Below are 144,179 nucleotides of genomic sequence, written 5' to 3' on the forward strand. Positions count from 1 at the left end.
CTTCGCTTTGAAGTTGAGCTGCGATACTACAAGTTGTTTTTTCTTCATACAAGCATTTACAAGGTCACTGCGGGGATTATGTTGTGGTCGATATGTTTAAACGCATTTTAAGGTTATAGCAAATGGTGTCGGCTGTTTCCGTCGTAGCTTGCAACCATAGGTCTTGACGTGAGTTTTCTGTCGCCCTTGAAAATGCTAGCATCGTAGCTTTTTGACTTCTTGTTCTCTATACCTAGAGTGCATTGTTCACGCACGCCTTAATAAAGTAAATAAATAACAAGCACTGGTTTCGTTCTAATGACAACATGGTATTTTGCAGTGTCTTGTTGAGTTCTGTGGACTCTGCCCATCCGCTAAATATTTTGACATCGTACACATGGCCGTGCCCTATCTTCTGAAACATATTTACTTGAATGATCTTTCGACACAACAACAGCAGTTTGGTTGCCCTTTCATCGACAATATATTGCTCCCGACTCGAAATTTACAGAGCAATGAAAAAATATCAGCTGGCTTTCATTTTACGTCTCATAGCCAAAGATATACGGCGTTGCCTTCATCTACTGTATTGCAGCCATATTTTAGACATATTTGTCATTGAAGGCCTGTTTAAAGCTTATCCCACCGTCTGTACTCAAAAAATAACTAAATTGCGTTGGCTGGTCACACTGTATAAACAGGAAGTAGAGCCGGTGATGCTTTTACTCAACAGGTGCCATGATCTTCACTTTTGCGTGCTTTTGATCGGGAACAGTTGGGTTTATTACTGTCGTATAATATGTGTACGAATCTAAGAGGGTAAAAATGCCTGAACAAAATTAGCTTAGGCAATGCAATATGTTATTTGCAATGCTCCATGAAAATTCAAGCAGAGTTGAAGATGAAAATTTAGTAAAACTGCTTTAAGGAAGGCCAAACATCTGCGAAGAGCAAGGTATAGGTTATGGAAGCCCTTGAACAATCACTAGTGATGGAATCGTTCAATAAATACCGAACGATTTATCAAGTGGCAACTCTGAATGAAATTTCTCCTCTAGCCAATAACAACTAGTGGATAGTCTATAGAATGTTAAGGAGTACTTGGGCACGTGCTCGGCTATGTGCTCCTGTACTTTTCGGACACGCCTGGTGCCATCATAAACGCAGTAGTAGTACGAAAACGGTGCTTGCAGAAGAAAGACTTCACTGAAAACTTCAGCAATGGTGGCATATTTCCTAGAATTCTAAGCCAGTGACCTTAAGTTGCGCGAAGGTATCTTGAATCAACCACTGCTCGATTATTCTTCTAAAAGTTCGTTATAGACTTTGCAAAATGCTTTTAACAAAGTGCCGCGGGTTCCTCTCCCGCAAAAGCTCTCGCACCTTGACCACCACTCAGCCATGGTTAAGCGGGTATAAATGGAGTTTTAAACCGACTCGATTGTCCACGATTGAGCTTCAGTAGCTCAATGTCTTCAAGTCTATCTATCGTTCTATGTAGTGTACCTGGATGATTTCTACTGAAGCCTCCAGTTTTTTTTTTTCGTGTATATTATGACCTTCCAGATAATTTCGAATGCAATATATTCGTAGAAACGTTTGCTGAAAATTGTGTTATCACGGGAATAATGCGAAAAACATTAAACTGCTATGGTACATGACAATCTTCTCCAAGTCCAGGCGTTGTAGAGCAATTAGCTTTTGTCTATGAATACTTTGTTTAGCACAAAACAACAGACACAAGAAAGACGACAGGTCCTGTCGTCTTTCTTGCGTCTGTTGTTTTACGCTAAACAAAGTATTAATGGATTCGCACCAACTAGCCCGCCAACGCATTGTGCTAAACTAGGGCCGTATAACGTAAAACTATTCCAATATATTTTTATTCTAATCTCCTGACGTCAAATTTGCGTAACCGCCGACGCAAGCATCGGGCGATCACCCGCAGGGTTGTCTGATCAAACCAATCAAATGCTCCCTTCGTTCATAGGAGGTCACATTTGTTTGCTTGAAAAACGAATAGCATTGCCTGCACTGAGCGGCTTGTCTATAATCTAATTGGCTCACAAGAGGCGAGCAGCATGCTCAAGGGGTGAGGGATTCGATGGGGCCGAGCCACTGCACTGAATATCTATAACCGGATGAAGAGTGTGGTGCCGGCGTCTGCGATTGGTCCGCTTTCTCTTACTTAGCTTGCGGTGGCTCATCGACAATCACAACGGCATGCAACGGAAGCTTAAGAATGATACTAACACGGATCCTCGGCAAAGAATAGTTGGTAGAACGAGGTCGTAAACGTGCCAAAAGTTCTTGAAAACGTTACACGGCCACGCAGAAAGTTTTATTACACGCAAATAAACCCGTGCTCCCCGGCAGGAGCGAGTAGCCAGTGCCTGAACGATCGGCGGCAGCCATCTTTTATTCCTTTCGGAACGGGGCAGCCTGCGGCTATTCAGAGAAAAATTCAGTTTTGTTCGTCATGTTAATGCATCTTTAACGCAGCACGTCACGTTTACGTGGTGAGTTTTCGCGGTTTTCTGACGTCGCGTGACAGGCCGATGAAGTGGGTGCCGCCCTACAACTTTTTACCAATAGTCGAGGTCTAACGGCGAAAAGGCGTCGAATAAGAAATAACTATTTTTCTTTTGTTTGGTGCAATCATGCACAATCAGCGTGTACACGTCATATCAGATGGAGAGGTATCGTGGTTTTCTTGACGTCGCGTGACAGACAGGCGAAGTGGAGGTGATCCAAAAAAGTTTGTGACCAATCGCGGAGGGCTGATTGCAGAATTGGAATAGAAAAGTTTGGAATAGCTTTACGTTATAGCGCCCCTAGCTTTTGTCTCCTAACATCAGTAGGTATTCGCTAATGATCAGCCTCTCACGGACAAATGGACATTGTCTTCTACTTTAAGCAATCGCATGATACATTTCGAGAAAGCTCAATTAGAGATAGCCTACGTTGTACTTCACTGCCTCATGCCGAAATGCTGGCACAACCTAGCGCGTCGCGCTACCAGATGCCGCAAAGGAATACAGGAGTTATATTATGGTAAAGTATTCAATGGATTGCAATTTAGCATAATATTATTCAACACTAGACATACGCAGACATGATCTCTGAGAAACTCAACTTTGAGCTCCTTCTGTACGTAGGCGATGTGTGATGCCGGTTGCTGTCTTTCTTCAATCTATTTTTGTTAAAACCTATTGCGTTGTGAAGGCACCTATTCTCACGTCTCTGTGCAAGTAAGTGTTTATGTTAGTGAATTCTATGGATGCTTAGGATACATTGTCATTACCGATTATTTCCTGACAGTAACGCGTCAACTTTAACTGCTGAGTATCTTTCAGGTGTTTTTTTACTTTATTATGGAAAGAATCACGTATTTTCTTAGCTTGTTTTTAGCCCCTGGCGGTAAGTTTGTGAGTAAGTTTCCGTTTCCTTTCAATTTTAAAAATGCATGTATATTTATTTATTTATTTGTTTGTTTGTTTGTTTGTTTGTTTGTTTGTTTGTTTGTTTGTTTGTTTGTTTGTTTGTTTGTTTGTTTGTTTGTTTGTTTGTTTGTTTGTCACATAGAGCGGGCACGAATTTTATCTAGGGAGAGCAATATACACAAATGAAGACAACAAAAATACTACACAAGTGGGAATACATTTGTTACAAAGCCAAGCGATTCCATTTATCAATAATGTGCGGAAATGCGCATTTAAATATAGGAGTTAAATTATTTTCATGATTGCGCTGAGTTGATCTCATCATTATTGGACTTCCATACATTGAGGTTTGAGTGCTTGATTGTCATTAAGTTGTCGGTGAAGAAATTCTAGCCGTAATTTTTTTCCTGTGATAAATTAGCCACTGAATTTCATTCTATCGCATTATTTCAGTGTGAGAGTCGTAGGGTGAATGTTTCTTGTACACAAACCGGACAGCCTTCCTTTGGATTAGTTCCAGGAAATTTATGTGTACTATACATATAGATGACAGGCAACACAAGCTCACACGAGCATCGGTTGAATTCAGAATACCCGCAATTACCGTGACCAACAACCAAGGGAATGGGCTAGTTGCTGTCACCATACCGGCCAGAAATCCAGAAACGGCGGAGGAAGTGGTCATTGTCCTCCGCATCGCCACATGCAAAGACACAGCAACCATCTTGAGCGACTCGCAAACGGCATGTAGAAACCTACAAAAAGGCCGAATTTCTGCCGCAGCAGTGAAGATTGTAAAAGAGATAACAAGACGCGAAGAACTACCCGAAACTTACGTCGCATGGACGCCAAGCCACGAACACCTGGCAGGAAATGAAGCAGCACATGCTGTCGCCCGAGAGCATACCAGCCGGGATTTTCTGCCGCAAGGTCTCCAGAAAGCGCTAAAGGTGGAGGACATTCCCATCAACTACGCCCTAATATTGCAACATTACCTTCTGGAAAGAAGACAGTATGCTCTACCACACCCTAAATTAAGCAAGGAAGAAGCCACCGCCCTCTGCAGACTACAAACGAATACGTATGTCAATGGAATTATCATGCACCGAATGCACCCAACCAAATTATCATACCTATGCCGATATTGTGATGTACGAGACACCCTCCGACATGTGGTGTTGGTGTGCCCACACCGCGATAAAAACATTCAAGATGATGCCTCAGAACCGCTACAAGCGATCGAAGAAACGTGGGAGGCAATGTTAAATGCGTAGAGCCTGGAAGATCAGCGAAGTGTGGTGGACCGGGCCCGGGCTGAGGCATTAGCCAACGGCTACCTGCCCTAAAGAGCCGCCCACCTAGGGTGAAGAACGAACACTTTCTCGCTGTTTCTCACAATAAACGCTCATTCCTCCTCCTCCTCCTCCATTAGCTTAACAGAAGGCCTAGCTTGTTAAAGCTTGTATTGTAGGAAGGCTAGTTTGGAAAACAGAGGAACACGTGCATTCTTAACATGAATGTCCATGATAAAATACTCAGGACGACAGCCAAATATTTGTAGTTATTAGGTCTTCCGATTAACGCCTGGGGCCCCTCATGTCCCGGCGTATTTTCCCGTACGATGTATATATATATATATATATATATATATATATATATATATATATCGTGCGGAAACAAGCGAGACAACGCACACTGAAGCAAGTGAATCGGGCGTTGCAAAACACAATTATTACGTCTGTATGAAAATTTGCGTTCTCAATTCAGCAATTAGAAAGCTCGCTAGTCAATCTCATCTAATTATCAATAGTTCAATTACGAAAGAAAAACCGTCCTGGTGCCTTAGGTTACTGCCGATACAATACCATTTATTGCGTCCTCGTATATTCAACATGTTATTTATAAATCTTTGTATAGCGTTAGCTGAAACTCCCTGTTGAGTGAGTTCATTGCGCAAGACCAAGCTACAAACCAATATTACCCAATGAATCTCATATGTCAGAAAATAAATCCCTACATTTCGTTACACCTAAGCAGATTTGTAACGTAATGATATATTCGTTTCTGTGAGAAAGAAAATTGAATGTCATCAAAGAGTTATCTGTCTCTGTTCATACGTATCTGTTGCATTTTTCCACGTACGAATTAGGCAATAAATTTTAGTATAATGATGTGAAACTCGGTAGTGATTTGTGTGTTGCCTTAGTATAACTCAACAGTGCTAAGCTCTCTGTATATGCTGAGGAGAATCATAGCTGACTTCTAAAGGAATGCGTCAGCAAACACAACGCACGTAAAGAGGTCGGCATGTGTGAGGCAGAGCTTGGCCGCGTAGAGTCGTCTCCATCTCACGATAAACTCAGCTTCACTTAGTATTACCACCATTATTATCTTCGCCGCTTTTTTAATAAGGACATATGATCGTTCCAGCAAAGTGCGATAAGCGATCCCAAGTAGAACGGCAATAGGGAACAAACACTTTAATTCCACGAATTTCTCACTGGCTCGCTATTGGATTGCAAAAATAGAGATAAGAGCAAAACAAAAAAACGCTGAATTTTGATGAACACATGGTAAGTGGGCATCAGAGGTATTAGAGTGCCTTGTTTAAAGAAACCCGCCGTGGTTGCTCCGTGGCTATGATGTTAGGCTGCTGAGCGCGAGGTCGCGGGATCGAATCCCGGCCACGGCGGCTGCATTTCGATGGGGGCGAAATGAGAAAACACAAGTGTATTTAGATTGGTGGTCGAAATTTCCGGAGTCCTCCACTACGGCAGACAACTACTGACGTGTCGGATCATGACGTCTTCTTTTTTTCATTCTGGTTCAAGACGTCTGCTCAGAACTCAGACATGAACCATTTCTGTGAATGAACCAAACCTCAAAAATGATTAGACTACGCAAATTACAAAAATTAGCCATGCGATATCGCAAACAATACCGACTTCTGCCTGCGTTACTTCTGTTGCTCTCCTGCATCAACAGTTTAGTAAGGACGCACGCGAAGTATCGCAGTTGTGTGTTTTTGCGTTCCACCAACTCTCTATATCCTTGTCAGCTCGACCGTCTGCCCGTTTTGCAAATTCTAGCTAAGTCGCTTAGCTTTCGCGCCTGGTACGCGAAAATCACATCGCTAAAATAAACTGGCATCGCTGAAGCCTATCATAAGCGAATTCTGCTGTATGTGCCCTGTCTTGTAGTTTACACCACGGTAGCACACTATGGAGTTTCCGGTTCCTGAGGGTGCAATCGAGCTCGCCGTGTCGCCACGCACCGTGCTCGTAAGAGGCGCAAATGTTTTGGAAGGGTCGTCAATGGAAAGACATAGAACTTAACGCTGGATCGGACGTTTCGTTGTTCTGTTTGCGCTTAGCAAGTCGTCAAGTGTAGGCCGGTTTCCTATAGAACTGTGGGATATTAAGCAGCAAGCAAAAATAACCATTCCTGCCTACCAAAGCCATTTTACATTTTCTTAATATACCACCCATCCAAATGTGCTTGTCGCCTCTGGGAGATGTTAAACAAAATTGACCGCCCTTTCACTACTGTGAAGAGGGGCGCAAGCGAAGCTCGGGATCCACGGCTCTTCGTTGTTGTAACGCCTCGGCTTCGCACTCCCTCACGGCGAGGTCGGCACGTCGACGACGAGCCCTTTCGTGAGCAATTTCCCAGCGGCGTTCATCAAACGCCACGTGTTCTTCAGCCGAACGCACGATGCCGTTTGTGCTCCCGGTGCCGTTCGTTCAACGCAGCCTGCACTTCGGCAGACCGAACCAAACGCGGCCTCCGCGTCTGTCTGCCGGGGGGCCTGAACAGGCGGTAAACGGTGGGCGCGAGCCGAACGAACACGCGATAGCACCCTCTCCTTCCTCCAGAGGGAGGCAACGCCTGTGATTGGCTCGCGCCTTGCTCAGCGTCTGCTTCTTCATGTATATAAAACCCCGCTTTAAAGGGCGCGCATGATGAACCAAAAATAAAGAAATAACATACAGTGGTTGAATTGGTTATCGTGGTGGTCTCGCAACCCGGAGGTCTGTGGTTCGAATCCGTAACCCAACAAGCAATTTTTATTTCGTTCGCCTAGAGCTTTTTTGTACGGCAACACCAACGCCAACATGAGTGAGACAATAAAAGCTTCGCTTGAAAAAGGCATTGCTCATCATCTACTGTGGGCCATAGTTGTCGTTTACTCTTCTAAGAGCGGCCAAACTGGAATGCAGGGTATTGGAGGGATGTTTTTGTAGTTACTTCTCTTCGCAATATTAAAATATACCTCTTTATTAAAATACCTCTTTAGGGATATCAAAGAAAAGAGCAGTTGGGATGCGCATAGGTGAGTGCAGGTGGTTATGGTGAAGTGGTTTTTGTTTTTGTAGGCAAGGTGGTACTCCATGCGCAATTACACTTCTTTCAAAGAACGAGATACTATTTGTGGGTGTAGTACAGCCGTTCATTCATTGCTTCAGTCGTTTTGAGATGTTCCCCTATAGGTATAACTTATTCACCATATAAGTTTTCATCATTTCATAATTCACAGAAATAGGTCATAGATAGAGGCGAGAACAACTTTGCCTCCAATAGAAGGTCGGGGGCCGCCATTAGTGCGCGACACTTTATTAAAAATATTTGTTATCTTTTTGTTCAGTCTCTGTAGCTTGATCCACGTGAGAGTGTATCATCGCCCTATGACGTCACTCTCGTGCTTCCAATCTCCGGAATGTCGTTCTTGCTGTTATGCATGAAGGCCTGCAGTGCAAACACGAAAAAAAAGTTAACCTAGTGTATCGTGCTAATTCACACACTACACCTTCTACGCAGGTAGTTTGCTACATATATTTTGCGCAATATTACGCGATTCATCAACAAAGAAACAGCCATGATACCACTTTTCGTAGTAAATACATGAAGTTCATATTCAACCACTAGAAACTATTTTACAGAGATGGCAGCCAAAGCAATAAATCGTTATAATCCTTCAGAAAATACATCAGCATTCGTATCAAACATCAAAGCGTAGGCAATATTCACTGAATAGAGGAATTCAGGTTAAACGTTCGAAGTAACTAGTCTCTTAAAAGGGCGAAAATTGGTTGGCTCTGCACGATGTAGAAGGACAGCGCTAAATTCTCAGCATAGAGAACACAATGTACCAAAACGTGGGTAGACGCAGTGTATTGGTTGTTTTTAGAAGCCTAATTATCGCATCGCTGGTTTGATGCCGATTGATTGGATTACTCTAGCAATATAATCCATAAAAATTGTTCGCACTTATGGAGCATACAGAATGCGAACCACCTTAATTATACCCGATGCCCCCAGTGACCTCCTAACATACGGCATTTCCTCAACTGAAGAGAATGGTAACCTTCAAGAGAACTCTTGCATCAATAATGCGCATATTATTACCAAAATTGTTGTCAGTCGTCTTGTAAAACAGAAGCGAGGGTAACGCTCTCGGGTTCTTCTTATGCTGAGTGCCTCAGTTCCATCTAGCATGTTATCATCGTATTACTTGTAAATGCGGTTAGCGTATTGTAAGTGTGCAGCATGTACATTGAAGAATAGTTTCTATGGCCTTACAACGTAAAACTATTCGAATGTGTTTTTATTCCACTCTCCTGACGTCAACTTTTCGTAACATCTGACACTAGTATCGTATGGTGACTAGCCGCTTTGTTAGAAAAGGCCATGAAACGCTCGGCTCGTTTACAGGAGGTCAGTTTTGTTTGTTTTAAAGAGAATAGCATTGCCTTAGGCGACAGGATTTTCTTACCAAATCGGCTGAAACGCCGCAAGGAGCATGCAAAACAGGTAAGGGATTTGGTGGATCGGGATAGCGCAGTGAAACTAGATGACCACATCAAGAGAGTGGTTCCAGCCCATGCGATTGACCCGTTCCTTCTTGTTTAGCTTTCGATTTCTTAAAGAAAATCGCACGCAGTGGCGTGCAAGGCGAGGAAGGGGGGGTGGTAAAAAAGGCACTTAAAATGGATTCTCAGCGAGGAACATTTAGTACAGCGATGTCGTGTACGAGCTAAAAGGACTCGGCAGCGTTATGCTAGCTGCCAATGAATTTCTTTTATTATACCTAAATAAATCCATTCTCTCTGGCAGCTTCGAGTAGCCAGTGCCAGAGTGATCGGCAGGCAGCCATTATCTATACATTTCGGAACAGGGCTATCTCCTGGTATTCCGAAAAAAAATTCAGTTTTGTTCGGCATATGAAAGCACCTTATTGACATGTAGATGATAGTGCACACGTCACTTTGAGGCGATGGGTTCTCGCGGTTTTGTGACCTCGTGTGACAGAGAGAAGTAAGCGCAGCTCGAAAACCTTTGACCGTTTCCGGAGGGCTGGTGGTGAAAAAGGCGTAGTAGAACCGGAAAGTCATTTCTTTCTTTTGTTCGGTCTAATCATGCATAGTAAACGTCTATGTGTCTTATCAAATGAGGAGCTTTCGTGGTTTTCGTGACGTCACTTCACAGGCAAGCGCAACAGGGAGCGTCCGGAAAGAATTTTGACCAATCGTTGAGGACTGATTGGGGAAATGGAATAGAAACGTTTGGAATGACTTTACGTTAGAGTGCCCTTACATAGCAGCTAACCAGCGGTGGGACAAACAGTGCCTGTTCACCATGAGCTACCACCTTCAGGATTTAAAGCGAAGCATTCTTCCGCTTTTCCACGTTTCTTTTTTTTTGTTTGCATATCGTTCGTTGTTACGTCATACCGAGGAAGTCACTATTGCCTGTCAGGTTTTTTCTATGACGAGTTTAGATCCGGTTGGAGCAGACACCTCTACAGATTGCTGCTTGAGACATTACATTGGAAATCGAGCCAATGTATTCCTCATCTTGTAGAAGTACACAGCCTTAAACCAGTAGCGATGCAAAAATATCAAGCAGGGTATTCAGAGTTATCGGCCCGGAAATTTGGCGCCAGAAAAGAAGGAGACGACGGGCTACAAAGCGCATAAAAACAATCCCGCTCTCTTGAATGCAGTATACCTAGTTATGGAGGGCAGCTTCATTGGCCCTAATTCAACTTGCTCTGTCAAACTTTACCTCCCCAGACCGCCTCTACCAATGGGGCTGTTGGTACGTGGTATTTTCAAAAAAAAGATATCTGTAACAACTGAGTTGGTCGCACAAAATTTTCACCGAGACGTTGTGCTAGTGAGCACAACTGTCCACTGCCTAGTAAAACAATGCAATCATGAGAAAGACGCGCGCACATATTGCCAGATCATGGAACTATCTCTAAAGCGCACATACCTACTGACAAAGTAGAGCATAAGAGTGGATGGCCTTTTTAATTTTTCTTTTATTTCACATATTGGGCTACCCATTCTCGGACCATTGTGCAAGTGCCAATGTGTCACGTCTATTGTTGACAAAACTTCAAGAAAGGGTATGTGTCAGTGCAGCACAAGCGGTATATAGATGCCCTAAATATCTTTAAATTTGAGTCATACTTACCTCTGCATAAACTTTTTATTACGAGTGTTCCCTCGACAAGCGCCATGCACTTCTTTCGTTCTCTCAGCATTGCTACGCCAACGTCTCATCAAATGGATATTCCTTATTTGATTTTCATTTGGCCTAGCTTATGAATGGTGTAGTGCCTAATCATAAACATTGTGCAGTCATAATCATGACTGCACTAACATAACGTGATGCGCTATGATAACTGTGGCTTGAGATTAAACGTACTGTGGAATAAAAATAGAGACACCTGCATGCATCGCTCTTAGCTGCATAACCTGTTTCAGTGAAGCTTCGCGGTACATAGTATCGAGGCATTGCCTTGGACCTGTATATATGCTTTGTGCATTAAAAGCTAATTTCTTGACTAGCTCTCTATGAAACTGAGCAAATTTGTTTGGTGTGTGATTCAGCTGCCAACACCTTGATGCGTCAACAACCTTAATTCATTTGAAGCATGGTAAATAGTTTCACACTGTAAAAACAGTAGCTGACGCTACAATACCTACCTATTCCAGATATTTGTCAACTTGTTGTGTTCCCTCTAGCGAGCTGTCGGAGGCAAAAACACTTGCTGCATTTAAATTTAACTTGTGTGACCGCTTTTCGAGACAGGGCGAGTAAATTTCCAGACAACTTCTTTCCTGCTTACCCTCAAGGAATCTGTGACAAAATACGGTTTTGTCACTCCGTTGTTTTGCTCACAGTCCTCGCTGAAGCAGAGGAACAGCGTGTCCACGGCGACCTGCGAGTGATTGAAAAGACCTCGTAGTTGATCTCACTTTATATATCGCAGACTATACAGTGCTGGGAATGCAGGTGCCAGTATAAAGCCGCCGTATGCAATGGCCTCTTTTCGTAAATTCCGACTGCAGATGTCGCGCGTTTGCTTTGCGCCGAGATACGACCATGTTATGTTTCATCAGTGGTTATTTGTTTGAGCAGGTACCTTATGCTCTAAATTTTAGCCAAGATATTGCCAATTGACGGCCTGCCAAATAACCGGAAATAGAGCTGGGCGTCATTACCACCAACAAGTGTGCAGCACAATGACTTACATAACGAAACATTCCGTGTTTTCCTTGGACAAACGCCTAAATTTTAAAGCCAGTCTCAACGCAGCTATCACGAAGACTCCCACAGTAAATATTTCTGTACAATGAAACACTTTGGGTTTACCCGTTTGCTCATTTGTTACTTTACAACGAATGTACTTATGAGCCCCACCCTTAGCCTTCTAAGCCGCCGCTGAACTGTGCTGCGCACGGTGTAACCTGGCGAACGAAATCACAAAGACCGAACAAGAGTACCTGGTTCCAAGCAGCAGCTATGACATTGGGTGGCCCCATACCGGTGCCGCAGCAAATGCATTTTATCGGAAGTTGATTTACAAGGTGACCCGTGAAATATGTATTTTGTACTAAAAACCGATTTGCGCATGGATTTGTCGAAATTTCAGACTATGTTCCGACATGGAACCAGCTGTACGGACCCTCCGCAACTGCATTCTACATTGCGTTCCAATTATTAGAGAATCATAGCACACAACGGAAATCAAGCAACCTCGTGGATATATATATAAACACACACACACACGTGTGTGTGTGTGTGTGTGTGTGTGTGTGTGCGTGTGTGTGTGTATGTGTGTGTGTGTGTGTGTGTGTGTGTGTGTGTGTGTGTGTGTGTGTGTGTGTGTGTGTGAGCGTGTGTGTGTGTGCGTGTAACGGCCTATTGAAGAGGCGTTATTTGTTACCTACATCCAAAAAAGGGTTTGCGTTCCTAGTATGAAGGGACTTCCGTGCTCCTATTTAATTCTTTTAAAATTACCCGCTTAGAGAAAAGGAAAATTCATTTAAATTAGGATGAGGCAGAACAAGAATTGTAATTTGCATTAGCTTAATGCTAAAAGAGTCCTGCGTGTGTTTTCGCGGTAGCTTTTTAATGAGTCGGTATTGTCAGCAATAACTTTAACAAAATGCATTGCAGAAGCACCCACCTTTCTCTTTTAATTTTCTTGGAAATTCGTTGCATCGGTAAACAAGCACCTACAACTCTCTCTGCAAACGACGCCTGACGCTCAGGCACTAAATAAGAACACATAAGAACACTGCTAAGTTCTTCCACTTCAGCAACCGTATATGCACAATATCGGTTAAACTAAAGCTCGATTCAGATTAACTTCTGTTTCTGTACTTGAAAGGATATTATCGTAAAGCCTGTGAGCATTTTTTGAAAACGTGCGAAATATCTCGCCAGCTCTTTTTCTTGAGTACATGCGCGTTCGTGAATTATTATCCAAAAGTTTGCGCTGTCAATTGTAACGGAAGCACCGATTTATATGAATTTGGGTTTCTGAGTGGGTCCGCCAGCGGCATGACGTACAGCTGGCTAAATCTTGGCTGCTGTGTCTGATGTATCTTATAGATTGCCGCATGTGTCCTCAGTCATTATCATCAGTATTTTATCCCGATGCAAACCTGCCTGTGCATTCTGTTCCCTGCGCATTCATCGACTTTCTCCAGCTATGGTGAAGCGCATCGTGTGCCGTTATTTTACCAAAATTGGTGACTGGACGTGCGACGTTTTCAACATGCTTGAGATACGCACGGGCTTCGAACGAAGCGACTTCTGGAACATTCGTAGAGTGTATGGAGCCACTTGCAGACTGACTGCTCTTCAACCTGTCTGGCAGCGCCATGGCATACAGATGGCTTAATCATACTGCTCCATATTACAGGTTAGTTACAAGGTCCGTTCGTAAAGCTATAGAAGTGACGATGACTGTTTATTACCGCTGCCGCGCATTCTGCCTGCTCGCCTTGTGTGATGCGCATATTAAAGTAAATAAACTATTTGTGTGGAGAAGCAGAAACTAAACCCGTATCCTAGAAGGGAAAAATTATTGTTAGAGCTAGTTGCTGAGCAGTCTCGAATCAGTCAAGAGACCTCCTCTTTTTCATTCAGATTTGCTTCTTTAGAGGCAAAAGCCTTGTTGACCTGGAAGAAACTGTCTTCTGTCATCAATGTTACACCAGGCATCGAAATGCTTGAGAATACAGTTGCAGGTGTTAATGACCATGCAACAAAATTTGATACTGGAGTCGACGATTTTGAAACAGGTCATGTAGGTTGAATTTGATTATCTATGGCCTCCCAGAACAGCCATCATAATTTGCTGAAATACTACTTCCGTCAGTATCAAGGATTATTTTGCCTAAACTTGGAATGACATGCGACAGTATAGATAGATGTCCAAGACTAGGCATGCCTAAAAATGTTTTTAATCAAGTTTTACTTAAGCGTTTACATCACAGATGCAACGTTGACATCTTGAGTAAGGCACATAAACTGAATGGTTATAATATATGTGTCAGTCAAGATCTCATTGCCAGCGTAATGTGTATATGGAAGTGTACTGAAGAAATTCTCTGCCGATATGCGAAGAGGTTCCAGCAAAATAGAGCTGCAGTTTCTTTGTTGGTTAACATTGTGAGCTGAACTTTGAACGAAGCTCAGATTGCCGTTATCAAATGTGATGCTGATCAATCAAACAAACAGAAGACGTGGCATGTTTATCGCTACGAAACATCAGTATGCGTTGGCTGATAAATTGTGCAGTGCTATAATCTTTCACGAATTTCTTTAACGGAAACTTGGTTGAAATAATTGATTCTGTATGCTGACTTCCCACCACTTGGTTATACCCTTTTATGAAAAGACAGAATGACCAATCGAGGTGCCGGTGTAGCACTTTTCATAAAAAGTGTAATTGAATACAGTATGTCATGACAACTCGCGGATCTTGAGTCCATCTGGTGCAAGGTCAGGTTATATGGGCTTGCGTTACCGTCAGTGCTCTCTACTGAGCCGCCCATACTGGTGGTCATTTATTTGAAGTTATAACGCAATACGTAGCAAGATCCGATTGTTCTAAACTCAGTTGTTGTGAAATGACTGTTTTTAGTAATACGGTTTGGTAATGGCTGGTTATCACTGCACTCAACTGGTCGTGAAAAACCATTGTGCCAATCGCTCATACATATGGCTTTATCTCGGGACCTAACTCAAGTTGTAAGCACCTTTACGCTTTAAGCTACCATTCTGGACCTCGTTTTCACAAACGCGCAATTATTGGAAAATGGCCATGGCCGTCAGGTTCTTCAAGGTATGTCTGACCAAAAAAAATACTTATGGTTCCATTCAGTGTGGCACTTCACCGTAGGCACCATAATCACAAATCAGATTGAAACATTTCTCGCGCTGATGTTACCTTAACTGCAGAGATTATTAAAATATTTTATGACAGATTTTTAACTTGTCGCTACTTTTAATGAATTGCTGTGTTACTAATTAGAATTTGACCATTATTGGCAATTGTACATCACAGTTTCTGGCTACGAAGTTCGTAAAGCGTAATTCTAAGAACTGTTATTAGACAAGCGAAATTATTCACCTCTTACGCCGTATCTGAATTCGGAAGAGACATTCTACAGCTGGTGACGTCACTTCCTTGCTTAAGATACTTGAAGCTACTCTAAAGCCTAAAATGACCGACACAAAGCACTTCTATTTCAACAGTACTTTAGTCAGATCTGAAGCATTTTTTACCCAGGTCGAGCCAGTGTTTTTACTTCTCATGACGGCATTATCCCGGATTTCATTCGGCGAATACAGCAATGCCTAACATTCCGCTCATAGAAATTTGTACTGCACGAGTGCGCATGTTCTGTTAAAATAAGATGCGATAAAATTTAATGGATCCGACGAGATAACTAAGACATTCATCAAACGATATTCAGAATTGAGCTCTTACTACCTCACTGGGAATGTCAAGAAATCATTTGAGCAAGACACCATTCTCCCACTATGGAAGAATGCTAAAGCGATTCTAGTTGGCAAAGACCGCTAGAAACATGCAGTATGTAGTTACAGGAAAATGTCTTTGTTGTCCACCTGGCCCAACTATGTAGAGCACATAATTTGCAAATGTGTTAGTGAATAGCTGACCAAATATAATATGGTGTCTATTGCGTCACATGGTTTTCGCGTTGGTTTTTTCCCCACGTTACACCTAATCAAATTCACCACGGCATTGTTTCAGTGCTAAGTATGCGAGAACAAATGGATGCCATCTTTATGAATAATTAAAAAGTGTTTGACACAATTTGCCACATCAAATTTTTTCGAAGGCATTGATCATTTTATACTGGCCTTAAACTGCTAGACTGCCTGACTGATTATTTGCAGTCAAAGGCTCACTTTGTAGCTTTTGATAACGCGCATTCATCTGAAGCCAATGTTAGCTAAGGGATCCGTCAAAGCTGAATATTAGGCTCATCCTTTTCTATTGTTTATATCAATGACGTCTTTGAAGCTATTGGAAACATTTTAGTTAGAATAAGGCTCTAGGCCAATGACCGCATGCGTTACTGTAGTATCTCGACCAGTAATGATAAAGAAAATCTAAATAAGGCATTTTTCCTCTATGGGGACTGGAGTGAAAAATTTATGCAGGTATAAATTTGAAGAAAGACTGCAGTAATTGCTTTTGCTTTTGTTAAATTACGCCTAGAATATACCTACAACGATAAGTTATTATTTAACTCTGTCTACTGAGTTAAAAAACGTAGGGTTACCTTTCACACCAAATGTAAAATGGCATTGACATGTAGATCTATTCTGTGCAAGTGCTCAGCGAAAAACTAGGCTACTTAAAAAGCCACCTCACAAGCACACCAAAAGAATGCAAGTAAGTCGCTTACGAAAACTTTGTAAAAACTTTCCCCTTCTTTAATAAGCTTCCGTTTTGTTGTCATCTCATCACGTTTACTGTATTCAAAAATTTCAGACTGTCCATAAAAAGGCCATTAGATCCATTCTCTTATTTTTTTTTTTTTTTTTTGCAGACATAACCATCATTTCTCACCTTCGTCGCACGCAAGTGATCTGTCACTTCAAAACATAGCATACAGACACAGTATTGAGCTCATTATACTGATTTATGAGACTTATACTTGAAAGCTTCCGTTTACGTTGTAATTAGTACTACGCCACGTATTCGACCCACCAATCCGAAAAATATTGCTGCTCTTAGTTTATAAATAGATTTTATGGAGTTCTCTTTTTCTCCAAATAGTATTAAGCAGTGGAATAAACTGCAAGGTTTGTGCGTGCCATGCCTCTTGATGAGCTTGCAAAATATTTTGATGTATGATTGTTTTGTGCTGTGTCTTCTTATTACGCAGGTTGTACCACAATCTGTAGTCTATGCCCCATATTACCTTGTAAGCCCGTACTAAATCGTGCTGTCTTTCTGTGCAAGATAGCACAATTTGTGGATAAATACATTAAATAATTGCAATTAGGCACATTTGAGGCGCGAATTGTTTCTTCCCTTAGCACATATAGAGTGTCTATACAATAGCTTTACTCTTTATAACTTAAGAAGCCAAACGCGGCTGTCTATGAAGGGGAAGTTTTCTAGAGAATATCTCCCAGACCTAGTGTTACCGTAGGGTAGTACGTATTTGCATAGCCAGCTCTGTGTGTTTAAAAGACAGGCTACAGCGTAACGAGTACATGACCACAAATACAAGAGTGCCACTTTGAAAAGCTGTGTTGTCACTGCGGTGGGTAGCCAATGACGCAGGCACCGACATCTTATTCACAATGCTCACCTCATAAAGCGATATACAGGAATCAGCTACATAGTATACTATGCAGCCAGCTGCAATCAAAGGAGCCCACACGTACACCGTCTTCTGGGTTTCCTGAAGACAGAAAAAAAGAAAAAAATGGACAGTCACTTTAGCATACGCTGAAGAGTATGAAGGCGAACGCCTGCGCTCTCATGAGACATTCACTAAAATACTAAAGGTGATGAGTTAGAGTGCCTTAATTAACTCTATCCTAATTACATAGTCTTGGTTAACATGGCCCTATGGCCTTATTTATTTGGCCTTATTTACCACCAGAGGTCGTGGGTTCTACCATCAATGGCGGTACCACAAATTTTCGTGTCGCTGAATTTCGGTCCCGCCGAAGGTCGAGAGTTCGCCTCCCACCAAAAGTCGTCGGTTCCAGGGCCTTAAAGAACTGTGCCTTAATTAAAACAAAATGTCGTGATTTCGACCATGAATGGTGGCACCATCGATTTTGCTGCCATTGAATTTTGGTCCCACCAAAGGTCATTAGTCTCCGTGCCATAATTACCTTTGCCTTAACTAATGCCACAGATTACGTGCTCGACTCCCACCAATGGTCGTTGGTGGCACCATAAATTGACGGTGTCATTGAATTTCGGTGCCATAACGCCAGGCGGTCATTGTTTTTTTCGTCGGACAGCGGATTTTACGACACTTGAGGCACTTAATGCTTTCGCCTTAAAAAAACAATCTTAACTGCTCCTCCTAAACGAAATTGTATTTTTTACCACATACACCTGAATCATCGGCGGATCAAAACGCCGTATCAGCTGCAGTTTTTATAGTCATCAACCACATAGAAAATAGAACTTCGCAATACCCACCGTGCTTTTTTTCACTTTTTTTTGTGTCTGTGACTGCTGCTGTACCCATGCCGGATGCTGTTTATACGACGGATGTAGAATGGTGTAAGAAATGTTAGGCAGGCGCTTGGACTTTGGCCTGACCTGCTTGTTCCGGCATCGACGGTAATTGTAGTTTGAAAATGGTGCCTTTGACAACGTTCCCTCTATTAAATAACAGAACACAAGTGTACGGTTCACAGGTCATGGTAAATGTTAATAATCCTGACACTGCGAAAGCAACGTGTGCAGTGTTCAACTTCAGAGGGGTGTATGATGTATCACATAAAGAGTGCCCGTGCGCAGAAAAGCAGACATGAAGCACTAGTCATTACTTTTTACTGTGCGAAAAGGTACACCATACACCAAAAATGCCTCCTAAATACGAACAAACTGCGGCTTATGCATTTCATTGCGAATGTCACGCATATACATACTGTATGACGTCTCATTTTTGACATTACAAATTCAACATTTTGTAGAAGCAATTAAGGAGCCAAGGAGCTTCATGCGGTTCATGCTACTGGTAAAGGTGTAACAAATAAAAAATGGAAAGGCATCGCATAAGTTCGATAGCTTGTTGGCGGAAGATTGCCTCAGGTGCAAGCCACAATCAACAATATTTGCGAAAGTATGTCTATAATATGAGATTTTAGTTTCGAGGTCAATGCAATCACTTCATTTTTACACAAGCAGCAGCCGTTTCTCTGTGTCAGGTGCATAAAATTGCGGCTGTGATAAACGCCGAGACCTGGCGAAGGCTTGCGGAATCATTTCTTCTCATCTAATTCACTGAGAAGAGACGATGAGCGCGCGTAACTGAAGAAAGCTTCGGTGGTGCCGAACTAGCACACTGAAAGTAGACAGCCGAGGGATGCTCAAGTGGGCGATAGGTCCACTTTCCCTTTTAAATTGTGGTTGCAGGTCGAGAATCTCGGTGGCATGCAACCGAAGGATGAAAATGCAACTGAGAAGCTACTGTGCGAAGAGACCGCCGAGCGATTTCGGATACGTGCCGAAAGGGCTCTAGCACGTTACGCTACCACAAGAAATATTTTAGGCTTCGCAAAAAAGTCCATTCTCCCCAGGATCTTCGAGTAGACTTTCCCGATTCCATGTGCATTCGGGGCACGTTAAAGATCCAATAGTGGTGAAAAGTTATCCGCAGTGCCCCACTATACGGCGCACCTCTTATTGAAATTGTCGGTTCGGCATGTTAAACTCCATGATTCATTTGGAGCCATGTCCAGGCAATCATCTTTTGTTCCTTTTGAAACGGGGCAGTCTCAGACTGTTAAGAGAAATAATTCAGTTCTGCAAATAAGCCAACTTTAGTGTGTAGAGGTCCATTTGACGTGGTGTTTTTTTTTCAGTTTGCTGACTTCACGTGACAGACGAGGTGGGTGCATTTCACCACTAGCCGAGCGCTAATGGCAAGAAAAGACGTAGAACCGGAAATAATCTGTTTTCTTGAAACGAATCATGCCAAGTCAGTCTGTAGGCGTCATATGGGGGCGGGGAGTTTTCGCGGTTTCCAGGGCGACGCGAAGGGGGACTGGCTCGAACAAATTCCGACCAAATTCCGAGAAATAATGGCAGAAAAGGAAGAGAAGCAAAGTAGAATAAGCTTACGTTACAGCTTCCTTACTTTGTGGTCGAAAGAGAAATGGTTGGCGTCATGACTAACATGTTTTGTTTTTTTCGTCACCCCTTCGTTCCTTCGTTCTCATAAAAATATTGCAATGCGTTTTGTTATTTAAAAAAATAGCTACCTATAATACGTTACCTAGGAAAATAATAGACTCAGCCTAAATTATGAGCTATTCAACTCTGGTTCTATTTGAACCGTCGAGAACATGCAGCGCCTACAATATCCGTGTGCCCAAATGAAGCCTATTTCGCCATTCGGTAATAATGCTGACGGTCTAAGTCTGGCGCGGCAATGCAAGTAATGGTTCTTTGACAAAAAATATTTCAGTGATGAGAGGGCCAGAAAAGAAAGCCTCGGATGCATTTGTACATCATCCATCGCCCCACTAAATGTAATGCTTTATAAAAGGACTCCTCATCGTAGCCCTTTTTGTATATCGCTCCACCTGATAACAAGTGTCGGTGACGTCACACGTTACAAATTGATGACCCGAAAAAAGGCTGCCGGTAAAGAATGCAAAGCGTACTAGAATAAACAGAAATACATTGGTTATCACTCTGATTTTATTACAGATCATTGATAAGACACCAATCACTGAAATTCATTGCCAGCCGTCTACACTTTCTCACCGCCGTCATTTATTTATTCCTCGATTTTTTTTCGTCTGCTGAGCCACCCGTAGTTAGAACGCAATGAAGTGTATAACGGTGACCACGTCAAGGTGCTTTGCGTCCCCTCGAGACGTCTTTTACATAACTTCTGATTCACCAACAAATAAAAATGGAGCGTTTCTACGTACTTACTTTTTCAGAGATTCTCAGTTCAAAGGCTTTTCAAACAATGACTAACTCCAACTGATTAAAACTCCATAGGGAAGTACAGGTTTTTTGGTATACTGGCTTCAACAAGGCACCCGTATGATGAAGCCAATTCAGGTGGAAGCACCAACGCGTCTAGTTGTTCAGAAATGCTTCATTGTGAAGGGACGATTGCAGTGTCTATCGCTCGTGTCGTTCCAAAGACGAACATAAACAGGCTTTTGTGCTTATGCCTATGTGTGCGTTCATGGTCGTACGTGGTGCGCGTCTGCGGCTATGGGCAGGCATGTTTGTGCATTGATTACGATTAATAACACAAGATGAATAGTTATGAAAAATTATTTCAACAATAACTTACAGCTGTGAGTAATGCAACCTATTATGATAAACTAATTTATTGACCTGATCGCGCAGGTTTCAGAGAAATCACGTGCCAAAACTATGCGCTCATTATGAGACACGCCGTAGTGAGGCCTTCGAGATGATTTTGGCTGCATTAGGGAATTTAACGCGCTTTCATAATTATCCGGAGAAGTTGATTTTTTTTTCGTGTAACCCCAGACAAACGCAGCTAATGCGGCCGAGAGTGAATGCAGCACCACTAGCTCAGCGGCGCGACGACGTAGCCACTAAGCTACCGTGGCGGTGGTAGATTTCAGAGAACTAAAGGTAAAGAAATAGTTGAAAGATAGCGCACTGATTAACGGGAATTTCTGACCACGTAAACTCCTTTTCTTTGCCGACTCTGCTACAGCAAAACCTCACAAAACTACGCAGGGGAACGCAAACATGAATTACTAATCGTAAAATTTCTAGTTTCTTTTTTTTTGTTAGAATAGCAAGACACTCGAAGTGCACAGTGACCGTCGTTTAGTTTCAAACTCACTGAAAGCTGCCTTACCTTGATAATCCAGAGTCCACTAAACACTGCCAGCAGCGCAACGTTGAATTTGGCTAGGAAGAGCACGAACCCAGAGATGGTATCGAGTCCCGCCACCTGCTGGCAATGGCGCTCTAATAGCCGCATCGCCCTCCGACCGCTGGTGCGGAAGCTCAGGCCATGCATCGCTGGAATGAGACACGCAAAACATACAAGGTGCGACCCATCACCTTTGGAAGTGGCATATTCAGATTTCTATAACCAGTTAATCTGCGCTTGCATTAAAAGAATTCTTATGGGAAAATTTCTCGTAGCAAAAAATAAAAAGAAATCCCAGCTAATTCTGATGGTGGACAAATTATTAGCGGTGATGGATCGCCAGTGGCATAAGGAACTAAGGAACTTGGGATTGAAAAACTTTGTGAATTAGGCCCCTATGGGTAGGTTTGCAGCTTTTAATGTTTACCGAAGAACCACCGTTCTCTATCCGAATGACGAGAATTAGAGTATGGGCGTGTGCAGTCCTTTTTCTTTTGGAGGAGGGGGACACTCTGGCAAAGCACACGAAGCGTATGTGCAAGCATTAAGAGGAAGAACGTACCGGTATCTTCGAAGAACGCTAATATAATCCTAATCCATGAGAAAGGGGACGCCAAAGGCATGAAAAATTGTCGACCGATCAGCTTACTGTCTGTTGCCAACAAATTATTTACTACGGTAATCGCAAAAAGAATCAGGGCTATCTTATACTTCTGTCAACTAAACGACCAAGCAGGATTCCGTAAAGGCTACTCAACAATAGACCATATTCACACTATCAATCAGGTGACAGAGAAAGGTGCGGAATATAACCAACCCTTATATGTAGCGTTCATTGATTAGGAGAAAGCGTTTGATTCAGTCGAAACTCAGCTGTTATGGGGGAGTTACGGAATCAGTGTGTAGACGAGCCGTATGTAAAAATACTGCAAGATATCTATAGCAGCTCCACAGCCACCGTAGTCCTCCATAAAGAAAGCAACAAAATCCCAATAAAGGAAGGCGTCAGGCAGGGAGATACGATATCTCCAATGCTATTCACAGCGTGTTTACAGGAGGTATTCAGAGACCTGGATTGGGAAGAATTGGGGATAAGAGTTAATGGCGAACACCTTAGTAACTTGCTATTCGCTGATGATATTGCCTTGCTAAGCAACTCAGGGGACCAATTGCAATGCGTGCACACTGACCTGGAGTGGCAAAACAGAAGGGTGGGTCTAAAAATTAATCTGCAGAAAACTAAGGTAATGTTTCCCAGTCTCGGAAGAGAACAGCAGTTTACAATAGGTAGCGAGGCACTGGAAGTGGTAGGGAATACATCTACTTAGTGCAGGTAGTGACCGCGGATCCAGATCATGAGACTGAAATAATCAGAAGAATAAGAATGGGCTAGGGTGCGTTTGGCAGGCATTCTCAGATCATGAACAGCAGGTTGCCATAATCCCTCAAGAGAAAAGTGTAGAACAGCTGTGTCTTACCAGTACTCACGTACGGTGCAGAAACCTGGTCGCTTACGAAAAGGGCTCTACTTAAATTGAGGACGACGCAACGAGCTATGGAAAGAAGAATGATGGGTGTAACGTTAAGGGATAAGAAAATAGCATATTGGGTGAGGGAACAAACGCGAGTTAATTACAACATAGTTGAAATCAAGAAATAGAATTGGGCAGGGCCAGGACATGTTATTAGGAGGGAAGATAACCGATGGTCATTAAGGGTTACGGACTGAATTCCAAGGGAAGGGAAGCGTAGCAGGGGGTGGCAGAAAGTTGGGTGGGCGGATGAGATTAAGAAGTTTGCAGGGACAACATGGCCACAATTAGTACATGACCGGGGTACTTGGAAAAGTATGGGAGACGCCTTTGCCCTGCAGTGGTCGTAACCAGGCTGATGATGATGATGAAGAATAAGAGAGTCTTTTTGAGGAGAGCCAGGCTGGTATCACTCCCTAGCGTCTATTAACGGCCCATACTGTTACGTCTGCGCTGTTTAACAACCAATAAGCTCTCTGAAGCGAGCTGTGAAAAGTCACAGTGGAGTATCATAGCAAGGCGCATCAACCACAGCAAATGGACATATTAGGTTGCGTAAGTGTCACTCATTCGTAGGTGGGATGGCGATACCCTTCATAAATCGCCGCATAATACGTGTATGCAAAAACAGAGAGACTTTCTTTTATCACGTACGAAGGTTAGCTGTATCAAGGTGAGCACATTTTCCTCTTGGGCAAATCGGGCGGCCAATCAAGGCGGCTTCATCGACGTCGCTTCATTCCCTTGGTGTAGCAAAGTTTTATATAATTGCCGGTGTCGATCGCTTAGAAAAGTATCAGCGAATATATACAACGGACACTGCATTAACACATTTTCTGTCCGCTCTAATTTGGGAGGAAACAAAAGAACAAGAGTTGTCTCAACAACCATTTTCGCGAAAGCAGAACCACCACAGCGATTGCAGGAGGAAACTATTTCAAGGCGTGTGGAATTCTCTTAAATACGTGGTGAACAAGATGAATGTTATAGCGTTAAATTTGGTCGGAGCCCATGTTCCGATAATGTGTGTGGCGAAAAATGTTATATCACAATTAGTGGTATTAACTTCTTTATTCGATGCATCTATTTCTTTGCGTATAATTCTTCATTCACTCATTCGATCGTTCATTCTTTATGGATCTTTTCCTTCGCAGCAAGGCATTACAGCAGTGGCCCTAACAGAAAGAGTGTAGTAATAGATTGCGTTCTCTAAGGAACGAGCAAATCAAGAAAAGATGTCAACAAGGACCATGTACATTTTTAAACTAAAGGGACATTTTATGTATTGTATAATATAGAATCTTGCTTACGAAGATATACATTGTATTTGCTGCAACTTCTGCAAGTGACCGTTCCACCGCATTCTATAACAGTTGGTGTGTACAATTTCTTTAGGCTACTGGGGAAACGATTTTAATCAAATTTATTTTAACAGTGCAACTAAACCTATAGTGACTAGATAAGACGCACAATGATAAGAAAATGTTCATTGACTCGCTCAAACATAAAGAAACTTGCACAAAAATTAGAAACGTTTAACAGCGTACAACCTGCCATCAATGAATTATTGATTGAATAAATGAATGATTGATTTCATGATTTAGTTGCCTGAAAGGGCGCATTACAATTGCATAAGCAGTCACATATGGCACTGCTGTCACCTCCTCTAAAATTTGAACCGTCAGCCGATCCTCTTCAATCAAGAGCTGTCAAATTTTCTTGATTACTTTTGTAGATGCATGATCATGACCTGTCTGGTTGTTCCATGCCTTTCACGCTGTCCCGACGGTCACGGAAGCACTTCTACCACTCGTAGACACACTTTTTCTATAAAGCACAGTTTCCATACACCTGGCGCTGCATGTCGCAACATTAGCTTGGTGTTTTTGCAACATTGAAGCACAATGCCAAGTTAGTAGGTTGCCCGATTTCACCCGTGACAGCGTTACTGCACTATACCTTACCGCACGTCTGGAAGTCTGGACAACTGCATGCCTGGATAAACGCGCACCTTAGTAAACAATAACTGACAGACCTCGGGCTTAGGTGACTTGGATGTCAACCAGTAGTACCAACTACAGCGCACGCCATCAATTTAATCACTGTATTTATTATTGGCAGGTTATACAATCTACCAATGTACAGTTACATGACGTCGTAAGGAGTTCGCGGTTCGAGAAAATGACAGTTGGGGTAAATCTGCAACACATTGGAGCTTCAAAGCGAACAAATTTAGTGCGTGCTTGAAAACCCAAAGCGACACCTTGTTCACCAAATTCATGCAACACCCACCATACCAAACCATGCGATTGCGAGGAAAACGGACTTTTATTGCAGTTAGAATTCCGAGGACACCGTACACCCATTGCAATGTCTGCCTACCTATGTATTTGCGTGCCTTGCATACCTTCATAAGATCTTCATATCTTCATAAGTATATATAAGCTTCCATGAACCTTCCGTCATCCCATTGTGAACAAGGCTTCCGTAGTGAAGCCGAAACGTCTTTTAAATTTATTCATTCTTTAGCACTGTGTTGGTCGGTGTCCGTCCTTTTATTACTTCATTACTTCCTGCATATCTTCCCACCAACTCGGGTAACTGGGTGCATGCGATAGGGCATTGGGCTGCGGTGCTGAGGGAACCGGATCTTGAAACCAACAGTACAACCAATTTGGGTCGGTGGGTATGCGACGCTGGGTACGGGGCGCTTTTGGGGGAACCTCTTTGATGCCGACTTGGGTCGCTACGTGCACCTGTCCTGCAAAGCAGCTCGCAGTACGTCCCGCAGCTGCAGCTCACAGCCTTGGGACGGGATTTAGTAGAAGTAGATGCGAGTCACGCCTGTAAAGACAGTCTTTGTGAATCCATTGCTGAGGGCGAGATGCTCACCCATGATAATGTAGGCCTTGCGGTTAAGGTGCATCAAGAATCGGTCGAGGCAGCTACAACACGGCCTCAGAATCCTGGTCGCTGACACCCCCGCCTGAGTCTTTTCGTTCAAGCTAGAAAAGAAAGCATTTCAAACATAGCTTTATATAAACACAGCTTGAATATAGCGTCATATATATGTTGTTTTCTTAATCTCAATTATATGTGGCTGGTTGAAGTGGTGTCTCTATAGCTATTGCAGACGTGTACGCACATGTATACACAATGAGTTATAAAGCGTAACCCCGTGCGAAGCAGTCGCACTAAGTGCGTATCCCGTTGTCATGTTGTTTTTTATCTTGTCTGCACTTAGGGCAGTGATAAAAATTCTCTTCATACTTATGAGTCGTCAAAGGCACTCCTAAACAAACGTTTTCGACTACCTACGTAACGACGTCTTGAAATCTGTCCCTAACTTTCAGTGGATTCAAAAAGCCATGTGGCAACTTTATGTGCCACCAATAAACTCGTTCAGTTACCCAGACTCATTAATTGCCATGAAAGCCAAATTGTCATTGTGGGAAACTAACTCAGAAGAGATGGAGATAAAACAAATTTCACTTTGTTCGCTAAACTAAGCTTACGAGCATGCACAAGTGCATAGACGGTGGACTACACTGTTAACCTTACAAAGCAGAAAACAATTAGGAAGATAGAATCAGCAACAACAAAAGCGAGAGAGAGAGAGTTGGTATAGATTGCAGTCTCGTTAATGATAGCCTCTCAGAAGGCGAGCACTGACCTGACACGCCGCCACGCTTATGTAGTATTCCACAAACATCATAACATATAAAAGAGCGTTTCCTTGAATTAACACCGTTATTGTGTGTTCAAACTAGCACCAACACCAGCAGCAGGGAACACCCATCGGGGCTGTTACTCATCTGTTCTTTCGAGTACATTTTGATGAGCTTTTGCCTGTGACTCCGTGCCCCTGCTCACTCACACGAGACGTGAGCCAGAGATGATGGCCCTCAGGGGATCCGCGACGACGAGCACCAGCGAGCCATAGATGACCGAGCCCAGGTGGTAGCCAACCAGGAGCTGCATGCTGCGCATCACCGGCGCGCTCATGTGCGTCTTGTGCCTGCGCTGGCATAGAAGTACAGAGCCACAGCAGTGCCCAGACGATTTGCATCGGAGTCGAGTAAGAGAAAGGGCTTAAACGACGGAAATGCAAGCCTATTTCAACAAGTTTGGCTTTTGTTACATCCTTCTTACTCACTTGTTCCCTTACGGAGTGCAACATTACGACGCCAAGAAGAGAGAGCACTTGTGATTTTGTTCTGTGAAGGCAACAGAGAAGTAGCTAATTTGCGTCAAGACTTCTTCGAACATATCTTGTAGTCCGATTATTCTGATTTCTTTTCACTCACGATGCTTTTTATGCGAAGTCCACACAATGGATATGCAGATATCCCTATTTTTATTGCATTCGGCCAGCGCCGAGACGTGTACAGTTAACTTGCGTGCATCAAACGAGAACATGTGCTTCGGCTTGTTTCTGCTAGGAATGGCGCGTGCACTGAACATGTATTTAACCATTAATCATATGATACTCGTTGTGCGGTTTCGAGTGCGCGCACAGCGCCTGTTTGTTACTACAGGAAGTGCACCGGTGGCGTTAGGTATGGGGGACAATGCAGCATTCATGAAATTTTGTTACATACGACACTTTAGTTTTCTTAAGCTTTCGAGGAACTCAGTTATGTCATTAAATTTTTTTACCTGGTCTACGTGGTAACTAAAGTAAAGGAATCAGTTGTTAACATAATATACCGAATTTTCTCCTACAAAGCTCAGATCCAGAAATTTAGTTGTCCTGTGGGCTCTGCAGACAGTGCCACTCAATCGAGTGACCCAGAATTGGTGTGCTAAACACCGATGTCGATGGGTTCCTGTAATAAAATTTATTTCGATGATTAACTCACCTTGTAAAGTACCAGGCGGCTACGGTACTAGCTACGACGAAGTGCTGGCAGCTGAGGACGATGTTCGCCAGCCAAAGGAATAATAATACGTATGGCGGGCACATGGCCTGTCATCAGAAACACAATAAAAACCGCTCATTAGGTAAAGATGCAAATAGAACAAGATGCCATCACAAAATCACACGTTTTAGTGTTGCCGAAGAGCTCTTTTATGGAGCAATGATTTTGTTATTAACTTTTATTTAGACTTGCACTCTCGTGTGCTTGTGGCAACTATGAATGGAGCTATGCGGATAGAGGTGTTGTGATCTACCTTTGGATGCATGTACACGCGAAATGGCAATGGTGCGATCCCATTGCAGAACAAATGTGCCTTGTTCTATAGAAACATCGGCGAAGTACTGCAACATACGCGAATACGTGAGCTTTAGACGCAAGGCGACGAAGGTTTACTTAAGGGCCAGCTCTAGCTTCACCGTTCAAGTACGTTTAAAATGTACAAGCACGGCAGCAGCGCACTACACATCCACGTATAAATATTGCGTCTGCTTTTGCAGACTCAACCATCGTGCTATGGCCCCACTGGACGTCTGGACTGCCCCGTGTGTCTGCACCACAACAGTGATCGGACGTCACGTGGCCGGAGCTACTCTTCTGCCATTGCGCAAGGGCCAGGCGAGTGACAAATTGCAGCATAAAAACACCAACGGAACGAGCATCTGTCACGTTTCAGCAAAGGCGCACTACAGGGACACTTCGAAATATTGCGTCCACCTTTGCAGGTGAGCGTTATACACTTATTTAGCCAATAAGTCATAGAATCTGTGCACCGCTGCCGAATCCATCAGCTTTCTTGTACTTTTTTTATTCATGTTGCCTGTTTTCTTTAGTGCCCTGACGTGCAGTTTTGTTGTCCTATATATATGTCGAGCGAGGCTAAGGCCATTGAAGATTTGAGGCGGGAGCTCAGGGCAGACTTCAGGGGTATAAGCGCTAAGTTTCAAAATGCCACTGGGCTGTAAGCATAAATACAGCTGGTTCTGAAACTAAACCAGAGTCTTCGCGCTAAGAATGCCAAGCTATCAGGCAGACTTGACGAACAATATCAACGCACCAATAACATTGAGAAAAAGGACATTTCACTTGAAGGTGAACCAGTAATCTTTGTAACGCAGACTGGTGAGCTGTATAGGAAGAGGTCTCAGGGGCTTATCTCGACATCTGGCACCGAATGCCTACTGCACGACAAGATGAAGCAAATATTATTTTTCAGTTTGTCCGCAGAACTAACAATAACTTTCTTAATTAGAAAAGCCAAAAAAGCCAGAATGGGTGCAATGGTACCGTGCTTGCAATCATCCTCAGAGGTGTTCCTAAACGAATACCGCACACGGTATGGCGAATGACTTCATGGTGACGCAGAAAAAAATAAGAAGGAATTGCGATGGCGGTTCATGTGGACAGCTGGATGCATAGCTGGCATAGCTAAACGAATTCGTACTGACTAACTCAGCAATGCTTACAGCTGTCACACCTGCGGAAATTGTGCCACTACTGCTTATTGTAAAGAAACAACGTTTCTACTGCGTATGATTATTTTAAACCAGTAACAATGAAATATATTTCGTATATAATTGCACCTGTCATAGTGCACATCATAAATAGAATGTTTGAAAGTGGCATCTTTCCAGATATCCCAAAAATAGCACGAGTATGTTGTATTAAGAAAGGAGGTAATAAACACGTAGTGACATATTACTGGCCGATATCTGTCTTCCCTGTTCTATCGAAGGTGTTCGAGTGCCGCGAATAGTGGGTCACGATTTTTCTTGTAAATATAAAGTAATAAGGCCATGACCATATCGTTTCCAAAAAAATAAATCTTGTGAGGCAGCTCGTCTTAATATCAAACATAATGTAATAAATAATGTTGAACATAGAATGCACACATTGGGATTATTAGTAGACCTCAGGAAAGCCTTCGATTCAGTATAAAAAATTTAATAATTAGCAAATTGGAAAAGTGTGATGTACGAGGCATCGTACTAGAACATTTACGACATTAATTAACCAATGGTTATCACTAAATCAGTACAAACAATGACGTTTCATCTTACGCGGAAATCATTACGGGTGTTCCGCAAGCATCAATACTTGGACCTCTTTTGTTTATAATTCATATTAATGACTTTTGTGGCATTCGCGAGTCTCCTCAATTAATCATGTATGCAGACGATGCTAGCATATTCTTTAATGGTGCTAGTATAACCGACATTGAATCGAATGTTAACAATTACCTGAAGCAACTCTCTTGCTGGTTACAACAGAATAAGCAAAAATGAATTCTTCTAAAACAAAAGACGTGACATTTGTACCTATTAATGAGCCACAAAACTACAATGCGGCTATTCTTTTTGAAGAAAGAATGATAGATAAGGTAAATTATGTAAAATTTCTCGGAGTGCGGTACCAAGAAGATTTGCGCTGGAACACACACACCGACAAAATTGCTATGTGACTAAGCAGAACTGTTAGCTGCTTATACAGATTGAGCACCTTGGTTCCTTTATGGCTGAAAAGTTCGTTATACTACGCACTTCTTTATTCTCGATTAACCTGTTGCACGTTCATTCTGGGTACTGCTTCGCAAAGAATTATTATAAACTGATTGTACGGCAAAAAAAGAGTCTTACATGCACTCGAGGGATATCATGGCCTGTACGAAACTTTAAAACCAAGTCATTTTGTTAATTAAATATTGTGTGGTAAAGGCAAACCAAATGTATTACTGGATGTTCATGCAATAAAATAATCAAAACAAACCATAGTACATCGCCAATGTACCCGCGAATTTGTGCTACAGCTTTCGCCAACAGAATATGAGACCACATAATATAAGAACCAATAAAGGAAAACAACTAGTTGTTTATCACGCACCTACACTACTAGATCGCTTACGTGATTTTCATGGCGAAAGTATGGAAGGTTCGAGTAAATCAAGTTTTCTCTTTACAAACAATATTGGGTTTGACTGATTAGAACCGCAGTATAACTTGCCAGCCTTCTGATTCTTTCGTCCTCAGGTTATAGATGTAGTTTCAAACAAAGTGTATCCTAAGTATATTCTGTCGGATCTTTATATTTATTGTAGACGTGTTCTTTTCTTTTTACGAAAATATTCTGTATCGCGACACTCCAGTTGATTTCGGTATGTCTACACGATTTGCGTCCCCAGTACAGCCTGTCTGCTGAGTAGTACGAGCAGAAAGAAGCCTTTGTCAGGCCACATGGCCTTCAAGCTTCTGCTTCGTTTCTGTTGTAAAAAACAGGTGAAATAATTTCATCCATCCATCCATTCATTCACTCACGTAGACTACCCCTCAATCGACTTAGACTATTACTATACTGATGTGAATGTACCATATGTTCCAAATAGACTAAGCGAGTTTGAAAGTCGAAATGCTGCGGAGCGGGCGACTATCTGGGAACTGCGGGATAAGCTGGATTTTATGTGGTTGAGGCCGGAAGAACTCGTGAAGGAGACAGGCTTACACTACACCTACACGTGCTTCCCCCGTTAAAACACAGCGCATTCAGCCGCCGCGCCATTATAGTGGCGGTGCAAGAGCAACATTGGCGGCCAATCTTGGCAGCTCCGGATGTGGAACCGAAATTTGCTCAGTCTGGTTAACCTCCCTGCCTTTCCTTCTACCCTTCTCTCTCTCTCTCTCTTTCTACTCTCGATGCGTATGGTCGCTGCTCTTGAGTGCTTCGAATTCTGGGCACTTGGGCAATACCTTGTTTCCAGCTGTGTCACGCGTGTATGTGCGAGACATCGCGGCTGCGCGCAACGCAAGAACAGCTACGATGTCACAGTAAAGACGTGGGGCCTTCACGGCATCGTCCAAGATCAGTGTAGCACGAGGATGCGCCAGAACAATTATCCACTCGAGTAGCGGCAAATGAATTTGGCGTCGAGGCCTGGATGCGAGAAAGGGGCGTAAACAAAGACGAAAACTGGGAGAATGCGTAGGGAACCTTGTTAGGTTTGTAGGATTGACTAATATGTTCAGTCTACTAAAGGCCCGAGACTTTTACTGTTTCACAATGAATTTTTCCCTTTTCCACTGCATACTGCTTCGTCCCTGCAGGCTGTCGAGTGGGTGCGGACTACCTAAAGAAACTTAGAATATTTCAATTTTAGACACAAATTTACCATTTCAGGCCATACACCGGGTGCGCCTATAGTCAGGAAAATACAGCACTTATACGTACCGTAATTAAGAGCTGAAGACCTAAGTTATACGGAGCTAAGCTATGCTTAAAATTTCAATTACTTACAAAAATTACCAAAATTGTAAACAATAAAATTACGTATAAGTTTACAACGACGTAACGCTAGAGCAGAAACCTGATATGGCAGTTATGTCAAGAGCAACTGTTAGTGCATGTGAAGAGGATGAACATGTTAGTCATATTATAGCTACCATAAAATGCCACCACGCTTGTAAAAGTGCGGCAAAGCCTTGTTCACGATATACTGTTATATTTCAGAGCGTTGTAAACTGAGTATTAAATTTTGTGCTCATTGGATATATCTATAGCTAAACATTCCAGAATTTTCAAGTCATATGTTATTGCCGAGTTTCAGAGTTGTAACCTGGATTGATACGTTTCTCTTTTTCAAACTTTTCAAATTTCAATAATTACTTAAAACACCGGTGGATGGCAATACAAACACTATCTTGCTGCAGTTCAAAGTTATACCTTGTTCTTTATTATTTAATCCTAAAATATGTGAAAATGTGTATAGCAAATGACGAACAACACGACTCTCCCGTTCCATGTATTCAGACAGACGCTCCTACGTTGAGAGCACCCCCTCCAAGCTTCCCATCACCAAAAGAGTTGCAGAAAGCTTAGAGAGTACGTTACCAGAAAAAAACCATCAGTATCAAATCTGACGGTCCGCCGTGCTGCGTCGTCAATAAATGGATGCACAACCGACAGCATGGCGATGAGACCGAGAAGCCAGAACCCGGCAATCACAACAATCCCCATGGCCGCCTGCAACATAGCCAAGTACACGGAAAGAATTGAATTCTACGACAACGTAAGTGTCACGGAAGGCTAGTGATGGCTAGCAGTGGCTTTTACAAAGTATTTGGCGTTTCCCATCGAGTGAGCCAACAACGCCTCGTGTAAAGACGGTGGTGCCGAGGAGGCTCTTCAACGCCGCCTGTGTCATTTTCCTCTACAATGTAAAAAGACGATTGCTCGCCATCACGCTTGTTTAATTTCTTCGAAGGCCAATATCAAACCATATCTATTTCAGAATGTGAACATCTTACGCCGTCGCAGTGGAGGGTACCAAAGGCGCTATTACATCTTTGCCCACTTCACGGCCTCTCCGTTGACCTTTTCTCACAAAGAGCGTACAACAATCCTCAGCACGAATCTGCGCAACAAGTTCATTGGGCACTAGTACAGTTTTAAGAACTATAGACCTGCGCGATCGACGGTTACCCGAAGTGCTGTCCATCTGCTATACAGTGATACTGCACCGTGATAGTCTGCGGTTATAGTTACCCGCCGTGATCGCATGTCTGCCCTCCACCTCTCTCTCTTTCTCTCTCTAGATCTTCAGTACTCATCAGTATAGGGTAGAAAAAAACACAGGGAGCTTCACCTTTTGGTGAAGATCCCTGTTTTTCCTCTTCCTTACTTTTTTTATCGCGCCCTTTTCACACATGGCTTACATGTTCGTTACCTTTACATCTTTAGATTTAAAATAGGCGTGTTCAATAAGTGTGTTCACGACGGATAATTAACAATTAGGGTTCTGCTTCTGCGTAGCTTTACCATACAGCCATATTCAACTATGTGAGTCATCCCGTACAATCATCAAAAGTTTATTGTTCCTAATTTATCTACAGTTCTGCTAGCCCATTTAAGCACGAATGCTTTTTGTGTGTGTATGTGGAACTCGGCAGCCGTTACATAGTTGTTTATCGCACATGATATTGACCGAATAACTGCATCCTTATATCCAGGGCGTCTGAGTTAACAGGCAGAACTTTCTTTTTTCATAGGGAGGCATGTTATGGGGCACGAATTCACTGGTGTGTTACCAGGAACAAGGTGAAGAATCACCTGGTATAATTTGTGGCCTTCAGAATTGAATAACTCGAGCGTGATATTTAACCAGGAACGATTGTATTTACAGTAGAGGTGTGCCTACTAGATGTTAGAGCTCCGTCAAAAACGCCAATTCTAATTTTTTGTGGCGCGCGATCTATTGCGTAACCCTTCGTCCTGCGTGAAAAAAAGAGCCCGAGCAATATTGCATAAGTATTTCACTATTACACGCGCTATTACATAAATCGTTCGTGACGAAGTGCTAGCAGGCACTGATAACACACCTCTCAGGCACTCTGAATGTGAAGGAAATAGCTTTCCCTCTTGAACACAGCCCTGCACAGAGCGCCGCGTTTCATCATAACCGAAAGCTGGCGATGCATGCCAATGATAGATGATGCAGAAATCGCACGAGAGCTTCATTTGCCCACGGCAGCGTGACGACACGCACCTGGACTCAATAAAAGAAAATGGGGTAGCATTTTGCATCATCAGAGCAAGAGCTCAAGCCAAGTGCTGACGCAATATTGTCCATGGCACCTAACAATGCGTTTTCTTTGAAACCCGTGCATGCGCTAGGCGCTATGCAAGGCGGTGCGCTAAACGTAACACGATTGCCTTGAAAAAAAAACCGGCGGATCCCATGCACTATGGGTAACGATGTAAGCAAAGCTTTGTATGCTGTTTGCTTTGGTTGACTACAATCAGCGTTGATCTTGGTGGCTAATGTATAATTTCTTCAGCGTTGAGTGCACTACTGCCGTTTGTCTGCGTATTCCACCGAACACACAGGCATACGTGTTTGCTTGAGGCGTTATTGTCTGTCCCTGTTCGAAATCTCTGAGCGGTTTGAGCATTATAATTCTCTTTAATTGCCACATTAGGATAGCGCATGAGCGCAGTCGCGCGGTTTTATTTCATATTTCGCGGGCTTTTTTTTTAAAGCCGAAAAGGATGGCCATGCAGCATGTACCTTGCCTCAAAAAATTGCATCAGTCGTTTCTGAACCACCTCTATAACACAACCAAACGCACTTAGCCCTAAATTGAATAATAAAAATATTGTTTAATTACTCTTTGTTAATTAAATAATTAAGCGGTATGTAAAACAATACTCTTTATGGAGCGCCACATGACGGGAAAGCATGTGTCATCAGTTTCATTCAAATTCTTTTAAATCCTTGGTTCATGTTACGGGAAACACCCTGTATATTTTGCATGAATTGGCCTATGCACTCATAAGTTTATGCAAATGCAACTAATTAGTTTGAATGATAGCGAATTCATATACCATTGTAGAAAACTGAATATTACAATAAAATATAAACATTTTACGTGAGCGCGAACCACAATACCAGTTCGAAACATAGCAATGCTAGAACTGTCTATACAATTTAACATAGTCATATGAATGCGAACATTTCGCAATGCTTACAGAGTGTTTTCCCTATTAATATAAAGCACATTGCAAATAATAAAATATTCTAACTATTTCATCATGATAGTTGCCTCTGCATTTGTTGTCTCCCCATTACATACTTTAACAGATGGGATATTTTGGCGAGTGGCTGTAGCCTAATCTTTAGTAACGTTTCACAAACATATAATGCAGAAGACATGTTTTCCATTGTATCAAACAGAAATTTAAAAATAAAGACGAGGCTAGAACTCAACGAATCCAGAAGTTTTGCCCCTCTTATTACGTAATTCTTCTTCGTTTTTCTGTTTGCGCGGCGTTATCCTGTACGCTCTGCGCCTGCAGAGAGCGTAGATTAATTGCTATACAACTTCCGTTGCTTTGAATGGAACGTGAACAAATGGCTCTGAGAATGCAGGTAATCAGTTTAGTTGCAAATATCTACCAAGAGATGCGTTTTCTTGTTGAGATATTTTATTGCGTTCTTTCCGTTTCACGTTTGAGTGTGCTTCCAAGCACGTGCTAACAGCTACAGGAAATCATCGTCCACATCGAATATGTCCCTTTTGAGCTCGAGAACATGTTTTGTGCATGTGTTTGCAGTAAAATTTGAATGTGCTCAAGTGCTTTCTTATTTTCGGTATTACACCCGCGTCTAAATGTCTAAGAATAAATTTGCACCCATGATCCAGAAAATACATTCAGTATTCCAGTATACAAGTGGTTATTTTATTCTGGCATTCTACCACGTTACAACCCGATAAATTGTTAAAAAATATAATCGTGAGAGTTCTGTTTTCAGAGAGAAGGTCGGCTAAATTTCAATTTATTGTAATAAAACTAAACACTGCCGGTGGTGTAGCCATTGCTCCCCTATCTCTCCAAATAAACGCACATTTTATTGCGTGCACACTTGATTGATTGCGCACAATGAAAAAAGAATGGCGTCACATCACCTCATTATATAGATGTGCTACCTAAGAAATGCTCGCAAGATGTCTGAATAAACATACCGAAAAAGGCAAAAACACTACAAGGGCACAACTGGCCTTTCACGAATAGTTCGCTGGAACTTTAAACACGGTTTTAAAGCCAACAATTATGTATCTATGCATAACAGGATTACAAATATAACACGAATAAGCAAATTAGTGTCCTCCAATAAACTAAGTAGGTTGCGCGTCAGCAGCATATCTTACCTTTGTTGAATTACGTTTCTTCATATCATATTTCTCTCACATTTGGCCGTTGATTGAACAAATGTTTCTTATTTATTTATAGTTATTATTATTGCTGTTTTGTTGCTGTTAAATTTATTTTTTTCTTCTATACTAAGTAAGCTTCGGGTCATGACTTCAGAGGACAATCCTGACACTCCTTTCTGCGATCAGAAGTCGCCAGCGTCACTACGTGGCCCTGTCACTTTACTCCAGGGCTGTCCACAGTAGTAGCAGCAACACATATGTTGCTGTTCAATAAAGTGCAGCACTACATTCTCATCAAAAACTAAACAAAAGTGACAAGAACAGCGTGAATTTCTCACCGTGATAGCTTGGCCGAAAAGAGAAGGCACGTCGCCAAGCGCTCTTCCGGCTTCTTCTAATACACCCACAATCTGCACAGCGCGGCAAGAATCAGTGATTGGCTTCGGTTGTGGATTACCGATAGGAGACAAATTTAACAGCGGCGAGGAGGTTGTTTTTCTGCGGTGCTACGTTACCTAAGGGTTATGTTTTATGTTTAAAAGGTTCAAAATCCAGGCGAAAAACTGAGGTTTACTCTAGTAAACGTTCCCGCTAGTACCTGGAACATTCGCTTTCAAATCATGATCTAGTCAATACCATATCAACGTCTTTTCCGCGTAAGGCGTAATGACCACCACTGACGTATAGCTTCCCACAGCGAGCATAAGCCGTACCAACGCACCGCTAACCGCTGTTGGAATTTCGCAATGTTTGGTCATATGTAGACTTAGCACGTTCAAGGAATTGAATACATCGTGGGATTTCGTTTTAGATGGACAACTGGCCCAGGCTTGCACTCTGTAGAAAGACTTTCAAAAGCGACGCTATTCTGCAACTTATATTGTACGGGATGTAATCCCTAAATCTGGCCGAAGTCGATGACTCGACAGCCTGACAGGTCATGCTTTCTTATATTATGCCAACAAATGTTCATATCGCCATTTTTTTTTCGTAACATTCGCGGAGCCGATTTCTGGAAAAAACATGAGCGAATAAATTGCACTTTTCACCTTGCGCATTCCTGGAATTTCGTTCGCACTTAGCCAACATCAAGCCAACACTTAGCCGTTAGCCAGCATCACTATATACATACATATATATATATATATATATATATATATATATATATATATATATATATATATATATATATATATATATATATATATATATATATGTGTGTGTGTGTGTGTGTGTGTGTGTGTGTGTGTGTGTGTGTGCGTATTGATGTACATACATATACATGATGTGTATGTATACATCATGTATATATGTATATATATGTTGGCTAGACCGCACCGTGATAATTTCATCAGTACGTAATGCAACGGTCATATCAACGCAATCTATGTAGTGCATTCAACACCGTTGCGAAAAATGGCCCTCTCGCATTGTAGTATTCCACAACGTCTACAACCATTCAGTCCTGATATTCAGGGAAAATGCTATCCACTGGCATGACTGCTACTCTAGCTGCTGTGCTGAGCAGCCAATCAGAAAAAAATAATTTTAGTGCATCTATACTTGGAGTGAACACCCCTGTAAATCGCGTGGTTTCAAATGCCTTGGCCTCTGCTTTACTTATCTCTGTCAGCAGTCCCAATTAAAATCTTCGTTGCATATTTACATAATGGCTTTCTCATTGGCTTGAAAGCGAGCATGTTCGCATCGTACTAGGAATCTTGCGTGGTTTTCTGTTGTATAAGCAAAATGACCCCTGTCTCAACGTCGAATAAAAACACTCCATTGATTAACTTTAATTTCGTTGGACAAGATCGTCCTACCTATAATTTTGTTTAATTATCATTGCTTTCAGTAAACGTTCACTAGTTCCACTCATGACTCTAGGCTCAGTTTCTTCTTTGCACTGGACCTTGCGGAGTGAGCTTTTCTGTATTTTTTCATATAAACTCGAGACAATTTTAAAGAGAAAAGCTGTGAATATAGCAGTGTTGTCTCTAACAAACATCAACGTAAATTTAGCCGAGTGAGCAGGAAGGATTTTTTTTATCGAATACGGTGCCTAAAATCATCGACATGTTCAACACCGTCAATGTTAGCAAATTGTTGGTTTCTAATATCCAGAATGCATAGTGCAAGAGCGTCGCCATCGATATTTGCTACAAGTGGCTTAATCTGCGTCGCTCTAAAGCGCAAAATTAGTAAGTGAGTCAGTGCTAGCAATCGAATGCTCCAACCTCCGTAAACACGTAACCTTCCTAGAAATGCTCCCCGTAATTCACGTCGACACCCTTATAAAGTGGCGATGTAACTACATGCCTTACCATCGTGACTTTCCTGAGAACGACAGCAATCATGATGAGTGTTACCACCTGTAACAAGAAATTTGCTTTTTAGACCACCGGCTCGTCAACGCAGTGTCGGTGCCAGAAAACGGAAAAATGCGAATTGTACACGCATTTGCATGCGCAAAATATGAAACCTGCTGAAAACGTATCGCCGGAGCAAGTGTAACGGAAGAATGGTCACCTATATATCGCAAATGAAAGCTGTTTCTTCTTGAATATAGCTGTGCACTCCCCCAGTTAGAGAGGATGATATGTCTGGAAATTGAATGTATTTTTTGCATCAATTTAACTTCTGTGCCCACGTGGGCGTGCTCACTGAAGTTACATTGCTAGACCGGGACTATAGCTTTCTACTAATATAAATCGAAAGTAACACTACAAATAAGGTAACCTCAGCCAAATGAAATAATTTCCATTTTACTTACTGGAAACCTATAATATTGAGCTGCATATTTCACTTTCGGTTACACTCTTCGACGTCGCTTATACTATCTATCCGGCGTTTTCCAAATACGTAATGAAGAGAAAACTAAAACATAAAAAATCGATTCCTGTTGCTACTCGGCATTTGCAAAGTTCGCGCTTTCATAGTCAATGCTTGTTTCCTGATGCACCAAACCCCCTTTCATGCTCAGCTGTTCTAATAGCACTTTACTTTACAATGATTCCTAACAGATCCAAATCAGCGACTTTACCAGATGCGTATACACATAAATGGTGTTTGTTTAAAACTTCGTGGATGGCTACGAATGAATGTCTTGGATGTGTGCCAAGTAAGCAATGGTAGCAATAAATGGAGGTAAATTATTCCCATTCATGCATTCTTGCAGAAAAAAAAACCCGAAACGAGTGCTGTTGACCCATGCTGTCAAAACTACACTACGTTACCTGATGCCATTTGCACGTTTGTTCTAAATACTAAACGGCTTGTTGATTACAGCGCTAATGGCTTAGATCACTTGTGCTGCATCAAGTGTTTGGCTCAGCATCATCATCATCAACATTGGTTGCTTCAGCAAAAGCTGACAGCAAGGAAGGTCGGGATACATTGGACTTATTAGCAGCTAACAAAGTATAAACAATTCAAAACAGCCCACTTACCGTTAGTATCGTGAGTAGCACAAGTACCAGGACCCACAAATTACTGCGTTCATTGTGCTTGGACAGCTCCATCACATCGCCAGGTGGGCGCTCGTACAGAGTGATATCTTTGCCCCAGGACAACCTGCAAATTATTGTATCTCAACAAACTAAATTACTCCACTAGAGTGCAACTAAGCAGAAAATTTAACATAGTGATAAACACGTCACATCAAGGAGTTGCCCGTCCCTCTTGATGTCTGCCTGTTTCATTTTTATGGACGCATTCTGCATAACTCCTTAGCACATGTGCGTGAAAATTGTTAGTGATTTGTGCATTCGCTTAGCATAACCTAATGGCACGAAGCTGAGCTCTGAATATGCTGAGTAGAAGCGTAGATGGCATCTAAAGAAATATGTATGTAATGCCAAGGCCTATACAGAGGTCGAGATGTGTCAGGCAGGGCCTGGTCGCATATGTCTGGTCGCCTACTCACGATAAAATTTTATTATCTTACAATTAGCGCCATTATTATTTTCAGTTTTTTTGTTAATGAGGAGGCGTGATAGTTCTTGCAAAGCTAAATGACGTACACAAGTAGAGGAAGGATGCAGAACGAATACTTGGCTTACAAATAAGATTTCACTTGATGAACGCCCCTCTGGTGGGCGTTCGGCTTATAAAAACGGACAAAAAAGAAGAAAAAGACATAAAGGCTTAACACCAATCAACACATGCTCAGTGGTTATTAGAACACTTGTTTTTAGAATCCCATCAATTTATTAATAAACTGTCACGTCACCTTGTTGGGACCATCATAACTTCACTACCCACGAACTTGCCCACGAAATCACACATCCTCAGGTGGGTGAGAGCAATTTCGGAAATGGCTCAACATGACAGATGACTACGTTGATAGAAATACTGGGCCTCGAGCGGCACTTGTTCTTGTGAGAGCGCATGTGAAGACTTTTAGCAATACTTTGGCGAAGACCTTATATATATATATATATATATATATATATATATATATATATATATATATATATATATATATATATATATATATAGGAGAAAGGGGGTTAACCAAGAAGAAGAAAGGGGGTTAACCTAGGGGCCCGATTTTTGTTAGTCATATCAGGAGAAGCCAACAAACACGGACACCAAGGACAACATAGGGGGAAATACTTGTGCTGAATAAATTAAATAATGAAATGATAACTTAATGGAAATTAAAGTGGATAAAAATACAACTTGCCGCAGGTGAGGAACGATCCCGCAACCTTCACATTACGCGTGCAATGTTCTACCAATAGAGCTACTGCGGCGTCATTTCCCCATCCACGTGGTTGGGTATTTGTTTCCTAGTAGAACCCTGGGAGTGTTAGCCAGCGCCACCACTCACAAATCTTGGCGGCGGATGTGGAACATCCTTTCCGCCGCAGGCGTCACGAGAACGTGATCTTTTTGGGTGAAGGCAACCGGTCAATAAGCATAGCTTCAGGCCGGGCTTACTTCACGACACGACAAAAGGATAAAAGTTACTTTGCTCCTAAATTGCATGATGGTACTGTAAACATAGCCTTACGCACGCGGGAGCTCAAGTGTGGAAGCACTCGTAAATACTGGAGAATGGTGCCGCATAGAACTGTTGTTACGCTTACATAGTGGTTTCATAATTTTTCATTTTATGCTTGTTTCTATGAAACCTTGATTGTTCCTTGGAAGTGCTGCGCAGTTCCTCCACATATTCATGGCCTTTATGGGTAATATTAATAGAATAATATATAAATAAATAAGTAAATAAATAATAGAAAATTAAACGTATACATTTTGGACAGTAATCTTTATCTTCGTTTTACCTCTAAAGCAATTACGGAGTGTCAATTCCTGTGTATTGCTCGCTCTGCAAGAGCACTGCCAAATCGTGCATGCTATAAGAGATGATCTTACCAGAGTGTGATTGTGAAGGCGAGCGTGCTGACAGCCGACGCCATCATGATGAGCCAAGAGTAGATGCTAATCCAGAACCGAAGGCACAGCATCCAAACAATCGTGATGCCTGCAGTGACCGAGGCCGACGTAAGAGCGCTTCCAGCCCGCAGAACGCTTGTTATCCCGAAGAACAGCTTTGCGTTTCTGAGCGAATGAGCACTGGTGTGTGTTTGCTGGTGTTTCTGTGACTGTATACTTTCATGGATTCATGAAGTGCAACGTCACAAGGCCACGTGCACTAACGAGAGCTGCCGTAGTAGACGGCCAGATAATATTACTGAGTATCTATGCTTCTTTAGCGCGAAGCGAGAGCGCTTCTTTTTCTTATTTTCCATTGCCTCAATGGGGCTGCCACAACCGTCACTCGCGCTCGCAACTCGTGATCAACAGCAGAACGCTAACCACAGTGCAACCGCCGCGGAAAGTGTGTCGTTCTGGCCGGTTGTGTGCCGCGGTGAAATACTGCTAAAATAACTGCCAGTACTATCTAGTGTTTGTCTGCCCGCAACTCATATCAATTCATCGTTTTAACTTATAAATTCTAAGCATGTTGACCTTTGGAAATTAAAACGATCCGTTTTTGTGTAGGACGCAAGAAAAGGTTCTCGTAATAAATTGTGCACGAGTGCAAGTGTTCGGCAAGTATATCTTGCTTGCAACTTGTCTCGTTCTGACCACTGGTTGCTCGGTCGAAGCATCTTGTGTTTCACCGGCACAGTTATCAGCTAAAAGACTAAAATGCCTAACCGGCAGACCTGCATCATCTTTCACAATAAGGTGCGGCTAATCATATACAATCGGTGTTGCTGCATCTATTTGCATTGTAATTTGTTTCTCGCAATCCCTAACAGTGGGCATGAAGCCGAGAGCCGGCAAAGCACACCATTGTAAGAGACTCCCAAAATTATCGGCCTTCTATGCAAAAACATTATAAATGAAATCTTCGCGCTTTTTTTCTCTCCGTTTTATTGTAAAGTGCTCCATGGAAATTCTTTCTGTAAAGATTTGAAATACGTAATAATTTATTGCAGAATACAAATCTAATAAAATACAAACAACCTTTATCTTAATTGCCCATCATCAAGCTGCAAAAATGATTGGAAGCCTGCTTTTCTGCAAGGATTTGCTAACAAGTTCACCACTTTCTTTTAACGCTACAAATTTCCTGGATACTGATGGTTCTATCTTCCGCATCTCACACCTTACCATATTACCACATTCCGTCTTGTCTGCTCATGAAGCTAATCATAAAGGGCGTATGTGTATCCATGCTTCGAGGTATTAGGAATTGAGAAAAGAAATTAAGGACATTATAGTTTGTATAAGTTTCAAAAATCGACATAACAATGCTGATCCTGGACAACGTCACTGTCAGACGCTCAATGGCGATACAGAGTTCGAACCCAAACACACACGAATAATGTTCTGTTTCTTGTTTACGTGAGCTATAAACACTCACACGCCTTTGTTGAGTACTTATGAATGTTTTTGCACCACAGTGTCCCTGCCAGGCGTTATGGACGAGCCCTTACCTATTCCAATAAGCACCACAAAACACATTTCATCCATTTGCCACAGCAGGTCCCCAGCGAGAATCTGAAAATATTGGGAATAATAGTTTTGCAGATTCACTCATTATTTATGCGACGTAATTGGCAAGATGATGCTTGGAACTCTTGAGCACAATTGTCGCTTACCTTCGAGTCGGAATCCCTGAGTATTAACTCACGCACTTCGGGTGCTTGCACGGAGCAAACGTAAGGCAGCAGGTTAGCACTGCGTAGAGAAAACGAGTTTTTGACCATTTATATGTACCGCATGAAGCACGATTGAAACATCAACAGTGGTGAAAGGAAGAATTTCGCTTGACGAAAAGTTTCGGCAACAGGCCCTGTACTTGCGACGTCCTCAGGCTGCTACGAAGATAATTGACCTAGTCAGAATGTTGTCAGCAATGAACCCGTATTCCCTACCTTAAATGCACGTTAAAGAAGCCATGGTCGTGCAAATTTTTCTGGGAGCCCTATACGACGAAGTCCATCGTAACCTCAGTTTACAGATTTCGGTGGTTCGGGGTGGTAAACCCAAAACCCATACAGTTGTTCTGATTTGGAACATACAACACTCGTGCGAGTGTATCTACTTTAAGGTTTTGGCGAACTCATTTACGAAATTTCACGCACAAGCATCAATGTACAATGCTCATTAATTTCGAGTCACTTCACCTAACGTATATGGGAAGGAGCAGAGAATATAGTGGCGCTATTTTGGTTAGTAACAATCATAGGACGTTTCTTGGTCAATGGTAGGAACAGCAAGGATAGCCTCGAAAATGTGGTTGCGGATGGCTTACTGTAAGGCCGAACATAAAGTTACGCAGGCTTCTGGCTATGAGGCAGCAACGAGAGCCGGCGGGCCACCTCCTTTCAAATGAAACCATTGATGGAATGAATGAGAGAGGAGGGATCGGGGTGGCCAGTGGCAACAGCATTGTCCCAGAAGGAATCAGCCTGCGATGTTGGCAGTACAGTTCATCAACGCTCTCAGAAAGGCTGAAGAGCACGGTGACACTGGCTGGCCTCTTGGCCAGCAACATCTGGAATGCGCCGTCCTCGATTCCTTTGATAAGGTGCTTTATCTTCCGTTTTCTGTCATCGTAGGGTTAAGCACTTTGCAGGGGTCGAGCTCATCCTCAATGTAGTTGAGAAAGCTCTCCCGGCTCCTGTGCTTGCTGGCGTCGACACTGTTCTACGCGGAGCTTGCACCAGGCTGTTCAAAGATTTCAGTAAGAAGAGTCTTGCACGCGAATCAGCTTGTAATATCAGTTTCGTGATTTTTAAGTCAGAGGGTGCCGACGTCAATGAGATAAAATGTTCCGCTGTCTAGCTTCGCGTGGTCGTCCCATTTGTTATGTGTGTTTACGGGTTCATACAGTGAGAGCCAGTCCTCCGCGTGGTGTTCTCTGGTACCGAAGGGATGGCCGAGTCTCACTTGCTAGGTACATCTGCGCCAATGGCAGGGGTTGCCGCCCTGGACTGCTTGCAAGACATACCAAACCACAGTGTGGCCCTTTCGGTCGCCCTCCTCAACGATAGTTGCGAGTAGTTACTGCACTATGTATAGCTGGAGCTTGCTTGTCGCCAGTAAGTGTTACGATTGTGTAACACAGCCCGAACACAATTGAAGACATATGATTGTTATACCTCACGACGTTTTATTTGTCGAAGTTCATTTATTGTTATCCGGCGGTAAGAGATCCTCAACCACACACCGTCACTGGGGCTCTGTGGTGGCTTAACCGTGGCATTGTGGTCTATAAAAAAGCAGGTGTACTGCAACTCTTTACCGGCATCGTGGTTGTGGACCACCATGTGTGTGCGCGTTCCCCTTTTTGCAGTGACACTCTTCTTCGGATTGACCAAGTCAAATCCTAGCTCTCGCTCCACTGCGGTTAGAAACGCCACGTTGGTATGAGCGTTCTGGTTATCACCAACCAGGAGCATGGGTCGCAGTGTAAGCGTAAGTGGAAGGTTGCCTGTCAGGAAGCGACTTGCTTTTGCTCCTGAGACGTTCGGAACATCGATGCAACGCAATTGTGCGAGCGGGGCTTCTATTTATTTCCCGACTAGATGCCGCGCTTCTGCGCGTTGTATGCGTGATTGTAATGAATGTATGCAATGTACGATTCACTTAGGTGAGGGCTTGTAGCTGCTGCATTACGAAAAAGATGATCCTTGCATTTTTGGCTTTCCTATAGGAGTAAAAAACATTGCTGATGACCATAATTCTTCTACTATTAGAGGGGACGCCTTTTCTCGGTAGGAGCCACAGTTCTGGTACCACTGGACCGGACAACGTGTTTTTTTGGGCATTAGTCATTGAAATAAGCCCCATAAGGCTTTTTTCCTGAAATTCTATTTGACACCGACTTGGAGCACTGCGTATGGGACACTCAGTCCTTGCAGGTCTCGAATGAAGCTCTTTCATGCCAACTTGGGTCAGTATGTGCCAGAAGGTGTGTGTCGCTCTGCAATGAACCTCTTTGTCGCTAACTTGGGTGGCTAGCCACTCGAAACGTGCAGCTCTGCAATGCCGAAAAAGGTTCCTTAAATTTCTCCGATGCTGAGCGGAATCGAAACCACGTCACAAGGGTTACTCAAGGACAGCGCGATAATTTTTTTCTTGCTCAAGTTGGTGCTTGCTGAACGACATAATTTTGTTGTGTAAAAATACCGGAAATGAAAGATAAGCACCGGCAGATATAGGGGGGATACAAAATTTGTTCTTTACTGAATGTAAAGTTTATGGGCAATAAATATGTGGCAAGCTTTTTTGCTTAATGCAACAGCCGTGAATGTAGCACCATCTTTATTTTTGCTCTCTTTGTCGTGGTTAAGCGTTTCTTTTGGTGTTTTTTTTTTTTTTTTGCGCTACGAAATCATGTCCCTCATGAAGCACAGCAACCCGACGCGTTTACGCTTAAAAATGAATCGAAAGAAGCACAACATATCGAGATATATGAATGCGTACACTCGAGGCCTTGAGACAAAACAGTAATACTTATTGATTGGAGTGAGGTAACGGCTGTTACAGATGTTAACAGTGCTTACGATAAGTTCTTACAAATGGTTAAACGATGTTATTACATGTCCTTTCCACAGAGATCCTACCATGCATGAAAAAAAAACTGTCGGTGACTCGAGAATTACTAAAACTTATCAACGTGAAAAACAGGTTGTTTTAGGCATTCCTTAGTTAGCTTTCCCACTGGGTGGGCGTAGAAGGCGTGGCGCCGACGGCATGACGAGAGTCAGAAATCTATATTCCGTTTTATACACCAGGGGCAACGCTCTGGAGGCTAGACATATTTTTGCAATGGCTGTGCTCGCACTTAGAAATAGTTCGGAGTTTCTTGACCTCAGTAAGCTCAGTTCTGAATGAAAAAAAAAGGAATTTACCCTTAGAAACAATCCATGTACATATACGGCTGCAAATACTTTGTTTTAAATCAATTCACTTTCCGTCATTTTTTAATTGATGCCTGTCGCGGCAGCCTAACGTGCACGACCGCGCGAGCAAACGCCGCTGGCGCGCAGCGAAGCATGGACGGAAAGGCGCGGAGTGATACATTTTGATGACCGGAATTCTAGCGTAGCTTCCACAGCGTTGCACCTTATGTGTGAACCGGAGTATAGAATAATGGTGTTGGAACGACCATGACGGCACAACGACGATGAGCACCTAGGGGCCATCTTGGATAACTGGATCGACATAAGAGGGTGGAGCAACAGACAGACAGGCAGACAGACAGACAGAGACAGACAGACAGACAGACAGACAGACAGACAGACAGACAGACAGACAGACAGACAGACAGACAGACAGATAGATAGATAGATAGATAGATAGATAGATAGATAGATAGATAGATAGATAGATAGATAGATAGATAGATAGATAGATAGATAGATAGATAGATAGATATAGATAGATAGATATAGATAGATAGATAGATAGATAGATAGATAGATAGATAGATAGATAGATAGATAGATAGATAGATAGATAGATAGATTGGCAGGCTCAAAACAGCTGAAATATACAAAGAAGAAAAATCGTAATTAAAAGCTTAGTGTTTCGTGTTCTAAAATAATCCATCTAAATCTTCGAAACTATTACTTGACAGGACATCGGAATATAGCCTTACGATATGAACGTTCGACAAAGTAGACTATTTTAAAGCCGCATACAGGATCGTTTTAATATAATTTGAATTGCCGCACATTTTGAAGCGTGCCATTAGGAAAGCTACCACATTGCTGTAAATAGATATGTATTATTGTGGAGAAGTTAACGTCAGGGCTTTACAGTCTATTCTTCTTATAGAGCCCGTTGGCTTAGACGTTAGTCTCAGAACTATATTTTTACCTATATGCACATTTGCTTGCCCTGATTCATTTCTTGTAGAGGATGGGCTGAACCCACTATGGGGAATAGGCAAGAATAAGATGGTTTTATAAAACTTGTTAATATAGGTACTTATTCGATTACAAAACAAGACACGGTCATAGAGTATATAAAAGTAAGAGTAAGAAAGAAATTTGCCCGAAAACTGATAGTTAGTCTCCCATGCTGGTGCCAGTTTCATTGCAGTAGTTTTACGCGCTCTCCGCGCATCCCTGAATCATCCAGCGCGGCTTAGCATCTTGAAAAGTAGGTAATTATTTGTTTCAGCTGCTTGGTATTTTTAGCCATCTTTTTTATACCTGCTCATTGCCCGTTCTTCACTCTAATCAATGGCACCGGTAAAAATTAATAGGCTGTGTCTTCGATGTAGCCCACACGATCTATAAATAAAGAAAAATGTTCGGCTTTCATGAGTATAATCAACTAAATTAAGTTTGCAGACCTACGCTTCGTAAAGGGACAAAAGGCTTATCAGTAATTCTAAAGAAGATTAACCGTGCGGAGAAGGCGACACAGAAGAAGATTCATATGTGCAGCGAAGGTCCACAATGATCCCTGGAGCCGGAAACGACCTAAGAACCGACTTAGAAGCGCGCCAAGTCGAATCGACGAGCACCATGACAGACCTGCGCTCAAGCCACCGCATGCTGAAGACGGGTTGCATCATATTTGTGCCGCTGGGGTTCACCTGCCTCATAGCAACCCTCTCGCTCGCCTACATTGCCGCTGCCCACGATCGACACGCTGAACGCCCTCCTGCGACATCCGGCGCCGCACGCCATGAAGCCGAAGTCCACTACACGGCGACAATCCCAAGGTGGGTTTCGGAAGTCAGGCCGGTTCGGACAGCGCCGAGAATAGTGATCGCAGCAGGGGGCACAGTGGCGACGTCCCTTTCCCCATTCTACGACAGAGAGGAGGACGTCATCTCCTACTTCAGAAACCTGACGCGCGACATCGCTACTGTCCCAACCATCGGGCCTTCCAATAGGAGCGCTAAAGGCGGCTGGCTTGTCGTCGCTGCTACCAGCGAGACCTCGATGGCGACGGCCAACCAGAGTTGGTTCGTGATGTCTACTATGGGCGATTCGGCGCACTCTCCTGAAGCTGTCTTCACAGCCCCTACGACGCGTTCCTTCGAGCCGGCCGGACGACGACTCGACGTCGACTCGCTGGATAACGAGGACATCAACGACATTGGTGACAGGGCAGACCGCGGCGAGCTCGTCCTTCCGTCAAAGAACTCCGCTCCAGGTAATCAGGGGACAACAAAAACGACCGACCTACTCGATCTTCTGGGTCTGCTAGACACTTTGTCCCCAAACGTGAGCTTGTCTGGAAGCGCCAAGCGAGCGCAGTCAAGCAAAAGAAGGGCGGCTGGCCGTGACGGAGCGCGACGTCGTTACCCAGTCGGAAGCACGGCGTCGCGTATAGCGTCATGGGTCTATCGCAATACAAGAAAGATGACCTCTAAACTTCCCGGAGCGAAGTTAACATCTGAACAGTCTTCTGGGCAACTACATCTGAACCATCACAATAGGAGCTTGACACGACGCGGTGAAATGGGGAACGACAAGAATGTCCGTAAACTACTTCCCTCAACCTTTGTTACCACGACTCAGCGGAAACCTCGTAATGCTCTCGTTACGCAACCACGGAAGTCACCGAAGCGACCGAGTTCTAGGAAGAACTTCCTAGGCGCAAGAAGTGTTACTCGAATCGTCATGAGTCGCCACACACCACGTCGAAGGAAAGGTGAGCGTCAAAAGTAACTCACGTAACTCGATCGAGCCAGCACTTGCGATGGCAGTTACGACATCATCTATTGGTTGTTTAAATGCACGGGCAGCGTTCTGAAGTTTATAAAGGGTAATTCAAGCTGCATTTATTAGTTCAATGTGAGGCTGAGTTAGTAATCCGTGTGTTGTACACAGAGCGTATATAGTACACGCAGGGATTAATTGAAACACTTGCAGCAGTGTCTATGGCGCACTATATGATACTGTACCTCACAAGTAGGTTGCACCGCTGCCGAGGGTACGAGGTGCACCCAGGAAATATCCTCGCGTGGTGGAAAACTGTTTCGGGTGCAACTGTGAATATTCGCGGGATTATAGAGACCTAATTTTGCCTGGTACGTGATAGGCTAAAGCAATACATGATAGGCTATAGGCCCTCTGCGAATGCGCGTCGTAGACAGCAGACTTCTGTGTCCGTTACCCTCCGTGACCGTAATAGTCACCATACCCGTGTTTACGTAGCAACATGGCAGCGCCGATTGAGATCAGACCACCCGGTATGGAGGCGGCGCTGATTAGTAAATAGGGTTTTGATGTCCAATTAGCAGATGGCGCCACAGCATTTGCACGCTATGCGTTGACCCTGTGGAACGCTGGAAACACCTGGTTGTTCACTGAATCATCATTTTCTACTCCGCAGTAGTATGGCACATAATGACGAGGGCGGCAAGCAAACGCCAAATGGGCGCCAAGCAGACGCTGCGGCGTCGATGAACATTATGAGAACCAATGACTCCTTTACTAGATGGCTGCCGCGTTGCTCATTTTCCCATTGGATCGGAGGTTCCCGTGGTTCGGCTAGGCGCGGAGAGACGGCGCTCGCTGCCGACCCTACTTCCTGTTGCGGAGGAACTGCGCTCGACCACTGGCTTGAGGAAAGGCCGCTATATGCTCGGAGCCAGGGCAACGTGATTCAAGTTGGGAGCAGCTGCTGCAGCTAGCGCTCGCCCCCGACCGTGGTTAAAGCATTAACCGTGGTGGAGAAGGGGAAAGAGGATGGGGGCCGGAAGCAGCTTCTCGGCTCATGCGGCAGGCATCTTATAAAGGAGGCATTAGGAGGGCACTCGCCCTACTACTGGTAAAGTGTACTCTAGTACTGGCGAACGAGGCTGCAAGGAACTACTGAGAAAAGCGAAGCCCCGCTGTCGCATTCATGTAAGCGCAGCTTATCGATACAATGTCAAAACACTTGTTCTGTCGATCCATGAACCGTGATGCATGTATCGGCAGCATGGCAAGACAACGCTGAGCAGACGACGCGGTACGGATGAACACATATATCGAGGTGCATTCGGCTTTCCTATAGGTGGCGGCCAAATCCATGCCCCGTAGCATTGCGTCCTCTGGATTTAGAATGCGAATCTTAAAGGCTGCATTCTGCGTCGGCCGAATGTATCGCGCCCAAGCATAGTGTTAATGCCGCCTAGAGCAACGATTTAAGGGCCACTCCGGAGATTTTTCGACCATGTCAAGGTAATGCCATTTTTAGGTTCCCGAAGCTTCCCTGTCACGCGTATGATAACAGATTTTTTTTCCGCAAATTCGAACATAATTTTAAATAAGCGAAAAATCGCGAATATAAAACCGACACCTGACTGACTAGCCAAGCGAATCTCTTCGTGTGGCGTCACAAACGGGACATCTGTAGGGGAAGACGCGCAAGGCATGCCGGTATCGCCAATGGGGTGAAATAAAGTGGCGAAAAGCAGACACTCAGCTGATTCAGGACCGCACCAGACCTTCCGTGGGAGAATGTCAGCCGCAGCAGCTCATCGGACCTATCATACAGTGACAGCTACGATTCAGGCGAATCCAATAGCCGCAAATCGCCGTTCGCATTCGATCCGCCCCCACGAGAACCAGTGCTCATGCGCAACATTTCGCGCTGCAGCATGAGGACCAAGGGTAGACCTAGCAACTGATATTATAGTGCTGTTTGCTGTTTTAAGTGTTTTACTTCTAGAGGACGCGTTGCTCCAACTCACTATAATAGCTTTTGAAGCCGTGCTTTTCCCATGTGTGTACCGGAGGAACGTCGCTGACAGTCCAAGGCACTGACCGGTGCATTTGTTTATATTGGCAGGTACAGTGACAGCTCGTCGTTCGCATGAAATATTATGCTAGCCACGCGTCAGTGACATCAAGTTGTCAGAACATAGTGAAACTCGCACATTTTGTGGATGTGAGCACCGTTGCATCACTTTGGGCCGCAGTGAAATGAGCGACCACCTTTTTCGAAAACGGAGTGGGAGACCGTAGTACGGGATCATGGTTACCTATCATTCTTCGTATTCTCTTCATGCACGTAGACGTAAATTAGGACTTTGCACGTATGATCAATGACTTAGAGGACGCGTAGTTTTCTCGCGGGAACGCCGATGCGGGTATTGCCACCGCTAGCAGCCGAACGAAGCGGTTGTTTACGCTAAAATCCCCTTCATACACGTTTCTGCCGAGCAGGTTAAGTACCACAAACCTACCCGCCCCCTCCGTACTATTCCCGCGCTCTCCCCCCTCCTCAGCTTCTGGCGTCGTCGTCGTCATCATCATCATCATCAGCCTGGCTACGCCCAGTGCAGGGCAAAGACCTCTCCCACACATATTCTTGCGTCAAGTGGAGCTCGACTGCTACACAGAGGTGCGAGCGTGCGATCAGCGAAAATTGAGGAATCCCGCAAGCGGAAATTGCAGACGCCGGATGGAGCGAGAAATTACGCAACAACGGCGCACATCGAAGCTTAGCGCTGCTCAGCAAAGGTACTTTAGCTTACACGAGCCTGTATCGAAGGGGTCTCCGCTTGCTGCCCATTTGGGATACGAGGCAAACAGCGCAGCTCGGAAGCTAAATAATGCGCCAGCATAGCAATAGATAACAATACGCCCATGTATGTAAAGCGTGAAGAAGGTTCTCCTGCTTTCACCTTCTCTTCGTTTCGCTCATCGTCTTGGATTTCAATCTACTGCCTTCCTCGTTATTACACATGTACGTAGTAACATTTCATTTAAAGAAGTCACGGTGAGTGCGACTGGCAGCTTTCGAGAGCGGCAACGTATTGACGTTGATAGGGCGTAATGTCATTGCTTTTTGCTTTCTGTATGTGCACTTTACGAAATGAATAATGGTTTACTTCAAGTCCGTATGGACAAAACTGAACTATAAAAGCTGTTTTCCGTGTCCTATGGCCTAATTAGCTTAAGGTCAGTCGTTCAGGTCCGCCGGCAGTAGGCGCACTAACTCGGTGACAGTTATAGTCCAAACCTTGGCTGAACGCGACAGACATCGGCTCAAAATCTGTGTGCAGCTGGAGAGAGATGAAGCTAGTGTAGCAAACAACGCGATGCCACTTGCCGCCCATCTCTTGCCCGTCCACACAGAAGGTAACTTTTCGCGACAGCAACTCTTCAAGCCAAACACTGTAGGCTCACTATAACTAGCTCATGTCCTGTAATCTGCCATTCATTCCCAGCATTCTTCGCGTGTGCTGTCTTTTGCGTCATAACACAATGTGGCCAGTAGCTGAGGAATAGGGAAGGTATGTGGTTCGAGGGAATCGACGAAGTTGATTTGTAAAAAATACCTGCGGAACTCTAAAGCCTGATCTTTTAAAGAAACGACGCAAGTGTGCAGAAGGACGCACTCCGAATTTCGTTGAGATCGATTGACCTCGAAAAATCGCCGGACTTGTATTTACCCTTGCTCTCACTGTGATTGCTTCAGGCTTTGGGTCGAACCTGCCAAATCTTTTCATTGTGTGCCCTACTGTTCATATATGAAGCCACCAACGTGACTGCGCATTAAGTTGGTATCGCGTGTATTTGTTTCAGAGGGACGAAGCAACTGGAATATCGACGCGAGCTTCACACACGCAACTCGATTTCGGGTGCGTCGTCTGCCTCTTTTTAGGCGCTCCACAACGACAACGGAGGAAACTGATTTTGTCTCTACCGAAGAAGACAACAGCGCTTCATTTGTGGATTTTTATGAGTAAAGGAAACAATGGAATTCCTTAATTACTTGGCAACATCGTACGTCTGCGTTTTTGAGGTGTGGTCTCGCTAATGACAAAAGGCGCCTGCTATGACACATACGTCTAGTTCTCGGGTCACCGCGACTCCATCGGCAGTCACGTGAAGCGTGACAACGTGGAAGTTTGGTGTTCTTCCCACTCGATCAGCGCGCGCACCGAGGACTGTGTTTTTCCTGCTGTTCTCTAGAGTTCTAGTATAGTGTGGAATGCTAGGGTGCGATCTTGTACGCGTTCCAAAGCCAAACGGAGGCGGTCCGTTCTTTACGTCACGAAATAGGCGGTCCGTTCCGTTGCGTTCGTCCGATAGAAGACGGCACGGAATGATCGACAGCAGATATCAAGTCACAATTGACGTCATGACGTTCGTCACGGTTCAAATTGACCAATCGTGTGCGGCTCGGTGGAACTGACCGCCTCCGTTCTATTTTGGAACGCGTACAAGATCGCACCCCTAGTTTACTAAATGTACTAGTGTACACTCTATTTTCTACTCCTTATTGATGGGGATGACTAAGGCGCGATTAGTGCCTTAAGCCTGCCCTCCCCTGCTGTTTCTATTTTAAATAAACTAGAACAATATGCAATAATTGTTCTAAAATTCTAGCACGCTTCAGTCTTGACCGAATGCTTGGCCGAGTAAATACTGTTTGCATAGTGGCATCAAGCTTGTCGCTTTGGATGCATCGTTCCTCTCGCGGCTTCTTGCTCATAAAATGACTTCTGGACCCATTCATGTGCCATGGCTGAAGCAAACGGAGAACTATGTGTGCGAATTACGTAAAATTATTTCATGCCAAGAAAACGTTAATAAAATTTTGTCAGTCTATGTATGAAAGCGAAAAGACGTGGCAGACAGTGGAATGGTGGGCAGATTTACAACTGGTTTATTAGTTCCAGATGACTTTTAAATAGGCGGTAACAGTCAGCTTCAAATAAAAGTGTGATAACAAAAAAATACAAAAAAGTAAAGCAAAAATGCAGCACATCAAATGAGTTGGAATCTATATACAGCGAGGATTTCTGTGTGTATGTGCATAAAAAGAAAAAAACACGGGTTTCTGTTTATTCGATGTCCGCACAACGTGGCACAGAAGGTTTTATTGCGGCATTGTACACAAGCTAATGCAATGCGACCACCACTGCCGCGGCTGCACGAAAGCAAGCGCCATCTGGTAGGGTTGAAAGAGAACAGCATAACAAGAACAAGAAAGAGAACAGCCAGGGTGCACCGACGGTCACGAAACCGGCGAGGTCCGCAAAAAAGAAGCTTCGCTTAAAAAGCTTAAAAAAATGAAAACGCAACACGCAAAGGTCGCTGATGCTCGCAGAATCCAGTCCGACAGATTACCTGGCTTGATGGTGCATTCTGCGCACAAAGTATGAACAACCAACAACTAGCGCCTTTTATCGTTCTTTTAAAGAAAAATAGGTCCTATACGTGATGATACTGCGTTGTGCTTTAGTAGGGTCAATAGCCACGCTAACCACGCTCATCGAAAGGTCTGCCGCACGAAGCAACGGGTGCGACCGCAAAGCGCTGCTTGCAGACTCGCACGTTGCAAGAAATGCAACCGAAGGCCTTTATAACGAACGCCTCTACAGAGAAATGACCTGTATAAGGAACGATTGATTATGTCCCGGCTGGGTTCCTGTGTAGTAGTAGTAGTAGTAAACAACTTTATTGGGGTCCTCGGGAGCTAGGCAGGGAGCTTACTAGTTAGGTACCTACCCAGCCGTTGGCTAGTTCCATGTCAGAACAGAGTCCATGCCTCTCCGCCCGAATCCCTGTATTGTATGTGTATTGCGGACGCCTCAACAACGAAGACCACTACAACGAGTTTGCCTGTGTACAACAGAAAATAAGTCTCAGTTTCGCCCGAAAGGCGAAGCATTGATTGCGATAGCAAATTGGTGGACTGTTATACAAAGTAAGGATAGTATAGTCATATCGGCCGTACAAACATGTAAACATAGACATATTAACTAAATTAACAAGCATGTCCTTACGCGCGCACAAGCAGGCATGCACACACGTCACTCGATGACCGCGGAAACTCGCTGTCAAAACACTGGAGCGATGAAACGCAGCCGCAGCAGCGAGCGAATTGACTTTCGTGCTGCGTCTCCCATCAGCGCGAACCAAGCCGCGATAACACACCGCACGGGTGGACTCTGTCCCCATCGCAGATGGCTTTCAATATACCGCGGCTCCGGCGGGCCCGAGCGGCCGCCCGGGTCGCCCGCAGTACAACGCACTCCCCCCCCCCCCACCCCCTTCCCTAACCTCCTCTGGATCCTTTAGCGTAGCGGAAGACGGCGCGCTTCCCCCCCGCTTTCCTCGCTTGAGTGCCCGAGTACCCGCGCACGCTTTCACTTACAGATACAGCACACGGCGCGCGGCGACCATTTTATCGCCCTTGGACTTTACACGTAACCTGAAGGCAACGCCGACGGCGACGTGCGTCTGAAGCGTCCCCATAATTGCTATAGCAAAAAGGTTTGGAGTATCTGGCACCTGATTTGTCGCTTCACAACGAACGCCACGTAACGGTGCCGCCACTGCTCTCTCCAGACCACACCGAGGTACACTCATTGCTAGCCCTAACGTCAGCGCTCGTTATGCAGGTGACGAGCGTCAGAACTAGTACTGCTGTATGCTTTTGACGTACAGGCGACGGACTGACGGACGGACGGACGAATGGGCTAGCAATATACTGCTTCGCTGTAAAAACTCGTGCAGTGCGCATCAGTGCTGAATGTGTCCATCAGTGTCGTACTCACGTTTCCTTTTCACATTTTTCCACGCATATCCATGCAGATTCAGATTTCTGGAGCAGCCTGCCCAAGAAAGGAATAAATAGTAAACAGTTATATATATATCGGCATCACCTCAAGCAACACACTGTACTCAACTGTACGGCAATTCTATTAGCACGGGAAAAAAAGGGGAATGTTTGCAATTAAGAAGTTTTCCTTTCTTTCACTTACTTTTATACGCTGTCTTGGGATTATTGATGTGCTTTATCGCCTATCCAAATAATGTAAGATACTTGCTTCCTTGTAGCATTGCTGACTCATCTATCCAGTTAATCGGTTAATTATGCACTAAACCCGCTTTCCAAATCTGACTGCTTAAACCCTTCGTAGTTTAAAAGCAGTTTTGCTTAAGTGCCTGCCTCCCGCGTGGCCACTTTGTCATGTGGCGACGTATAGCCCCCCTTGACTAAACCCCGTTGCACCAAGGGCACCTGCGCTTCCCTTGACTTGGAGCGGCTTCTTTCACTGGATAGTGAATGGTGCCTGGATCTGGTGCGACTCCTGCAGCGTGAGTGCTGCCTGTCCTCGGAGCGATGGCTGGGCGTCAGCTGCTGCGCCTCCGACTGCGCTCTTTTTGACGACCGAGTCCTGTCGCGCTCTTTTCGACGGAGTAGTACGACGTAAGGGATTTGAAATCTTTGCTGGCAGAACTTGTCACCGGTAGCGTGATCGCCTTCACAAAATTTACACTTAGGTACACACATGTTCATCTCCTGGGTGGCGAGTTTCACATCCCCTGCACTGAATAAAGTCAGGTGTTGGGCACACATCATAGCGGAGCCCGACCTTTCCGCAGGTGAAGCAGACGTCGAATTGCTTTCTGTAAAGGTAGCATCTCGCTAGTATGGATCCATATCTGACAAAAATTGGGCACTTCGAGTCCGTCGAAAAGTATCATCACCGATCCCGGCGTATTGATGCGCTTGGCAGCCAGCGTAAGCGGGTTCAAGCCATGCACGGCATTTCTTGTTATCAGAGCTTGCGAGTCTCTAATATCCGCTCTTCTGATGACAACTTTGCACGCGACATGTGGTACCGCTTCGTATGCATTTACCTCGAATTCCGCTTCCATAATCTTGAAGGTCTTGATTCTAACGTACTTCGCCGCATGTTCGGGCTTAGGTGTGCTGACTACGATGATATTTTGAGTGAAGTTTGGGCAAACATCTTCACGGGCCTCCTCTTCGCGTTAGGCCTGATGCCTCGATGACGGCGGAACCAATCGCGGTGGTGCTCACCTTGTTCAAATTGAGTCCTCCTCGAGGTCGTATATCGATTTTTTGTGCTCCTCAGGCAGCTGAGGCATCCTCGAAGCTTTGATAACCTGAATCACCATTCTACCGATAGCGGTTCCCTTGACGCCACGCTCTCGCCGATTACGTGGCAATGTGGTCTCCTAATCCACAGCCTTTACGGTAGCTCATGATCTTCGGCCAGCCACTACTTACCAACCGAAGTCACCCTGAGCATTGTTTTCTTAATTACCAGCAAAATCTTCATCTTCCTTGTTTGTATCCGCCATACCTGTGGGCTTACTGGACCCAACAAAGACCCTACTCCTCACTAACCTTAGCTCCACTAAGCTTAGCTGCACTAAGCTTAGCTGGGCGCGTAGTAGCAAAAAAATGTCCCGTAAAATTCTGAAAATACAAGCCCCACCTCGAGCTTGGTGTCAGTCGATCCGCCGTCGCTTCGCGGATCAAGTGCTACGCTTATTTTCGTTGTACTCTCAAAATACGTAGTGGCTCACCTCTTGGACAACTTCGGCCACTGGGTCGGCGTAGAAGGCGTGATGACAGCGGCATGACGAGAGTCAGATGACGAACCTCAAATGACGAAAATGGATCTACCACGAACGCATCATGACCACGTGCACATAGTCTGTGGCCCAAGCTAATAGACAACTTGGGCCACTGGGTCTGCTTAAGAGACTGGATGGATGGATGGATGGATGGATGGATGGATGGATGGATGGATGGATGGATGGATGGATGGATGGATGGATGGATGGATGGATGGATGGATGGACGGACGGACGGACGGACGGACGGACGGACGGACGGACGGACGGACGGACGGACGGACGGACGGGCGGACGGACGGACGGATGGATGGATATGATAAAGATGGTTAAAGTAGGCAAAGAATGCTAACCGCACTAAAAAGCTACTTCCCTCCTGTGGTGCCATGCCTTTCTAGTCCCATCTATTTCTCATGTTAGCCCCATCCCCTGCCGAATGCGGCGCTTTACTTATTTCGGTACACTAGCCTCTGTCCAGTCGTACACACTTTATTGGGTGATGTATGTGTGCTAAACCCAGCCTTGAGCGTGATAGGGCTAGACAGCACCACCCACGGAATCTGCAGCGCATGTGGGCTAGCTTATTCAACCACAAATATATATTAAGTGAACTTACATATTACATATTTCGACGTGTTTGTGGACCAACAAAAGAAGTGGCCTAGTTTCTTTTACCCTGTGATGCTTCTGCGGGTAAGGAAGCCGTCTGCAAAGCCGATGCCACTACTGTGAATTCACCGTCAGGTGTTCGCTATGTAAAACTCGGACACCTCACAACGGCCTTAGGTGAGAGCAAACAGTTGTATAGCGGAAACTACAACTAAAACCCCTGCCCACATTTAAGTCTGCACCGCGCTATACACACCGCTCTGTGTCCTTATGTATCGCCGCATTGTATAGCATGCGGAACGCTGTAATCTACGGTATGGACATGCGCAAGCACACCAGAGCTCACCCCCACAACACATGCCTCCACAAGGCGATTGGAGGCAGCGCTGTCGAGCTCCGACTCGATGAACCTACCACAACTGGTAGACACTGCAGAATGACTGCAAAGGCCGTTCTACTCCTGCACTGAGCAGACCACCCACTGCAGAATGGAGGAGCTACATACGCTTCCTTGATTGGTGTGCTGTCTTGCATAAAGCTTACTCTCTCTCTCTCTCTCTTTCTTTTTCTCTATGAACCCCTCCTGAACCTATTTCTTCAACCATTTGTTAAGTAGTTTCCCTCATTCTTGCAACTTCTTAGGCCGCATTACTGATTCATTGGAGTCGCAATAAGCTGACACATTATCATTATTCGCACAGAAGCGCAGAAGCACTGGACCTTTTGAACAATATCGTTACTATAATGTGACATTGAGTTTAGACGAAATGAATGAGATGTGCACAAGTGCAGCTAAATCCTGCAAGCTGTGTAGTTTCGTATAAAGCTTTGCATGGTTCATAGGGAACACCAAGCTTTTTCGAATAACGCAACGTGATATTTGTAGCGACCGTTTGTCACTTCGTTGTCATCGCCGGGGGGTAATTGCCCCTTGCGCCGGAAATCCAGTTTGCCTTGCCTTGGCCGTCATTATCCCCTGCTCGAAACGAAGCGGCTTCCCAACGGGGGCACCACTACTGACCTCCGCAAACCTGCTTTTACTTTTGAATAAAGCCAGGCAATTCTCCGTTCTCAAGCTGTCCAAACGTGTATTTCTTGCCTCCGCTATACCGAGCTCCGGGGCATTACTGACTCAGGACATTTACATTTTTTTTTCCTGAATACTAGCCATGGACGATGCTGTTTCTACTCCTGCTAACAGAGACGACGCTACAGTTACATTTCCTGTCATCGCCGCAGAGCTTCAGCTTCACAGCTCTTGGCACAAGAATCGCGGAATTTGGTTTACGCAAGTAGAGGCCCGTTTTCAAATACCGCGCATCACCTCACAGACAGCAAAGTACCCACGCGTCATCGCCGCGCTACCTTCCGTCATCGCCGATTCCATAGACGACTTGCTAGCGGGTGCGCCTTCGCCCACTGCGTACGACGATCTGAAACGCGCGGTCCTGCAGTGCCTCGAGCCATCGCAACAGAGTAGGCTCCTACATCTCCTCTCCGAGGAACTCGGCGAACAACGATCGTCGCAACTGCTGCACCCGTTGCCTTAGTTACTGAGTGAGCACGCCGCAAATCAGAGCCAGCTTCCAATTTCAGCGAGCTGTTCTTGCAACGCCTCCCACCGTCCGCACGCATTGTACTGGTGTGCTCCGACGAGGTAAGTTTCCATCAGCTAGTTGCATTTGCTGACCGCAAATGCGACGTCTTGTCTTCAGCACAGCTACCTATCGCCGCTGCGAGAGTCTCAGAGCCAGGAAACCGACTCTCGCGCCTGGAGGAATCAGTAGGCTACCTCACCAGTGCACTTGAGAAGCTGACGATGGGTGGTAACACTGACGACCAACTTCGACCCAACCATTCAGCGGCGCAGTCTCGCAGGGCACCTTGAGACCCGACGCGGCAGTTGGGCTGCTACCACCGTCGCTCCCGCGAACAAGCAAGTTGCTGCACTCAGCCCTGTTCGTGGACGAGAAATGCGCCGGCCTGTCGCTAACGGCGGCATGCAACATCGGCCCTCGAACGAACCGCCTATTCTTTGTAATCGACCACATCACCAGCATCCGCCTCCACGTCGACGCCGGAGCCGAGCTGTCTATCGTTCTTGCCACGGCTGAAGATTGCCAATGCGGAAAGTCCACACTCATACTCCACGCAGTGAACAACACTGCTATCGCGTCGTATGGTCTCCGGTCAATAACGCTAGAAGACATCGGACTCCGCCGCTTGTACAGGTGGATGTCTGTGGTCGCCGGCGTCAGCTTTGCCATAATGGGAGCGGACTTTCTCAGCCATTTCAACCCAGATTTGAGCGTTCGCGATCGGCGCCTAAAGGATAACGTCACATCGCTCGATATACTTGGCCTGCAGTCCATCTTCACCTCATCAGGCATCCGTATGTTTGAGTTTCAGTTTATTGAACCTTACATGGGAGGGGGGGGGGGGGTTACTTATGGAGATAGGTATACAGAAAGAGGTCCCTTAGTGTGAACACTGCAATAGGACCTCTTGTTAAAATATGCATAAATATAAATTAGCAGAAGCAATTGCGAAATGCAGGCATACAATACAAGCAAACGGGATAAATTGCGAAATACAAGCAAACAATACATGCAAAGTACAGGGAGTTGGCAAGAATAGGAAGTAACGAACAGAAGAAATAATAAAAACTGAATAACAGATGCAAATAAGTGAGCAAATAAGCGAAGGCATAACGAAGTGTCTCATATGCCGGTCTCAACGTACGACAAGATATTTGCTGAGTACCCGCAACTCACGTAGCGCCGAAACAATGCGCAGCCCATGAAACACAAGGTGACGCACAATATCACCACCACCATTCCACCGGTCGCCGCCCCGCTACGGAGGGTCGCTGGACGCAGTTTGGAAGTCGCCCGCCGTCAGTTCGAACACATGCCTGAGCTCGGCGTTATTCGTCATTCCTCTAGCAGTGGGTCTTCACCCCTCCATCTCGTTCCAAAGCAGGACAGTGGTGACTGGCGGCCTTGTGGTGATTGCCGAGCTTTCAATACCTCACTACTCCGGATCAATATACCCTTCACCACGTATACATGACTTCGTCGCTCATCCCCCAGCAACATAAGTATACAGAAAGATCAATTTGATGAGCGCGTACCACGAAATATCTGTCGAACCCAGCGATATACCGAAGGCAGCAATCACTATTGGGCCTATTCGAGTTTGTCCGTATGCCCTGCGGTTTAAGAATTGTGGCACAAACTTTTCAAAGGTTCATAGACGAGGTTATGCATGGACTCCCGTTCATTTTTGTTCACCTTCATGATATTCTTGCTGCAAGTCGCACAGACAAAGAGCACAAAGAGCACCTTCGACTTCTAATTGAGTGACGGGATGAACACGACTTGGTGCTAATGGCCTAAAAATCCAATTTGGAATTTGAAGCCCTTGATGTTCTCGGCCATCTCATTTCATTCAAAGGCATCAAGCCACTGGAATCACAGGTGCGGGCAATCGAGGACTTACCTTCTCCAACCTCCTTCTAAAAGTTGCGCGAGTTTCTGGGGCTCATAAACTTTCACAGGTGGTTTATACCATCCTGTGCGCAAGTTCTTCAGCCAATACCCATCTGCTGCGTCGGAACTCGAAAAATCGGCTACCTAGCTCTGGTCCTCGGAGCGCGAACACTCCTTCCAGGAAGCCAAAACACGGTTGGTGACCACAATGTTGCTGATTCATACGTTGGCTGCCACGCCAACATGCCTTATGGTAGATGCGTCGACCACGGCAGATCGTGCAGTACTGCATCAGCACGATGGCACCGACTGGAGGCCACTGGGCTTCTTCTCAAAGCGCCTCAGGCCTACGGAAACTCGCTACGGCACCTTCGGGAGGGAAATGTTAGGCATCTGTTGCGCTGTCAAGAATTTCCGTCTTTTTTCTCGAAGGCTGACCAACCACAAGCCATTCATCTTCGTTTTCAAGAACAACAGTTCCTCGTACTCAGAACGTGAGCTTCGTCAGCATTCCTTTATCTCTGAATTTTCTCCGGACAAAGGCCATATCTCTGGGACCGAGATTGAGGCAGCTGACGCATTGTCGTAGATCGACGTGGTGCCTGCTGGACCTGTTAATTTCGAAGCTATAGCCTCGGCCCAGCTAAACGTCCCCGAGCGGTGCCAATTGCGGGAAAAAGGCTTGTTGCTGCGGCTTGCCGAGGTGTCGCTTCGCTACACAACAACAATGGTCACGTGCGACACATCCCAGACAGGTTCTCGCCTCTTCGTGCCCCATCAGTTTCGGCGGCCAATATTCGATTCACTACGTGGGCTAAGCCATCCCGGCGTCAGAGCGACGCAGGGGCTTATCACAAACCCTTTCGTCTGGCCGGGGATCAACAAAGGTGTTCGAAGCTCGGCAAGACGCTGCCAAGCCTGTCAAGCTGTGAAAGTTACCCGGCACACGCGTTCAGCACTGCAGCCGTTTTGACCACTGCAGGGCCGTTTCGATCACGTGCATTTAGACATGGTGGGACCTCTTCCTCCCTGCCAAGGTTTCAGGTACCTCCTCAGGTGTGTCCACCAGTACTCAAGGACTCATCTACAACACATCACTGCGGAAACAGTGGCGGAAGCGTCTGTTGCTACGTGGGTGTCGCGGTACAGTTGCCCTTTGCGCATAACTACTGATCGAGGCCGGCAATTAGCTCACTTCTTTCTGCCCTGGCCAGAGTGCTCGGCACGCACCTGTACAACACCATGGCTTACCACCGACAGAACAATGGCATGGTCGAGCGTCTCCAGCGAGAACTGGAGGTGCCATGGACCGCCATGCTCGACAGACAGCACTGGGTGGAAAGGCTACCCCTGGTACTACTGGGGCTGCGAAGAACAATCAATGATCACCTCGGTGTCAGCGCAGCCAAGATGCTTTATGGCTCATCAATCCGCACTCCAGGCCAGTTTTTCGACACTCAACAAGGCACCCCGCCGTCTACCGCGCAGCACTTAGGCAACATTCCTGGCTGGGTCAGCTTGGACTAAAAACCCGCGTTTATAGCCTGCGGGCATCCTGCGTTTACTTTCGCGACGATGGATACAACCACGCACTTCTTCCTGCAACGCGACGCTATCAAGTCACCATTGACTCCTTCCCATGAAGGGCTCTTTCGTGTGGTTTCGCGTTCGCAGAACACCTAGAAGACTGACATTCGCAGCAAGGAGACAGTATCGTGCTAACGCTTGAAACCAGCCTATCTTGAACATTACCTCTTCATTCCTTCGGCAATATAGACCTAAGCCTCCTGCATTCTAGGGGGGAAGTGGTGTGCCCTCTTAGCCATCGTCCGTCATTTCATTGTCCCCACAGTGGGTGTCAGCCTTTTGCTTCTGAAATCCCGTTTGACTCGAGTCATTGCCCCTTGCTCGAACCAAAGCGGCTGCCCGACTGGTGCGCCACCATTGCCAGTCGAAAAAGCTGCTTTTACTTTCAAATAAAGCCAGTCGACTCTCCGTTCTCAAGCTGCCAAAACGTATGTCCCTTGCCTCCACTAAAGCGAGCTCACAACATATCCTTAAATGTTCACAAGCATACACACACACACTCTTGCATTTTTACATCTCACTGAAGGAAACGCGGAAATGACAATAACAGTAGCTGGTGCTTGTATACACGCTTCATCAGGTAACACAATAAAAAGTAAAAGAAAGTTAACTAACACAACCTCGTAGCAAATTTAGTGGTAGGGCCCCAGCTTGGGTTCGTTCAGTAGGGGTTCACTTACGTCTTTCCACGCATGTCCTGGCCAGATAGCGGCACGCCGATAAGCTTTCGGTTCCAGTTGTCCAGGCCACATAGGTTGCCGTAGCTGTCCGCATGATACAGCAGACCCACGTAGTCCCGGCGAGAAGCAGCAGCTATCGCGACGCACACCTGCGTTGCGACGCAGACCTGTCACCATCATCTGCGGTCACGCATTGCACATTTAAGTCCTCATTTCTCCTAAATGTCGACTTGCCCTCGCGAGTTCGACGTCTAAAGGCGTGCATATTAGCTCTTGACGAGCATGCCACATTGTTTAAGTCAGCAAGAATCACTGCTGCGTGCCGTAAACGCAGACGTCTAGTTGTGATAAACTGGCCTTCACTGTATGATTATATTTATTTTTTTGTGTGATAGAGAGGGTACCCAGGGCGGCTTCCCTGCGGTTTGCTTCTTAGTCTCCATCTTGGTTGCATGGCTTCTTCGCTTTTGCCACTACCCCCACTTCCTCTGGCAAGTAAGAAAATCACATTTAGCCTGCATAGCAAAGGGCACTTACTTCGTGCAGCATGTGCCTTCACGTGCGAGACCAACCATACCTTCCGCTGTGGTACTTGAACAATATGTTAGAGTTGTCAAAAGCAACATGAAGGCTTTTTATTTCACTATGAGTGATAGTCGTGTATACACAAAATTCCATTTGGTAAGGGGGTATCGGAATAGCGCGATGTCTTATGTCTTATCAAATATTGAATATTTTCTTATTTATAGAGCAACATGAATCGTGAAGTTCGCCCGAAGTATGTGATGTAAGAAAGCAGTGCCAAATGTAGTTTACGTGTGACTAATGCGAAGCATTTACGAGTTGTTGAGAACGCTTGTATGAATATTGTAATTTTTGTAATAAGTGGGACATGTGGCTTCTAATGGCAAAAATTGGAAGTTAAGCAGTGGCCCATATCCACTGGCGCTAGGCGCACATACCCAGTAGCCCCAGTGCACACATTCATTGCACATACTCAGTCCTCCAATTGGCACATAATTTTAGGCTGCACTATCGCCGGTATCACCGAATTAGAACGTCGAGATAGGCTGCAATACCAACGGGATCGGCCCACTTAAACAATGATCACCGCCCAGGCACTCTGTACAGATGGTTAACCAGCAAAGCAGAAACGCACAGCACCGGTGTTCAACGACGGCTTGGTAGGCTGCCGGATCCTCGGCACGCAGTTGCAGATTGTGTTCGGCTGCACGAGCCTGTTCTTGTGCCTGGGCCGCTGCATCGGCACGGCGTAGAAAAGCTCGTTCCCGGTTTCGCACGCGGCGCTACTGATCGAAAGCTGCCTGCTTCTAGGGAGTACGTATAACGCGTGGCCTACCCATTTCGGAGCAGGAGAGAAGTTCCTGCGCGCGCGCTCGGCTGCGACGGAGTACAACGACGTCACTACTGGCGCAGCCAATCGCGCGCCTCTCTTCTTTCGCGCATCCGCGTGGGCTTGCACCGGAGGGCTGTTCGGCGTACAGGCGACAGACGGACGGACGAATCGGCTCGTCATTCACAGCTTCGCTGTAAAAAAAGAGATATACCGCCCACCCGCCTGCTTGCTTGTCCGCAGGAAAGTGTCTAGACTCGGAGAGCAATGATTAAAAAGAAGTCACGCTTATATGCATTCTCACATGCAAGTCTTATCGTTCAGATTTAGACGCCCGGGCAACCGAGGAATTTTTGTGCGATAAACAACTGTTTTATATTATCGAGGCCACCATGGCAACAAGCGAATGGACCGTCCCCTTTCTTACCACCAATGTTTGCTGAAGGAGAGGTCTGATATTACAGAAGAGCTGATTGCTGTAAAGGCATGCAAACATGGTGAGGCTGGTCAAAAGCTAAAATTCCTTATAGCATGACTGAAAATTGTGGATAATGGCATGGTTTCACAACGGCTGTATGACGACGACTGAGCAACGAGCTAACAGCCAACGCTTTTAAAGGAAACGCAAGTGTACGGGCCGACTAACATCTACACTTAGGGTAAGCGACTGCAATGGCTGCGTAGGTTCATGAAACTGAGCCTCAGTTAAATGAATATTCCAAACGCCAAGCTATGAAAGTGGTTTGCGCTGCCCCCTGAAGGCATATTCGATGTGCCAGTGAGCCAAGAACGAACCTGGAGTGTAGAGTAAAATATTGAACAAAAAATGTTGAATCTGATCATGATGCGGTCTACAGCTTGTGCCTACCATTTGGTGCAGTCAAATAAGAAACTGGCCAGTGTATTAATGAACATGCAAAGGAACATATCAAAGAGGCAGTAAATGAGGAGAGGTTACATTAGGGTAGTGTAGTTACGTGCTTTTCTGTTTTCTCTCGACTTTCATTGTTCAAAGGTAATTCTCCATGAGAGTCCGAGCAGACAAAGAAAAACTAAAAAAGGCGTTTCCAGATGATGGGATGATGCTTTGGCTGTGGTGACTAACTAGCAAGTATGGCGGGTTGGAGAGCACACCAATAAAGGCGTTGCGTCAACGGCAGAGGCGGGTAGAGACAAGAACGACAGAGACAAGATGCCTCTGATCATCATCGGCACATTTATGCGGCCTTTGGCAATCCCCAAAACACGTGTATCCGGAATTTTATGAATTACAACGTATACGGAATCAAGTTGGTGCCTCCTCTCGAGATGACCCCAAACCAGATCGCTGCCGCGCGTCGCAGTCGAGGTGCATGCAGTTAAGAGTCTTTGTCCGCCAGCTTGGCGCCTGAAGCATACAAAACTAAATCCAGCCTGCTACTCCATGCAACGGTCCATGTTTAGCATCCTTCCACATCCTCGCACTTTGCTTCTTTGCTGGAAGAAGAGGAAGGTATACGCGAAATCGCATGCAGTGGTTGTACGCCCTTGTATGGTCCACGTCCCGGCCCCCGCGTCTTCGAACGTGCGCCATAGAGTCAGTGGAGTAAGCATAAATTTCGATAAACAATGAGCTTGTACAGGGTGTTTCACGTAACTTGATCCAACAATTTTTAGGAAGTGGTTAGCCACAGCTGAGTAACACCAATGGCATCTTTTTTTGCCGTCATGTGGCTTTCTTTAGAGAATTCTTTTTATATATTCCGTTTCATTGGTGAATTAACTATGATGAATCATGCATTTTTTTTTTAATATTCACTTTTGGGTCGAATGAATTTCGTTGCCTAGTGAGGGGATTCAGAAACTACCAATCTCACTTTTTGTGGCAACGCACACCCGTGAGCAAAACTATACGGACCAGCGATCGCGCGATAAAACTCATTTTCTCCTCTGTCTGCGAAAGCGACTTGAAATTAAAGAGTGCAGTCCAAACTTGGCATTACGAATTTTCTAGCACTCTCGTCAGTTTCCGTTTGTGCATGTTAATAAGAAAAAAAAATTCTGTATTTTCGGTGCCCCTGTGGTCCGTATGCTTTTGCTCACGGGTATACTGTACATGCTGCGTGGTGATTTCTTTCGGCTCATGCAATATCGTGTTGGAGCGCTCTCAACCTCGCTTCGTGCGAAAGATCAGTGCGGCTGTGAGCGGCTGTCAGCGGCTGCGGGTCTAGGTGTCGGCTTCACAGTGCATCAGCCTCTTTGGCGGTGGCACATAGAAAGGAAACGCCGTCGTCTCTTATAAGCGACAGGCTAGACGCACGGTTGAGAGTGGTGCGATACGATAGCGCACTAGTGCAGTAACGTGGTTTTATTTCATATTTCGCACGCTTTCTTTAAACGCCAAAGAAATCGCCACAAAGCATGTACGTTGCAACAAAAAATTAGATCGGTCGTTTCTGAGCCCCCTCTACGACGCAACGAAACGCGCTTCGCCCTAAAGTGAATATGAAATATTTTGCATAATTCGTCCTAGTTAATAACCTATTTAATCGGAATACAAAAAATACTCTAAGGAGCGCCACATGACGGCAAACCATATGCCGTTGAGTCCATCCAGCTGTGGCTAACCATTTTTTTTTAAGTCTTGCTTGAAGTTACATGAAACACGCTGTATATCCGGTCCAACATGCACGTGTTCCATTTGCTTAACTCCGATTAAGAAAAAGATATCAAGTGGCGAGCCATCTTCATTTAATGCAATAAAAGATCACGCGGCATGCTGAATAAAGTATTGTATTTTGTAGCACGTTTCAAAGCAATATCACGGATTTTGTCATGAACATATATTGCGTGTGGCTTACTCTCCTATTTCAGATATTCTTGATATGGGCCACATAAAAACAGCGCTTCTAAGGGCAAAATTGTTCCGTTCGTGCTCGATTTTAGGCCTTACAAGTAACCAAGCGTCAGCCTGTCAAGAGACGCTCCTCGCTTTTTCTAATCTCCCAAAAAAGAAAGAAAAGCTTGAAAATATTTTACTTCGCTCTGGTGTATTTATCTGGTGTATAAATGTAAAGGCGCCATAAGGGCATGAAGTTATATTTAATTACGCGAAGCTGCCTATGGCTAGGATTTGGCGGATTCTATCCGCGCGTAGACCAACAATTTTTCATGCGTGCACCGATTCCTAAGATAGTGCAATAGAAATATGACTGCCTCCAAATTGGCCATATGTTCAGCTGCCATGAAAGGTTCTAAGAAAAAGCTATTCAAGATTTATTTTAAATTTTGTTCTGATACAAGTTATTGGCGGCAAAGCACCATTCGCCTGGACTTGCAACTCCTCTACAATGCCACTTTATCTACCCTATGAACGTTTTTTTTTTTTTTTTTTTTTTTTGTAAATAATCTGTATAGTCGAAAAGGACGTATAAACGATCAGTCCGTTTTGAACAAAACTGTCACTAGTCGTATATGGATGGTGACATTGCAGGGGAGCGGCTTAGCGCAGTGATTGAATCGAATGGTTATATGTCTGCATCTTTCTTTTTTTTTGTCACATGCGTTGGGATATCGCATTCACGGAAACATAGTGGTAAGTGCGCCGTAGGACGTCTCATACGATATTGTAACGATTTCCGCAGGAATGAAAGCCCCCACACTTACTTTTCTTACATCATTTCAATGCTGCATTGGTTGTAAAATAACCGGTGGCGCTTGCCGCACTTTTCGAGCTGAAGCACTCGTCCAAATTATTAGGCGCCTACAGAGATGATAAATGAAAAATAATTTACGACTTCGTCACTTCAAAAACGTTGTCGCACTAGCGATTGTTGCAAAGGAAAATACGAAGTTGTAGGCGTGGGAAGGAATCGCAGCGAATCGATCTGATCATTCGTGTCCCCACGGCTTGGTTTGGAATTAATCACTTCCCTAGTGGGTAACATGAGCACTACAGGTTGCCTTAATTTTATTGCGAGCCGACTATCAAGCAACAGCGCCTACGGAAATCCTGTTCTCCGTTGATGTTTCGTTAGTGAACGTTTAATTTTTTGCGCGTGCGTCTGTGTTTGGTGGGACTCGATCGTTAACCAGAAATCCCGGAAAAAGCAAACTGCAACCCATAGAACATCCTCAACAGCGCACTGCAACAGCTTTTCTACAAACGAGTTTCGGCTTCGTTTCCTTTAAGTCGCATGTGCCATAATGTAATGACGCAGAAGGTGGTCCCGCGGGAACACAAAATGTCGATGTTCTGGCTCCCACTCCGGCTCGCTGGGTCTGCTGTACTACTACATGGCGCCTCGGAACGATTGGCGCTTCTCTACTGCACTGAATCGTCAACGTGCAACACTCTAAGGACATATATCTCCACAGTGTACTGTACAAACTGTCCAACCAGTGTCTACAGCTTGTCAGAAGTTTGAAAGACACTGTGCAAGATGAAACATTTACCCTCTAGATTTATTCGAGGTCTCCTCTAGCAAGCTGGTTGCTCTTAAAAACAGGTAGAGAAGCAGTGTACTTCTTTATAAAAGGAGGTGTGACGCTACGGCAGTTGAGCACAGCCAGTGGTTAAATAAACAAATTTCGCGATTTCAGGCAAAATACCTTTTTTTTTTAAATCTGGCATTATTGTTGCCGCACGGGGTATGTGGAAGCTTCTTTTTTTCTAACACTGCAAGAAATTATTCTTTTTATTCACACTTACTTCGTGGTAAATATTCAAACAAATAACTCGGCTCAAGATTGCATAATTTTTTTTTTATTCGGTCACACCAATAAACAAAAAATGGGCTCCGGCACAATTTAACGTTATTTCAACTTCCTAAGTATTCGCACTTGCACAACAATTTCAGTCATTGGGGTCCAGCAGCTAAGAGGAAAAACGGTAATTTCGCTCGATGTGAAGCTCTCGCTGGGGGAGCCAACTCGCCTCCTTGCGGTTGACAGCCGTGATGGCTTCTGGGGGATTGCATACCCTCCCACGTTAAAGTCGGACATTTTCGACATCCAGTTCGACCATTCATCCAGAAGCCGCTTCAATGCCATCAGTGCTTCAGGCTAGGACACGTAAAGGGCGTGTGTCCCAACTCGCTTCTGTGCCCCCGTTGCGCTGAACCTCATGCAGAAGTGACCTGCGGTGCCACAGTTCTGAAGTGCGCCAACTGTAGCGGCCCTCACGCAGCCTTGTCGAAAGACTGTCCCCGCATCAAGAGGGAGCGCGCGGTTCTGAAGCAAATGGCCAGAGACAATTCGGCCCACAGGGAGGCAGCCGAAGTAGTCCGGCGTCGGCGTCGACGTCGGCACCGTCGTACGTCTTCAAAGAAGGCGCATGAGCGAAGCGATAGTACCCGCTCCACTACGGTACCACTTAGTCGCGACGCGAAAGGGCCCACCACTTCTACGAGGGCATCAGATAAGACTCTTTCTTTAGAGGAATGGCCTACGCTACCGAGCCGCTCCCTTGCTAAGGAACCTCAGAAGGTCACGGCACCACCAAAGCCTTATCCGGCCATTGATGATTCACCTAAAACAGATCGTCAAGTCATCTCGGTGCTACGTTCCCTCATGGAAGCCATCCGAACGATCTTAGTTGAGATGGGGACACCGTCTGCTCGAAGCGCACTTAAAGTGCTGGACGCCTTAAGCCCAGTGCTTGAATCCCTCAACTAGAAAGATGGCTACCCATACCCCATCCTTCCGAAAAGAAGTCAAGGCAGCGTCCGTCATGCAGTGGAACGCCAGAGGGCTAAAATCACGAATTTCAGATTTCCGTCCGTATGTGTACACCAATGTGTTTCCACTCATCGTCATTTGTGAGCCCAACTTGTCGAAACCAATCAGACTGTCAGGGTACGAATGTTTCATGTCATCAACAAATAGTGCATGCAGCAAAATCATCATTTTTGTTCGTCGGGAACTCACCTATGTTTTGCAACCGATTGCGCCCCACGACGAAAATCAGTATATATGCATCACAGTTAAAAGAACAAACTCTTGTTTACTCTCATAGGCCTGTATATATCGCCTTCCAACAATTTTGACACTAAAAGATTAGTGGATATCTTTAGTGTTTGCCCCGCCCCATGTGTCATCATAGGAGATTTCAATGCACACCATCCAGCATGGGGAAGTACAAAGACAAATGCAAGAGGACGAAGATTATCAAGCATCGCCTACAACTATGGCCTTACTCTCTTGAACGATGGTAGCCCCACCTTTCTTCGAGGCGTGACATACGGCAGCTGCCTCGACCTTGCTTTTGTCTCCAACTCTCTCGCCAGATATGTGAAGTGGTTTGCAGATATTGAGACACATGGGAGTGATCACATTCCCACCTATCTGAACATCAAAGGCTTGTCGTCTAGATCTGGCCCACGGAATACCATTCGGACGATTCAATGGGCCAACTTCAAATTTGATATGCAAGATGCCTGCAGCGAGGGCCTACCCTCTGGGTTAGAACAAACAATTAAAAATACGATGCGGAACGCCACTCGCATACTGACGATCTCTCACACGCGAGACGACTTCGACATAGAATTAGAGCGACTTCGCGCACTTCGTCGCCGGGCGGAACGTCGATATCGGCGTACAAGATCGATCCATGACCTTAGGGCAGCCAGGAGGATACAAAAGAAGATTCAGCGTCGAATGGATAGATTAGCGTCGGAACGTTGGGCAACGTTTTGCCAGACACTCGACCCCCGCAAGCCGCTGTCTCACATTTGGAAAACGGTGCAAGGTCTGCGTTGCCTTCCGGAACAGCGTTTTCCATTCAAGGCGCTCGCGCTTTTCCAAGGGCGGCAAGACATCGATGTCGCAGAAGACTTTTGTGCGCGAATGGCAGACCAAGCGACACGTCCAGATCCTCCAGCCCGAGATGATGTCCCCCATTCCCGAGATTGCCGCATGGACCTTCCTTTTACAATGGAGGAGCTCGAGGCGTCACTAGCTCTCTGCAGGCGCTCATCATCTCCGGATCCAGATAGTATATCATACCGAGCCTTGTGCTATCTCGGAGAATCCACACGGATAGCACTATTGAGTCTCTACAACACCTCATGGCAGGAGGGAAATGTTCCTGACGAATGGAAAGTGAGCCGCCTGGTGCCAATCTTGAAGCAGGGCAAATCCCCGCTAGAGCTCACCTCTTACCGCCCGATAGCATTGGCCAGCTGTGTAGGAAAGATAATGGAACGGATGATCCTTGGCCGCCTGGAATGGTACCTTGAACACTACAAGATTTATCCGAGTTCCATGGCTGGTTGCCGACGTGACTGCTCTTCCATCGACAATGTAGTTGATCTCGTTTCATATGTCCAGCACGAAAGGTCCCGTAAACGTTTATCTGCAGCTTTATTCTTAGATGTGAAAGGGGCATACGATAACGTATTACATGAGGCTATTCTCGACGCTCTTGTGACGGTTCGCCTAGGTGGTCGAGTATTTTTATGGATTGCAAGTTACCTATCTGCAAGATCATTCTATGTATTAACTGACGATGGCCTAACTACGCGACGCTATACCAGCAAGGGCGTTCCTCAAGGCGGTGCTCTCAGCCAGACGCTATTCAACCTCGCTCTTATTGGGCTTGCTGAACACTTGCCAACTACCACCAAAATTTCAGTATACGCAGACGACATCTGTCTCTGGACTTCGGCAGTCACACGTCCTCAGATACGTGCACGGCTTCAGAGAGCGGCTACTTTGACAGCGAGCTACTTGTGTGAACAAGGTCTCAGCATATCGCCAGAAAAATGCGCCCTAGTGGCGTTTACTCGCAAACCAATGACGCCTTATGTCCTCTCAATCAATGGGCGGACCATTTCCTATGTCAGAACCTACAGATTTCTTGGCGTAATTATCGACCGAGACCTCTGTTGGAGCCCGCACGTGGCTTACATGAAACGACGCCTAACAGCAACCTCCCAGTTGTTTAAATACCTGAAAGGAAAGACGTGGGGGATGTCAGTAGACGCAATGCTGAGACTCTACCGAGCTCTCTTTCTCGGTTTGTTAAGATACAGTCTACCTGTACTGAACAACACCTGCAAGACAAATATTCGTGTTCTGCAAGCAGCGCAAGCTCAAGCACTCAGAGTTTGTCTTGGTTTGCGGAGATGCACGTCAACTGAGGCAACTATTGCGATTGCTCGGGACCATCCAATGCAGACTCACATCACGGTGGAAACCCTGAGAACGCATATCAGACATTTGGCACGGGCCCCCTATCACCACCTTGCGACACTACCTTCAGACAGGCACCAAGCATCATTCTCAAAAACTATCGTCAAGTACAACGACAAACTTCCCTCGGGCTTCACCACTGCATCTAAACCATCGATACCCCCTTGGCGCCTTGTCAGCCCCACAGTCCATCTCAGCGTGCCAGGAATCGGGAAAAAGTCTGAGCTGTCGTCGCCTGTGCTGAAACAACTGTCTCTGTTTCTTCTGCACGAGAGGTACGCAGACAGTGCACATATTTATACTGATGGTTCCACAAACATCCAGTGTTCGTCCGGTGCTGTAGTCGTCCCAGAAAGAGGTATTACCATCAGCTTTAGGACTGACCACCCAACGACATCTACATCTGCGGAGCTAGCTGCTCTTCGAGCTGCACTTTGTTTTGTCAATCGGGAACCACCTCGACAATGGTCAATTTTCAGCGACTCAAAGGCAGCCCTACAATCTGTACTATCAGCTCTGCGTCGCGGGCCATTCGAACAGCTCGTATTCGATATTAGATGCCTACTCCATACATCACATGAGAAAGGACATCACGTGACGTTTCAGTGGCTGCCAAGTCAGTGCGGCGTCATCGGAAATGAAGACGCCGATAAAGCCGCTCGGACAGCTCTTGAAGACACGCAGGAAGAGGCCATACCACTTTCACGGTCCGACGCAGCCAGCAGACTTCAAGTGCTTGCACGGGAGATCACGCTCTCTCTATGGTGCACACCAAGCAGCCAGACCAACCGCTGCAATCATCAACACGACCTGCCCTCATTGATGCATCTGTGTATGCCAACTGGACTCCGCCGAAGTGAGGCCACCCTGCTTTATCGCTTATGGCTAGGGGTGGCCTTCACGAAATCTTACTCGTTTCGAATTGGAATGGCCGACAACGCTCTCTGCAATGCCTGTCTTTGCGAGGAGACGCTGGTACACATTCTGTGCGACTGTCCTGAATATAATGTTCAGAGACAGTCCATGGCGTCCGTTCTAGCGCACCTTGAGAATAGACCATTGTCAGTTGCAACCATTGTCACATATCGCCGACTGAAGACATCGCAGCTGAAGGCGACGAAGGGACTACTTCGGTTTAAAAAATTATAAAAAATTATGAAGGACACGGGCTTGGACAAGCGGCTGTGACAGTGATGTCACGTACCGCACAAGAGTGACAGACTGTAACCAACGATGTGTGTGCCGTGTTATGTGCCCTCTATCTCTTCTCCCCATCTTTCATCCCCCCCATCCCGATCCCATGTGTAGGGTAGCAAACCGGTTAGGCGAAACTGGTTAACCTCCCTGCCTTCCTTCTCCAATTTTTCCTTCCTCCTTCCTTCGCTCGATGTGACAGTACAGTGGGTCGTCCCCACATTTTCAGTTAATTATAATCGCGTTCTCTTCCCGAAGTAAACGCAAGCGAAACTGGGCTGTTTTTCATTCACCGTGAAGTTCGTGCATCCTCATAACAGCTATGGACTCCGTAGGCGTCGCAACGTGCCCGTGTTCACTGGAACTAGGACTATCGGAGATCGATGGGCCTTGCCCGCTGTCTCGGCCAAGCACAACAACGATCGAAGAACGCACGTGAAGCGTTACCGAGGCCGAATGAAGTTGCGAGCCACTATCTTCCACTGCCATCTGGGCCTTTCCACGCTCTTTTATCTTTATTCGCTAATGGTGTTTTGACACGGCCGTCGTTGCAATGCAAGCGACTCGTTCTACTGGGAATAGAAGAGCGTGGGCAGCTGACCCTATTCGGCTTCGTGCTTCTGGCAAAAAAAAAAAGACCTGTTTTTTTTTTTTTTAACCTCGGCGTAAATACAGCCGGAAATGCACTCCAGAACGTAACATCTCACGCCTGTCCGAAGTTATAGTTCTTGGCAGGATTCTTTCTTCTTGTTCCTTACGTTTCATAAGTTAGAAATATTCGCACCTCTATATCTCTCCGCGGTGGTGCCGTGGAGCAGAAGTAGAACATCGGGCGTCTAACTTGAAGGCCCTATCTTAGAGTCTTCATCCAGTGCAGTACATATTACAGGCTAGGAGTGGCCCATCGCACCAGCAAAAACAATATGCCGTGACCCAGCGGGGATAGACTAGTCCAAGTAGAACCAAATTAGGAACGCCCACTTAGCTTCAAAAAGTCACTTCCTCACCAGGAAAGGCATTGGCCTCACTGGGCCAGTATTCGGCCGCACCTCCCTCATGACTCTTGCAATTGACCTGTGGCCACTAGTCTCCAGCGGCGGCGGAGCTTCTCACCAATGTTACGGTCAGACCTTCGACGCGGCAGATGGTGCTAAGAATCTCTAGATCAGGACAGGCCGCCACTGGAAATTGAACCTGCAACGTTAGACATGTGAACCTTCTCGAGTGAAGCTAGCTTATCAGGGCTCCTTGAGGAATTATCAGGCATTGCCTGGGATATTATTGGTCTCAGTGAAGTCATAGAAACTGGTGTGGCTTATATATTGCTAACTAGTGGCCGCGTCCTCTGCTACAGCGATCTTCCAGGTAAGAGAGAAGAGGGCGTAGGATTCCTAAGTCATGAGCACATTGCAGGCAACATTGATGAGTTCTACAGTTATAATGAGAACGTAGCAGTCGCCGAAATTAAGCTAAATAGAAAAAATTTGAAGAACGCTTAAACTTCCCTTTGAGAGTGTAACGCGATAGCATTCAAAGGATCCCTGAGTGCTTCTCACGCTTCCCGGCAACTGCTGCTGATGTAACCGCAATGTTTAGCGAGAAACGCTGGCTACGAACGCTATGCAACCTCAGGAAGGCCAGTGCTAGTTTCGCTTTCAAGGAACATGCGGGCTCCAAGCGGTTGCCGGACATCGTAACTTATTTTTTTTTTCTCTTTTTGTGAATTTTAAGTCGAGTGAAGCGCAGGAAGTGGTTGTCTTCGTGCACCCGTCGAGCTTACCTCCGCTCAGCCTTGTCGCTCGCTAAGCGATATCACAAGTCAGATCGCGTTTGGTCATCTGCTCCGGTTGTCGTTCCAAGTACGAAGATGGGAAAGATAAGACAGAGACGCTTGATCAGCCGTGCAACAAACGGAAGGCGCAGGAAACTAGGCCAACGAAGCTGGCTACATGGGGGCATCACCTGTCTTGCGTCGCTCTGTGGTGTTCTAACATCGGGAATTCCAGTTCGGCGAAGTTTTCCAGGTTTCCTAATGACAGCAGGTAAGCGCAAGTATTTCACTTTATTTTCTGGGCAGGTATTTATTTTGCATGAGTAAACCAGTTCTGTGCAAGCCTGAGTGGACTGGCATAGGAGCAGTGTCGCTCGACCCATTCGTCATGACGGCAGCCCATCTGCTGGCGGTCAAATACTTGTACTGAAGGGCTTGAGTGCGTATTTGTGGGGCTGCACATATTGTGCACTCTTTACTTTTTTGACATATGCAGCCAAGGCTAAAGTAAAGAAAAAAGTCACAGCCATGGTAGTTTATCAAATTTCAAGAGCAATCAATGCAAAAGTATGCACCCACGTAATTTCTTGTTGCGTTTTGACGTACCGTTACTAAGACATCGCACTGAAGAAGGTTGAAGCTCTCTATTTTATCTGAATTTGGGAGCGTAGAAGGTACTGTACGCTCAGTTACCTTGCTTTAGGCTCAGCTTCTGTGTGTGCAAGCGTTTGAGCAACTGTGTTACAGACGAGGCGGAATGTTATTTGTTTTGCCGGGCACAATGTATTTAATGATACCAGTATTAAAAGTACAAAGTATTTATTGCTAATTAGGTATGAACTGGTAATCTTCCTCTGGATGAAGAGTACTACGAAGTTTCTTTTTATGTATGGTTGGTTCCTTGCATTGCTGTTGTGTCAAAATAGTGGGCAAGTACTCGCCGTGCTTTTCCGTATATATTTATATGACGTAACGTATGACTACAGGCAGATCATATGCGCTTTCAAGCGCCATAGAAATATGCTGCCTCATTCGGTATGTAGTCCAATAACGAGAGCAATTATAGGCTACTTCCTCTTCATGCAGATCTACATGCACATCTTCATGCAGACCTACTCTACAAATGGAAAACGTGTTTGCGGTTTTTTTTTTTTTTTTTAGTTTTCGCATAACAGGATTATGCTTTCTCGTAGATTCATACTACAGTCCAACGCTATCATGTCTGCAGGTTGTGTGTAAGTCGGGCTTTACGATTATTCTACCTATTCTACCTTGAGATATTCAATTAGTTCAGCAATTTTCTTGCGCCACATGGAAGGCCTGCGTGGTTGGGCATGCCAGGTTCGAAATCCTTTTTGCCGAAGCGGCGCCCAACGCTGGGTGCGAGACGGGAGCCTTCATTCTCTCGCGTTAATATAGATTTAAGGTAATACAAGCCTATGCTCCAATATCCGGTCATGATGACATGGAAGTAGGAGAGCTTTGTAGAGATGGGGGAATTAGAAATCAGAAAGGTTAAAATTCGTTATGCTGTAGTCATGGGCGATTTGGACACATGATTGGAGGAAACGCAAGCTGGAGAACAAGCAATTGCCTACTACGGCGAAGTAGACGAGTCGTCTCTTCCGTGAAACTTGCCAGGCTCTAGTTCTGTAGCCGCACACGGGTTTCTAGCAGAACTTCAGCCTTTCCCTAGCGAATGTCGTTCGTGAAGGTCATCATGAAACTGTTTCGAAACACGTCGCTAAGGTAGGCCCCCAGTTCTTGAACCAGTTCCTCGCGGCGTCTGTCAAGTAGACGTGCACATCGTGTAGCTTTTCCTCACCGTTCCAGCTGTTAAAGGTTAAGAGCCATTCGAAAGGCTCGAGAGAGGTCACTTCGTCGTCGGGCGAAGGTCCGCCGAAGGAAAATGTTTCACTGGGTTATTCAGTGCGATGGCTGTAGGTGATGCTTCGCCCATCATTTTGACAGCTTACTTGACCAGGATCTTACTGGTCCTCTGAAATAGATGTCCATGGTCTGGAGTATTTCTTGTAGCCTGCGGCTAGTACGAGGGCCCATGGCGAAGTTGGCGTTGGCGTTGGGCGTTTGGCCTTGAGGCGGTCGTCCGCTACACTAACGCAAAAATGTCTTGACACGATGTCCTGCTGTAGTGACGTTGAAGAATAAGATGGTGACACTAACGCAAAAACACCTTGACAAGATGCCACGCTGTGGTGACACTGAGGAATACGAGGGTGGGACAACTAGGCCCTGGACACTGGGGCCAGTTTCGTGTCCTCGCCAGTGGTGGCGCCGCAGTCATAAATTGTGTGTCACGCAGACCACCAAGAGCGCTGGCTTGAGTTAAAAATGCGTGTTGCTGCCAATGCCAAGTCCCATAAGCTTTTGTTGCAAAAGTGTAATCAAATATGGGACAAAAATAATCAACCATTCGTGCTTTATATAAACCTGTGTGTCCTGTGTGTTTCCTTTTTCGTCCGTTGTCGTTTGCGCGGTTACATAATGCATTCCAATAGTGCTTTATAACTTTACGAATATGGAACTACGCAATACCTTGCCGGATTGCGAGGTATGAACCATTAAGAGCGATAAAAGTTTTTTTCTGTGCTGTCTACCGCCCTCCATATGGACATATACACAACTTCGTTTCGTAGTTAGACGTCATTTTCTATTGTGTATCTATAAATGGCCATGTGCTATACTTTTCTGGTAATTTGAGTATTGACTTGCGAAGCCTGTCACCACAACAAACCGAATTTGCTTTTTTTTACTTGATTCTTACACTCTTCTGAATGTTATCATTGTACTTAATGATTAATTTGCTCCGCTTCATCTACTTTAGATCTAATTATCACTAACGCCGATGAACATACTGTAGTTGTCGGAACTTTGAAAACTGACATCAGTGACCATTTTCCGGTATTCGCCTTTATTGCTTATACCAGCCCTCCTGATGCGTCTGAATCCTCGGCGACTTGTTGTCGCTGCAATGATTAAAAAGCCCTCGAAAACATTCGTAATGAAATATGTACAGCCGACTTCTCCCATATATTATCATTATGCCATGCAGATGACGCCTACAATGTGCTAATGATTTAGTTATAACGTATGTATCCAAGCTCGTTTTCTTTAAAACTGTCGAAAACGAAATTCGAGGAAACCATGGATCACTAGTGCCTTATTGAAAAAAAAAAAATAGAAAGAAGAACGAGTCTATATGCGGAATTGATTCAATCTAAAGACTCCACAGAATTGTCTACGTATGAAGAACATCACAACCACTTCAACATAGAACTACGTCAAGCCAAATACGAATGCTTTAGCTACGTATTTCTTCGATTGTTCTAGCATTAACGCTCATGATTGGTGGCCTCAACTAAGTAAGATCCATGGTCGTCACTGGCTCTACATATAAAAGACTTTTAAGAAAAAAGCGCCTTGGAAATATGTAGTTGACCTGTTAGCTCTATTCTTACCACATGTATTTAACCTTTCTCTCAGTAGCGGCGTCTTCCCTGAGCAGACGCAAAAAGTTCTCGTACGTAAAGGAGAGGGCACCTCTGAATTGTCCAATTACTGACCAATCTCTACAGTACCTGTAATTTCTAAAGGTTTAGAAAAAAATCCCCATGCGAGTGACTAATGCCTCAAACAAGCATTGAGTTTCAAAGGATCATGAGTTCGGTTTCAGACCTAAACAATCCACTGAGTTGGCACTGCTCAAACGAAAGGAACTGACCACAAATGGACTTGAAGACAAGCTTCTCGTTTTAAGAATTTGAATTGGTTTCGCTAAAATATTTTACTCGATAAACAAAATGACTGCGGTATAAGGAGGATTTGTATTTCTTTATTACGACCATATCTTCAACATCGTAAAGAAATTGTAGTCCACAATGATACTCTGCCTGAATGCCCAATACCTAAAGTCAGGTGTGCCACAAGATGGCTTCTCAGGCCCTCTGTCACTTTTAGTTTACTTATATATATTTACACTAAGTTACGCCTTATTGCCTATGCCGATGACATTGCTGGGCTCATTACTGCTAGTTTTCGCAATAGATGTGACAATGGTCGCAGAATAATTGCCTAAAGGTTAGCACAAACAAAACTAAAACCGTAATATTTCGAGCGCCGGCTTGTTGTTCCTGGTTACACGTCATAAGTTGCCTTGTGCTGCATGAGGTGTGGAAACCGATTGAGCGCGCACTTTGAAGGCGTAGAAAGCACGGCCAGTGCGGTCTGATACGGCGGCTGGCGCAATGTGACGTTACGAGGCACAAATTTATTTCGGCGTCAGAAAAAAAAAAACAGCCTGCCCGTCTGTTCCGTTTTACCGGACACCTGCGATGTTCGCTATTCGTACTTGTTGACTAAGAACTAAGCAGCCGAGCAAACATGGAAGAAAAAAAAATAGTTCTTTTTGTTTGTACTGCTCGTGCCCGTGAACGAATTTACCTTTGCAGCAAGTCATTGCGGCAGAGCATTACAAAAGGAAATTGGTTCCGAATGAGGAGAACGGTTTTTTTTTTTCGTGGTTTTACCTGCCATAACCATGATTTGATTATATGGCGCACCGTGGAGAGGGACTCCAGATAAATTCTGGCCACCAAGGGATCTTTAACGTGCCCCCAGTGCAGGGACATGGGCGTTCTGGCACTTCGCCACCATGAAAATGCAGCCGCCGCGGCCCGTATTCGATCCCTCGACCTCGTGCGTAGCAGCGCAACACCATAACCGCTAAACCACCGCGGCTGGTAACAATGAGAGCGTAATGCGTAGAGAAGTAGACACTTATCTAGCGTTCGAATATTTGACATCGCCACAGATCATATTATCAGCCTAAATGAGGCTGCCATCAATGTGTGTGTTTGATTGTGTATGTGCGTGTGTACGTGCCTGTGTGCCAGGGCGTGTGTTTGTGTTTGTGTGTTTTACTACTTCACTGCATTACTACTCTAATATGCAGCTGTTGCTTTTTAAGAATGGTGGCTGCTTGGGATGGCTGGTGAAGCACAAAATATCATTCTTAGTGGGCAAAACGTGGAAGGAAGGAAGAAGGCTGCAGAGCAGAGCACACGCTAACGACCACGTTTTTTGCTCAGATGGCGAGATTATACGTACAATAAAATATGGCAGGTGGATGTGGAAAGAAGAGGGTGAAATAGCTCAGCTTCCCGCGAATGACAAGCTGAGGTTTTATTCTTGGTTAGATAAATTGTGACCAACTTGCCGAACAAGACGTTCTTTTTAGGTTTTAGATTTAAAACTTTTGTTTATGCCGAAATATGTTTGTTAGCAATATGGCCCTCGCTCTCGAAAAAGCTGTCTCCGTTTTAATCCCTCACATTCGAAGGTTGTTAATCGGAGTATAGCAAAAGTACGCATAAGGGCATCGCTGTCAAGGTCTTGCTTTCACCAGCATCAAACCAGCTTTCAAAGCCAAGTTGAAAGACTAAAAGGTGCAGGCTTCCCTAACAACCTGATCTGAGGCATAGCGCAATCGCTGCTTGCTGATTTAAAGAAGGACGAAGAAAGTAGAAGATAAACCACGTTTGAGGATGAACCCATGGAAAAGATTTCTGCCATACCTTACTTTCGCAATGTGTCGCATCACATAAACATGCTTGTTGAAAAAGGGGCCGTCAAGCTTGTATTTACTACACTATATAAGCTAGCGTCCCGTTCAAGCGCGTTAACTCTGATTGCGCTTCCAGGCCTGGCTGTAATATTAAATATTAAAATATATATGCAGAATGCTCCATGGGAATGGCGTACTGCAGTTCCTTATCGTGTGGTCGCTGATATATCGGCCTGACCGGGAGCTATATTAAAGACCGTAAAAGACAGCACGCCAGTCGGATGCGCGGATCTCTAGGCAGCCACTTGGCAAGTAAGTCGCTGTTCTAAGTGCAAGTGCACCCTTTGTTTTGACGATTGCCAAGTTGTGGCCAAATACGATCAAAAAACTGCACGTGCAATTCATGAAGCCTTTCCTTTTCGTGGTGCAGCCGCAAAGTAATTTATTAGAGTGCCATCTATTAACTTACTAGCTAATGAATGTCAAAATCTCTTCAGATGATGCGTGTTCTCGTACAAGTGCCTACGTAGTTATTTCTCCCCCACCTTTCCCTATTCTACCACCCCCTATAATTGTTCTCCCGCCCTCTGAGCAATAAACTTGTTTGGTAGCGCGCTCGCTGTACTGTAGCCTTCTTCCTCCTTTTCGTGTATTGCGCGCTGAAAACTATTTTTTCATTGTCTAAAGAAATCTTTATTTTTGTAGTTCTGGGATCGATGATAACTGACATTTTCATTTTCTACTCATGGTCTATTCTCGTCACAACTAGATTATAGTATACTCTTAGGGACAAGTCATATCTCTCTATATCCAGCAAAAGAACTGTCTCTCTAACAGCTATCGCTGTGTAGACTGGGACAGGTGGCAGGCCTTATGAAATGGGACAGTGTGGGATTCAGAATGGGAAGGCTCACCATATAAACGGCGAATACAGAGAACACCATGAGCGAGAAGACGTCCTTGCATTCCCGGACATGGTCAGGCTTCCGGAAGTCTGTCACGTCTTCTCCCCCCGTCTCCGGGATTGACTGAGAAAAGGAACAAGCCAAGGGCAAACAAGAATATTATTAACTTTAATAATAATAATAATATTAATAATAATGATAGTAATAATAATAATAATAATAATAATAATAATAATTCAAAAGCAGTTGTTGATTAGCTGATAAAATACTTGATTTACTGCAACAACTTTTTGTAACACGAGTGTAAGCCTCTAAGTCAACCATTTATTTGCATTTTATCCTGCATGATTCAATACGGGAGAGAGAGAGAGAGAGACAAGGACGCATAGAAAAGCAGGGAGGTTAACCAGAGGAAGTTCCGGTCGGCTATTCTGCACGGGAGGAAAGGCGAAGGGGGATAAAAAGAGAAAGCGGAAGGGGGAGATAGAAAGCCATACAAACGAGCATGACCAAACCGCGTACACTACAGAGTGGTAGGGGGCGGCGTTCTTACAGCCATCGTGAAGCCCCGCAGACCGTAGGAACCTTAATAACGGGAAAGCTATATATAATATTATGTCATCTTCAAGACAGCTTAGAGCTGCAATTGCGAATATTACAATCTGCTAACCTCAATGAATTGAGCAACATGACTTTCTTGTTGCCCCTAGCCTCGGCCGAGAGGGTGTACACTTTCGCTTGTTATCAAACATGAGATGTAACCTGCTGATATGTTGCTTTCAGACAAGTATACTTGTCGTAATCTAGCCACCTAGCAGCAAAGCTTCGCGCCCTCTAAATTAAGATTGTGACTGCTACTTTATGAAGTCATGACAAGACGAGGCGACAGATATACAGGGTGTTTCAGCGAGCACTTTCAAATTTCTTTTTAAAGGTTGACTCTGGCAGATAGCACCATTCTAGTTGCCGAGCTGATCTACTCGAAGAGGTGGACACTACTTGCACAAAAAAGGTGAAATGCACAATCGATGAATTAACAAAAATTACTAATTAATTTTCTAACTAATTACCTTATGACCCATATCGCAATTTACAAATTCTAGCCGCGATTTCGCAAGGCGGATGCACATGGAACAAATTCTGAGGATGACCCATGTTTAGAGATATTAATTCCCGAACTTCGCGGAGAAATGCCGTGGCGTTCCACTCACTTTCTTAACAAAACGTCGTTTTATGCACATTCAATCACAAAAGTAACCAGAACGCCATTGCATATGTCCTCGAAGTTCATCACGTGTAGTTCAACACGCGTAGTATTCATCACAAGCAAGGGAGTAGAAAACGGCGCCGGCTACCGCTACCGCGCGCCGTTGTAATGAAAGGCGGATCAGAGGGCGTGCTAAGGAGAAGGTGAGTACCTCTCTTTTTGTATGAAGCAGCATCTATGTGTTCCTAAAGAGGAATGAAACTACGCCGTATCACCTACGATTGGTCTTCTTTTCCTGCTAGAATGTAATGATGCCTGAGACGGGCTGCTGATACATCCCTATTTTGGCACAGTATTGCAATGGCAGCTATGTCAGACGCGATAACTGATGAAACTTGAGTATCACGCGTACTTGCGACCAGTGGGAAGAATCGAGTATGAATCGGCTCTTCGGCGCAAACTTTCGGCGGCAATCACAAGCGTGGGCTTCGAGCTCAGGTGGTGTGACTAGCATATCGTACTCGGCGAAAAAAGCATATAGCGTTTCCAAGCAAAACGTCACTTTCGGAAAGCTTGCTTCAAAGCAAGGCTTTATTAGCAAATAAAATAAGAATTTTCAGCTGTATAGAAACGTTGGTGCTGCAGCTGGTTAAATAAATTGAGAATATGTTTTACCCTGTAGTACTTTGTACGTTCGACACAGTACGCGGTTCCTTAGAACACACAACGCAGTCATACACACAACATTGCCGCCCGACTGGCCACTCGAGGCACTTTGCGTGTATGCGCGGGCATCCTCCAGGCCCCGAACAACACTTTTATGCAGCATGTATTGAGCAACCGAAAGCTATATCGGGAGCTTTTCATGTTGCTCTTAAATTTTATGATTGACACTTTTCATATAATTCTAGTCCTTCAGAAGTTGATTAGTTAATTAAGACTCATCTTGTAGTTTAATGAAAGGCAACAAATAATCTGAGTATCTCCAAGCGACGGCGAACAACATTATCTTGGTTCTGTAGTTACGGGGCATTTGAGTGTTTTTAAATCTTGGTGCATGATAGTTGGGACGCCCTGCATATATAGTAAGGGCGATCGGCATGCAAGGAAGCTCCGTCGCCACTGCTTGGCTCGGAGCTACCATGTTATCTTGTTGAGCTTCTTAGAGGTGCTACTTGTTTACATTCGACTAACTGATGCATATATATATATATATATATATATATATATATATATATATATATATATATATATATATATACAGTGTAAAAAGGGTGTATTCCACTTTGACGCTCCTACGGCTAAACCATTGAACGTAGGCAAACAGAGATACCGATTATGACGAAGCTTACGATGAAAATGCTGAAGCTGCCTTGAATGTGACATTGCAGTCAGTTTAACTAAGCAACATGCGTTCGCCTAACTGCCCATGCACACCATATTCTCACATTTTTATCGCAGCCGCACGCTGAAAACTACCGTCGCTGCTTCGCCGATTTCTACTAATTTATCAAGGATAAACACTCACCATGTGCAACAGTTTTTCGATTATGCATTCTTAGATGCTTTAAAACTTCTTAAATAGAACTGTAAAACGTAATGTGAAATAAAAAGCGGGACGTGATAATAGAAGGCAACACTGAGTGCTCCCGCCAGACCTCTTGCGTACTTTGTAAAGAAAGACGCCAAGACAACAGAAAAATAAATTTAATAATAGTTAAGGAGACGGGGCAATACAGCCGAGCCCTCACCTGCTGAGGGCGAGCGCGTTACTCTGCGTTAGTCTGCCGAGCACCGACTGCCTAAAGTAAGAAAGCCAGTGCGCTTTGCGGTGAAGTGATAGCACAGAATTAGGCTGAGCGTGTCGCAGATGCCATTACGAAAATTTCAGAAAATTTCAGAAATTCATATACCCCTTAAAACACACGTCCAAAATAATATAAAGACGGTAATCGAACACAAATAAGCATACCTGTTTAATGCAGTTTGCCTCATATTACCTCATGGTACCTCATAGCGAAAATCGTGGACAAACGTGGACATAAATTTGGGGGTTGTTTCACGTGGTGCTTCGGAGAATTCCTGCTAGCATTGACGCATAAGTAGTTTTCCTGTTATTTGCAGCTTTCGACTACCACACAAGAATGTTTATAATAAACAAATTAACAATGAATTTGCAATGAAGAACAACTCAGTTTGGTAGATTTTTGTCCGGAAATGGAACTCGCAAGGAACTTTTGCTGAAGAAAGTTGCTAATAATCACCTTTGCATATTGCAGACGAATTTTAGCAAGCTTAGTATACGAGGTTGTGGCGAGTTAGGCATTGATATATCATTCAGATTGTTTTTTTTGCCGAACCATGTTTCGCTACTTGAACAAGATTTGAATAGCACGAAACTTTACAAGGAACATTTGAACAGCAAAACATTGCAACTGTAGCGAAGAACGCCGCAAGTGAAAGAACAGGAAGAAAAGGGCAGGTAGAAGGATAGAGTAGCCATGGATCAGGGGAATAGATAATTTTTGGAACGGCTGAGATATTTGTGTCTTCTATACCGCTCGGAGACCGTTCAAAGCGCCGTACTCCCGTTACATTAGAAAAGCACAATGAGCAAGCTAGTTAACAGCAATGATATTTTAAAGCAATAACATGAGATGGCCTAGCGACACATCTGTGACACTTGGCATGGAATAACCCTGCTCTTGGGTGCCTCAGAAACACCGTGACAACCTTCACGTGAAAATCAGGTGCTTTGCCTGGCTTCGATCGCACATTTCTCGTGACCTCGTACAGATCTAAGCCACTTACATGTAGCGTTCGCAGGTATTTTCACTGCACAATGTGAAACAACAAACTTGGATTTTTACTGCTGTCCTGTCCTTGTTTTCCCTCGATTGTTTACGTTCATGTTTACACGGATGGTTCGCCTCCATCCGGAACCTCAGCACATGTAGCGGTCATTCTCGGCGGTCTGTCGTGAAACTGAAGACACGTATTTGACGTAATCAACGTCTACAGAACTTTGAACCCTCTGTGTGGATCTCGAGTATATATATAAGACAGCAATCAACGTTGTGATACACCATATACTATCAAAATAACACAATAATCGTCGCGTCCACGTTCGACACTCTCCCTGTCTTACAAAATACCGTTTCTCATCTCCTCTCGCACTGCGTTGGACCCTCACACTGTAATGTCGAATATTACAAATGGTCGCCGATATAACAAAAACCTCATTGCCAAATGAGCCTACTGCATCACCGAGCAATGTATTAGTAGCTAATGGAAGATTGGCGTTTCATTGACAACGACCGCCGCAGACTAGGCTGCCCCACGTCCTCTCAAAAGTGCCTACAGCGAACAAGTACCGTCGTTCTGAACCAACGCTGGTGCAAGGCTCTTTTGCGTAAATTCCTGCGAAATTGTGCTGCATGAGATATTACGCTGTAAAAGTAGCCTAACCTACCAAAAAATTACGATCCGCTTTTTGTTTCGTTTTTCACGAGCTGGAGCAGCGATTTTGTGCCACCTGTGAGTCAGTACACTTGTTGCCGGCTCGTTTTGCATCTTGACCCGGATAGAGCCATTCGGCGCATTGGCAATGATGCGATTTGCATTTAAGGTATTCCGAAGTCTATTAATAGCTCCACAAAGCGTGTCACGCAGAAAAATTTACGCTGTCATGCTTTATCCGCTCAAAGCCTTTCTGTTCAGGAAATTTCATGGTGGTTTCACGCACTACAATGCTTCGCGTTGCAGAACTGCCACACCACCTACGATATAATAATGCGTTGAGAAGGTCGCGCGTTCGGTGTCCAGCAGTGGTGGCCGAATTATGCGATGGCAACGGGAAAGAAACAACCACAGTTGGTCAAACCGATGCGCCAATTTGAAAACCGATATTTCTCATATCCCAGAAAAAGGTTTGCCATTCAAGCTCATCCACTTGCATTAATTAACAGGTTGCCTCGATCAAATATCTTTTCACTCACCTTCTGCGGAACCGGACTGCGCAAGGGAACCGTGGCAGGCTTTTTCTCGCCCCTCTCGACCCGAGCCGGATTACCCGGCGCCAAAAAGTTGGAATTCTGGCCCTCCATGAACTCCGGTTCTCGCGTCTCTCAGCACATCTAGTTCGGCTGGTGCGGCCTCACACGCGACACCGTCCCACAACAAAAGGGCGAGCTGGACCAAAACCCGGCGAGTCAATCGCGGTCCGCTGCAGGGTTTGGCGCCAACAGGCACGAGCGACCTACTCGGACTCCCCCACCACCCTCTCTTGCTGTTAGCTCAAAAGAATATCGACGCGATGGCGACCTCGTGGCGATCGATTCTAGGTGGCGTCTGAAAGGCCCATGACGAACAAAACCTGGACGTTGTCGTCAATTTGGCAGAGACAACTGGACTTCGACAGTTTTTCTTTTTGTGTACTTTCCAAAATCCATAATAAGTCAAATGCTGCCTTACGAAAAAGCAGGGTCCGAGCACGCGCAGTTGAATATTTCAAGGGGCACTATTTCGAGAATATTGCTTCTCTTGGCGAAACTCTAAAACCAAGTGGAGCTCGCGGTAGCGTGACACTCCAGTTCGGCCGCTGATATCTCGGGACATGCACGCAATATGGCTTGTGCACGCACGAAAACATGCGAAGGCGAGATCGTTTGAAGATTGGTGAGACGTCTTGTTCCTATAGCGCAGTGGCAATATCAACCGCAGTGGTTGCATGGTACCTTTACGCGGGTCGTCAGCCCGCAGACAGCTAAACTTCTTAACTTAAACCTGCTTAGTCCCACATTACATTATGTTCCAAGTTGCCTTCAAACTTTTTTCTAATGTAACTGGTAAGCACTTGCGTGAAATATTCATGCTCTGTATGGGTTTCCATGTATGTGAAACGGTATTAAAGAGCTCTAATGTACGCTTGCCGTCCTCTGACAAGAAAACTCGCGCTAATTATGTCTTTGGCATTCTGGCTATCTGACGACGAAAGGCAACACAGCCACGTGCTTCTGTGAAAATCTGAGATTCAGCCTCCATAAGGCAACCCGCCAGACCAACATGCACATTTATGTATTTGTTAGGCGAGAAAAGCAGTTTCTGCCATAGCAAATGCAATTTGTCTAAGTACATGTATATACTGACAAAAATGTTTGCGTGTGCGTGTCTACGCGCCTGCGAGTGTGTGTGTGTGTGCGTGCGTGCGTGTGTGTGTGTGTGCGTGCGTGCGTGCGTGCGTGCGTGCGTGCGTGCGTGCGTGCGTGCGTGCGTGCGTGCGTGCGTGCCTGTTCCATCAGTCTACAGACGTTAATAAAACTTCTGGAAGAAGCCAAGTAGCTGATTTAGGTAATGAGCGGAGCGAAAATGAGCGTTCCCTTACTTTAATTTTTTTTTGTACTCACAAAAAAGGCCGAAACAGTCATTATGTATAGTATATTGGGAGAAATGTAACGTGTCTTTTTTTTTTTGTTGTTGACGCAGGACTTTTTCGAAATCGTCTGTGGCTGATAGCGCGATCGGCAACTGTGGTTGTGGTAGTTGTTATACCTCTGGCTGACAGCACGTCATGGCATTAGCTTTAGAAATGTTAACTTGCATTTGTCTATGGCGACACCAAAATGAGTTTGTCGAGGTCGCACTACAGTGAGCTGTTATCTTTAGTGTTTGTAATTCCTCGGTAGATGATACCTTTGCGAGCGAATAATCTAGTGGTAGATGATAAAGCGTTTCCTGTATCGTTATTATACACTGGAAATAATTTCGTACCTAGCACTGAACGCTGCGGTACGTTGGATTCTACACGCAGAAGTACAATGAATACCTGTTTACATAGACTAATTGGCTTTGGTCGGTGAAAAATGAATTGTCCGCTTTGTAATGCTTCCTTCTGTGTGGATTGGTTAATATTATTATAAGCGGATGTGCGGAAACTTGTCAAATGCTTTTGTAAAGTCAAATAATGTGTTATTTACCTTTAGTTCATCATGAATAGCCTTGTGAAGATCAATTTCTATAGTTGAATTTCACAGGGATGACCACTATGGAAACCATGCTGAATGTTAAAGAAGAAATCTTGTGGCGTTAGAAATTTCATGACGGTGGATGTGATGTGCTCGTGCACTTTACTACATATGCTAGCTGAGAAATAGGCCTGTAGGTAGATACCAAGCAGGCATCGCCAAGTTTAGGAATATCAATCAAGCTCGCAGTCTTCCAGGCATCCGGCATGCATCCTGTATCAGCCAACTCTTTGAAAACAGTGAGCGAGATACATGATGTGGCCGCTTTTGCAAGTTTCAGGCTTTTAGTTCAGTGTTACTTTAGCTTCCGGACAAAACTTTTATTTCCAAATAGCCTTGGTGGCGTCTTTTGAAAAACCTATTTTCGCTTAGCGACAGCTCGCTGAGTAGATCACGCGCCCAGGCATAGCACCTCCCTAGTCTCACCAAGTCCCTAGAATGATCTAGGGCGTTCGCCGTGGCGCTTCGGGGAAAAACGTACCTAGAACCGCATTACACGCATGCGGCGCACCGCGGCGCAGTGGTCGAGCACTCAGCTTGAGCGTAAATAGAAACACGCCGCAGGGACTCCTCTTTCGCGCTTCGACGATGATGCTGATTTATCGGCATCCCCTTTGAAACGAGGCAGTGACAAATAGCCCCCCTTAGGCTGCTTGAATTATTCGCCTTATTGAACACCCAAGGTCGTGGGTTCGACTCCCACCCAAGATCGTGGGTGCGAGTGCTTTAATTAACTCGACATTAAAGAACCGTGCTTTATTTAAAACGAAACGTCAGAGCTTCGAGTTCCACCAAAAGGTAAAAGGTTCGTAGCCTTTTTGGAGCATGGCGTAGTCACTCCAACGTCGGATTACCCGCCACATGAGCCACGTAATGACCTCACCTTAAAAATTGCGGTACAACCCATCCTGCGATGACGGTCGATGGTAATATCCATCGATGGTTTATATCGAATTACTTTAGCGACAAAACACGTTGCCATCGTCGGAACGAGTTATGAATGAGGTGCGTACTGCAGCGCGACTATTCTGTCGCGTTTCCCAATGACAGTTGTTGGCATCTAGCACAAAGGCTGCCACCGCCAAACCGACGCGTGGTCTCCTAAGTGCGCAAAACAAAGTATCAAACGTGCACACATGCACACATACCAACTAAAGTACATGAAGCACCCTATGAATGCTACCGCGTTAAAACGAAAGGGGGAAGTTCTTCATTTGCTGAACCACACAACAGGCAGCGTGTGAAACGTTAGCGTACAAACTTGGCCTGTGTGTTGCTGGCGGGGCTTGGGAGAACCAGCGAGCCAAATTATTTTGTTGTTGCGTGTTTCTTTTGTTTTTCCTCAACAGAGACGTTTGTCGTTTGCGCAGCACCAAACCCTTAACACCTTTTCCCACCCCAAGTCTCTCCTGCCCATATTAATGCCACGCGCGTTGTTCTGCCGAGATTTGACTCCGCAGCCTGAATCAAAGTGACACCGTGTGCAACCGCCTCGACTATGATCAACTACCTCCAGGGCTAGTTCACCGCTAAGTACAGCTGCTCGCAGTCACGGTTTCACCGGTAGTGGGTTCACAATATACACCGCAAGGTGTTTGAACCCGCCACCTCCCATATTCGAAGGAAGAAGCGTTCATCGCATCTTGTCACGAAGCTGGTTATCGCATCAGAGTCCGTGTTGGTATATGTACCTGCCGATAGCGTCATTGCATCGCAGATTATGACAACGCGAATGCAGTAGTAGAAATGATGTGGGAGCTTTACAAGGCAACCTGTGCAGTTGCCGCAGTACAGTGATTTGAGACGTGGGAGGGCCGGACACAACGTGTTCCTGTTTCAATGCGGTTATAATTTTATTGCGATAGAATCATTAGGGAAATTCAAGCATTTTCCACGTACAGTCTGTATGTATGGCGGCCTGTTTCGCTGTATGTGTCTATACCGTTTTGCCGCCTACTTGGATCACTAGGTATAGTTCAAAGTCTAGTGGTTCACAGCATCCCTCAGCTGGGTGATATCGGGGGACCGGATTCGAAGGCGATCGTCGGGCCAACTTGGATCACAGGCATCTGACATTGCATATGTGCCGTATTTCCGCCGACTTATGTTACTGAAGGTGAGCTACAACTTACGTGCCGCCGTTCAATGAACCTCGTTCATACCAACTTGGATTATTGAGCACGTGAAACTGCGCACCTGCGACACTTCCTTGCGTCTCTTCAATGTGACATTGGGTCGACGAGTATGTGCGACTGTGTGTGTGGCGCGAATTTAGTTCGGGCATTAAATGCTAGCGCACATTCCCCATCCGCAGAGCCTACGTTTATTTTATCTTTTATCCCCTTAGTTCTCAGCAGAAACCTTTCTACTCCCGCGTGGCGTCACAAAGTTGAGGAGCTCAACGCACTTCGAATTTAGCGCTCGTATTTGCTGCCAGGAATTCGCGCCGAGCCGTCATCCGTTTCATATATACTCTAAAATCGGACAGCGAGAGTGCGTGTGTCTGGGTGCAGCTTCTTGGTTATGCCGTTCGAACTCATTTCAGCGTTGAACAGCTGCACGCGTTTTGTCTGCACGCGTCTTCTCTGGCACAAAAAAAAAATTATTGTTCGCAACTGAAGTTCTTATATCTAATAATAAAGGGTCATTGCAAGATTGGCATGACGAAAATTGTATCCATCTCGTCCGGATACGCTGCTCGGCAAAGACGGAAATTCAATATACGTCCCTTCTCCTCACGTAGCCGCTCGTTCAGGTATTCATTCTTCCCGCCTACAATAGCGGACTGGAAGCCGCTAAAAATAACGCCATCTCTGCGCCAACATTATCTTACTTCTTATCATGTTTACAGTGACGTTACAGTGACGTTACCAGTGACAGTGTTTTTCTTCTCTGGTGTAACCTTGTGTGTGCCCAACACTTTGAGCTTTGTATTTATTCATATGGGCACCTGTAGTAGCGGGGACAGTGCAAATGAAGAGACGGGAAGGCCAACAATGAAGTGCGCGTGCAACCCCCCCTCCCCCCCCTCCCGCTTGATGGCCCGGTCCTGTCGCCGTTGGTTTTCAGAAGGAAGCTGATCCCATTAAACGTCGCCAGTCCTTTTTTGAGGCACGTGGCAAACGAGGCACGTGCAGGGTATTACTCACACATGCCGCAGACGCCTCCTGGGAGCGGCACTACCAGCCCAGTGCCAATAGAGACTCCCGTCCATCGGGCCAGCCGCAGGATCAGGGGATGGCCTCAAGAAGCACACACAGCGATTCCAACCACCTCGCTGGTATGGATAGTGCGATGACGACCCGGTACACGCTTCAGAACCTATAGGTTCCAAAGTCGTTCCATGGTGGCGTGTTCAAAGATGTCGAAGATTGGATGGCCGACTATGAGCGCGTGGCCGTGTACAATGAAGGGGACGACGCCGCTTAACCTATAAATGTTTATTTTTGCCTGGAGGACGGCGCACGTACGCGCTTCCAAAACCGTGAGGAGCAACTCACGTCGTGACCAGAGTTCTGCCGTCAGCTCCTATACACCTGTACCAGCGCTGATAACCGCGAACGAGCCGAACGAGCCATTCAGGCCCGCGTCCAGCTTCCCATTAAAAGTGTCATCACGTTCGTCGAAGACATATGATGCGCCTCTTCAGACGAGCAGATCCTGGAATGTCCGCAGACATTAAGTTGCATCACCTGATGCGAGGAGTGAAGCAGCAGCTCTTCGCTGGTCTTGTGCGGAGCCCTTCGAAGGCTGTCGCCGAATTTTTAACTGAAGCAGTAATTATGGAGAAGACACTTTTCAGAAGCCGTAGAACTTCTACGAGACGCAAGTGAATGCAACATCCACTTCCGATATTTTCACGGCGACCGAAAGCAACAATGACAATTTCCGAGAACTGAACCGCACCGTTGTGCCGGAAGAAATTCAAAAGATATACATCGCGTCACATTCTACGGTGAACTCCATTGCCAATGTGGTAAAAGATGAAGTACACCAAGCGCTTCTGTCCGGCTTTCTTCTTGCTAACACTGCGCCTGCACACACTGAACACCGCCGTGCGACCTACGCAGAAGCCCTGAGACTCCCTGCTTCCTCACCCTCACTGTTTCTTCACGCCGCTCATCCAGTGGCAGTTTCACCAGCCAAACCGGTACAATACATCGCCCAACGACGCACCGCCTCCAGCGTTTCAGCCTCCCACTCCTCATGTAGTTCTTCAGCTGGAGCAGCCAGTGTATTTCGCCGACGATCGACGCATGACCCCTAGGCAGTCGGATGTTTGGCGCACACCGGGCCGCCGTCCTCTGTGCGTCCACTGCGCCGAAGGAAATCATTTGTACCGCCAGTGCCTGTACCGACGTCTCGGGTTGCGGGGCTTTTCCACCTACTCGCCGCCAACCCGGCCTGGCCAACGACTCCAGGATATTGAACATTATCTAGCTCAACAGCACACGCCACCGCCTATCGAACGACAGTCATACTCGCCGTCGCCAAGGCAATTTTCACCACCACTCCAGCGATATTCGAGCGTGCGATTGCCATGTCGCCGCCGGGAAAACTAACTACAGCGACCTCTGGGGGCAACGCCGCTGGCAGTCGACACACTGAAGACCTCCGACTGACGCGAACAAGGACGGGCACAAATCCGACGTCAAATGCAACTGAACGGAATGAGCGGCTTTCGCTCGACATAGCGGTGGTGATTAACGGCTACGCCGTTAGCGCTTTAGTGGATACCGGTGCGGACATTTCAATTATAAGCGGGAAGATGGCGATGTTGCTGGAGAAAGTAATTACTCCTTGGCATGGCTCGCAGATTCGGACGGCTGGTGGTCACCACATTAGTCCGCTGGGAACATGCACGACTAGAGTTTGGATTCGAGGATAGGCATTCGTGGCCAGCTGCCTCGCCCTGCGCGAATGCTCCTGTGACGTCATTCTCGGGGTCGACTTTCTACAAGAATACGGCAGTGTTATTGACCAAGGGAGAGCTGTAGTCACCTTGTCAGCCGACCAAGCAATCGACGAGTATGACGACAAACGACGTGATGACACCCTTCGTGTTTCCGCTGAAAGTGTTACACTTCCTCCACGAGCCAGTGTCCTCGTCGAAGTTATGTGCGAAGAAAGTAATTTATCACATCTACTGACGCAAGGTGTTTGTGCGGCTAGGAATGTGCTCCAGCTTAGTGATGGCTAGTGTCAGTCACTTGTCACCAACTTCAGTAACGAGAATCGATACCTTTTCCGCGGTACTTCGGTTGCGTTTGCCGATGAAATAGAGAGCGTGGCTGAATGTTTTGCCTATGAAGCAATCGGGATGGTTGAAAAGTCACTGGAGAACATCGACATTAATTCAGAGCTATCGCAAGACGACCAGGCAGCACTGCGTCAGCTCTTTCTTGAATTCAGTGCATGTTTTGCAGGTTCATCTAAGGTTCGCCAGACTTCAATAGTAAGGCACAGGATCATCACATGCGACGACGCTCACCCGCTACGCAAATAGCCCTGCCGCCCGTCGGCGAAAGAACGCGAAGCGATTCGTACGCAAGTAAAAGAGACGCTTGAAGAAGGCGATATCCAATCTTCCAAAAACTCATGGTCGTCTCCAATCGCTCTTGTCAAAAAGAAAGACGGAACAATACGCTTGTGCGTCAACTACCGGAAGCTCAACGACGTAACTAAACAGGACGTGTACCCACTGCCACGAATCGACGATTCGTTAGATAGACTGCGGCGTGCCCAGTATTTTTGTCACTCAATTTTAAAAGCAGATACTGGCAGATCGTGGTAGACGAAAGAAACAGCGAGAAAACTGCCTTTGTGACTCCCGACAGCCTCTATGAATTTCGAGTGCTCCCTTTCGGCTTGTGTTCAGCTCCAGCTAGGTTTAAACGAATGATGGATACTGTCCTCGGTGGACTGAGGTGGCAGACTTGTGTCGTATATCTCGATGACGTAGTAGTCTTTCTTGAAACATTTGAGTAACATCTTTATCTTCTGCAGAATGTGCTAGAAGCCATCTGATTGGCTCCATCTCACGCTTAAACCAGAAAAGCGCCACTTTGGCTACGAAGAGCTCAAGTTTATCGGACACGTCGTTAAGAGCCAAAGGAACCAGACCCGATCCCGAGAAGCTTGCCGCGGTAACCGCTTTTTATTCTCCTTCAGACAAGAAAGCCATACGGCGTTTCGTAGGTTTGTGTGCGTATTATCGCCGTTTCATCAAAAATTTCTCGCAGATAGCGGAACCCCTGACTCGCCTTACCAGGGATGACACGCCATCTGCCTGGACAAATGAGCAACAGGCGGCTTTCGCTGAACTACGACAACACACGCAGTTAGCACGCGTCCTGGCACATTTTTACGATGAGCTGACACCGAGGTACATACTGACGCCAGTAACATCGGTCTTGGTGCAGTACTCTTACAACGTCAAGACGGAAATGAAAGTCTAATAGCTTATACTAGCCGCTTGCTGGCCCGTGCGGAGGCGAACTATACTCTACCGCAGAAAATGTGCGTCTCGTGGTTGTGTGGCCGATCTCAAAGTTCCGTCCTTAACTCAACGGCCGTCGTTTCAAAGCGGTGACTGACAACGATGCCTACGTTGGTTGGCAAACATACGCGATCCTTCAGGACGACTGGCAAGGAAGGTGGACCTTGCGTCTACATGAATTTGACGTCACTATTGCTTATAAGTCCGGCCGCAAGCACAAAGACGATGAAACACTGTCGCGTGCACCCATCGAATCTGTCAGTCGAAAGTCAGAGGACGATGACGGCTTACTGGGCGCCATTACTGCATCGGACTTGATATGACGGCAGCGTGACGACGCTGAAGCTGAAATTCGACCTATCATCGACCACTTAGAGGGCCGGGCAACAGCCATCCCACGCCATCTATGTCGCGTGCTGACATCCTTCTGCCTGCAAGACAACGTGCTATACAAGAAGAACGCCAGTTCAAATGACCAAGCCTACCCCCTGGTGGTTCCAAAAGTGGTACGGGACGACATTCTTTTCGCTTGCCATGACGAGCCCACATATGGCCACTTAGGCTCCTCACTAACGGTGGCCAGAGTGCGCAAGATGTATTACTTGCCCGGGCTTTCGGCAAGCGTTAAATAGTACGTTAAAGGCTGCCGCGAACGTCAGCGGCGAAAGTCACCGCCCATGAAGCCCGCCGGGTTATTGCAACCCATCGAACCACCTAATAAGCCATTCGACCAAGTCGGCTTGGACATTCTTGGGCCTTTTTCCTTTTTTCCAACCAACAGCAACAGATGGGTTATTGTCGCGACTGACTATTTTAACCCGCTATGCCGAGAAAGAGGTGCTGCCACAAGCTACAGCTTCTGAAGGAGCACAGTTCTTCATGTGCCATATTATCTTGCGTCATAGTGCCCCGTCTACTGTAATCTCAGTCCGAGACACGGCGTTCACAACGCAGCTCATGGAAGAAATTTTTCAGTTTATCTACACTAGGCATCGAAAGGCAACTGCGTACCATCCACAGTCCAACGGACTTACGGAGCGCCTACATGAGACCATCACGGACATGATCTCGATGTACATCAACGTCCAGCACAAAACCTGAGATCATATCTTGCCTTACGTGACCTTCGCGTATAATACCTCCGTACAAAAACGACGCGCTTTTCACTATTTGGTCTCCTTTACGGCCGCGATGCTCAGACGATGCTGGACACTATGCTGCCGTGTCAAGACGACGAGCCACGAACTACTGACGCCGAAGAATTAGCCTACAGCGCTTAGGAAGCGTGCCAGCTCACGCGGCTGCACATCGGTCAGCTGCAGCACGCAGATGCACGGTGTTATAACATCCGCCACAGACAAGTAGGCTACAACCCCATTGACCAAGTGTGGGTGTAGACTCCTGTTCGAAGCCGTGGCCTTAGTGAAAAGTGGCTCAGTCGGTATTTCGGGGCATAAGAAGTGCTGTGCTGAATTAGTGACGTGTACTACGAAGTCGTTCCGGACAGCGCAGCTCACACACGGCGTAGACAACCTAGTCCTGACATCGTTCACGTCGTCCGCATAAAGCGTTACGCGTGATATGTTACGCCTTCGGGTTTATGTTACCTTCGTTTATTCATATTTATTTCATTTGTGTGCTCATATGGGCAGCTAACGCGGTTACCTCTGCTTCTGCAGACTCTGCACGTCACGCTGCACCTTTGTTGTACTTTTGTCTTTCCTGTGGCGGTCACTGAGTTCTTGCGCCAGCATCTGCCTTGACTACGTTTTTCTTTCCTTTACACCGCTTCTTAACCATCGAGCCAATTCTCTTTTCGAGGAAGGGGGGAAATGCCACATGTAGTAGTGGGGATAGTGCAAAGGAAGAGACAGGAGGGCCAAGAAGGAAGAAGTGGGCGTGCTACCCCCACCCGCTCGATAGCCTGGTCCCGCCGCCGTTGTTTTTCAGACGCCAGCTCTCGCTATTAAACGCTGTCAGTCCTCTTTTGAGGCACGTGAAAATATAATATTTTATTAACTTGTGTATTTTCTTTACATATCATTGTATATATTAAGCTTGCGTCACAGTGCTAAAATCGCTACAGGGTGATTGCCGTCTTCATAAAATAAAAATAAAAGCGACGAATATACCTCTGCGATTCCACGCGTTCTCTGTGGTACCATTTTATAGGTTTATGATCATTGGAATGCATAGCCTGTGGAAAACAAACATGTTGGATCGACATACCGAGCCCATAATTTCCCCAGCGGCTCATTCCATTCAAAAGATCGTCCAAATGAAACATCTACACGAACAAATGGAATTTCGTCAAGGTGGGTATTCTGTATTGGTAATGTGCTTATCATTAGCCCCGTATTAGTGCTGCTTGTGAAGACTTACCGCGACCTGAGCAGCGCATTTCAAGAATGAAAAGGAACCCTACGGTGCTCTGTTTATTGGTCTTTGTCGCCGCGCATCTAGAAAAGACTTCTTTGCTCGTTTATCTGTTTGTTTCCCGCAGGAGTCATGCATTCCTGAAATAAAAATCATGAAAAAAAAAATCAGTGGTGCGCATAAGGAGGTAGAGCGCTCGCTTAGCATGCGAGAGTTACAGGTATTGATACCAAGCACCTCCACTGGAGCACTTTTCCTTTTTTTCTTTTTTCTTTTTTTTTTTTTGCAGTATGGGAAAAAAGCATAAATGTGGAAAATAATGCCCCCAAACTCGATAGTCGTTTCTGAGGGACAGCGGACAGTTCCGGAATAATTTTGACCTGCTGGGGTTCTTGCACTCGACTTCGAGTCCCAGCAAATCGAGCGGGTTAGAGTACCTTAATTAACAGTGCCTTAATTAACCTCGCCTTATTAAACCCCGAACGTCGTGGGCTCGACTCCCGCCAAAGTTCGTAGCTGCGAGTGCTTTAAAGAACTCCACTATCAAGAACTGTGCTTTAATTAACACGAAACGTCGTAGTCAATCCAACTCCTCATTATCCGCCTCATGAGCCACGCAATGATATCGGATTAAAAATTGTGGTACAACCCATCCGGCGATGACGGTCGATGGTAATATCCGTCGATGGTTTATATCGAATTACTTTAGCGACAAACGCATTGCCATCGTCGGAACGAGTTATGAATTAGGTGCGTACTGCAGCGCGACTATTCTATCGCGTTTCCCAATGACAGTTGTTGGCATCTAGCACAAAGGCTGCCGCCGCCAAACCGACGCGTGGTCTCCGAAGTGCACAAAACAAAAGGGTGCAGTTCTTCATTTGCTGAACCACACAGCAGGCAGCGTTCGAAACGTTAGCGTACAAACTTGGCCCGTGTGTTGCTGGCGGGGCTTGGGAGAACCAGCGAGCCGAATTATTTTGTTGTTGCGTGTGTTTTTTTTTTTCTCAACAGAGACGTTTGTCGTTTGCGCGGCACCAAACCCTTAACACCTTTTCCCGCCCCAAGTCTCTCCTGCCCATATTAATGCCACGCACGTTGTTCTGCCGAGATTCGACTCCGCAGCCGGAATCAAAGTGACACCGTGTCCAAACAGCCTTTACTATGATCAACTACCTCCAGGGCTAGTTCATCGCCAAGTACAGCAGCACACAGTCACGGTTTCACCGGTAGTGGGTTCACAATATACACCCCAAGGTGTTTGAACCCGCCACCTCCCATATTCGTATTAAGAAGCGTTCATCGCATCTTGTCACGAAGCTGGTTATCACATGAGAGTCCGTGAAGGTATATGTACCTGACGGTGGCGTCATTTCGTCGCAGATTGCCCCAAGCGAATGCAGTAGTAGAAATGATCTGTGAGCTTTACAAGACAACCTGTACAGTTGCGGCTCTACAGTGATTGGAGGCGCGGGAGGGCCAGACACAACGTGTTCCTGTTTCAATGCGATTATAATTTTATTGCGATAGAATCATTAGGGCAATTCAAGCACTTTACTTGTGCTTTCTGTGTGTATGGCGGCCTGTTTCTCTGTACGTGTCTATACCGTTTTGCCGCCTACTTGGATCACTAAGTATAGTTCATAGTCTAGTGGTCCACAGCATCCCTCAGCTGGGCGATATCAGAGAACTGGATTCGAAGGCGATCGTCGGGTGAACATGGATCACAGGCATCTGACATTGCATATGTGCCGTATTTCTGCCGACTTATGTTACTGAAGGTGTGCTAAAACTTACGTGCTGCCTTTCAATGTACCTCATTATTACCAACTTGGATCACTGAACACGTGATATTAGGCATCTGCCTCACTTCCATGAGCCTCTTGGATGTGACTTTGGGTCGACGGGTATGTAGGACTGTGTGTTTTCCGCGCTGTTAATTTGGGCACTGAGTTCTATTGCTCATGGCCCATCCGCAGAGCCTTAGTTTATGTTTTATCCTCTTTGTTTTCCGCAGAAACTTTCGTGCTGCCCCATGGCGTAATAAAGTCGAGGAGCTCAACTCACTTCCAATTCAACGCTCGTGTTTGCGGCCCGCAAAGCGCGCCGAGCAGTAGTAAGTTTTCGGGCTTTTTATATCGGACAGGGTTAGTACGTGTGTCGGGGTGCAGCTTCTCTTTTCAGCCGTTGGAACTCTTTTAAGCCTCGAACAGCTGTAAGCGCTTTGTGCCAAACATTGTTAAGAAGCCGGAAGTAAGAATCCGTGGTTTTACATTGAAAACGTGAAATTACGGAGTTGGCTAAACAGACTTAAGAAAAGAAAAATCTTCCTCCCACGCCTCGTATTGTGAAAATATAATTTCACGTTTGTCCTCTGAAATTACGAATCAAGTGGCTATAGACAATATACGGGGAATCACTACTTAGTCTTATTACAGCATCACGTTCGAAATTAACGGGGAAAAGGTAGCTGATTTTGAATTAATATACAACTCATTTACCGATCACTTCAAATCTGTTTTTCCTAAAGATGATGGTGGCCTACCTTTCTTATGTCTCCTCGCCACGTAGGCCAGAGTTTATAATCTCAGAACAAAGTATTTTCAACATGCTGTTAAAACTGAATGTGAAGTCACAGCGGCCATACAACACCCCAAATTCGTTCCTTCAAGACTATGCCGAGTGGGTGTCTTTGTATTTGCACGTTATAATTAATAAATCATTGCACAATTGTGAACTACCGAATGACTGGGTGACAGTCAGAATCAAATCGTTAGATAAAATTCGAAACAGAAACAACATTACCGACTATCACCCGATTTCATTAACATTCACAACTTGCAAATTAATAGAACACCTTATATATAATCAAACACGATATTTGTTGATGATCATCATTTTTGACCAAATATCGACATGGTTTAACAAAAGGATTCTCGACATGTAGTCAGGTGATTAAAACAATCCACGATTTTCCAATGTCAATTAACAATGCTACACAAATTCACGCTATGTTCATGGAGTTTTTAAAAGTATCAGGAAAAATTCCTCACAAAAACTACTCTCTAAATTGCATAATATTGTAAAACAAAATCAGCTAACTGAATGGACCGCTGCATGCCTAACCCAGAGCAAACAGTTTGTTTCCATTCGTAACAGCGTATCTGCATCGGTAACGGTGGAGTCGGGAGCACCCCACGGTTCGGTGTTAGGGCCACTTTTGCTCCTCCTATGTATGAAGGATATTGTAGGATATATTCTAAGTAATATTAGGCTTTTTTCGAACGATTGTGTTTTGTACTCCGAATTAATACCAAATTGCATCAATTATTGCTGGCAGTGCACTTCAGAAAATTGCTCTTTGGTGTCGAGAACCGCCGCTGGTGGCAAACGTTGAAAAAACGGTTTTCAAAAGCATAACACGTAGAAAGAAAGATTTAGATTTTGATTACAGTATTAATAACACTTTCCTCTCTGAGGTCAGTAACTGTAAATATCTAGGGCTTTAGATTTCAAACGATCCCAACTGGAATACTCATATTAGTTCTGTCACTGCAAATGCCAACCTAAACTCTTTTTGCTCAGGCGAGCACTTAAGCGTTCCTCCCGTTCTGTTCGCCCCTTGGCTTACAAATCCGTTGTGCTGCCCATTTTAGATTACGCTGCAATGATATGGGACTTTCTTACAAAAACTAACACCGCCAGACAAGAGCAGCTACAAAGAAGAGCCGCGCGTTTTTATTTATCACACATTTACGAGAACTTCCGGTACTGAGCATTTAAAGAGGGCTCATGTTCCTTCTCTGTCACAAAAAAAAAAATTGTTCTTCGCGACTGAAATTCTTATATCTACTAATAAAGAGCCATTGCAAGATTGGCATAACGGAAATCGTATCCATCCTCTCCGGATACGCTACTCGGCCAAGACAGAATTTCACTATACCTTTCTTCTCCTCACGTAACAACTCGTTCAGGTATCCATTCTTCCAACCTGTATGATTTGTATTTATTCATATAATACTTTATCAACCTGTGCCTTTTCTGTACATACCATTGTATATATTGAGCTTGTATCACCTTGCTAAAATCACCGCATCCCCGAAATCACCGAAATAACGAGCCCATAATTTCATCAGGAACTCATTCTATTCAAATGATCGTCCAAATGAAACATCTACACGAGCAAATTGAATTTCGCTAAGATGGGTATTCTGTATTGCTAAAGTGCTTATCCTTAGCCCCATATTAGTGCTTCTTGTGAAGATTGACCGCGACCTGAGCAGCACATTTCAAGAATGAAGCAGTGTAAGGGATATTGTCGTATCAATCTATTCTATGTTTTTTTAATACTCTAAAAGTCTACTGCTTATCTCGACTGTTGATCTGTTGATGCTTCTGTGCACTTTAAATACAAGCGCTTCTGGTAGGCGTATGTTACACACTGGTCTCACTGGTTGAATACATTCGCATTCCATCCGTATGTGCTGAGTAGTCGCCGGAATTTTTGCTGCACTAGACACACGTGTCATCTTGTTGCGAATGTTTGCTCCAGTACGGTCTTGTCCTCAGGCAACCAGCTCGATCGTCAAATAGCAAGACACTGCCCTTTGTGTTCCTCAAATGCCAGTTCGTCAACGTACTGGTCCAGTATGTTAAAGATGATTACTCTTTGAGAAGATAAAACACTCAATATTTTGTCGTATTTAGGGCTTGTCTTGTTTCACACTCCTGAGTGCTTTGCGCTAAGCGTTCAGGAATTGAAGCACACACGAAATTTATTATATTTGTTATGCATATGGGACAAGATAAGCCCTGAAAAGGCACATGTTCTCGATTATGACTATGATTATGATTAAGACGTATTTTTTCTTTTTTATCAATATATGTGACACAGAATGAAAAGTTAATTGACACCGTTATTGGTGCTGGTACTCCTTTGCACAGGGCAAGCAAAATTAAAAAAGTTGTGATAAACTCTAATAAGTTCTGCCCACACAAAAAAGTAAAAGGAAAACGAGAGACAGAGACATGCACAGTTGTGTAAACAAGTGCAAGCGCACAAAAGAGCCTGAAAACAAACACATAATTTCACTTTCGCCGGCGAGACGGCTTACATCTCTGCACCAATCTTCAAAACAAGACACAAGACAACATATACCAATGCCAGGCGTAAGCCACACACATACGACATACACAGCCGGTGGTACTTAAAGGAAGTGCTATAGTGGGGTCAACCACGAAAGTTTAGTAAGAGCTTGATATTTTTATTTTTATTCCCAATGAATTTTCAGACACCGGTCCTACTTTCTGTAGCTCTATTGTTGGTCACGAAAAAAATTTGCTTTTTTTTTTCCAATGTGAAATGTCTGCGATCTAATAACTTATAAATCCATCTTTACTCTTATCCTCTCGGTTTCGTGTCATGGGCACTCGAGGAAAAGGTGCTGTAGGCCTTCGTAAACTTGGCCACAATCACACTTCGGACTGGGAACGCGTTGAATAGTGCGAAACAAGTGACACATGAATGTTGTAGCAAGCCGCATACGGTGTAATAAAGTTAAAATGTTTCTATTTTCGCTCAACTTTGGTGAAATTAACAATTTATCATTGTTATTTCTGAAAAGTAACTCTAAGGACACTGATTACTGTATGAACCTGTGCTAACTCGACAGGATATGGATTAGCAACCGGTGGACCTCACATAGGCAAGAGCAAGATTTTTGTGTTTTCATTTTCATGGGCACCTGTCCTGCAGCAGCGTCAACAACATGGTTTTCAGCATTTTGAGTTTCCTGGTACACATTTATACGGTGTGATGTTATTTCTTCCACTGGCTTTTCTGTGTTCTTTGAGAGAGAGAGAGAGGAATATCGAAAGGCAGGGATGTTAACCAGTCAAGACTCTGGTTGGTTAACCTACGCTGGGGGAAGGAAGAAGGAGAAGACAGAGAAGGGAGAGAGAAGGTGTAGAGACGTGTACGGACTTTACTTAAAGCCGCTCGCTCATACCAGATGTTCTGAGAGAGCACAAAAGCGTCTTCACTGCGTTCTGAGTCAATGATCGATGGGGACGGTGCTCTAATACCGTCAGTTCACTCAGAGGACTATCATCTAATGTCCTCAATGTGTTGGACAAAGATTGTCTTTGTGCTTGAAATTGAGGACAATGGTACAATAAGTCGTCAACGTTCTCCTCGCATCCGCAAACACTACATGCAGGAGTATCAGCCATTCCATTTGGTGCTGAGTAGGTATTCCTGAAGGCAACTCCAAGCCACAACCGACACAGAACAGACCCTTTGCGTCGGTGTAGGTCGGCCAGAGGTCTGAGTTGTAGGGAAGGGTTTACGGTATGCCACCATGCTAAGGAGATCGTGCGTGCTAGAATGCGAAGTTGCCTAGCGGCGTCGGTTCTTGAGAGAAGAATGGAGACGCAGCGGTCTTCTTGGTTTCACGTCCGAGCTGCCTTATCGGCGTCATTCCTTCCTATGATACTGCAATGACCTGGTATCGATTGAAAAGAGATAGCATGGCCTTTTTCTCTCAGGTGATGGACAAGTTCCACGATTTCGCACCTGAGCTGATCATTAGTTCTTCTCGGAGAAACGACTGCACACATTTCAAGGCCGGCCTTGAATCACAGAACCCTGCCCATTTTCTAGGACTTTCAGCATTTATCACATGAAGCGTTCGCGGAGAGCTGCGAGCTCTCCAGCTGTAGATGTAGTGACATGGGAAGTCTTGAACCGCTGGGTTATTCTCATTGTTGATAAAACTACAACGCCACCGGAACTGGTTGATGTAGTTGATCCATCAGTCTAGGCGTGTGTGCAATCGCTGTATTTCTCTACAAGAGAAGTAAAGTTAGTTGCTTGAGTGTTGATGACGGCAAGTCCGACTTCTTGTGAAGTTCTGCGATTGTAAGGTTTACTGGAGTGTGGCGCACACACCTTGGAGGAATGGAAGGTCTTGCCGCAGGTGCGTAACCTGAGCTGAGAGAGGCACAGTGCTCGAAGACAGTCGCACTGAATATTGTGTGGGGCCTATCTACTGTTATACTTGCAAGGTGGTGCGTAGGGGTCAGGGCGAAGTGTCTTATGTGCACACGCATTGTTTCAATGGTGATTGAAACAATGGAATCTAAGAGTGGAATCTTGAGCGACTTCCCAGCTTTCCCAGCTCCCCGCTGGTTACCTGCAGCCGCTCGATATCCCTGCCGAGCCCTTCCATCGTTTCGGCTTAGACCTTCTCGGCCTAGTTCCGGAATCTACATCAGGAAACAAGTGGCTTGCAGTCGCGGCGGACTGCGCGACCCGCTTCGCTGTAACCCGCGCTCTTCCGACCGTTGCGCAACTGATGTTGCGGACTTCCTCCTGCATGATATCATTTTGATTCATGGTGCTCGGCGTCAATTGCTAACAGACCGTGGCCGTACGTTGTTAGCCAAAGTTATTGACGACATCATGCGTGCCTGCTCAATACAGCATAAATTTACCACCTCCTACCACCCTCAAACGAACGGCCTCACTGAGCATTTGAACCGCACCCTTACAGACATGCTATCCAAATACGTTTCAGGCGACCACCGTGACTGGGACCTGGCTCTACCTTACAATACCTTTGCGTACAACTCTTCCCGTCTCGCAACTGCTGGCTTTTCGCCGTTTTACCTCTTGTATGGCCGTGAACCGACGCTACCACTCGACACTATGCTTCCGTCGACCACAGCTTCAACGAGCGCTTATGCCGGTGATGCTATCGCCCATGCCGACCATGCTCGCCAACTTGCGCGCATTCGTCTACAAGTCTCTCAAGACAAACAGAAGCAACGCTACGACCTCCGTCACCGTGGTGTTCATTCTGTGCCCAGCACCCTTGTATTGCTTTGGTCACCATCGCGTAAAGTTGGCCTTTGTGAAAAACTCCTTTCCTGTTACACAGACCCATATCGCGTGCTCCGCCAAGTGACCGATGTCACCTATGAAATCGTTCTAGCCACGCCCACTACGTCCTCCGCTGTGACAAGCAGCGACATTGTCCACGTCGCCCGACTCAAACCTTACAACTCTGCACGCGCCTTGGATATTTAACAGCACCGTGACGGCACTTTTGCCGCCGGGGGGTAGTATTACGATATCATCGAGCGATGCTCAAGGGACGAGCCGCAGCGAGAATGACGACGAAGTGGGTCTGTACCTTAGGCGCGAGCGAGTGTCGGCCTGGCGGTCTGGCTCCAGTGTAAATAGTCTATGAATAGCCTATTTCATCTGTGTCTTTCTACACGTAACAATATTAATGTACTGTTAATATAAGATGCAAATTTGGCATAGGGCAAGTTACCGCAGAACCTTCCCGAACATATCCCTCTTGCCTATGATTTCCTCTACTGACAATACAGTTTTGGGCTTTTACAGCATCCAAGAAGGGAAACTGAAATTCAATCTGCATAACATAACATTTCACGATCCAGAATAACTTTAGGAATTCACTTTTCTTCATGCAGTCGTTAGATGGATGCCCTCCATGCTGCTTTAAAATGCGGTGCACCTGCTACAACTATCAAATGATCGCATAACTAGAAAAGACGGATGACGAACCCCCCCGATGACAAGACTCGAAGCGTCTTGGGTGACGGCGATGCACACTCTAAGCTTTCTTGCCAATAAACACTGAAGTCCCTGCTCCGAAATTAGCTGATAAGCCATCCAGGACACGAGTCGAATTAGCTATTTCTTGCTTTATGAGTACATTGTGTATTTACAGTTGCGATGAGACTAATCGCCCTGGGCCGTCTAACGTAAAACTATTCCATTTTAATATTGTTCCACTCTTCTGACACCACTTTACATTATGCCCGACCCTAGCATTGAGTGGTGGCGGCAACGCTATTTCAACAGCCAAATCAAATGCTTTCGTCGTTTATAGGAGTCACTTTTTTAGCTTTCAAAAAGAATAGCATTGTCAACCAAAAGGACTTCTTCTTGGGCAAGTTGATGCTTAGATTTCCTAGGTATACATTGTGGCGCAAAATACGCGTGTCACGTGTCACGTGTAGCATCACGTGTAATACAGTGTAGCACTACGTGTAGCATCACATAGCAAACACGTTTGTCACGTGTAGGGTCCCGTGTAGCACCCATTTTATGTGACATCTTTTTATCCTACTTTGATCACGCACTACAATGTGTTTTTACTTCATCTCATCCTAATGTTCTTAAAGTTTTTAGATACGTTGATTATTTTTTAGTTGTTATTGACAATAGATGCCCCTTGCCGTGCCATGATATGGTTGACCAGTTTTTAGATGTTTTTAGAGCAAACGCAAAAGGACTTACTTTTACTAACGAGCTTCCGAAGGACAGTTCGTTGCAGTTTTTAGACCTTAACCTAACACTTAAGAGTGATCACCTTGCTGTGCGCACCTCCCTCGAGGTAAAAAAGAATTGCTACAATATGACTCAGCGAGCTCTAAGACTGTGAAGCGTGGAATCGCCCTACTTTGCCTGGAATCGGATCTGCGCAAGTCATGTGTGCATGTGATGCAGGCGAGTTTTTGCCATCAACTTGAGAGACTTCTAAAAGCAGGCTACCCTCAGTCTGTCTTAAATGCCGTGGTCGAGTCCCTCCTACAGAAGCTAAAAACTTGCGCTGCGAGTGGGAAAACGCACTCAAAGGAAAGGGAGCGAGTAAAACCAGAAGCAGTACCTTATGTGCACCGTGTGAGTCATAAGCTCAAGAAGGTAGCTACCAGATATGGCATCCCGGTTGTCTTTTCGCCTCCCAACAAGTTAGCTCAATTGTGCCCCCGGATCACACGTGAGGGGCCGCGGGGCTGCCAGAAGCAGCACGCCAAACAATTCAGGGACTGCGTTAAGGGGGTGGTCTACGATATACCCCTAGATTGCGGCAAGTCATACGTCGGATAAACGGGACAAACGGGAGAAACGGGACAGACTGAGCGAGCCGACTAACAGTATCGGTAAGTGTAACAAGGCGCATCTTACTGCGCACTGTAAAGCCTGCCGTTGTACGCCATGCTTTGAACAAGTATTGATTCTTGGCAAAAATAGGGACAAAACTGCAACGGAGTTGTTGGAAGGGTCCTATCTTAAAAAGAAAGGGTCTGATTGTGTCAGCGATATATCTATTGTATTATATTCCACAGAAATGTGCTTAATCCAAAGTGTGTTATTATGACCATGTTGTATTGTCACACCTTGGCTCCCTGCGCATGAGCCGAAGTTGTCTTTTCTTCTATACGTTTGTTCCGGCTGTCATTAAACAGTTGGTAGTTTGGCTCTTCACTGTCTTCCTTTCTTCTGTCCCTTTTCAAGAAATGTATTTTGCGCCACAATGTATACCCAGGAAAGCATTGTCTACCTTGACGGACTTTTGTCTCTTTCGCTGACAAGAGGTGAAGAACGCGTACAAATTAAGATGATCTTAGTGGGTCGGAGCTGGCGTAGTGGAAGTGGATTACCGTATCAGCGGATCAGAAGGGCGATGCTGGCGTCTTCGATTAGTCGGCTTCCCCTTGCTTAGCTTGCGGTGGCTGGTCGAAAATTGCGGAGGCGTACAACGGAAGGTTAAAAATGCTGCTAAAGAGCATCATCCGCGAAAAAGAGTTAGGAGAGTGATGTCGTGTACGTGCAGAGAAGGCTCCACAACGCATACTGCCCTGTAAAAATTTTTATTACATGGAGAGGAATCCATTCTCTCCGGCAGTTCTGAGTAGCCACTTCTAGAGCAATCGCTGGGAAGCCATCTTTTATTCCTTTCAGAAAGGGGAGTCTGCGGCTATTCTGAAAAAGATCAGTCTTGTTCGGCATACTATTGCACCTCAGAGCATACACGTCACTTTGACGAGGTGAGTTTGGTGGTTTCGTGACATAATACGAAGGACGGCCAAAATGGGCGCAGGCGGAAAAATTTTTGCCAGTAGTGGAGGGCTAACAGAGAAAAAAGCGTTGTATTAGAAATATGTAGTTCGCTTCTTGGGCCTGATCACGCGTCTTCAGTGCATACACGTGGTATCAGATGAGCAGTTTCGCGTTTTTTTTTTCATCTCGTGACAGGCTGGTAAAGTAGGGGTGACCCAAAAATGTGACCAATCGTCGAGGGCTACTGGAGAAACTCAAATGGGAACAAATTTGGAACTCCTTTACTTTATAGCACCCAACGTGCTGTTCAGGCTAGTCGGGGAAGTATTTTTAACAGAATTTACTTCCCCTGTAAGTATACCGATGTGTGAAGCCCATTACTGCCGATCGAGAGTAATGCCGAGGAATTTCTGCTGCGTCACAGTCACCAAATATTTTTCTTCTAGACGAAGCTAAAAATTCTTCAGATGCCATCTAGTAAAAGGCAGAGCGGCTATCTTATCGTGAAAAAGCCCCACTCCCCTTATTTTTGTGAAGTTTACAATTACATCGAGGCCTTCCTGGGGCGTTGATTGTAGCTAACCTACACGTGAACCAGAAGCCCATGTGCGGGCGTCATCTGCGCACAATGAATACTGCAGACCTGCCGGAAGCTATTGCGGTAAAGCTACTATTTGCACTGTGGAAGAGAAATGAGATAAGTGCACTGCCCTGCGGCACGCCTTGCGTCACGACTGATATTTACTCTGCCCTTAATTGGTTTGCACAAACATTTTCTGACACCTTTGATCTATGACATCCATCGCGGAGATCATCCACGGTGACCAGTCTGTAACAAGAAAACAAGCACGCATAACGTGTGTTTTATTTTTACGTTAAGAGAATCTTTTTTTACATCGCCTGTGGCATATAGCCGAAATCTACTTATCGAGCTGGAATACATTAAACGTTGTCATTACTTACACTGCAAATCAGTATGCGCAGTTGTCCAATCATAAAAATTTCACTAACGTTTGAAGCGAACCTTTAGCGCACATATTGCAATACACGAATTGAAGCCAGCGATTTCACAGGGCACTTTTACTTGCAACGAATTGTGAAACTAGCACCAGTTTTGAGATAAGCGAACTCAAACTTGCCGTAAGAATGCATTGTTGATGCACTTTCCTGTTTTATAACAAAATGCCATTACATGCACAGGAGCTAAGTTACTGGAACACGCATACATTTCGTGTCAAACTGCGAACTCATATCTCGAAGCAGGCGTCAACTTTGTAATTCCTATAAAGTGTATATGACTTGAAATATCACACGCTATAATTCGTTAATGGCAATATGTGGCATAAATTGTCTAGTTTGTTAGTTAATTAAAGAAAACTCTCCAATTATTCAAATATTCACTTTCATTTGTTGTGCAAGTAATGTCTGCCTGTCATCAGAATAATCTATAGCTCAAGAACTAGAATTAAGCTACATTTCACGGGTGATCCTTGAATGGTATGTTGCTGATAACACACCCCCTGTATTCATGACTTAGTGACCAGAGCTTCCGTAATGCACAGAGAGACCGTGTTTGTCATATGTGCACAGCTACATTCACGTTCGGCGCTTTTGACAAGACCCAGCCTTGCATCCAAAGCACAACGCCACTTTCTAAACCCTGCAATGTAATCCGATAACTTTCCTGTATTCAGTTCAGCAGAGAAGACTACAGTAGTCATGAAGTGCACGTGCTGTACGTTACATAAGAAATACGAAGACCACAACGACGACAGTGGAGGCGCGAGCACGATCGTGCAATAGCAAACCTAAAAAGGAAAAAGAACAAGAAGAATTTCCGGAGAACTTCGTGGCGCGAGTGCGAAACGCGGGAGCGGCGCCACTGTGAGGGAGGACGCGGAGGGAAGGGGGCAGCAGCGTTGAAAGAAGCAGCCTGTAGGACGACGGGTCCGAGCTCCTGCCTATCCCTCGGGCTCATGAGCTTACGGCTCAAGAATTGTAGCTGGTACGCCTCTGCAGAACGTCCAGTGGAGCACCGACTATAGGCTCTACGGTCCTGGACTTCAAACCTGGAGTATCGCTTCTTTTCGCAGCAATACTCCGGGATGGAAGCTAAACCATCCTTGCGACTCATGCTATAAGTATAATGAGCGGGTCATAATATGGCTTAATTCGGCAGACATGGACCATGTCACGACCGCGATGCCTCTGGTCGTGTGACGGTGTCACAGGTTGAACAACGTAGTTGACAGGAGAAGTGCGGTATGTGATGCGGTAGGGATCCTCATAGCGCGGAATAAATTTACTTGAAAGGCCAAGGCTCCGACGTGCGATCCACAACCACACCAGTGTGCCAGTTGGAAAACATCGCGTAGGCAGGCCACTGTCATTTTGTAGGCTTTGGCTACCCGGGTGGTGGTTGTAACGGAACGCACCAGCGGCCGACAGTCTTCCGCATATTTGGCCGCTTCAGACACCGGCGTGCATTCAGAAGCGTTGGGTTTGTACGGGAGCAAAATGTCCCTCGTACAAGTTGGCTCTCGTCCGTAAAAAAATGAAGAAAGGGGAAAACCCAGTTGAATCTTGCATAGCGTTATTATAGGCGTGCGTGACGAATGGCAGAACGCTGTCCCGGTCACTGTGATCCGACGTGACGGACGTATTACATAGTAAACATGTCACCGAGTCTACGGTTGAATCTCTCTGTCGAACCGTTCGTTTGCGGATGGTGTTAGTGGTAGACGCGTGGTGAACGATGTTGCGCCTCCCGCACAAGCAGAGACACCTGCTTGTCCTTTCCTTTTTTTTTTTTAATAAATGTTCCTCCTCCTCCTCCTCCTACTCCTCCTCCTGCATGCTGCGAATAGGGCTTGAATCACCACGGACAGTAACACACACCCTTTGTCGCTGAGCGGTTCGCGTTGTGCACCGTGTCGTACAACAAAAATCCGCAAAATGGAAAATTCGAATTCGCGTGCGATCGCGGCTGAAAGTGCTGCAGTCTCGGCATAGCACGTGAAGCGATCGGTGCTTACAATTATCCACCAGTTACCTGAGTAGCAGCAGGGACGCGCTCGGTGGAGGTCAATACCGAGGCGAACAAAGGGACGAGCTGGGCAGGGCAGCGGCTCTAATTCGCCAGCAAGGTGGTGTACTTTGCGTCGTTGGCGCGACGTGCAAGCACGGACGTACCGGCGAACCAAGTGATACGTTCTGTGCTAGTCGAAACTCTGCCGTAGGCGGGTCTACGTTTTCAGCACGTCGGCATTACAACTCTTTAGAGCGGCGTGAAAAGATGCGCAGACGTCATAGGGCACGTGACGTGGTATCACGAGTAGTCACTTGCGACCATCTGGCAAATAATTGCGGCAGTAAAGGTCGCTGTCGCTCACAGCAATGTGATCCGCTTGACGGAGAAGTGTTTGAGACGAGGGAGTGATGGATAGATCGTTGAGGAAATTAGACGTGGCTGAAAGTGCGTGATCCTTGTGCTGCTTGACTGGCGTGTCAACAATGTTAGTGCGTGACATGGACATGAAGGGCATTAACATGTAAACCACGTCGGCAGGTGGCGTCATGGTGCTTCAGCGCGATCGGTCGATAAAGCGGGTGTCGTATTCTCGCAAGCAAAGCGCCCAAAAACAAAGGCGACCTGACGAATCTTTCAACGAGGACAACTAGCAAAGGGCATGGTCGTGAGAGCCTAACATTGTGAGCACCTAAAGGATGGCCAGACACTCCTTCTCTACGACGGAATAGTTTGCATCTGCCTTCGTCGGGGTACGATTCGCATACGTGAACACTTATTCGTCATAGCCGGCTTTCTGTTCGGCCAGAACTGCATTATGTCCAATGCGAATGGCGTCCATGTGCGCCTCTGCAAACACAATGGGGTCGTAGTGTCGATGGGTCTGTGGGTCTGTGGGGAATTCAGGAGGCGGCGTAGATGCGCGAAGGCTTCGTCACACACGGATCACCGTGTGGAGATGTCGCTGTTTACGGCAAGCAAGTTGGCCAGCGGTGCAATACTGGTTGAAAAATTACGCACAAAACGGTAGAGATAGCAGCACAGCGCGATGAATCTCAGGAGAGATTTAAGAGAGTAGGCCTGTCAAAACTCTGCACCACTGCGAAGCTTGACGAGGTCAGGAATCACACCGTCCTTCGATACAACGTTTCCAAATATTGTTAACTTGCGGGAAGCAAAAATGGCGCTTTTAACGGGATAGCGTTCAGGGCGCCTTGTCACCGCAAATCCGGTGTCCGTGTTCTCCATGAGAGAAAATTTTCGTATATATTTAGGCAAATGCATATGGCACGCCTTGCTCTATGATATGAGGTATATGCGCATTATATTGCCTCATCATTCTATATCACGAAAGTTGCTCATACCTTGTATTACATTCATGACAAAGTTATTCTTCGGAATTTTGAGAATGAACGGTCACAAACAATTATCCTGAAACGAAACACCAACAGCGCATGCCTTTTATGTTTAGTCTTGTCATACTGAAATGTTCAAGTAGCAAAACAGGGACATAAACCTGAAAATGTTGTAATTTTTATGGCGTGGCTGTGCACAACCTCCGGGATCGGTCAACGCAAGAGGCCGTGTTTCTTCCAGAAAGCTCGCTTTCGTGCACAGCGTTCGCCGCCAACGTTTTGGAGTAAACATTACGGGTACGTAAGCTGTAGTTGCCGGGAAGCGTGAGAAGCAGCCAAGGATCTTTGAATGCTATCACATTCTACTTTTAAAGGCCGAGCTTTTGCGTCCTCCAATGCTTGAATATTTAGCTGAAGGCCGGCAGAGGGGAGGCATGTCCTTATCTCAAGTAATCACATGAAGAGTGTAGAACAGTCTTAATAAAACACGACAATGTCATCAAAATAGCACAGACAGATCATCCACCAGTAGGTACGAAGGATGGCGTCCATCATGCGCTCGAAAGTGCAGGGCGCGTTACGTAGTCTCAGCGGCATTGCGGTGAATACGTACAAGCCGTCGGACGTTGCGAAAGCTGTCTTCTCGCAGTCATTTTGAGCCAGCAGTATTAGTCAATAGCCGGAGCGAAGATCCAAGGAAGAGAAGTACTCCGCGCCTTGCAAGCAGTCGAGGACGTCATCGGTCCGAGGCAGTAGATGCACATCTTCCCGTGTGATCTTGTTGAGCCAGCAATCGCTCAACAAAATCCAACAGTATCCACACAGAATCGAGCCAGCCTGTCCTCTTTACGCGCTAGCACTACAGAAGACTCCCAACGACTGTGGGAAGGCCAAATAACGTCAAGCTGCAGTCTATCGTCCACTTGCTAATTAATTACCTATCGCTAGGCTGCTAACACACGTCGTTGGCGCAAGGACTGATGGGAACCACTGTCGATGCTGTGAGTCACATTTGCCGTGCGTCGCACGGATGGTGGTCACTTCAAACAGGGAGCGAAAATTCTGAAGGGCGAGAAGTTGCTGATGATGGGGCGTAGCTAAATCGGCGCACAGGAACGAATAAAAAAGGTCCCAGGTGTCCTTAGCTATCACCTAAGTGACGCTAAGGTGAAAGCCTTGTAAAGCATTGTGTCATTCACCTTAATCCACCCTAATCCACCTTAATGCACCTTAGTCTTCCTACCTCCATCTTAATCCACCGCAATCTACCTTAATCCACTTTAATACACCTTATTAAGCCCTAATTCACCTCAATCAACCTTACTTAACCCGCCCTAATCCACCTTAATACACTTTAATCCAATCACTAATCAATCATAAATTCACTTTGCTAATCATTATTCATCTCTAATACGTGGCTCGACATGATTTGGCTCGCTTCTGGCCTTTCTCGGGTCACGCGATATTTTCTGTACCTTGCAACGCGGCCTTGAAAGATAGAGATCTAAGGCGCTGGCCTTAAAAAGACCCATGTCCAAAGTGGGCTACACCGTAATGAGAGCGTCGAGTTGCTTATAGAACATCTTGTCAGGTCTCTCGAAAACACCAAGCAGGTTGACGAGTTGAACACCACCGGGTGTTTCTCCGCGCAGTAAGGTCACAAGGTAGTTAATAAGTTAGAGACAAGCATTTTCGATTAACCAGACGAAGCAGTAATGATGGCAAACTGGAAAGGTGGGTCTTTGCGACGGAGAAAAATAGGCGACGGCGTTTTAAAAAGCATAGTATCGTCTGGCATGGCGGAGAAAGATGCCGGAGAAAGCACCGACTTTTCGGGTCGTATATCCATATCGGATGCAACAGTGAGCTTGCCGACGTTGCTTGCAGAACGGTCAGAAAACGTGTCAGGCGCAACTTCGGCCCGGACGCGATCAATAGTCTCACGAGGACGAGATTATGAGTCCCAGCAGAGGATGATGTCATGTGAGCATGAAAACATCACGAAAAATTGGATGGCATAGACGACAGCATGAATTACAGCCCTGGCGGTGCACTCAGCCAGCGGTGTTATGAGTTGGGTGCTTGAGCTGGGCAATAGCATACCAGACAGCGGCGTTGTGATCCTATGAAGCTTACGAAAAATCTCCTCTATCGCAGAAACAGCGGCCCCGGTATCAATCAGCACGAATGCAGTGGCTCTTTCGAGGATAACGTCCAGCAAATTGCGTGGCGACTCTGCAGTACCTGTAGGAATCCCGATGCTTGCAGTTCGTGCCTACGGAACGGCAGCAGCTGCTTTCACCAGGGGAGGTATTCTGTGAGGGTCCACCTAGTGAGCATGTCGTATTCGTCTGCTCCTGAAGTGCTGATTGGATGTGGCGTCTTGCTGTTGCGGACGCGCAGCCCCGCACAACCAATCAGAACTTCAACAGCAGATGAATTGGACATGTCCACTAGGTGGACTCTTACAGAATATCTCCCCAGGTGTCTACTCACGACGTACGGAGGAAAGCGAGCGACGCCATTGTGAGTGTGAATGATGGTTGCCGCGATGACGTCTAGAAGTCTACGTGGGGATGCATGGCGGCATCATGTAGGGGTATCCAGGCGTTGCGGCAATTGGATCAGCAGGCGGCACGTGACGAGGCCAGAAGCGTGTGACATGGCCCGCGAAGCTGCAAGAGGGGAAAATGGGTTGGATGTCGCGCGATCATCAGTTCTGAGTGGGCGAGTTTTGAGATGGAATGGAAGATAACGCCAGAGGGGAGTGTGGTGCGGCGTTTGAGGGCGCATAGCCGCAGGAAAAACGCAAACACCGGCGGAGAGGGTCGTGCTGGGCCTGTGACGTAGGTCAGAGGTGCAGCCACGGCAGGGCAGTGGTGACCAAAAGGGTGGGACTATTCAAGTTCCTCGCGAATAGCCCTCCTTATAGGAGCAGAAAGAGATGCATCAGGCTCTGGAGGTCTATCGCTGAGAGCCAGCATAGAGAGTTGACGCGCCACCCCTTCACGAATAAAGTCCTTGATCAGAACGAATAATGATGAATCTAATGAGGCCGGCGCCAGGCCCGGGAGGGAGTCAGCAATTGGGACGGTTGTATGCGCAAGAAACCTTTGTCGGTGCATCTCATGGAGGCTCTGGCAGAGGGGGATGACAGCCGCGACAGAGGTTGGATACCGCGTAAGAAGCAATTGAAATGCGTCGTTCTCCAAGCCTTTGACAATATTTTTCCTCTTTGCTCACGGAGGAATCGACTCAGCCGTAAATGTCCAGGACATCCTCTGTCTAGCTTGTGTAGGTCTCGCTGGGTTCTTCAGCGCTTTGATATAAGTGCTGTTCCGCACGGAGCTGCCGCACAGCCAGGTGGCCGAAGACATACGCGAATCCTGTCTTCAAAACGGACCAAGTTTGAATATCGTGTTCCCGATTGCGGAACCAAACGTTTTCAACGTCAGCAAGACAAAAATGGCGTTATTTAGCTTCGTTTGGTCAGTCCACTTGTTGTCGGCACTGACTCGCTCGTAATGGGGGGAGTGTCGCTGCCGGTGCACAGCGCCGCGTAGGATGGATTGCTCTACCTGGTTGTTGGTTGAGTCTGTCACGGTTGCGGCAGATGCAAGCAACGCTCGGCTGCGAATTTCAAGGATGAGACTGGCCATCGCAGCAACCTGCACCAATTGTCGCGGGGCGATTTGTGCAAGGAAGCAACAACAGGTGACACCGATCAAGCAAGAGCCCTTATCTCGCCGGCAGTGACAGACCCAAAACACTTCATCCACTGCTTCACTAGAAAATGAATATACGTAACGCCATCTTGGTAGGAAGTTGTCTTTGTATGGTGTGATGCAATTGCATATTTCAAGTCTTCTAAGGCATATTTAGTCAAGTTGCGGATCTCCTGAAAAATGAAGGTGTGCGCGAACTCTCTGGCCTGCGTATCCAAGGAAATCTATTTAAATTAATGCAACGACTTTGTTACTTCGGTGGCCATCGAGACCCCCTATTCAAGCGTTCAAAATTATTAACTTCAAACCCGGCTAAGTACTAACCTCCTTGCATTTTTCGCTCATTGATTTCTTGGGGGTCAATGTTAAGCAACAATAAGATATGTTCACTCACCGCGGTCGAAGGCGCCCTGGTCGGTGGCCCGCAGCAATCCATCTTTGCCGCGTCCCTGTCACCGCACCTGCAAGCGACGAACTACACTAAAGCGTTCATTTCACACTTGCTGATTGCCTCTCTGCGTGCGATCTGCTTTGCAAGCATCAGACGCTAACGCCTCAGTAACGGGAAGAAGAGCCATTTTGATGAAAGGTCACCCAGGGGCACATTGCTCGCGGTGACTTCTCTCGCCAGGAAGGCTCCGACAATTACATTTTTTCTCCACGTTGTGCGCAAAGGTTTGCAATCGCGAAATATCCGGTGAAGAACGGGCGATCGTTCCAACCAGCCTGCCTATACGTTACGCACCCTTGGGTGTCCACCTGCGGGAACGCTCCACTCTCCCGGACTCCACAGCCGCCCTGCCACCGGATCACCGCGCGTCCGTCCCAGTTCACAAGCCAGCGTCACTAGCCGCCAGATATTCCACAGCTCCAGATCAGTACTATCCCTCTCCTAACCTAAGAGAGATCGTACGCTCGTATTCTCTTTCTTGGTAAATGAAACTTCCCGTGCTGTCTATCACATAACGTTGGTGTTCGCCTAGCCAGTAGCCCTGCAGACTCTGCGGTATTCTCTTTATATACACACGGCAGCGACTCATAACACTTTCATTGTAGTTCACGAATAAAGGTCCGTGCGTGCTCGGAACGAGTACGCAACCAAGTCTCGGACGAAGGTCCGCGCTCGACTACGAAAACACGGCACCCAGGCCGCGGCTTCGTCGCTAATCGTTCTCGGCATGAGCGGATCTGCCTCTGCAACTGGAGGGGAGGTGTGCTCATAGCGGATGCCAGGAAAACAGTGTAGACATCAGCCGGAGACAAGCCTTACTTGACATAAAAATTGTAACAGCGCCAACACATGCATCCACAAAGTAACAAGGACGAGACACAGCGCTTGTCTCGTCCTTCTTACTTTGTGGATGCATGTGTTTGCGCTGTTACAATTTTTATGTCAAATATGCACCAACATGCCCAGAAAGAAGTTTTAATGGAGAGAAGCCGTGGTACAATGGCATCTTTATCACGATAGCGTGGATCCAGGCAACAGATCAGACTGAACAGGTTTGCTTTGCCGAAACAGATTACAAGTCTGAGAGATCCAAAAGAAAAGATAGCAACAATACAGTGCTACGCACGTCAAGATGAGACGAAAGAGAGAGAGAGGCAGAGAGGTGCAAACATGGAACATCCAGTTATCTCTGACAAGTTCTTTAAGGTGAAGAGGCTTCCCAATTAACTCACTAAATGCGTTGCAAGCTCCGCTTTGCGGTATTTCTTTAACAAGAGAACACGCAGAAAATCTGGCAAAAACCATTTCACGATGAATTTCGGTGTTATCCAAATTGAAACTATGTACCGGCACACCGCATTGCCAAATTCTTCACACTTTGGTGTAGCTGACTTGTTCAATCTGTCACCGCCAATTTTCACTTCTTTGCGGCTCAACGCTACTTGCGCTATGAGCGCTCTGGTTCCAATCTGTTCGCTTCTCTTCTTTCTCCACACTAGGCTACTCGTGATGCCTATTTTCTCGCTTCTTGCCTCCCCGTTTGCTTGTCGATCAGGCCACTTTCGCTGAGGCTGGTGCCCAGTCTGGAGGATTGACCGAGAATGGTCACATACGTAATATCTTTCACTGGTCCAGGCGCGCATACCCAATAATCCAGTTTGATTCTTGGGACCGGTCTTCAGGGACACATGCGCAGTTTCACATACCCAGTGACCGAAGTTGGCTTGAAAGTGGTTGGAAAAGGAGAAATATCATGCATCGCGCATTGTGGCTGGAGTTCCCGAAGAATGCTAATGGCGTCAATATTTCGCCCAAGCAGACGAGAGTGTCTGCTTCGGCGAGTAACTGTAAAGGCCAAACTACAAGTACGTTTCGCGGCACGCAAAAGATCGCACCGGCGTTCTTACGCATGCGCAGATGTTAGAGGACATATCGTAAGCGTCAGAGCACGGTACGAGCGCGGATTCCTGTTCCACACAGGTGTCGAGCACTGGCTGCCTCGTGTTTCCACGCGCCTGTCTATACGCAGCATGGCGTTGTACAATCAACCCTCAGTGAGGCCGATTTATGTCGTGCGAGAATGCGATTTTAGCGCGATAGCGTTAAGTGCCTCGTGGCACAAAATATCTGGCGTGGGCCCCCAGTGTCCAGCGTCCGGCGTCCCTTGGGCAAAAGATGATATTCGAACCACGCCTGCTCAACCACTCAGGCCCTCCATGTGGCGCAAAGAAATTACTGAACTAATTGGATTTCTCAAGGTAAAATATGTAGAAAAGTAGTAAAGTACTACTTACACAAAATCTAGAGACATGATACCGTCGGATTGTAATTTGGGTATACGAGAAAACATAATTCTGTTACGCGGAAACTCAAACACAAACCCCTTTGAATGCGATAGCATTTTCCATCTGCCATTTGAGGTCTGTCTTAGAAGGAGCGGCGCGGCCCCCTCGGTTCCTTGCACACCATCAGAAGAACCACAAAACCCGCCTTCGTGCACAGCCTTCACCGCCAGCGTTTCCCGGTGAACATTAAGGTTACATAAGCTGCAGTTGCCGGGAAGCGTGAGATGCACTCGGGCATCGTTGAATGCTATCGCATTCCCCTCTTAAAGCCAAAGCGTAAGCGTGTTCCAAATTTTTCTTTAGCATATAACGGCTCTATAAATGAAGTGATTGCGTTTATCAATATTTCAGCATATTGAAGCACTGTCAATAAAAAGTACGAGACGCTGTCTGTCAAAACGCCTATGAGTGAGCTAAGTGGGCGCTTGGTGGCGCGCGCCGTTCTAGATTAGGACTTTCGGACTGACTCCAACCAAATAAATGAATTTTATTAGCCCCATATTTCGGAACCTATTCGACTCCTTCTTCCGGGGTTATTCTTCGGGGGTGGTGGTGTGCAGCTTTTAACGGGTTTTTTGTGAAAAAGGAACAGAGAGTATGGAAGGAGGGGAGACACTTCACAGACGAGAAGGGGGGAAGCGAAAGGGTGAGATGGCTGCAGTGGTGCTGGGATGCATTCCTCGCAAGTAGAGGCAAACGTAAAAAGCGGCGTCGAGAGCTTTAGCTCGACGGCATTCGTAGTTGCAGTTTGGCATTAAGGGTCTGCTAGCTTCTTCATCGAGAGCAACTGCCTCCTGCCAGGCAGCCGCAGTATTGACTGCTTAGCAATGAGGTCTCTAAATTGAGCGAGCTTTCGTCACATTAACGACAACTTAGCTTTCTTCGAGTGGTAGTGCGGATTGGGGCGAAAATAGCCAGTAAATTGACCTGGTAATATTTATCAAGTGACTCTGGCTAAGTTCGGTGCTTCACCTCTATTTTATCGCAAGACGAATAAAGGCTCTTCAATTTGTCGCTGTTTTCTAAAGACATGGCAAAGAGAGTGCTAGTGGGCCATCTCTGTGCACTTAAGCGGCTCTTCTAGGCAAAACAAACGCTTGAAATTTGACACCGTTTTTTCAAGATTGCGGTTGCTTCTATTTGCATATTACAACAGGTGACTCGCTAATCTAAGCGAGCATTCGAAATACTCGGAACAATCAAAATAAACATCAATTCTGAGCAAGTTCTTATTATCACCGTTAACACTTAATGGACTTTCTCTTAGAATGGAGCGTATTAGACCCTGACCTGGAGACTTTCTTTAAAAACAATGTTACAAACTCCGCAGCCAAGCGATCAGACTCTATGAAGGGAAAACAATGCAACGATTGCAATATGCACCAGGATACTTAAAGGAACCTAGACGTAGACATAGCGCGTCATTGTTCTGTCCGATAGCTTGACTTTTTTGTTGATAGAAATCGTTGGAAAGCTCATTGCTGCCTTCATTTTTTTTTTCAAATGAACAAACAAGTCTGACGATACGAAAGGTAAAAAAATAAAAGCACCAATTTAATTACAAGCACTCAGCGTTGATATATTTGAATATATGGATATCAAAAAGGTTCAAACGCCTGGTAGACTAGAGAAAATGTCCCTACCTGCGCCCTAGTGCAGTGATGGCTGCGACGATCAGTATCATCAGTTCTCGTTGTGGCGCTATAGCCGTCCTATTCTTGTGGAAAATGGCGCTGCAGATTTAGGAAACAATAAATGAACTCACGTCGCAGACAACGCAAGGCAGTCTATTTCGTCCGTGAACTCACCCAAGAGTCCACTCAAAGGCAGATAAAAACGTGACACTTGAACCCCAGTTGGAAATTTCACCACGCTCAAGTAAGCCCCGAGGTGCGCGAGCCGGAGTTTGAGTCTCGCACAAGATCAGAGCTTCTGTGAATCTCAAAACTGTGAATCACATGTGATTCCAATTCTTTTGAATTCAACAGATTACGTGCGATGATCAATCCACATGATTCCTAATGATCGAATGTTACGGATATTCCCAAATGGGCTCTCATAAAGGGACTTTGGGTAATGAAGTCGAGGGAGGGCTTGTGAGTAGCCTACACACATTCTGTGCACAATATAACAAATATCATATGGTTGCTTACAAGATATATGTTTGTGATATGCATGTGAAAGACCGCTTTCCCTTCAGGAACAATATTAGAGTGCTCAGCAAGGTTCCCCGTCAATCTCAATCCAACCGCCCATTCACACAACACAAGCTCAAAACACACATGCGAATGTACCCTGCGGGCAGCACACTACAGAAGAACGCCGACCACGATTCTAATATTCTTACATCTGACTACTAATACTCTCTGCACGTAGCAATACGATTGCCGATACGATGCGTGATACGCTGTGTAAGCAGCAATGTTGGTAGCACCTGGTAATGTTGCCCACGGTGATCACAGCGCCGAGTTAATGTTCTAGCTTTATAGCGTGCGTCATGAGTTGAAAAAGGTGGGCGAGTTCGTAAGGGTTCGTTTCATTTGTAATGGCAGGACAGATATAACAGTAAATGGAAAGTACGAAACACGGCAGTTGACTTTTTTTTTTCCATATCGTGCCCCTTTTTTTTTTCTTTGGCGTCATTACTAAAGAGGTGTATCATGTGCTACTTTGCCTCTTGTGTAAATGCGTCTGCAGAAGCATTAACATTTATGCATAATGACTTCTCTTCTGTTGCCTTCGCGAGAGCGCACATATATGACACAAAGCAGGGACGTTCAGAACGCCTTCCGGTTAAAGAAAGCGTAACGAAATGTCGCTACTGCTGCTGCTGCTGCTGACAGACATTTCGAGTAATCCGTTCTTTCGTAAACATCCCGGACCGGCTAAAAATCTCTAATTAGGCGTATACCTTTTCTGTGACGTGGTTACAGTATACTTCTAAAGGCGGACCGCTTGGTACTTTCTGATACCTTATTTAGCGCGGAAACGACGAAACACGGAGACACACATCGTCCTGCGTGTTCGTGCTTTCTTTCTTGTCCGTGTTTTGACGTTCTTGGGCTAAATGACAGGTGTCTCAAAGTGACCTGGTGATTACAAATCTGAGCCAGCTTTGAGCCTGAAAGTATTATTCGAGTGATTGTGAGCCTGCGAGTTTCGATAACTGAGTGTGCTTGAGGCCGAAATGGCATCACTACTACACTTTGAATATGAGCGATGCGTTCTGAAGACTTTCTCTATGTCCGAGTCACAATACATCGAGCCGGTCCCGTTGCTGGTGAGCCTACGTCCAAATGATCCAGGTTTGTTCTGATTCGCGGCGAGTGAGATCGAGCAAGGCCTGCTGAAACTGAGCAGAGTCAAAGTATAGGTACGTCCTAAAAGAATTAAGTACGTGAACGAGCCTGAGGGAGTAACGTTTAGTTTGCTGTCCTATGGGCACAGGTGGAACCTTTGACCCTAAGAAATTCTGCATCTTGTACGGAATGCAATGAAATCGGAAGACGGAACATTTATTCTGGTCCTAAAAGTGATTATGTCCTTAAAGGAGGAGGCTTCCGGACAGGATCGGAAGAAGAGGCTTTCCTCGCGAAGGCGTATAACGGTATAGCCTTCCCGCAGGGGCCACGAGTAGTGTGCTAGGAAGTGCCACACATGCTTCTTAGATTTCTGCGTGAGACAAGATTGATCGGTACATGGTGGCATATTTGGGCCGGAAAGAGCCTCTCAGGCGGGTCAATTGTCGGTCAGCTCTGTTAGGCCTGGCCGAAACCTCGCCCGCAGTGACATCATCATCACCACCACCACCACCATCTTCTTTGACACTATTTACGCGAAGTTGTAGGGATACCACATAAACGCTTGGGCCGCACAATAAGCTGCCCACGTCAGCTCCGTTGGGACGGCGGCACAGAGCTCACCCGGGTTGCATAGTTCTGCGCGCACGCACACGCCATGCCCCATCCATCTGCAGCAGTACCATTACGCCATGTCGTCGAGGTATACGGGACAATCGATCGGCGTCCGCCCGGCAAGCAGGCTGCAGCGCGGGACAGGCCACGTGACTTGTTGTGCTACAGAAGCGACCGGCGGTCGTCGTTCCATACGGTTCGAGTTTTCCTGAGAACCAAAATTAGAATAGGCGACGGCTTCGGAAGCATGGAACAGAGGCATAGTCAATGTCACGACAGTGCCTAAAGGGTACACGCCACTTCAATATAGATCCAAGCGAATCAATTGGAACAGCTTGCCGGCAATCAAATTTCAAAGCGCAGTGAGATCCCTCAGGCTCGCGAATTGGCTTGTAAAGGAGGTACGAAAGAAAAGGACAAGAAAGGACAAGGCTATTCGACTTTTCAGCCAATGCGCACTGGGATGAATGAAATGTAAGTCCAAAGAATGCCTTCGATTTCGTGGTGAAACGTTGTAAATTAAATAGCTTTCTCGAAGTCGTTCTTGTGAAGCGAGAGAGCAACATCATTACACCAGGAGTTCCTGCGAAGATGTTAACTTAAAGTAGCTGTTTTGAAATGAAAGGGTGGTTCCTTCGGAGACACGCCATTAGCTGTGCTGACCACAGGGCGATGGGTGATGCGAATATCAGTGGTTAGAATGGATACGAAATGTCGTAATAAAATACACTTTCGGCACTGCTTGCTACGGCCAGTTTCATTATATTCCTCTCTTTTTAGACCCATCCGCGTTAAATGAGGCGTAGCTGCTATGCACTCATAAAAATAAACGTAATAAACAGCTACTAAATCCATGATTTTGCTTTGATCACTATCTATTTTACTACCTTCTTACCAGTTCTGTACCAGCCGGAGGCTAGCAAAGCTAGTAGTTGCTGCCGTTACTAGCCACAAAATTGTTCTTAGTAGTTTTCACTAAATAGCTGCTAAGTAACTAATACTTCATCCGGCCGTGGTCTATTGTGCTGATCGTGACAATATTATGCAGAATTTAAACTATAGTATCGTTCGTTACATTAGACTAAATGTCATCTGTGAAGTCATGGCATACATATATGCACGCTGTAGGCTCTCTATATATGGGTAAAAAAATATTGATTATTTATTCCAATACACGCTTGCTCACCGGGCCAACATGTGGCCCTCCAAATTAGGGCTATAAATACTGTTAAATTATTCTTAGGATACGTGTTCTAGGGTCTTATAACGTGAAACTATTCCAATGTGTTCTTATTCCAATCTCCTGACGTCGATTTTGCGCAACCACCAATGCAAGTGTCGGGCGGCGACCCGCAGCGTTGCCTCAACAGCCAAATGGCAACACGCGTCAGCGAACTCACCGCTAATTTCCTTCTTTCCTTCCCTCCTCTCTCTCCCTATCATCTTTGTTTCGCCCTTTCCCATTCCCCCGGTTTAGGGTAGCCAACCGGTCGTTATTCTGGTTAACCTCCCTGCCTTCTGCTTTTCTCTTTCCTTCAACAGCAAAATCAAACGCCCTCTCATAGTTTATAGGAGGTCACTTTCTTTGCTTTAAAAACGAATAACATTGCCTAGATTGAGCGGCTTTTCGTTTGTAATTCGTTGCCAGGAGGCAAGGAGCACGCTCAAGTGGAGGGGGATTCGATGGGGCCAAGCTAGTGCACTGAAAATAGATAACCGGATGAAGAGGGAGGTGCCCCCGTCTGCCATTGGTCCGCTTTCTCTTACTTAGCGTGCGGTTGCTGGTCAAAAATTGTGGTGGCGTGCAACGGAAGGTTAAAAATGTCGCTAGAATGGATCCTCAGCAAGGAAGAGTTGGCAGATCGAGGTGGTAAACATGCCGAAAGTGCTCGAAAACGCTATACGGCCACGCAGAACGTTTTATTATATGCAAATAAATCCATGCTTTTCGGCAGGTGCGAGTAGCCAGTGCCTGATCGATTGGGTGGAGCCACTTATTGTTCCTTTCGGAACGGAGTAACGGAAAAAAATTCAGTTTCGTTCGGCATATTAACGCATCTTTAACACTTACACGCCACTTTGACGTAATGAGTTTTCGCGGTTTTGTGACGTCGCGTGACAGGCAGGTGAAGTGGGTGCAGCCCTAAATCTTCTGACCAGTAGTCGTGGGCTAATGGCAAAAATGCATCGAATGAGAAATAAAAATTTTTTCTTTCGTTCGGTCCAATCATGCATAATCAGTGTGTGCACGTCATATCAGATTCGGAGCTATTGCGGTTTTCATGACGTCGCGTGACAGACAGGCGAAGTGGGGGTGGTCCAAAAAAGTTTTTGACGAATCGCGGAGGGTTGATTGCAGAAATGAAATAGAAAAGTTTGGAATAGCTTTACTTTATAGCGCCCCTGTAGAACGTTTGTTTCTGTTCTGTAAGTGGACTATTCTGGATCCTTGCTTGATATGATTGTTTAGCACATTGTTACCCGGAGTCATTCTGCCGTAATGTCCATGGTAAACATCACGCGCACCAATGACTAATGCTTCATATGTAGCGAAAATATTCGGTTGCCTGTTTCATTTCATATGTATATTTTCATTGTTACGCTTTTACAATATCATCGACCTAATATGACAATTCAAGCGGCACTTCATAATCGAATATATCCCACTGTATTGTTAGTAAGTATGCTTCAGTTTTGTTAATAACTGCACTGCCGAGGTACTGAACATCACGACAAACAATTAGTAACATAGTTAATATATGAAGCCACCCGAATCGTACCAGGAAGCTACAAAGGAAACCAATATGGCTTTTTCAAAAAGAGAGCCTCCCAGTTAAACAGAATTCTCCCTCACTCTACGATCTGCTAGCTTCCTGGTTAGCTCAGATGTCGAGCAAGCACCCTGGTCCCTGCTCCGTACAGCTGAGCAGGACGAATTTTCCTTGAACTGCGAGTCTTCCTTCCTAAGAAACCTCTATGAATTTCTGCTCTAGCTTCGTGGAAAGGGGATACATTTCGTATTGATGGCAATTTTACCCTTTGATGTATGTTCCTTCACCTTGCGGGCTCCCGCCGAACCGATTTGCCGCTTAGTATTACGTTAGTACTAAATCACTACCTAGAGTTAGTACTTAGTGCTACTTGCTAGTCTGAGCAGGTAAGGAATAGTACTAAGTATCAGTTTACTACCCTTACTTGCTAAGAAAACAGGCTTTCTTGTGTGTGTGTGACTAGTAGCGTGCTAGCATTGAGTCAGGGAATATGGCGAGCTTTTAAGTGTGTGTTTTCCCTAGGTCATTCCATGCGAAATGTCCCAAAAGTGACCATCGCCGGTTCTATTGTGGAAAGTTGGTTTGTTGGCGATTGTGTGGATGGCGCTTACTTCTTTTGCTTCTACGTGGAAACTTCAAAGAGCACTTAGGTCACCCGAAAATTATTGCAAGAAAAATTATTTTGTGCAACCTCATTGACACAATCACCAATAAGCCCAATTTTTTCCACATGAATCGGTGACGGTAACTTTTGGGGTCTACGGACGTTTCTTACGGAATGACCTCCTATATGTCGAGAATTCTTTTTGTTAACTGGTTCATGCCTCGCTATATTATTTAGGTCGTTGAACGATAAGTAAGCAACCTGCATGAATTAAATTTGAATGATGTGCCCAGCCTGCTTAGCTTCTTCGCAGTACACAATGCATGCCTCACTTAGTTAGATTCCTGGAAATTTCCATCCACATTATGGGTAAGTGTTTGAACCATCTAGATATAACACTTTAACTGCTTAAGGAAAACTCTTTCACTCTGAAGAAAATTGCGTTCCGCGGCTCTGTCCTAAGAAACCACGGGTGTCCACTAGCTGTACGTCTTGTGGTGGGACCCAGCCTTCACAAAGAAAGACATGCCATTGTAGCAGCTTAATACTGCATAACTCAATCTCACTGAGTTGAAGTTTGTCTCTACGGGCAGTATACTTTTTAGTTGGAAGGACCATGTAGTGCAGGTTTCTAAAGTACGTTTCTAATGTAAATGCCTGATTTAAATCTCAGTCTGATGTACTGTAGTGCTCAGTGTGAGCCACAACACGCGACCGCTTTGTCATGCGCTTTAGCGTTGTAGCGCAAAATAAGCGCGATAGTACGCTTGGCCTTATGCGGCCCCTCATCGCGCATGTTGAACTCCTTTTTGTTTATGTACGTCATCAATAAAGCCAACAGGGCCATCAAGATGGTTAACGAGAAACCGTACACCGAGCCAGCTTGTAAGTCGAAACCTCGGAGATCGCGGTGGTCGCTATATGCTGGAAGCGGCAAACAGAGTCTATTGTGTCAGAACATTTGCATATGGGGAATATCTACACGTCCTCGAGATATTGACATACCTCGATGGCCGTTGTGATGTATACAGGCTGTTTGATTCCCCTCCTTACATACACCGGCCACGCCTACCCATCGTCAAAGCTGGATGCTGTAGCGTCTGGGTTAAAAGAGTACAATTGGGCCTCCTCGTTTTATGCTGTCTATAAATACGGCTAGGAACCCAACACCGCCGAATAATTTTACTCCGCTCTTCTGAGTAGATCGACATCTTAATCATTTCGCCGATAACTGGTTAGCGCAGTGAAAGGCTCGTAGTGCACAGAAGTGCACAAATTACTTTCGTGGGAACCTGTTAGGTGGAGACAGCTGCGCAGTGAGTGTAGGCGAGAGAACTGCTTGGTTGCATTAGGCATGAATACATTTTGCATCCTCTAACATGGTAAGTCGTAAAGTAATCTCATATATACACGAGAAGGTCTGAAACCTTTTGCATGCTCCATCTTGTATCCGGCGTATTGCTTCAGAAAAACATGGCCCACTCAGACGGTAACGGAGATTAAGTTCATAAAGCATCATGGCTGTCACCACGTGAATTTAATTTCGAACGCATGTAGTTTTTGTGTACTGTGGTCCCGTGATTGATTCTTTCGACGCGAGCTCCCCCTCCTTGAATAACAAGCCCCACATTCACCAAATCATTTTGCCGGAACACAGCTGGGTAGAGGCAAGTCTGTGTAGGGGTAACACTATACGTTGACATGAATATTGCGCATCGATACTAGAATTTCATTTTTGCACTACGAAATGAACACCTCTTTAATGAAAATAAAATTTACTTTAGTCGTGCTGAAAGTGTATGACATAGCCGATAGCCATCGTAAAAACACTCGGCGTCGTTTAATTTCTGCTCCCAGTAATACTTCCGGGCCATGGCGACTTTCTTTATTCCGCTCTTGAAGCTCTCTCATTCAAGACACTCGTATTGATTTCTTTTGCAGCTTCGTACCAAACCAAAAGCTCTTTATGAGGCCAAATTGTGCTCTCTGAACCCATAAGATGCATCCAACGCCGACAATCAGCAGGCGTGACCTAAAAAAAGGAGTGCGTGGATGGACGTACCGTATTTGTCACGTTACTAGCGGCTTCAATGAAAGCTTAAAAGTTAGTGAGGACACAGGGCCGGATACTCTACGAGGACAATAATGAGCGACCTAGACGAAAGAAAATAACAAGTACGAACTCTTAATCTTACTCGCCAGATAATAAATCATTGCTTATTTCGTGATGCGATCTATACCACGTACCAATAACAGTCAATGCTGCGGATGCTACGCAAGAAGTTCGGTCAAGAGAGGTTGTCACTCCGCGCATTGCACCCGTGCTTCGCCGCACGCCGACAGAGTTAACTCGCACGAGCATGCACCTGAGGCTCCTCGCGAGGGGTTGCAAATAAAAAGCCCGAAAGAACAACGAAACTTTTCGTTTTCGAAACAGCACGTTTTCAGCCGTATACAACAGCGCGTTTGTTTCTAACGATGAAAACTTGTTTCATTCAATACTGAGCCTATATAGAAAACAGTTGCGCACAACTACGGTCAAAAAACACCGAACTGTATCCAAGTGCGAACGAAGCCACTACAAGAAGTCTCTCAAGTCTGCTATGGTATGGAACGGAGCATAAGCACCCTTTCTTCCTAGTTACGTTAACTTGAAAAAAAAAATTAAAGGCACGTTAAGCAGAGTTATAAGGCAAAGCAGACGCTGGTGCTCTGACTACCGATCACACAACTGTACTCTTGATGTATGTAGCTTACGGGAGTTGAATTAAGAAGATTAGTGCTCTTTTTTTTTTTTATACTGCCTACTAAAAGTTTATTAGGAGGTACACATGGCATGAGTCATGTTTTGTGCTAGCAGTGAGTGTAAGCCGTGTGGAGGTCACTAAACGAAAAATGGTTTGGAGGAACACCAATCAACGATGATGGTACTTAACTACTCTTCCGGCCTCTAGCGTATATCCCATCTCAAAAAGAAGCAATAAATAGTACTTAAATAGATGTCTTCAAGTGGTGAATAAAATTTTCTTGGCATGCAAGGAAATGAAGAAATTTGGAATTTCCATTACTTGGTAAAGTAAAGCAGAATATTCAGCACATTTTTTGTTTTTGAATTTTCATTAGGCCTGCAAAACTTGCAAATTGGCATAATTTGGAACTGTCAATACCTTAGTCAGTGTTTAGAAAAGCAATTTCAGCAGCCCAAATAACTGTAATATAGCGGCCGAGTCGTACACACGTCTTCTATGGGACAGTACGGGTCCTGGCGAAACACTCACAGGTCGCCCTTATTTTTTTTAGATAAGTATGCACTTCTCAGGCCAACAAATTTCTCGCGTTCGAAAGCAAGCTTTCTGAATTACCAAAATGTGTTCCTTTATTTGCTAAATGAAGCGAAAGAAAGGTCAACTGTTATTTCTCACGCTTCAAGAAGAGGCCAGTATAAAGAATACGAAGGACAAGCTAGGAACGCAGCCCGAAGTAACTTAGTTACTGCAAGCTACAATAACCACTGGCGGCCGCAAAAACCTCACTACGCACGCGTATCTAATCACCTTAGGGAGACGTTTAATGTTGCACCGTATACGCCTCCGTAGTTACCTAGAATCGCTAAATTACCACCCTCCCCCAATCCCTAACACCACAACTGCACCGCTCGCACACATACACAAATAATCTCTCTCACATATGTTTCTTTTCTCCAACGAAAAGTTTTCTCGTCTTTATGGATCTAACAACCATTAAGCTTCACCGCTTACGCTCGTGTATTCTATGAAGATTACGTAGTGGTAGCTACATAATTATTGTACGCACGAATCTCGGAAGCTGCAGTGCGTACACTTGTTTGAAAGCATTGTTATCGGACTCAAAATCGACGCATGACCGGCACCAATAGAAGCGAGAAGCTCCACGAGCTCTTGCAGAAGTAGAAAATGAAAGGTCATTTCCTTTGTCAAGCTTTCAATCACAGAGTAGATAACACGGCCTTTCCACGGTAAGGAAATATATTGCGGTTGGGAGGTTTCGTTGCGCTCCTAGCTTAAGTGAGCCATTAGGTTATCGCCAAACGGCTGTCAAGCGTCCGTCCTGGCATATTTCTATAGCTGTTGTTGTACGTACAAAACAAACGGCGTCGTTAAGCAGGGTAACGACCGCAGGAAGAAGTAATTGCAGTTCTCAGTCTGTGCACCCCTAACTATCATTTCGACTTCGATTTCAACTTCGGCTTTTCTGTGCGCAAACACGCGTTTTATTGCGCTGCTGACAATTTTAAACACAAAAGAATAGCACATAGAAACACAGCTATATGATAGCTTCTTTTCTTTTACAATATCCTTTGAAAGCAACAGCTCTTATGCACATTCTTCGGTTGCCTAAATGGTCAAGCACCTTGTTTCGCCTTCTTTATGTGTTCATGTGCATGGTCGTGTCCAGCTAGTGCACTGTCTCAATCTATTGGAGCAAGCGTTCAGGGAACCGGTCGTCGAAACCGGCAAGGTGGCGTTTCTTTGTGTATACATCGCGAAAAGTGCTTGCTCTACACTAACTACCCGCTATGTTGTGGCTGCGTGATTGCGTACGGTCACTGCTCTCCAGTGGTCATTCCGTACCCACCTGCAGCTTAAGCGAACCTCGGAGAATGACGCGCGCCATGGCGAACTCTCACGACCACGCGATTAGGACATCTAAGGCAGTTCAAAACGACGGGCAATCGGGTTTGTACGGCTCAGTCAGCGGTAGCTCGGCGTGACTAGTATCTGCCGCACCTGGTCACGATCAGAGGTTGTTTGCCTTGCGTTCGGTCAAGTTTGCATTGGGTGATTCGTTTTTGCGAGCAGCCGCAGAGAACCTGCTCTTGCTTGTGGCGAAATTGGCTGCCTGACGACGGCGAACAACTAACTACTAGTAATAAAACTGTCGTTGTCGCTGCGACTTCACGTTTACTCATTTAACTATTTATCTAGCTTCTAAAGTATCTCATTGTACTCGTAGGAAGCAAGCCTCCATGCTTGTTGGCTTCGAAAAGGCGCAGCAGTACATCTATGAAGACGTAGCTAGAGCTAAACTGTTCTTTGCTTCTTTCCTTTCTTCTCTTTTTCGCACAATGCACTGCGGTGAAAGTGCACTTCAAGTCACAATGATGCTAGTATACCTGCACATGCATGAAGCCAGTGCTAGCTCGTGTGCTGAAAACCCTAGAACGCTTCGTTATTCATTTACGAAAAAGATAAAAACCATGTGCCGCTATCCCGGCCTCTCTTGCAGTTTCACTGGGTGCGCTGTTTTTCCTTCATCAAAATTGCACCTTCAACTTTACGGCCCGTTGATGTCTGCAATGTTAGGAAAAGGCGGGCGTACGACAAAAAGAAGGAAGAAAAGATTCACAGCCATTCCACACTCTGGAGGTGGATGACCAGCGGAGCTGTGTATATGGTGATAAATATGTACAGGACAAATATGTTCATGGAAAATAAAAGACGCATACCACAATGAATTTTGTTTTTTCACGAATTTTTGTTGCTTTATTAAATCGCATACTCAATGTATCTTTTTGTTTTTAACCTTCTTTTGTTTGCTTATTTGTATTTACTATTTTGTCACTGAGGTGACTATCGCTTCATGATCACTATGATATACGGCCAGTGGCTCTGTGGCGGCACTGGAAATGTTCTCGGGTAATGTGAGGTCTATACACGACCGAGGACGCGTCGTGGGCACACTGATATTTGTGTAACATTGGATGACGAACCTTTCCAGAAGCAACGCCACGAACGACTTTCCGTCTGGCCGAGACACGTCTATATTGAAATCGCCCACAATTACAATGGGAGAGGAGTCGGTAAGGGTGATCCAGCCAGAGGTGCATTGGTGTTTGCTGCACCATCTTCGTCCGTATTACGTGCCGTCCGCCGTCGCCGTGCACATTCCCGCTTCCGTTCACGTTGGTGTTCTTCGTAGGCGCGCTGTTCTTCCGCAGTCCTCACCACACGCGGCCTACCCATTGCACGGGTGGAAGAGAACTGAGATAAGGCTATGTGGTTTATCTATAAGGCCCATGACATCAAACCGAAATCCGGTACTAAGCCATGTCTATTCTGGTTTTACTTTTTTATTGTGATATGTTTTATCACAATACATACGGCGATACGCTTTCTGTATGTACATGTTTATACATGCTGCAACAGTTTCTGTTCTTCGCGCTCGGTCTGCGCGATTGTTCTACGCACGCAACGAACCGCCGGAACCTAGCGCATAACAGCTCCGCTGTAAAAGCACAACATAAACGCCGGCTGTCGACTGAAAATTGACACGGTGGCGGAAATGAACGAGGACACAAAGCCGTCTAACCTTAAGTTGGACTACCGAGATCGCAAGTGTGCTCCGAATTTTGCAGGCAATATAATTTTGTTTGGACGCAAGAGCGAAGGCGTTCGCCTGACGGTCCTGGCTTTGTATATCGTTATTATCAGCAGCAAGTCCGTAAGTCATCCCATTGTTATCTTTCAAAAAAGATTGTCAGCCCCTCAACAGCTAAATTTCGCAAATGCCTGCACATGTCCTTTGTTGACGGGTAGGCGGTAACTTCCTTTGAGCGTGCGCCGATATGTTTCGTGTCTTCGTCATTTTCCACGATATTTGCGACCTTTCCCTCGATAGTCGGCGTTTGTTTTAATGTGCCAGCATTACGAGAGTCAAAGGGAAAAAATACTATGTGTTTGAAATATGACAAGCCGGTCACGTGGTAGCGGTGGCCATCGCATATATTACCACCGTATACATTATCGCGATGCTCTGGAAATGCTATACGATGCGCCACTCATTGCATTCATGTAAACGGGCTTCTAACTTGAATCAAAACCAATATGATTACATTTTCTTGCTAATATTCGTTTTCGAGCTTTCTTCACTAATCCATGAGAACGCAGAGACGTTGCTCGCCATAAATCTTACGCATGGTCGCGTGCATCATTTTCCCGTACAAAGTTTCTTCGTGTAGACAATACCTGAAGCCAGGTTATTCCGAATTTGTGACATTTATGTAAAATCGCAGAGCTATCTCTTCTAATACAGAACTAGCAAGGTCTGCAGTTTCATCGTGGTTCAACATAAGAGCGTCGAGGGCTTCGATGTCTCTTCCAGCGGGAAACTTATAGTGCACAAAATTTCGTGCAATTGGTGAGGACCCTTGGAAGGAAAGTGATGCACACGGTACAGCCGAATGTGTGCAGCAAGGAAGGTTAAAGCTACAGCTACTAAGCAGAGCAGCTGCTTTTTCCTCGACTTATGTTTCGCAGCCCCGCTAAGCTAGAAGGCGCGAGATCAAATACCAGCAGTGGCGGCGCCATTCCTATGGGCGAAATGCAACAACTCCCGTGTGCCTTGCATTGGGAGTGCGCTAAAAAATCCCAGGTGGACAAAATCCCGAGACCGCCAATACCGCGTTCCTAATAATCATATAGGAGTTTTAGCACACACGAAAACTCCAGAATTTATGGATTATTTTCTTATCTGTAATTCGACAGCATAACCGAAGCGATTCATTGTGTATCCATCTCTGCCACTTTTGGTTTATCACCAATGTACTCTACTGCTTCCCGTTTCTTGTTCATGTGTTCAATAGAATATTTCTGCTTGACGCCCCAACAGCAATATTAACTGACAGAGGCACTGCAGGTGAACTATTGGGCACCGTTTTAAGATTAAGTGGCACATATCACCGGCAAGCAACGGCGTACCGTCCTCAAACGACTGGTTTCAGGGAGTGCCTCAATAAGACACTTGCGGGTACGCTTTGCCTATACGTTGACGTGGAGCGTGAAAACAAGGACCAGATATAGTCGTATGTCACATCTTGCATGCAATACCACTATGCTAGAGACAACGCTTTCAGGTGTGACAGGGAGCAGATGCATCGTCTTAGCCACATGAGTTATGAGATGCGAACAATACATAGTCAGTGAACGAGCTTCTTTTATATGAGGTGTGGTAAGTGGCCATAAACTTCTTCGTCTGCAAGGCTCTCGTTCTGACCGCATAGGCAGCAGCATGTTTGTTTACTTTTTGCAGTTTTTGAAGTAGGTGACGTGATCTTCCGAGTTACTGCAGCCAAAATGATATTGCCACCTTAAATCTGACAAATGTGCCTGATAAGCGTGTAAGAAGCGTGAGTCAGGTAAGGCGATTCAAATCTTCAGTTCGACAGATGTGGTTCCCTGACACAATGAAACAAGGCATCTTGCGATAAACGCACACTATAGACGTACAGCTTAGGTAGCGATGGATGTGGGTAAATCAATTTCCATTTATTAACGCTGTCTTCACGTCTAATGTTTACGCAATAGCGGAGTAGTTTCTTAAAACGTCTTCCATTTGTGCTCCAGCGTGCTTTCCGAGCACAAGTGAGTGAAGTAGCTTTCGATGCGAAAGTGTCAAATGTCCCAGTAAGCGAAAAAGCCGGCTGTGTCTCTGGCAGTGAAACTTCCAATCGGCTACGACACCACTTCACGATCGTGCCTCGCGCGCTCATTACTCTGGCTCAGGCTTGCTGGCTCGGGCCTCCACAGAGCTGAGTGGGATAGGGAACACCTTCTGACACAGTATTGCGTGAGGGGAGAGGGCATCGACGTGACGCCACGTCATCCTCGCTCTCACTCTCGGAAACCTGGGTTATCCGGGCGTTCCTTGACCACGCAAGCTCTCACCCACATTCAAACTGCGCCTCGACAAGGCCTAATGAAAACGCGCCAAGCCTCTCAGTGCGTCTGTTTTCCCGCGAGGAGTTGTGGCATAACTCGAAGGACCGCCCGGCACCGTTAAATTGGACATTAATGCTTTCGCATTCACAACTCATAAAGAGTATCTAGCTGTCCTCGGATATTTTTTTTTAACTCGAGAAACTGTTTTCTTCCCTACAGAAACTCCGGACAAGTTATCAGAGTGCGAATCATGTCTAACCTGTGTTTACGCTACAAGAAAATTGACCATTGATTTTTGCGGAGCACGTATTTGCGTGATCCATTTCAACACGACACAGCTACATTTATAAAAGCGCCTGGGGCCTACTAGTTTCATTTGCCGAGAAGCGCTTTTATCAAATACACGTAGCTAACAATATTTTGTCCCCTTTTACACCTGCTACTGTTCTTGTATTGCTTTGTTTCTGCATCAGTTCTCTTTCCGCAGGTATCCAGTAATTTGCAGAGCTCTTTTTCGCTGCGTTCTTTTTTTTTTCTGGTCAATACACTGTTTAGGCAGCTACACGATACTCTATTATTTTCTGTAATCGATCAGGCAGAAAGTAGTTCAGGAACGATATGTGTACTCCTATGCATGGCGCACATCGGGTGTTGGAAATGATCTCTGATAGCTGCACGGTGCAACACAAATTAGGAGAGAGAAAGACAAAGTGTTGCTAGGCATTTTTCTCTTTCTGTGTCTTCATTTTGCTGTGCGCTGCTAGCATGAATACATGCGTGCTTGCACACAGTGATATCATGCGCTGATGTCGTGCATACAAAACGTGCCAACATTCGGAGAAACTTAAGCGCTCACATAAACATGTAAATGTAGGTCGCTAGTTCAAAATGTGTGTCCTTCACGTTTCTTTTGCCTCTAAGCGTCACATTCACTCCTTCAGCCCATTTAGACGCTTCATGATGGTCAGCAAGTCCTCCCTAAAGAGCTCATTTCGGTCTGCCCAAAAATTCGGATTGCCGACAAATCCAGCAAGAAATGTGGTTATTGTCTGAGGCACTACAACACCTCTTTATCTGTATCTATAGATAGCTTTTGACGCCGAAATAAATTATTTCAGAGATACGTCGCAGCAAAAAGTACTTAAATTCGATCAGCAGAAGTGGAGCTATTGGCACTGAAACACTGCATTTGATCCCTTTCACGGGGCTCCCACTGCTTCTTCAATGCTTTGCGCTGCAAAGGCAACGATGGGGAGGTGCGATGCCCACAACGCTCCAGCTACAGAACGTCGTCGGGGCACGCAATCCAAATTCGATTTTGGACCTTCATGTAGACGCCGCTACTTCTGATTTTGGCGCCTACAACGCTCCAAACTTGATCGTGATCCCTCAATTTACGGTAGAGTCGATGGTGTCGCAACCCTTTTCTGGGCTACAGTGCACTAGATAGCCACGCGCTGCTGTATTTTCTCGCACAGAGGGGCAAGAGTAGCCCATTTTCTTTCGCGCTTATCTCTATGGCAACCACACCATTCCATCGGGTCGAACAAAACGTCGACATTATGTTCGCTCGTGCGAGTACGCCGCCAGGGCACACATCGGCTAATACCAGTGACACACAGGTGAGGTTACTGTCATTAAAAGTCTGGGGTCTTAAGTTTCTTAATGCCATTATGTTTCAGTCGCTGGTATACGAGCACATTTAACGGCATTAAACATCGCGATGACTACTGCTGCAGTGAAACGGCTAAGTTTGCTTTCCAATCGTGATACAACAGAACGTTTAATAAATAAATCACGTGGAAAATATTAATATTCATATTTTATGTAGTTTACTTCAGGAATGTCTTCCTTCCACCCAGCTGTAGACAGTTTTAAGCCAAAGCTAGCTGAACGACCAATCCATTGCATAGCCAGCCCACTAAAATTGGAAAAATGGAGCCCACAGCTTCAAGGCTTTCAAGCAGAGTTTCTGAAGACTTTGACCATGTGCTTCAGTTTGTTGCGACGTATGTGCTTCTTCGAGTCCCATCGTCAAGAAATTACAAGGCTTCAGTATGAGGCCCACAAGGCAAGGAGTCGGCTCCGAGCAATCGAACAGCTTCTCCTGGCTAACGCGCTCGCGATTAGTGCTGTTGCCTGTCGCCCAGGGAGCGGTGGCGCTTTCCGAAGAAGTCGCGATGGTATGAGAACACATTGCCTTAATTGGATGAAGCCAACTTTGAAAGGTAGTTCAGTGCTCCACAGGCCACCTGGATGCCTGTCGCGCCGATTAGCAGTGACAAGGCACCGTCATGACAGACGCAATTTCTGTCCAGAAAAGAGTCGGTATTGCGCTGTTCCAACTTTGCTCGACAGCAGAAGATCCAACAACCGCTTAACTCTATTCTGGTACGTTCCGCAGCTAACATGATATACAAGAACGTTTGTGCAACTGTCCTTGATAAACTCGCACAGGGGTGGCTGGCGATGGTGCCACCCGCCGATATGGGCAAGTATATTTGTGAAATATTCACAATGACCAGATTCTTGCAAGGAGCTGGTGCTTTGGATGTCTGCGGCTTTCCAGTGTCCACTCCGAAAGACCATGTCAGCGATTATCGCAATTTCTCGTACAAATGCTGGTGGGTAAAACTGCTGCATCCATCTTGCCGCTTTTGAATATTGTGATCTCTTGAACCCGACACGTTCACTGGTCTGTTTTCATAACGTAATTATGCCTATTCGGCGGTGTTAATATTTGATTGCATATTTGAGCTCTCGAATACCTTGCACAATACTACAATAGCACGCATTATTGCACGCATTATAGCACGCACATTAAAATTCTTGTACAAGATACACCAATAAATGCAAGCAGTTGCAAGATACATTTAAGACAAATTGGTGTGCTCTCAGTGTTCTTCCGCATGTGTGCGCAAGACAACCTGATTCCACCTCTTTTTTTGACAGCACTAACATTTGCCTTGTTTCCCTCACAGATTACAGCACAATGTTACTCACACTGGTGGACCACTGCGGTCGCTTCCGCTACGTTAACATTGGAATCGCCAGGGTGGTGTCATGATTCGTACAACCACTCCAATCTATGCATACTCGTCGACAGCAAGCTTTTCAGTGGGCCAACAACTCTTATTATAGCAGTGCAAGTGCTGTGAATCTGTTACTACGCCCAGAAAATTGCCGTGTATGCAACTATGCAAACCTCCAAACAAATATTGTACACATTTTCACCTGGCACACATGAGGATACCTTTAGCTACAAGCTTTCGAAAACCAGATGGATGGCTGAAAATGCTTCTGGCCGTTTGAAGGTGAAGTTTCCTTTCACTTTGAAGCGCATGCAATGTAAAAATCGTAGAGCGACCACGGTGATAAATGCATGCTTTGCGCTCCACAATGTTTGTGAAGGGTTAATAGACCAGACAGAATCGCAGTGAGAGCTTGAACGATCTGCCACAGAGGCTCAGTATGAGCAGTTACAGCGCCCCACACAAGCTCAATCCAGCAATGGACGTGCTGTTGAGAATCGGTAAACCGTCCAGTTATGCCGTATTTCTAGAGGCTCACTGCCAACCATGAATCCTTCTCTAGCCAGGCTAGGATGCATTCCCCTAAATGTCCTCCTTCGCCATCTTGTTTTGCAATAAATAATGTTCTGTCTTTTCAGCGTCTTCTGTTGTGCCCGTTTTCACTCGCAAGAGGGGAAGCAAATGATGTATTACTGTAATGAAAACTGTAATGCTTGTGTTTTGTTTGTGCAATATAATTGGGAAGAAGCCCTGAGAAATATGGGACGCTTTATTTAAAAGATGTCTCCGATGCTTCACTAATGAGGAATATTAGAGATCATTTTATTGGCGGCAACTGTGAGAGAGCGACAGTCTAAAAAAACCTGGATCATTTTCGAAATTGAGAAAAGCTTCTCAGAAGATCAATAAGCTGCTCCTGCCCCTTTTGGGTTTCCTGTATACGAAGTTTGTTCTCCTGTCGGCCTTTATCTTCTTCTAGGGAGTGCTCGAATGTTACTCTTGGAGCCCGTTGTTCTGCGATGAGCTAGCTGATCTTACTCTTCAGTGGAACAGCGCTTTCGCTTTTGCCTGTCTACTGGTTGCTGCTGTCCAGGTACTCTCATATTGAGCCGAATGACCAACACTTACGTATAAACAGAGACCACAATATTTAGGCACTATTTTAGACAAGAAGTTAACCTTTATCCCACACCGGAACACCATTAAACGATTGCATATATATATATATATATATATATATATATATATATATATATATATATATATATATATATATATATATATATAGGTAGGTCTCTTGTATTGGAAACCGGGGGAAAGGTGGGTGGGCGAGGCAACGACCGAGGGTGTGTTAGCGGCGAGAGTGTTGAATGGAGAAGAGAGGTCTGCTATTCAATGTCGGTGGAGGAGTGTGGGCGATATCACATTAGCATATTCCTCCACCGATGCTGAATAGCACACCCAGCATTTTACACTGACGCTTCCAAGTAACATACTCATGTGTCTTATGCAGCAGTCGGTCCATCCTTCTCGAACTCAGATTCCTGTACTCAGAAACAAATATATACAATGCACTTTCCTATGCACTTACTATACTATATACTATGCACTTTCCTGTACTTAGAAACAAGTATATACCTACGCTCTAATGTCGGCTGTGAAAAAGATAAGAAAATAAAAGTTAGTAAATTAAGAGTCATGTGCTATCAGACCAAACTGTCACATCAATTGCATCGCATGCCGTCAATCCTACTGCGGCGGTCCCTGTTACATATATCAAGGCTGTCCTACAAAAGAAGCTGAGAAGCCGCTGGCAACCCTTTTGAAATACTTTAACGAATAAAAAAGTTCACATAATTAAGCCATAGTCTGGTACCTGGCTCTCCTCAACGAGAATACGGCGAACTGATGCCTTATTCAGACGGCTCAAGATAGGGCACACGCATAGTAGCCACACCTTTCTTCTCACGGGTTATGAACCTCCAACTTGTGGTAGACGCGGTGAGAAGGTGAGCAATTTCCAGGTCCTCCTGGAGTGTCCTAAAGCAGAGTCTGCGAGAACAAAATACTTTACACTAGCTTACCGACAACATATATCTGTCTACCCGGTAATCTTTCGTAGTGTAGAACGTTTTGTTGTTGTTTTTGACGGCAAAGCAGTTCTAGACTTCTTCAATGGTGTCGTTTTACCTGTGATCCCAACAAATTCATGGTGCATCCTCTCACCATTCGACGATGCTGCGATAGTGCTGTTTTGCATAGCACGTGACTTGATTTCGACGGCTTTCAAGGGTTCTATTAAGGCAGTAGCGCTTCATGCATGTCTTTACCATTGACATGTTTCAGCATATGATATGGATCTTTCGCAGTGCATCCTTTGTGTTCATAGTACACCTCATTAGTCATTGCCATATTCCTATTACATATAGATTTCACGCACACGACAGTGGATGTTTCAGGGCCCTTTACAGCCACGTCACATCTACTTCTCGTAATTCGTCGCTACAGTGCAGACTCATGTGCTCAGTGTAGACTACAGTGCAATACTCGCCCCTTGCGCCAGGAAACACCACATATCATCACCGTCAGCTTGACCGTCTAGCCAGGATAGACCACTGATAAGCGCGCGCTCGGAAGCGTGTGTGTGGCCTGAGCTAAAGTTTCGCGTGGTTCGAGATTAGTGGAGTTCAAATCAAATCAGAATGAGCGAGACCCTACGGCAACGACACCGATAAACTGTATTGCCAAAGTTTCGGTGCCATGTGGGAGGGCGTGGTCGAGCGTGACCAGATGATAGTCGGCTTCTTCCGGAAATATGTAATTCTTATCAAAGTTCGAAACTCCGATTTTTGCTTACTTCAGCCTGTTTAGTAAACTGCGCCAATAATATACACAGCAACAGTAGGAAGAATCGCACTTACTCGAGCTCCCTTCTTGATTGACATCTGCTATCGGCCAACAACTCGGCTCTAACGGAATCTACCTGCTGACGTCAACGGGCAGACCCAACAGCCCCGAAACTGGTGAGGAGAAGGCCTCTGTCGAAAAGAGAATGTTAAGAAGAGAATGACTTCGCGCTCCGCTTGTGGCTCCAAGT

The 144,179-nt window shown here is 45.5% G+C and overlaps 1 protein-coding gene across 1 annotated transcript; it reads right to left on the reverse strand.

Annotated features, from left to right (window-relative positions):
* Positions 1-7,995: 7,995 nt before the first annotated feature.
* LOC126528285 (choline transporter-like protein 1) lies at positions 7,996-120,245 on the reverse strand. The gene is made up of 19 exons (XM_050176176.2): positions 120,015-120,245; positions 119,664-119,730; positions 84,187-84,300; positions 65,198-65,346; positions 56,994-57,050; positions 44,116-44,194; positions 43,951-44,014; positions 42,377-42,485; positions 40,444-40,567; positions 39,319-39,366; positions 37,333-37,404; positions 33,171-33,302; positions 28,236-28,342; positions 27,251-27,391; positions 26,266-26,378; positions 21,824-21,990; positions 17,585-17,677; positions 11,560-11,652; positions 7,996-8,168 (listed from the first exon to the last, which is right to left on the reverse strand). Exons 2-19 carry the CDS (start codon positions 119,703-119,705, stop codon positions 8,106-8,108), a joined length of 1,767 nt encoding a protein of 588 aa, XP_050032133.2. The 5' UTR covers positions 119,706-119,730; positions 120,015-120,245; the 3' UTR covers positions 7,996-8,105.
* Between the last annotated feature and the right edge of the window lie 23,934 nt (positions 120,246-144,179).

This window comes from Dermacentor andersoni, chromosome 9, assembly GCF_023375885.2.
Source record: "Dermacentor andersoni chromosome 9, qqDerAnde1_hic_scaffold, whole genome shotgun sequence".
Classification (NCBI taxonomy): Eukaryota; Metazoa; Arthropoda; class Arachnida; order Ixodida; family Ixodidae; genus Dermacentor; species Dermacentor andersoni.

Coding starts and splice junctions, on each gene's coding strand:
- LOC126528285 (XM_050176176.2), bottom strand. CDS start 119,705: ATGGATTGCTGCGGGCCACCGACCAGGGCGCCTTCGACCGCG. Junction 40,568..42,376: donor GCCTTCACAATCACACTCTG/GTAAGATCATCT, acceptor AATAATTTGCAG/GTTGTCCTGGGGCAAAGATA. Junction 37,405..39,318: donor TTCTCAGGAAAGTCACGATG/GTAAGGCATGTA, acceptor CGCGCTGTGCAG/ATTGTGGGTGTATTAGAAGA.